Raw genomic sequence first — 144,179 nt, forward strand, 5'->3', positions numbered from 1 at the left:
ATATCCAGTTTGGATGAAGATAATTTTATTCCAATTTCAGAGGTTTTCACACATGAAACAATGCCTGTTGGTCGTCAAAATGTACCCAGATGTGAAGACTTACAGCAATGGCCTTACCTGAAAGAAGTCAAAATAACAAAGATAAATTCTGATATTGACTTACTTATTGGAACGAATGCCCTGAGAGCATTAGAACCTGTACAGATAATTAGGAGCCAAAAGGATGGACCGTATGCTATGAAGACCCTACTAGGATGGGTTATTTATGGCTCCTTGTGTAAGAATAAGGAAAGCACCAGAAAAATGAATTGCCGTGCTGTTGCTGTTAACCAAATATCTACAGGTAAATTGGAAAAGCTGTTAATGAAGCAATATAATCATGACTTCAATGAAAGTACCAGCCAAGAACATGAAGAAATGTCTAGAGAAGAATTGAAATTCTTAGATATTATGAACCATTCAGTTAAGATGAAAAATGGACATTATTGTTTGGATTTACCTTTCAAGAAGGAAAGTGTTAATTTACCAAATAATCGCTATATGGCTGAACAGCGTATTCATGGTTTGAAACGTAAATTTGTTAAGAACACGAAATTCCAAGAGGAATATACATCCTTCTTACAGAATATGATTAATAATGATTATGCTGAAAGGATACCAATGAATCAACTATATCGAGATGATGGAGAGATCTGGTATATTCCGCACCATGGGGTGTACCACTCGAAGAAAGGGACATTGAGGGTGGTCTTTGACTGCGCGGCAGTCTTTAAAGGGACATCACTTAACAGTGAATTACTGCAAGGTCCAGACCTGACTAACTCGCTCCTTGGAGTTCTCATCAAATTTAGGCAAGAACCGATAGCTTTGATGGCTGATATCAGAGCAATGTTTTATCAAGTGAAAGTAACTGGTAAACATATTGATTATCTGCGATTCTTATGGTGGCCTGAAGGGGATGTGCAGCAAGACCTTGTTGATTACCGAATGAAAGTACATCTTTTCGGAGCAGTGTCATCTCCAAGTTGTGCGAATTTCGCTTTGAGGAAAACCGCAGAGGATAATACAGGTTATTTCCCAGAGGAGGTAATTTCCACTTTGAAAAATAATTTTTATGTGGACGATTGCCTAAAATCCGTATCTACCGAGTTAGAGGCAATTCAAATAGTGAAGCACCTAACCTCTCTCTGCAATAAGGGAGGATTTGTACTTACCAAGTGGGTTAGCAACAGTCGTGCTGTTTTGGAAAGCATTCCACCAGATGACAGAGCCGAAGAAACCAAGGTGATGGATTTAGACAAAGACAACTTGCCAATGGAAAGAGCACTGGGACTGCACTGGTGTGTAGAAACGGATGTGTTTAAGTTTAAATTGTCAATTCAGGAACGACCATGCACAAGAAGGGGTATCTTATCTGTGATTGGTTCAGTATATGATCCTTTGGGATTTCTGGCACCATTTACACTGCTAGCCAAGTTAATTTTACAGAATCTGTGTCGAGAAAAACTTGGTTGGGATGAGAGTATAACTCAAACATCCTCGCACAGTTGGACAGAATGGTTAAAAGACCTCCAAAAAATGTCAACGTTTAAGGTAGATCGGTGTATAAAGCCTAAAACCATTGGTAATATCGGAAATGCGCAACTGCATCACTTTTCGGATGCCAGCGAAAGTGGTTATGGGACTGTTTCATACTTAAGACTACAAGATGTAAACAAAAGAGTGCATGTTGCATTCGTAATGGGAAAAGCCAGAGTAGCACCATTGAAGCAAATGACGATTCCCAGAATGGAACTTACAGCAGCAGTCTTAGCTGTGAAAATTGACATAATGCTGAAAAAGGAACTGCAATTTCAACTGGAAGAATCTACCTTCTGGACCGATAGTACTACGGTTTTGAAATACATTAACAATGAAAGCAAACGTTTTATGACATTTGTTGCAAATAGAGTTTCCTTTGTACTAGGAGCTACTAATGTTTCTCAATGGAGATATGTTAATACAAAGGAAAATCCTGCGGATTAAAAGGAACTTTGTTCCAGGCGACATTGTGTTGGTGGCTGACTCTACAGCATCTAGAGGTTCTTGGTTAATGGGTAGAATACTGGAAATCATGCCTGATGTTCAGGGTTTGGTACGTATAGTGCGACTGAAAACAAAAAACAATGTTTTAATAAGACCAATAACTAAGTTGTGCTTGCTTCTAGAAGGCGAAAGCGAAGATGGAAGAGTCGAGAAAGAATTGTGATTGCAGATATATAGTGCATGCTATTTTTTCCTCATTAGTATGGTGGTTAGTATCCACGCCTAGCATGCGGGCGATCGCGGTTTGATTTCCTGACGAGGGAGCCACAGGGTTTTATTCCCTGATATTTTGATTTTGATGTATGTTAAGCTTTAATGGCCACTTTTTTGATGTTATTTGGTAATTGCCTCATTATGTATTCGGAACAATTAGGGGCCGGTATGTAGTGGCCATTTGGCCTATTTTGCATGTCATTGTGGATGGCATGTTTCTTTAAATTTTAGCCAGCCCGTTATAATGTGGGTGGGATTTTATGACGTGTCTTAGGGCGTGTTTATGCAGCTTAACTGCTTGCGTGTTAGTTTAGTTGAGAATTCGTTTTGGACAGGAGAGGGAGAAGGTTTATCCTTCGATCATGTTGAGCCACAGGTCAAGCATGTCAAGCCTCATGTGAAGAAGAAGACACGAGGAGTTTTCTAGTATCTGAAGCAATGCGCTGGAGTTCGAAGAAGATTGCTGGAACAAGTCGGAAAACCTTGGATGTATCTTACTTTTATATCTACAGTAAAGAAAATATTCATTAAAAGACTGTGTGCTGAAGCTTTATGAAAGTAGAAGCTCTGAAAGTCTCTGAGGCAGCTTGCATGCGTACCGAAGATATTCCCCTTATCCCCTCTCGTCCAATTAGTGGCTAGGGAGTTAATTTCCTGAAAGATCTGAAAAATCTGCCGCTATAATCTGTCATCAGCTTATGACACCGTGTGTAGACATGGTCTGTTGCTGAAAGCATCCAGAATGTTGAAGTGCCAAACCACCATGCGTGGCCTCTCATCCATCCTCAGCAACTGTAGATTTGGGGTCTCACTTGGGAACCAGACCAGCTCTGTCAAGACCCTGAATGATGGTCTCCCCCAGGGCTCTGTCCTAGCTCCCCTACTCTTCAACATTTATGTGAGTGACACGCCAACTACCTCGTCCAGGAAGTTTGCATATGCAGATGACCTTGCCCTTGCCAACCAGGGAGCTGCCCTTGAGGTATCAGCAGAGTGCTAGCCCAGGACTTGAAGGGGATGGAGGAGTAATTCACCTTCTGGCGACTTTGCCCTAACCCATCTAAGACAACTGTCACTGCCTTAGATCTCAGCAATCGGCTCGCCAATGCAAAGCCCCAAGTGTCCTTTTGTGGTAAGACAGTGAAGAATGAAGAATTCCCCAAGTGCCTCGGAGTTACCTTGGATCGCACCCTCACCAGCAGATGCAGAAGGGAGAGGATGGTGAAAGATTGGTGCACAATCAAGGCTAACCCTGACCTAGCCTTAACCCATCCATGCTGACTTGAATAATCTGTCCAACATGTGCCTGAAGTCCTGCAAACTCTTCTGGTCTTCAGTTAAATCCCTGGAAGACTTTGACTCCAAGACTGAGTGGGCGTGTAAGTTATTGGGGCAAATCCTCCAAAATCATGGAAGAACTCGGATAAGGACATGGACATTTTATAAAGACAAATTTGCTGGCTGCAACGGAAAACCCCCCAATCCACAAACCTGTCTGGCATGTGGACTTGCGCATCAAACAACTGGGCGAATGGTGTGGGGAGGAAAGGCTGGGGAGGAAAGGCTGAGACAGAGATAACAAGATTATCTTGGATACACAAAGGAAGGAACCAATCCTCAGCAGGATGACCCATCCATCGATACAATAGGAGCCCGTCCAGGCGATGGGATAACGATCAGGCTGAGGGATCATGACATCAGCAAGCCCCTTATCATCGGAAGCCTATTGTTCATGCCAGATCGAAACTGGGTATCATCAAAAGAACCCTTTTCATCCAGAGGACCACCTAGGGGTTTCAAAGGAAGCTCAGGCCAGAACTCTTTCTCTCTTTTTCTTCCTGCTCTGCTGGACGGCTCGTGAGCCCAAACTGTAAGTATCCCAGTGACCTGGTGAAATTCCCGAAATAGGATAGCAGAGTGAGGAGAAAGGGGTAAGGGGAAGTAAAAGTGTGTAAAGTAAGTTTTACGACGTGACCGATAGTTTTCGTCCATAGTTTTAGTTTAAAGCATAGGTTTAGCCACGTATTATGTAGTGTTGGTGAGATTCGATTTCTCATTGTTTAATAAAGCCTGTAAATTTTAGACTTGCTTTGAGTCCATCTTGGTTTCTGTTTTCCCTCATCAGCACACTCAGGTAAATTCAACCTTTTATCATATCCCACCATAATTCCGAGGTCTAAAACCTAGGGGAATCCCTTTTGTTGTATTCTCTCTCTTGGAAACCGCTCGAGTGGAGTGGTGGCCGTTTGACCCTCCGACAAGGGAGAGAATAACTCGGGCAGTTGGGCCCGAAGTGAAATAAAGGGAAACGCAAAACCCCTACAGGTGCAGAGTCTGGAAAGATGCCAACCCCAACAACGGAGAGGTCATCACTGACCCCACAGTGAAACCATTGGGTTTTAACCTCCATCGCAAACAATGGCTAACCCTGAACAGAATACACACCCTCAATGCAAGAACAGCCCATCACCTGCATAAGTGGGGGATGACAGACAGCCCTGCTTGAGACTGTGGATATCCAGACCAGACCATCCCACACATCGTGAATGACTACCCACTGAGGCTAATCCATGGGGGCATCAAAGCCCATCCACCCAGTAACTGATGCTGTCCTGGTCTGAATGTCTACCCTTGATCTACCACTTTAGGCTGTGCATGCCATACGCAGGAAGAAAATTTCTTGCAAGATGTTTCAGTGCTGAAATCAAGCAAATTCACTCACTGTGCATGAGTAAATACCTATTTAAAGAGAATTATATTAATAGAGTCATATGGTCATACATCATGGAAACAGGCCCTTCGACCCAACGAGGTCCTTCTGCAGTTGTACAGGGCCCTCGTGAGACCACACCTGGAGTATTGTGTGCAGTTTTGGTCCCCTAATTTGAGGAAGGACATTCTTGCTATTGAGGGAGTCCAGCGTAGGTTTACAAGGTTAATTCCCGGGATGGCGGGACTGTCATATGCTGAGAGAATGGAGTGACCGGGCTTGTATACTCTGGAATTTAGAAGGATGAGAAGGGATCTTATTGAAACATATAAGATTATTAAGGGTTTGGATATGCTAGAGGCAAGAAACATGTTCCCGATGTTGGGGGAGTCCAGAACCAGGGGCCGCAGTTTAAGAATAAGGGGTAAGGCATTTAGAACGGAGATGAGGAAACACTTTTTCACACGGAGAGTGGTGAGTCTGTGGAATTCTCTGCCTCAGAGAGCGATGGCCGGTTCTCTGGATACTTTCAAGAGAGAGCTAGATAGGGCTCTTAAAGATAGCGGAGTCAGGGGATATGGGGAGAAGGCAGGAACGGGGTACTGATCGTGGATGATCAGCCATGATCACATTGAATGGCGGTGCTGGCTCGAGGGACCGAATGGCCTACTCCTGCACCTATTGTCTATTATCTATTGTACATGCCGTCCAAGATTCCCCATCTAAACTAGTCCTGTTTACCCATGTTTGGCCTATATAAGTCTAAACCTTTAGGGGGTGTACACGTAAGGTCACTGGGTCATAGGGCTTTATGCACAGACTGCTCAATCCATCTGGAGGACATCCGTAACTTCTGGTGTATGTTATAAATGCTAAGGAGCTGATCGTGGACTTTGGGAGGGCACATCATCCGAGTACGTACACTCCATTGAGGATAAATGGGGATCCTGTGGATAGGGTGAGCTGTTTCAAATATCTGGGAGTCCACATCTCAGAGGATATGACATGGGCATCACACGCCTCAGCACTTGTGAGTAAGGCAAGGCAGCGCCTTTACCACCTCAGGCAATTGAGGAAATTCAGAGTGTCTCCGAGGATCCTCCAGTGATTCTACGCAGTGGCAGTGGAAAGCATCTTGTCCAGGAATATGACCACCTGGTTTGGGAATTGCTCTGCCCAGGACAAGAAGGCTCTGCAGAGAGTAGTGCATTCGGCCCGAACGCACTATGGGAACTTCACTCACCCCCCTGCAGAAACTATACATCAGGAGGTGCAACTCCAGAGCCAATAAAATCATGGGAGACCCCTTCCACCCCTGCAACGGACTGTTCCAGCTGCTACGGTCAGGCAAACGCCTCCGTTGTCATGCTGTGAGAACGGAGAGGTTGAGAAGAAGCTTCTTCCCAGAGGCCTGTAGGACTGTAAACTCCTATCTCACCAGGGACTAAATTTACTGAACCACTCTAATGCTTTTTTTTAATTGCCGTTTTTTTCCCCCTTTTTCCTTCCGCCCACAATATTTAATATGAAAAAGAATATGTGGTTCTGTTACATTCTGTTTGTAGTTTGTTTGGTTGTTTGTTTGTCTTTTTGCACAAAGTCCGCGAGCATTGCCACTTTTCATTTCACTGCACATCTCGTATGTGTATGTGACGAATAAACTTGACTTGACGACTTGACCTGTTGAAAACTGCCAAAATGTTGAATTTATGCTTTGTAAAAAAATTGTGGAAGTCGGGGTAAGTGTGAGAGACATGTACCCAACTTCAGAATTCCAAAAGTGAAGTGAAATAAAGGTAAAGGGAAGCGAGAGCTGAAGGGACAACAACAGCTAAAGTGCTTGGTGAACATTGGCCGTGCAGATAGCGGAACTGAAAATATTGGGAATTATCGCGTTTGCTCACTGCATTTCATCAACGGTAAGGCTTTATTTGTGGTTTTTCTTGATTCCTTTGGTATCTAAAAAGTCTCAGGTGATAAATCTGGCTGTAAATTTTGCTTCAGAGGCGTTTTCTTTTTGTAGGTAAAAACCCATGAGAACAATGGGCGATTTTAAAATTTTACAGCCAGATTTATCACTTCTGAAACTTTTTAGATGCCAAAAGAATCAAGAAAAAACACAAATAATGCCTTACTGTTGATGAAATGTAGTGAGCAAACGGCCAATGCTCGCCAAGCACTCTGGCTGTTGTTGTCCCTTCAACTCTCACTTCTATCTACCGTCATTTCTCCTCACTTGGAATTCTGAAGTAGGCTAAATGAAACTTACAAAATTCTTAAGGGGTTGGACAGGCTAGATGCAGGAAGATTATTCCCGGTGTTGGGGAAGTCCAGGACAAGGGGTCACAGTTTAAGGATAAAGGGGAAATCCTTTAGGACCGAAATGAGAAAAAAGCATTTTTCACACAGAGTGGTGATACTCTGGAACTCTCTGCCACAGAAGGTAGTTGAGGCCAGTTCATTGGCTGTAGTTAAGAGGGAAATAGATGTGGCCCTTGTGGCTAAAGGGATCAGGGGTATGGAGAGAAGGCTATATCATCCAAGGATACTGAGTTGGATGATCAGCCATGATCATATTGAATGGCGGTGCAGGCTCGAAGGGCCGAATGGCCTACTCCTGCACCTATTTTCTATTTCTATGTTTCTCTCACGCTTATCCCGATTTCCATAATTATTTACAGCGCAAAAATTGACAATTTGTTTACCTGCAGTTCATCGCATGTACTCCATTTGGCGTAAAGTAGCAACAGTGTGGGTCATGGGTCGCGACCGGACTGCCGTGCAACCTCCCTATACATTTTTATTTCCAGCATGTATTGGTAATTTAACCCAAGGTATATAATTATAACTCCCTAATTATATTGTCCATTGAATAATTGTACGTTTAAGTTAAATTTTATTTCATTGACAAGAATTGTTATATAACCCAATGGCATGGAAATAAATGGAAAGGTCGCATTTGCCTGTTTAATGACCCGAGCAACGCCGGGTAAAATTGTTGCTGGTGCAGACTGAAGCTACGCCTCCCTTCCCCTGTAGTAAAAGCCCGCGTCAAATGATTTTAACGAACGCATTGAATTTGCAACTCCTCCCATTGCTCAAGAACTCAAAGAAGAAAGACAGTTGTGTTCGGTGCTGAGTCACTGAATTGACAGGGCAAAGGAGAATGGCTCAGGAGTACGTGGACACCAAAATTCAGGCGGACAAAGTGGTTATTTTCATAAAAGAGTCTTGTCCTTACTGTGTACAGGTCCAGGATGTGCTGAACAAATATGATTTCAAACAAGGCAAGCTGGAGATCCACGACATTACCGGCCATGCCGACATGAAAGCGATCCAAGACTACTTTCACAATAAAACAGGAGCCAAGACGGTGAGTTCATTTCTTAAAACCCCCTTCTAAGAGATTTCCCTTTCTTTCTGGTATCAAACTTGGAATTATGTTTCTCGCCTTTATATGGTTAAATGTGTAAGCGTTGCCGAATACTTCACCAGGCCTTCACATTTCGTGGAGTCATTACTTAAAAATTATCAATTTCCATTGATGGGAGGCGGGAGTCCCGGGCAACAGCGGTTGTCATAGAACGGGAATCATCAGAGCCCGACCCTCGCCCTTCTAGTTTTATCTCCATGCCTCTAATCTCTTTCAGAAAGGATTTTTGTTTTCAACGCGTATTTTTTTTTTAAATAATGTGATGTCCCGAAGACAGAGGGAAAATACTGAGTGAAGGCACACGATATTGTTGGCGATAGACCCGATTTCCTTTAGCTTTTGGAGGAGCATCTGAGTTGGGTCGAAGTTCATCAGACTGAGGGAGGGAAAGCGGCGGCTCAGCAGCTGCCGGGGCCGGGTGGAGAGGGCGGGCTGCGGGCTCTCATTGCGCAGCTTCAACGCCGGCTCTCTCTGCAATGGGTGGGAGCCGAGGGGCAGGCAGGCAGGCATTGAATGGGCTCTCCCGTCCCGCTGTGCCCCCCTGAAGGCTTTAAATCCAATCCCGCTCACACTGAGTGAACCTCTCCAGCGTGGAGGCTGAACAGAAACGCTGACAGATAAATGAACATTTCCCAATCGGGCTCCTCCTTTTCCACACGTGAATCAGTGCTGGAAGTGACGCCACCGGTCCAAAATAAGCAGCTTTGCGGCGGCCTGGTGACCGATCAGCACTCACTGTCGCCCTCAGTGTTGGACGCGGCAGCGCCGGCTCGCCCTGTATTGGAGCCGAGGGGCTGGCACTGGCACTGGCGCTGGCACTGGCACTGGCACTGGCACTGGCACTGGCACTGGCACTGGCACTGGCACTGGCACAGGCACTGGCGCTGGCACTGGCACTGGCACTGGCATTGGCACTGGCACTGGCACTGGCGCTGGCACTGGCACTGGCACTGGCACTGGCACAGGCACTGCACAAGCACTGGCACTGGCACTGGATGGGTCGGTTCTACCATCACGCTGCAGCAACTGAAGGCTTTACATTGAAACACGTTCTCGGAGTGAATCATCATTCCTCGTCGTTGATGTATTTAGCAGAGTTGCTTTAAACAAATACTTCTCTGGCTCGGCATATTCATACGATGTATGGAGCGGTTGCGAAAGTTCACATTGGTTCTATGCATCCCATTTTCGCATCCACTCCCTGCATCGTCTGAAACAGTGAATGGGGCTTAATAGGAACCTGAGGGGTAATGGAACCACCTGGGAGAGGAAATAGTTGAAGCAGGTACTATTACAGCGTTTAAGAAACATTTAGACAGGTACATGAAATGGATGGGTTTAGTGGGATATGGACCAAATCCGGGCAGGTGGAAATTGTGTAGATGGGACATGTTGGTCGTTGTGGGCAAGTTAGTCTGAAGGGGCTGTTTCTATTCTCTAAGAGTATGACTCAAAAGTGTTTCTTCCCAGCTGTTATCAGGCAACTGAACTGTCCTCTCACAAACTAGAGAGCGATGGAGATGTTCGAACTATCTGTAATCGGACTTTACAGGCTTCAATTAAATGTTATGTTCTTTATCTTGCATCTGTACACTGGACGGATTTAATCATATATAGTCTTTCGCTGACTGACTGTAATAAACTAAACTAAAATTCAAAGGTACACAAAAAAGCTGGAGAAACTCAGCAGGAGCCGAAACATTGCCTATTCTCTTCACTCCATAGATGCTGCTGCACCCGTTGAGTTTCTCCAGCTTTTTTGTGTACCTTTGATTTTCTAGCATCTGCAGTTCCTTCTTAAACTCTTATAAACTCGTATAAACTAAAATTAATCTGTGGCATTTTTCTGGTCCTAAATTGGCATTTGGAATCTCCCTACCACTGTTTCCAAATACTTTATATGTCCATCACGGTTCTTTATGAAGTCTTTGACAGGATTTGGCATGGAATCGACCGTTTTTGAACAGTTTCTGAGCATTCTTTCATCTCCTTACCACAGCTGAATTATGTCATCTTCCTCTTGTGGCTGCAGCTGCCCGTCATCTTGGGCAATAGTGATGCAGCTTCGGGCCCTTGCTTGACAATTCTGAATATAGAAGCTTGGCTCAACGTTGGATCTCTCAATGTGAGCAATTTTAATACAAGATTATGAACATTGCTTCCTTGGAGAGATCCCCATTTTCTGAATTGCTTGACCAGTTCTTCTCGATACAATACAATATCATCCACCTGCTCCATCATTCCTATGCTCACCTGGATAAGTCGGGATGCACTGTGAGAGTCATGCTTTTTTTTACTTCTCCAGTGCTTTTAACATCATCCGGCCTGCGCTGCTAGGGACCAAACTGGCAACGATGCAGGTAGATGCTCCATTGGTGTCCTGGATCACCAACTACCTGAATGGATGACCCACAGTATGTCAGGCTACAGAACTGTGTCTCGGATTTTGTGGAGCGGTGTGGACTGAATCACCTGCAGCTCAACACCGACAAGACTCAGGAGATTGTGGTGGATTTTAGGAGGAGAGGAACACTCCTGTCTCCTGTCTCCATCTATGATGTGGATGCGCAGTCTCCATCTATCGTGGGACTGACATATGATGAAAGAATGAGTCGATTGGGCTTGTATTCACTGGAGTTTAGAAGGATGAGAGGGAATCTTATAGAAACAAAATTCTTAAAGGATTGGACAGGCTAGAAGCAGGAAAAATGTTCCTGATGTTGGGGGAAGTCCAGGACCATGGGTCAAAGTTTAAGAATAAGGGATAGGCCATTTAGGACTGAGATGAGAAAAAATGTCTTCACCCAGAGAGTTGTGAATCTGGAATTCTGTGCCACAGAGGCAGTGGAGGCCAATTCACTGGATGTTTCCAAGAGAGAGTTAGATATAGCTCCAGCTAAAGGAATCAAGGGATATAGGGGAAAAGCAGGAATGGGGTACTGACGTTAGATGGTCAGCCATGTACATATTGAATGGAGGTGCTGGCTCGAAGGGCCGAATGACCTACTCCTGCACCTATTTTTCTATGTTTCTAACTACCTCATCTGGCAGCTTGTTCTATACACCCACCACCCTTTGTGTGAAAATGTTACCCATCAGATTCCTATTTAATCTTTTCCCCTTCACCTTGAACCTATGTCCCCAAGTCCTCGGTTCCCCTACTCTGGGCAAGAGATTCTGTGCATCTACCCAATTTATTCCTCTCATGATTTTATACACTTCTATAAGATCATCCCATGGAATATTGACCCAACCTGCTCAACCTCTCCCTATAGCTCACACCCCCTAGTCCTGGCAAAATCCTCGTAAATCTTCTCTGAACCCTTTCAAGCTTAACAATATCTTTCCTATAACATGGTGCCCAGAACTGAACACAATACTCTAATGCGGTCTCACCAACGTCTTATACAACTGCAACATGACCTCCTAACTTCTATACTCTGACGGATGAAGGCCAATGTGCCAAAAGCCTTTTTGACCACTTTATCTACCTGCGAATCGACCTTCTAGGAACCATCCACTCCTAGATCCTTCTGCTCTACAACACTCTCCAGAGGCCTACCATTCACTGTGTAGGTCCTGCCCTTGTTCGACGTCCCAAAATGCAACACCTCACACTTCTCTGTATTAAATTCCATCAACCATTCCTCAGCCCACCTGGCCAATCGATCCAGATCCTGTTGCAATCTTTCACAACTATCTTCACCATCACACTCGTCACTTTAATTTAATGTCATATTTCATTTATCTTGTTGTGTTTTATGACTGTTGGCAGTCCAATTTCCCTCCTGGAATTAATAAAGTTCTATAGTATCTTAACCCCGGGTATAATTGCTGGTATAGACTAAAGCTATGTGCCTCCCTCCCCTGGAGTAGAAAGTCCACATCAAAAGTTTTTTTAAATAAACGCAGTGAATTTGCAACTCCACCCATTGCTCAAGAGCTCGAAAAAAAAGCCAGTTGTGTTTTGTGCTGAGTCACTGAATTGACAGGGAAACGGAGAATATCTAATACGTGGACACCAAAATCAGGGCGGACAAAGTGGTTCTTTTCATAAAAGTGTCTTGTCCTTACTGTGTACTGGCTCCGAATGTGCTGAACAAATATGATGATAAACAAGGCAAGCTAGAGATTAATGACAGTACGGGCCATGCCGACATGGGAGCGAGCCAAGACTACTTCCGTAATAAAACAGGAGCCAAGAGACGGCGAGTTCATTTCTTAAAACCACTTCTAAGAGACGGTTTCCTTTTTTCTGCTTTCAAATTTTTAAATGAAGCCGAATACTTTGCCAGGCCTTCAAATTTCTTATAAAGCAGACTAATTACTTAAAACGGTAAATTGCGAATTTCCATTGATGGGAGGCGGGAGTCCTGGGCAACAGTGATTGTCAATGAACAGGAGCAGGCACGGAAATCGCTATCAAAATATGCGGGGGACAGGTGGGACACAATTTCTTGGCGGCCGCGCGCGTATGCGCACACTCGCACACACACGCGCGAGTCTTCAGAGGCTCAATCCAGCACTAAATGCAGCTCAACTCTGCCTGTCTCACCGGGATAACCGGGACTGACAGGACTGACGGGCCACCAGCGCTGCTTCTCCGTGCTGGCTGTAAACCTGGACCATATTTCATGCAAGTCCAAGCAGGGCTGTAGGTTAACCTGGCGGGACAGGCAGAGTTGAGCTGGGTTCTCAGCGCTGGCTGTGGGTCTGGGGGCGCAGCTCCCGTCTGACTCCCGACCTCTCTGGCCACCCGGGCGTGGGGGGCACTGGCACATCTCCCTCCTCCAATCATTGTGCTGAATCATCATGTCCCCACTGTCTCGCGGAGAGTGGAGATTTTAAAATCCGGATGACAAAAACTTGGGGGGATCGTCCCCCACCTCTCAAACCAGAGGGGGGACGTGAGCCCCTGCCCCCCCCCATCCCCCAGGAATATCTGCCTTGAACAGCAGTAACCAGAGCCCGACATTCGCCCCTCTAGTTCTATTTCTTTCAGAAAGGATTTTGGTTTTCTACGCTATTTTAATATAATACGACGTCTCTAAGACAGGGAAAACAGTTGAGTGAAGGCACACGATATATATTACAGGCGGTTGATCTTGTTGGCGATCGACCTTTTGCTTTTGGAGGCACATTTGAGGTGGGTAGAAGTTCCTCAGAGGGTAAGCGCCGGCTCTGCAGTTGCCGGGGCCAGATGGGGCGGGCGGGCGGCGGGCTTTCATTGAGCAGCTCCAACGCTGGAAGTGGCAACGCCGGCTTTCTCTGCAACGGGAGCTGTGCAGCAGGCACTGGATGGGTTTCCCCTTGAATGCGTTAAATTCGGAGTGAATACCTCCCACTCTTTGATGTATTTGGCAGTGTTGCCTTAAAGTAATAGTTCAGCTCGGGATAACTCCATTCATACGATGTATGGAGTGGTTGCAAAAGTTCACATTGGTTCTATGTTGTCCCATTTTTCGCTTCCACTCCTTGCATCGCCTGAATGGAGTTATCCTCAGCCGGAGAAGTATTGGGAAACATAACTAGTGTGAACTAGTGTGAACATTCGCACCCATTCCACACACACAAGTAATTTACAGAGACCAATTAACCTACAAACCTGCAAGTCTGTGGGGTGTGGAAGGAAACGAACAGCCGGAGGAAACCCATGCAGTCATAGGAAGAACGTACAAACTCCACACATATACAGCACTTGAGGTCAGGATTTACCCGGGTCTTTAACACTGTGAGGCAGCAGCACTAGCAGCTGCACCACCGTGTCTATCCGACTACTGAATAGACCTCTTATAAGAATCTGAGAACATAGGTTTAAGGTGGGGTGCGGGTGGTGGGTTTAATAGGAAGCTGAGGAGTAATTTTTTTACACAAAGGGTGGTGGGTGTATGGAAGCAGCTGTGAGAGGAGGTAGTTGAGGCAGGTGTGATCACATAGAAACATAGAAAATAGGTGCAGGAGTAGGCCATTCGGCCCTTTGAGCCTGCACCGCCATTCAATATGATCAATATGATCATGGCTGATCATCCAACTCAGTATCCCGTACCTGCCTTCTCTCCATACCCCCTGATCCCTTTAGCCACAAGGGCCACTTCTAACTCCCTCTTAAACATAGCCAATGAACTGGCCTCAACTACCTTCTGTGGCAGAAAGTTCCACAGATTCACCACTCTCTGTGTAAAAAATGTTTTTTTCATCTCAGTCCTGAAAGATTTCCCCTTTATCCTTAAACTGTGACCCCTTGTTCTGGACTTCCCCAACATCGGGAACAATCTTCCTGCATCTAGCCTGTCCAACCCCTTAAGAATTGTGTAAGTTTCTATAAGAACCCCCCTCAATCTTCTGAATTCTAGATTCTAAATTCACAGTGTTTAAGAAACATTTCGACTGGTATATGAATAGGATAGGTTTAGGGGGATATGGGCTAAACGCGGCAGGTGGGATGAGTGTAGATGGAACATGTTGGTTGATGTGGGCAAGTTAGTCAGAAGGGTCTGTTTCCCTGCTCTATGAGTATTAAGTACTTTGGAATAAATATCCCCAGCAATCTGTCCTGGACCAGTCACATCGATGAAATGGCCAAGATAGCACACCAATGAGTTGTGGCCATAGCCCAGACCATCATGTAAACCAAGCACCCTTTCATTGACTCCCATCTACACTTCATGCTGCCTTGGTAAGGCCGCCAGCATAATCAAGCACCAGTTTCACCCCGGTTATTCCCTCTTCTTCCTCTCCCATCAGGCAAGAAAGATATACAGAAGTATGAAAATGCACACTTCCCAGCTGTTATCACGCAACTGAACTGTCCTCTCACCAACTAGAGAGCGGTCCTGGTCTCTGTTTTCCACAATGGAGATGTTCAAACTATCTTTAATGCATTATCGGACTTTACGGGCTTCCATTAAATGTTATGTTCTTTATCCTTCATCTGTACATGATGGACAGCTTGATTTAATCATATATAGTCTTTTGCTGACTGGATCGAATGTAACGGAAAGCTTTTCACTCTACCTCAGTACACATGCCTGTAATAAACTAAACTAAAACTCACCTGTGATCTTTTTCTGGGCCTAAATTGGCATTGGCAGTCATCCTACCACTGTTTCCAAATACTATTTCAATAGACAATAGGTGCAGGAGTAGGCCATTCGGCCCTTCGAGCCAGCATCGCCATTCAATGTGATCATGGCTGATCAAAAATAAAAGTGTTGCGTGGCTTCCCTTGCATAACACTACTGTTTAATACCTGTGGGTGTCAAGTTTCTCACTTTATTAACACCTTCTATTACAGTTCTGCATCCTTCATGACTTGCTCTGTTGAGACGTGCCATATATGAGACTTTGTTACTAATATGTTGCTAATGTCAAATAAAACTCCTAAATTAACCGGGTACGTTGTATTTTTGATAGATGTAACCTTCATGTTTACATGCAGAAGGACATTTGGAAACAGTGTTAACATTTGGTAACATTCGTTAAGTGCAAGCACTTGTAGAGACCTTTCAAACCCCGCATCTCACTTGGCAACTTCCTTCTGTGCTTTTATATTCATTTATAGGATTAGTCTTTGTCATGATTTGGCAGGGAATCGACCAGATTTTGCCAGTTTCTGATGATTCTTTCATCTCCTTGCCACAGCTGAATTATGTCATCTATTTGCAGCCGCAGCTGCCAGTCATCTTGGGCGATAGTAATGCTGTTTTGAACCCTTCCTAGACAATTCTAAATACAAAAGCTTGGCTCACCCCCATCAACTTAGCATCTCTCTGTGACTTTTGAACAATGTTAATGCAAGGTTATGAACATTGCCTCCTTGGAGAGACTGGCGTACGCAGAGATCGAACCCGGCGTTCGGAAGCCGCGATCACGTGACTCGGGAGGGGCTGCTTGTTTGCATCTTCCCTACTCTCAGTGGGAAAAGCTTGTCCACGTCAACTCTGTCTATCCCTCTCATCATTTTAAAGACCTCTATCAAGTCCCCCCTTAACCTTCTGCACTCCAAAGAATAAAGCCCTAACTTGTTCAACCTTTCTCTGTAACTTAGTTGCTGAAACCCAGGCAACATTCTAGTAAATCTCCTCTGTACTCTCTCTATTTTGTTGACATCCTTCCTATAATTAGGCGACCAAAATTGTACACCATACTCCAGAATTGGCCTCACCAATGCCTTGTACAATTTTAACATTACGTCTCCCATTCAGCCATTGTTGAATCCATCTTGCTACTCCACCATTAATACCCAACAATTGAACCTTCTTAACCAACCTTCCGTGAGGAACCTTGTCAAAGGCCTTACTGAAGTCCATATATACAACATCCACTGCTTTACCCTCATCAATTTCCCGAGTAACCTCTTCAAAAAATTCAAGAAGATTAGTCAAACATGACCTTCCAGGCACAAATCCATGTTGACTGTTCCTAATCAGACCCTGTTTATCCAGATGCTTATATATATTATCTCTAAGTATTCTTTCCATTAATTTGCCCACCACTGACGTCAAACTAACAGGTCTATAATTGCTAGATTTACTCTTAGACCCCTTTTTAAACAATGGAACAACATGCGCAGTACGCCAATCCTCCAGCACTATTCCCGTTTCTAATGACATTTGAAATATTTCTGTCATAGCCCCTGCTATTTCTACACTAACTTCCCTCAATGTCCTAGGGAATATCCTGTCCGGACCTGGAGACTTATCCACTTTTATATTTCTCAAAAGTGTCAGTACTTCTTCTTCTTTGAATCTCATAGTTTCCATAGCTACTCTACTTGTTTCCCTTACCTCACATAATTCAATATCCTTCTCCTTGATGAATACCGAAGAAAATAAATTGTTCAATATCTCCCCCATCTCTTTTGGCTCTGCAGATAGTTGTCCACTCTGACTCTCCAATGGATTCAATTTTATCCCTCGTTATATCCCTCGGCAAAGAGTAGGAGTAAACGGGTCCTTTTCACAATGGCAGGCAGTGACTAGTGGGGTATCGCAAGGCTCAGTGCTGGGACCCCAGCTATTTACAATATATATTAATGATCTGGATGAGGGAATTGAAGGCAATATCTCCAAGTTTGCGGATGACACTAAGCTGGGGGGCAGTGTTAGCTGTGAGGAGGATGCTAGGAGACTGCAAGGTGACTTGGATAGGCTGGGTGAGTGGGCAAATGTTTGGCAGATGCAGTATAATGTGGATAAATGTGAGGTTATCCATTTTGGTGGCAAAAAACGGGAAAGCAGACTATTATCTAAATGGTGGCCGATTGGGAAAGGGGGAAATGCAGCGAGACCTGGGTGTCATGGTACACCAGTCATTGAAGGTAGGCATGCAGTGCAGCATGCAGTAAAGAAAGCGAATGGTATGTTAGCTTTCATTGCAAAAGGATTTGAGTATAGGAGCAGGGAGGTTCTACTGCAGTTGTACAGGGTCTTGGTGAGACCACACCTGGAGTATTGCGTACAGTTTTGGTCTCCAAATCTGAGGAAGGACATTATTGCCATAGAGGGAGTGCAGAGACGGTTCACCAGACTGATTCCTGGGATGTCAGGACTGTCTTATGAAGAAAGACTGGATAGACTTGGTTTATACTCTCTAGAATTTAGAAGATTGAGAGGGGATCTTATAGAAACTTACAAAATTCTTAAGGGGTTGGACAGGCTAGATGCAGGAAGATTGTTCCCGATGTTAGGGAAGTCCAGGACAAGGGGTCACAGCTTAAGGATAAGGGGGAAATCCTTTAAAACCGAGATGAGAAGAACTTTTTTTTCACACAGAGAGTGGTGAATCTCTGGAACTCTCTGCCACAGAGGGTAGTTGAGGCCAGTTCATTGGCTATATTTAAGAGGGAGTTAGATGTGGCCCTTGTGGCTAAGGGGATCAGGGGGTATGGAGAGAAGGCAGGTACGGGATACTGAGTTGGATGATCAGCCATGATCATATTGAATGGCGGTGCAGGCTCGAAGGGCCGAATGGCCTACTCCTGCACCTAATTTCTATGTTTCTATGTTTCTATGTTATCCTTTTGCTATTAATATAGCTGTAGAAACCCTTTGGATTTACTTTCACCTTACTTGCCAAAGCAACCTCATATCTTCTTTTAGCTTTTCTAATTTCTTTCTTAAGATTATTTTTACATTCTTTATACTCCTCAAGTACCTCATTTACTCCATGCTGCCTATAATTATTGTAGATCTCTCTCTTTTTCCAAATCAAGTGTCCAATTTTCCATGAAAACCAGGGCTCTTTCAAACTTTTACTATTTCCTTTCAACCGAACAGGGACATAAAGATTCTGTGCTCTTAAAATTTCACCTTTAAATGTCCTCTATTTCTCTTCCACATCTTTCCCATAAAACAAACTGTCCCAATTTACTCCTTTTAAATCCTTTCGCATCTCCTCAAAGTTAGCCTTTCTCCAATCAAAAATCTCAACCCTAGGTCCAGTTCTGACCCTCTCCATAATTACATTGAAACGAATTTTACAAATTAGTTTACTACAATATGTCTTAACAATAAACAATGCCAAAAAGCAGACTCAAGAATTGTAAATCAATAATGTCAGAACTTTGATCCAGGGCATTCAAAATCAAGCATTGTCAGGATTGTTTGAGATGAAGATATCACAAGCCATTTGTCAACTGACAGAAAAATAGCCCAGACATTCTCATTTAATGCTAATACTTGCTGTGATACTCTAAGTAGAAGTGCAGGAAAAGCTGTAGGTAAATCTAGGTCATTGCTTTTGCTGGATATTCCAGATAGCTGCATTAGCAAATTACACTGGGATTCCCATTTTGAATGCCAGCCAAAATGGGGAAAAAAAGCAAAATTCTGCTTTATGGGAAATATCCATCTAATATTGTGAAATTATGGCTAAAGAGGCTCATATAAGTTGTACCGTTCCTTTAATCACTGATGTTGATCAGTATCTAGACAGTCATTTATTTCCAGTTATTACTATTTTATCAGCATTAGTAATTGTACTGATGTGGACAATATTGTGTGTCTGCTCAATAAAATAGCCAAAATATAATTGAGGATGTATTTATTTGGTAAATTGTGAATTGTCCTCTCTGATGGAATTGGAATATTTTCATTTGATTCTAGGTACCTCGTGTGTTCATTGGGACTGAATGTGTGGGAGGTGGTTCAGACGTTAAGCAACTGCACGACAATGCTGTGCTGAAAGACAAGCTGATTGCCATTGGTGCCATATAGTCCCAGGTAAGATGAGTGACTAAAATTTCCAATGGTCTAAATTTCCAATTTCAAATAATGTGGTAGCCCATGAGGGCCTGCCTATATTTATCTCCATGGTGGTCAGGAAGTTTGGAAATCTGGTGCATGTGCGTTGGCTAATCACATTTCAAACTTGTTCACAGTTGATTTTCTGCAATAATTATGACTGCATTCAGGGAGCTTGCACTCTCTGGAGTCCGGTGGTAAACCGCAAACTCCATGCAGGTGATTAGTAGCATGTTGGCAAATTTGCTCACTGATCTGTGGCCTGGTACAGAAAAATAAACCCAACTGCGATTACTGGAATTCTGAAATAGATCCAGAAAATACTGTAAATATCCCACATGTCAAACAGCATCCATAGAAAGGAAGCTAACATTTCAGTCAGATTCTTCATCAGATGGGACAAAAAAAAGTTGTTGAGAGGGTAATCGAGGGGTGGGTAGAACAAAAGGACTATCTCGAGGATGAGGTCATGGTCACCATTGGGATAAACTGTTGATGAAGTAGTCTGGTGGTTGCTATGGGGATAAGCTGTTGATCAAGTAGTCTGGTGGTTGCTATTGGGGATAAGCTGTTATAACCATATAACAATGACAGCACAGAAACAGGCCATCCCTGCCCTTCTAGTCCATGCCGAACACTTATTCTCCCCTAGTCCCATCTACTTGCACTCAGACCATAACCCTTCATTCCTTTCCCATCCATATACCTATCCAATTTAGTTTTAAATGATAAAATCGAACCTGCCTCCACCACTTCCACTGGAAGCTCATTCCACACAGCCACCACTCTCTGAGTAAAGAAGTTCCCCCTCATGTTACCCATAAACTTCTGCCGCTTAATTCTCAAATAATTTCCTCTTATTTGAATCTTCCCTACTCTCAATGGGAAAAAGCTTATCCACGTCAACTCTGTCTATCCCTCTCATCATTTTAAAGACCTCTATCAAGTCTCCCCTTAACCTTCTGCGCTCCAAAGAATAAAGACCTAACTTGTTTAACCTTTCTCTGTAACTTAGTTGCTGAAACCCAGGCAACATTCTAGTAAATCTCCTCTGTACTCTCTCTATTTTGTTGACATCTTTCCTATAATTTAGCTACCAAAATTGTACACCATACTCCAGAATTGGCCTCACCAATACCTTGTACAATTTTAACATTACATCCCAACTTCTATCTGTTGATGAAGTAGTCTGGTGGGCAGGTTAATGTGGGCAGTTCAGAAGACACAAACAAAGGGATATGGAAGGTGCTGTAGGTCAAATGATTGAACAGAGAAAAATTGAGTTGATATTACAGGTGTTAGACCAATAGCAGAACTGGATAGCGGGCAAGTTATCCCATCAAGTTCAATATTAAATGCGGAAGCCTGAAATGTGCCTGCAGTAAATGAAGTGCTGTTCCTCAAGTTTACATTGGGAACGTTTGTCTTGAGGTAGAATCCCCTTTGAGTTTTCTAAGGGGAATCTTCATTTTTCCCAACTCTCTCATCTGCTCATCATTCTCCTCTAACCATTCCCCTTCTTATAGCTCTCCTCTGTTTAACCACTAGCAATGCCACACTGAAATTGATAAGTGCAGAGAGTGGAAACCTAAAATAAAAGTGGAAATTTCTGTACTCACTGGCAGATATGCCACACTTATTCCTTTACCTGTTTCTCTCTCATTATCCTGCGATCCAAATGTTCCTTCCAGGTGAAACAGCAATGCACTTGCACTTCTACTAGTCTGGTAACCGGATTTGGCGCCCACAAATTGCTCTCCACTGCAAATTGGTTGACCACTTAGAAACATAGAAATTCGGTGCAGGAGTAGGCCATTCGGCCTTTCCAGCCTGCACCGCCGTTCAATATGATCATGGCTGATCATCCAACTCAGTATCCTGTACCTGCCTTCTCTCCATACCCCCTGATCCCTTTAGCCACAAGGGCCACATCTAACTCCCTCTTAAATATAGCCAATGAACTGGCCTCATCTACCTTCTGTGGCAGAGAATTCCACAGATTCACCACTCTCTGTGTGAAAAATGGTTTTCTCATCTCAATCCTAAAAGACTTCCCCCTTATCCTTAAACTGTGACCCCTAGTTCTGGACTTCCCCAACATCGGGAACAATCTTCCTGCATCTAGTCTGTCCAACCCCTTAAGAATTTTGTAAGTTTCTATAAGATACCCCCCCTCAATCTTCTAAATTCTAGCGAGTACACTTTGCCCAGCATCTTTGTTTTGTCCCATTTTAGGATTTGATTGTGACCATTCCTTACTTTTCCCTTTATATTTAAAAATTAATAGAATTATGATCATTGGTCCCAAGTGTTCCCCCACTTGCCCATTCGCTTATTTCCAAAGGTGTTGATTGTAGCCCTCTTGCAGGACTATCAACATATTGCTTCACCAGCATCTTGTGCTACTGCTACACAGCTTCTCAACTTCTTTACTCAATGCCCTTACTGATGAAAGTATACAGCGGCCTCCATAATGTTTGGGACAAAGACCCATCATTTATTTGTTTGCCTCTGTACTCGTCAATTTGAGTTTTTTAATATAAATAATCACATGTAGTTAAAGTGCACGTTGTCAAATTTTAATAAAGGCCATTTTTATACATTTTGGTTTCATCATGTAGAAATTACAGCAGCGTTTATACATAGTCCCCCCTATTTCAGGGCACCATAGTGTTTGGGACACAGCAATGTCATGTAAATGAAAGTAGTCATGTTTCGTATATTGTTGCATATCCTTTGCATGCAATGACTGCTTTTAGTCTTCGATTCATGGACATCACCAGTTGCTGGGTGTCTTCTCTGGTGATGCTCTGCCAGGCCTGTATTGCAACCATCTTTACCTTATGCTTGTTTTGGGGGCTAGTCCCCTTCAGTTTTCTCTTCAGCATATAAAAGGCATGCTCAATTGGGTTCAGATCGGGTGATTGACTTGGCCACTCAAGAATTGACCTTTTTTAGCTTTGAAAAACTCCTTTGTTGCTTTAGCAGTATGTTTGGTATCATTGTCTTGCTGTAGAATGAACTGCCGGCCAATGAGTTTGAAGTTGAGCAGATAGGATGTGTCTATACACTTCAGAATTCATTATGCTACCACCATCAGCAGTTGTATCATCAATGAAGATAAGTGAGCCAGTACATTCAGCAGCCATACATGCCCAGACCATAACACCCCCACCACCACCGTGTTTCACAGATGAGGTGGCATGCTTTGGATCTTGGACAGTTCCTTCTCTCCTCCATACTTTGCTCTTGCCATCACTCCGATATAAGTTAATCTTCATCTCATCTGTCTACAAGACCTTTTTCCAGAACTGTAGTTGCTCTTTTAAGTACTTCTTGGCAAACTGTAACCTGGCCATCCTATTTTGTGGCTAACCAGTGGTTTGCATCTTGCAGTGTAGCCTCTGTATTTCTGTTCATGAAGTCTTCTGCGGACAGTGGTCATTGACAAATCCACACCTGACTCCTGAAGAGTGTTTCTGATCTGTCGGACAGGTGTTTGGGGATTTTTCTTTATTATACAGAGAATTCTTCTGTCATAACTGTGGAGGTCTTCCTTGGCCTGCCAGAACCTTTACAATTAATAATCTTCTTAACGATGTCCCAAACAGTTGATTTTGGTAAGCCTAAGGTTTGGCTGATGTCTCTAACAGTTTTATTCTTGTTTCTCAGTCTCATAATGGCTTCTTTGACTTTCATTGGCACAACTTTGGTCCTCATGTTGATAAACAGCAATAAAAGCTTCCAAAGGTGATGGAAAGACTGGAGGAAAGACTAGGTGCTGCGAGCTCTCTTATACCTGCATTAAGGAGACACACCTGAGCAATTACAAACACCTGTGAAGCCATGTGTCCCAAACATTATGGTGCCCTGAACTGGGGGGGGGGGCATGTATAAACACAGCTGTAATTTCAACATGGTGAAACCAAAATGTATAAAAATACCCTTTAATAAAATCTGACTGTGCAGTTTAACCACATGTGATCTTTTTTCTATTACGAATCTCAAAATGTAGAGTACAGGGGCAAATAAATAAATGATGGGTCTTTGTCCCAAACATTATGGGGGGCGCTGTACCTTACCAGTATGTCAAAAGCCTTCTTCTACACTATTTCCATCTTTGATGCCACTTTCAGAGAATTATGTACTTACAGCATACTCCTATGTCCTTCTGTTCTGCAACACTCCGTAGGCCTCTACCATTCACCATGAAGGTCCTCCCCTGGTTTGACATGCTAAAATGCAACAGCTCAAGCTTCTCTGCATTAAGCTCTATTTGCCATTCCTCAGCTCACTTGCCCAACTGACCACTATAATTCTTGATACTCATCTCCGATGTCTACAATACCACTTATTTTACTGTCGTCTGCAAACTTACTAATCCTGCCTTGTATATTCTCTTCCAAATTATTTATATAGATGACAAACAACAATTGGCCCAACACCAATCCTGAACCATAACACGAATTACAAACTCCAAGCCAAAAGCAAACCTACTAGCACCCTCTGCTCCCTACCTTCAAGCCAATTAGCTAGCTCTCCATGGAATCCATGTGATCCATCCTTCCTGAGTAACTTACTAATCAAAGGCCTTGATGAAGTGCATATACACTTTGTACCGCCCCGCTCTCATCGACCTTCTTGGTTACTTGTAGAATCACATTTGTGGGACACAAATGCTCTCATGCGCAATTCTGTACAGACTATCCATAATCAACTCCTTTCTTTCCAAATGCAGGAATATCTTATCCCTTAGATTCCCCGCAAGTAAAGGGCCTGTCCCACTTTCACGACTTAATTCTTTCATCCCGACCATTTTTTTACTCGTGGACATTTTTTATCGGGCTGGAAAAAACGTCCCCACTTACCTGATGCCACGATTACCTACGGCTGGCATAATGAGCTGCTACGATATATCTACGAACTCCACAGGACTCGTTACGAACATTCTGCGAGTTTGAATCAGGGAAAAACTCGGGAGAATTTGAGAATTCGCTCGTGAAAGTGGAACAGGCCCTTAACTCAGTTACTACAGATGTCAGCTTTGCTGGTCTATGGTTCACAGGTATCTCTTTGCAGCCTTCCTGTCTTCTGAATCCTCACCCTTGGCTCACCATGATGCATATATCTCAACGCAGGCTCCTGCAATTTATTCTCTAGCTTTCCATAGTATTCTTGGATGCATGAAGAAAGACTGGATAGACTCAGCTTGTACTCGCTAGAATTTAGAAGATTGAGGGGGGATCTTATAGAAACTTACAAAATTCTTAAGGGGTTGGACAGGCTAGATGCAGGAAGATTATTCCCGATGTTGGGGTAGTCCAGAACTAGGGGTCAGAGTTTAAGGATAAGAGGGAAGTCTTTTAGGACCGAGATGAGAAAAACGTTTTTCAAACAGAGAGTGGTGAATCTGTGGAATTCTCTGCCACAGAAGGTAGTTGAGGCCAGATCATTGGCTATATTTAAGAAGGAGTTAGATGTGGCCCTTGTGGCTAAAGGGATCAGGGGGTATGGAGAGAAGGCAGGGACGGGATACTGAGTTGGATGATTAGCCATGATCATATTGAATGGCTGTGTAGGCACGAAGGGCCAAATGGCCTACTCCTGCACCTATTTTCTATGTTTCTATGTCGATCTGATCAGGGTCCGGAGATTTATCTACCTTCATCTGTTTTCAGTTTGCGGATCTCACAGGGTTGGTGGTGTCGTGGAGAGCGAAGATGGTTGTTTAATGCTGCAGCACGATATAGTCAAATGGAAAGTTGGGCAGTGTTGGCCGATGCTATTTAGATTAGTTTAGTTACAGCGTGGAAACAGACCCTTCAGCCCACAGACGCCGCACCGACCAGCGATCCCCGCACATTGATACTATCCTACACACACTGGGGACAATTTACACATACACCAAGCCAATTAACCTACAAACCTGTACGTCTTTGGAATTGTGGGAGGAAACCGCAGATCTCGGAGAACACCCTCGCGGTCACGGGGGGAACGTACAAACTCCATATAGACAGTGCCCGTAGTCAGGATCGAACCCGGGGCTCCGGCACTGTAAGGCAGCAATTCTACCACTGCCCCACCGCCATTCCTGACAAATGTGAGGAGATACATTTTGCGAAGCCAAATAGGAGAAGACGTGTACAGTAAATTGTAGGGTGCTAATGAATATTAATGAACTGAGTGACCTAGGTGTTCATGTCCATTGTTCTCAGGAATTGGTTACACAGGTAGACTGAGGGGTGAATGACAGGAGTATATAAAATTATAAGAGGTGTAGAAAGCGTAGTTAGTCAGATTATTTTGTAATATTATCATAAACAAGAGGCCATGGCTTTTAAGGTGAGAGGAATGAATTTCAAAAGGGGTTTGAGGAAAAAGTTTTTTTTTACACACAGAGTAGGTGCTTAAATGGGCAACCGATATTCTAAGTGTTTAAGAAGGAACTGCAGATGCTGGAAAATCGAAGGTAGACAAAAATGCTGGAGAAACTCAGCGGGTGCAGCAGCACCTATGGAGCGAAGGAGACAGGCAACGTTTCGGCCTGAAACGTTACCTATCTCCTTCGCTCCATAGATGCTGCTGCACCCGCTGAGTTCATCCAGCATTTTTGTCTACAACCGATATTCTAAGATCTTTAACATTAGCAAGTAGAATGTAATTCAATCCCAGTGCCCATAGTAATCACTACTAGTATAATCCTCATGTCTCATCTCTGCTCTCTTGCCATTAATGTGTTTCTAGTTTTTCTGAAAAAGGTTTATTCTGCCCTGGTTCAAACACTTCCTAAAGCAAAGCACTCTACACTCCAAATGTATTCTGAACCTTTTTCTCACTGCTGATAACATTTATTGGAAATTACATGTTGCAGATACCCTTAGAATAGAAAATAGCCTTTCCTTGTGCTCTAATCTAATGACTTCCTATGTTAATTAAAAGCGGAAAATGCTGTACATACATCAAAGACAATAATCAAAGAATACTTTGAACCTGTGACTCCAATGTGGATAGACATAAAAAGCTGGGGTAACTCAGTGGGACAGGCAGCATCTCTGGAGAGAAGGAATGGGTGAAGTTTCAGGTCGAGACCCTTCTTCAGATGTTTTAATATATTATTCCTTTTGTGGTCTTCCAAAGAAGTACACTTGAAACATTAATATGTTTAAAAAAAATGTCAATAGATTAATCTGTGCAGTTCCTTTTTTAATTGATGCTGTTAATGAATCCAATGACAGCAGAAATGTGTTTGTTTTACTGCAACATTCTCTGATGAAAGGGATGCAATAATGCATAAAATATATGGAGAAAATAGAGCCATGTGCTCATGTGGCATGCCAGCTTAAGGTGGACTTGAGATTAGTCCCACTTCTCGATTCTTAGTCCATAGCTCTTGTAAATTATGATTCTTCAGGTTTATGTTTCATCCAGATGATTTTAAATGTTCTGATTTTCTCCTGGACTGTGAGTTCCAGATTTCTACCTTTTAATTCCTGCCTAACCATATCTTTGAACCAATTAACTTTGTATCCCTTAGTTACTGTCCTCCCTAATTAGAGAAATAAGATATTTTCTATGACCTTCTTTGAGTCCTATAATATCGTAATCCAGTTCATTCTCTCCTCTATTAGGAAAAAAATGTATTGCCAGCCATACATCCTCAACTCCATAACTATGATTCACCAACCCTAGCGACATCCGTAAATCCCCTCTACATTGTCTCCAGCCATCACATTTGTCCTAGAGTGGTGAAACCGTACTGTGTGCAGTACATGAGCTATGGACAACATTTAAGTTCAAACACCACTATTATAATATGGGCTGACTTAATCTAATTTATAATGCATTTGAGGACATTCTGTAGTTGATAATTGATGTGTGTGTGTGTGTGTGTGTGTGTGTGTGAGGGGGTGTGTGTGTGTGTGTGTGTGTGTGTGTGTGGTGTGGGTGAGGGGGGGGGGGGGGGGGGGGTTGAGGAAGAGAGAGCCCTCCAGCCTTGATAAAATTATGTAATACACTGGATAAAAATTGTTCCAGGGAGAGCCGCAGGTGACATCCTCCTTGCTGTATCTGACATTCAATCTTCCATTTTGTATCATCAGAGTCAGAGATGAGCAGCAGGTCACATGTGTGCACATTTGACATTCTACTGTCCCAATGAAACACAATGGACAGATGCCCCTTAATAGTGAAAGCAAAACCCATTCATTTGAATCTGATTGTCAACCTGGACTTAAAAAATGGGTGCAGGCTGGTGGGCTGTTTGTTTTACTTTATTTTTAATTAGATTTTAGTAGTTCCAGCAATTTTTAAGCAAACCTATTACTTTGTATCTAAATTAATCAATTTATCTGAGCTATCAGCAAAGTATCAGGCCAATCTGTGGAGAGACCTGAGTATCTGCCACCCAAAGCATAGTGTTTAAGAAGGAACTGCAGATGCTGGAAAATCGAAGGTACACAAAAATGCTGGTGAAACTCAGCGGGTGCAGCAGCATCTATGGAGCGAAGGAAATAGGCAACGTTTCGGCCCGAAACATTGCCTATTTCCTTCGCTCCATAGATGCTGCTGCACCCGCTGAGTTTCACCAGCATTTTTGTGTACCCAAAGCCTAGTTATTGCTTACAGCCTACTTGATTATGGAAAGGCTGAGTTCAATTGCAACCACAGATCCAAACATGGCAAGTGTAGCTAAGGGTAAACTAATGGCTAAAGCAAAGAGTCAAATGCCAGTGGCAGGCACATTTAGCACGATCGTGTACATTGTAAATTTGATTACTACAACTCTAAGGAATGTTATAGTTTAATACAATATCCAACACTGTCAGTTTTCAAGAGGAGGAAACTAGTTCCTGACAATTGTTGTCAGGACTAATTTATAAGCAGCATATGGTATAATGGCAACTGGATGAACTACGTCTCTTATCAACCATAGTACCTGACTTAATCATTAGTTAAAATGGGATATGTTTATTATGTGCATTGTTGCTTATTTCAACATAGCAAATGTGAAGTCCTACCAGCAAGATAATAAGTATGTCAAATATAGTTCTTCACATTTGAAAGGCAGGGCCCATAAATTCATCATGGAAATAAGATTTAGAGTTGTCTTAAAGTTGGGTGGGTTGTATTCCAGGACATGATTGTGCTTGTCCAAGAGTTTCAAGCTTTCGGAAAAACAAACAATGTGCAGGAACAAAATGGGAATGTTCAGAGTCGGGGGTTTCGTCCAAGCATCAAATCGTCAATGGGGGTTCAGGGATTCCGTTGACTTCAGTTTTGTTTTTCTACGATAGCGCAAGGTTTTCTAACTGTCCAATCTTTCAGTCTCAATAGGTATCCAAGGACAGTTCAAGAAACCATTACATGAGAATACAACGAGATCTCCCAGAGTGAATGTGATGCCTGTATTCAGTCAATTCCTGCAAGTAAGAACTTGATGGCCATCTATGACTTTCCACAAAAGCTTCTTCTTCATCTGCATGTGAATACAATAAAGAAGAATGGAATTAACAATGCGCTGTCATAGGACTTATTTTGATATTCTTTTTCTGAGGATCTGTCTGGTTTAATAGAGCTTCCATTGCATAATTTTAATGACACATAGTCCTAACTACATGAAAATCAGTTCACTTAAGTTACATTCGTACATAAGAAACACACTATTTCACGACATAGCTGGATTTTCTTTATCTAAGAAATACCATAACAAATAATGACTAGAATTTGCCAGAAATTAAACTTCAGAATAGGTTAAGAAAGAGATTAAATGCATAAAAAGATTTTGTTTTATAGAGAAGCATAGAGTATAAATGCAACAAAAGGATAGGATATAATACAAACAAAAGCTTTTCACTGTACCTCAGTACACATGACAGTAATAAACTAAACTTTGATAAAACGGATTTAGTTGTGAGCAGCACAATTTAAGTAACGTTTTTGAGAATTTACAATACTATATACATATATGTACCTGATTGCAGTTGTTGCAGTTTTTTGTGGCAATAACCAAGGGGAAAGCTGACCTCCCTCACCACAATCGAGGAAGAATGAATCTTTACAAGGATGTAACATTGTTTGTATGCCTTGTGGCAACAATTTGGTGTTGATATAAAATTAACACTTACCCGAAAGCTCCTGAAATTCCAGCTTCTGACTGAAAATGAGGTAGTTGCTGGCAATGAAATGCAGTAGCCAGGTAGACAATCTGGTCGCATTGTGGAACTGAAAATACAGTATTTCAGATTAAAATGTGGAACACACATAGAGATAGGATACTGCTGTATCTGACCTCTAACTCAGCTGCTGCATTCTGCACTGAGTCCCGAAGTTTGAGTTTGGAAAAGGTAAACAAAAGGATTTTGTTCTTTTGTGTTTTTTTTTTTTTAAACTAATTTTCTGTAATATTCTTCTCTTAATTAGTTAATCGGTGCTTCAAAGAAAATTTTAAAATATTTTTTATTTTATGTAGTTAATTCTATTTCAACTGTTTTCAAATGTTGCTGTTCATTAGAGACTTTTGGGAACAATTGAAAAGATCTTTTGATAGCATCAGGAGTCACAAGACCATTAGGCTATTCCAGAGATAGGGTCTTAGGATCAACCTCCTCAAGCACCACTCCGCTTCATGGGACAACTGGGACGAAGATCTCCAACTCAATTGCATCTATGGGAGCACAAATGAGTGTGCCATGGGGAATACATGGCGATGAATACAGGAGCTGGGCTGTGTCGAATACAAAATTGACTCATATAGTTCATGGAGATACTCACCATTTAATACATGCAAAACCATTAACATTTTGCTCAAAGGTTTGCCTATGTTAACCCACATATTAATTATTGAATATCTCAGACAATCTTAAAAGGCACTTGCATTGACATATCCAATCTTTTGATTTAGTACTTCAATTCTCATTCTGCTTTCATTATATACATTTAACCGCATCATGGTCCATTTAATGGTCTTCCAAATGTAAAATGGAACTCATTACCTCACTTCACACTGACTCTGGCTATCTATTTGCTTTTTTAATAACCATTATAATTAAAATGGTCTAAACATCAATCTCTTTGTGCATCTTCTCATTCTACTCTACTGGATCAGGTGCTTGTTTCCTCCCACACTCCAAAGGTATACGGGTTTGCAGGTTAATTGGCTTTGGTAAAAAAAAAATGAAGTTGCCCCTTGTGGTGTATGATGGTGTCAGTGTGTGGGGTGATCGCTAATCGGCACAGACTGTGTGGGCTGAAGGGCCACACTGCATCTCTAACTACTGTAAAAGGTAGAAAACTTTCTATTATCTGAACATGTAGGCTTACCTTTGCCTTGTTAAACAAGTTGACAATGTTGAGGTTGGTTGATACAAGTTCTCTGCTGGGCATGCTCTGTAACTGTGTAACAATGCATGATTCACATATCTGCTGTAGCCTATGTATTTGGTACATTTCAGCACATATAAGAAGAGCCATCGCTTGGAGAATGCTGGCTAGAAAAATGTAAGTTAAACTCATAAACACCTTTCTAAAAATACCAATAATCACTGTACACCATGTAGAAACAGGAAGTGCAGATGCTGGTTTACTAAAAGACACAAAATGTTGGAGTAACTCAGCAGGTCGGGCAGAATCGACGTACTCCACAGATGTTGCCTGACCCTCAGAGTTACTCCAGCATTTCGTTTTTTGTAGTTACCGTTCACAAAGTTGACACATTTAAACATGTTGTAGCCTTTATATCAGAGTAGATTTCTTATCATGGTTTGCAGCTCTCAACTACTAGGTATAAATAATGTACACTCAGAGAAATCCACGTAAAAAGCTGCAGCATATTTTATAAAGGTGACACATTGCTGCCACAGTGTGTAGCGGGTGAATAGACCGAACAGTTAAGAAGGTGGCCAGGTACAATCATGGCACTATTTACCCTGGGTGGTGTTAAACTTCCTGAGTGTTGATGGAGTTCCAGCCACTCCAGCAAACGGAATCCATTCCATCATACTTCTGGTTAGTGCTTTGTACAGGACAGGCATGGAAATGGCTATCAAAACATGGGGGGGACACAATTTCTTGGCGGCCGTGCACGCATGCGCACACTCACACACACACGGGAGGCTTCAGCCGTGGGCCTTGTGGACGGTAATTATGGGAACGATGGCCCAAGCTTACGGCCAGTGCGGAGAAGTAGCGCTAAATCCAGCTCAATTCTGCCTGTTTCGCCGGGTTAACTTACAGCCCTCCCTGGACTGACGGGACACCAGTCCGGAGCCATGGAGCTAGCGCTGCTTCTCCGCGCTGGCTGCAAACCTGGGCCGTCGTTCCTGTAAGTCCAGGCAGGGCTGTAGGTTAACCTGGTGGGACAGGCAGAGTTGAGCTGGATTTAGCGCTGCTTCTCTGCGCTGACTGGGGGCACTGCTCCCGCCCGATTCCTGACACCTCTGGCCACCCCTGGGCGTGGGGGGGGGGGGGGGGGGGGGGGGGGGGATGGTCCAGTGGCGGTTCGGCAGCGATTGCAGCGCCGGAGAACCGGGATCGATCCTTGCTGCGGATGAGGCGCAGGTCTGTGTCCAGGACTGCCGAGAGTGTTTTTCGTGTGTGACCTATGACCTGGGCATGCAATTCAAGCTCCGCTCTATGATCTTTGCTCCACCAGGACGTCTTCCTGCTCCAATCACCATACTCTATCCTCAGTCCCATCCCCCTACTTCTGCCACTGACCAACACCTCCCTCCTCCAATCATCGCGTTGAATCTTAAATGACTGGTCCAGTTAATTTTCTGATCAAATATTACCCCAGTTGGGGAAACTTCATAATCGTAATGTTTTTGAATATGAAGAGTTATTGGATAAACTCTGTTACTGGAGATAATCATTTCTTTGTACCGTGTGGTGTAACATGTCAGCCTATGCCTTAATAATGGCTGTGTCTTATAGCAGTCACTCGTGGAGTGCTTTATATATGGAGGAACTATGAATGGAATTCAAAATTGTCTATTCATCAATTAACATTTTAGGATCTGACCTCAAATTGGAAGCAAGGTAATTGAAGATGCACTAAGGATGGTTGGCACTTGTCACACTACTGCATCTAGACCTTGGAGCAGAGATTATTCATTTCCAAAAAATCACAAAAGTTTTCCTTTGTTTGATTATTGACACCAGCCAGAGAGATTCCCCTTGATTCAATGATCAGTTTTATCAGAGTTCCTTGAAGGCAGATTAAAGTAATTGTTGAGTTTTCAAGGGCTGTCACTTTCACCTCACCTTTGGAATTCAGATTTTCTTGTCAATATTTGGACCATGACTGCATTGAAATCTGAAGCTGAGTGGTCCAGGGTGAGATCCAACTTCATAGAAACATAGAAATTTAGTGCAGGAGTAAGCCATTCGGCCCTTCGAGCCTGCACCTGCCTTCTCTTACCCTCTGATCCCCTTAGCCACAACATCTAAAGCTGAATGGTCTCAGGGCAGAGAGTTCCAGAGATTCACCACTCTCTTCGCCACCAATAAGACCATTTTTCATAGAATGCCACTTGGTTCCAGAGTTGATTACACATTCCATAATTTTGCTGATGACTGAGATTAGACACATGGAGCAGTAACTAGTTGGATTGTTTTATGTGATGACAAAACATGGAACGTTTCTATATTGCTGTAGTTATGCATTAAAATGCTGAACTAGAAAATGAACTAGATGGTCCTAAAGCACAAATCTTCAGCATGAGAGTTGAGATGATGTATGCTGCCATCTATGCTGGATCTTTCTTGAAGCTCCCAACATCAGGTCATAGGCATTGGATAAAAATCAAACCCAATGAATGAATTAGAAATGGTTAAACAAGACAATTATCCTTGATTGTTATACAATGGATTTGCACACTGATGAGGACAGTGATGTCACATACATGAAAACCCTAATGCCCAGTCAGGGAATTTCTAATGTAACAGTAACAGTTTAAAAAGATGTACAAAAACACTTCTTTTTTTTCTCTCTTTTTTGTATGGCTTTGTAAATATTTGATTAGTGTATAAATGTAAATACATATAGCTGCTGGTGTACATATGGTGTACATATAGCTGCTAAATTTGTATAAGGTAATTATAAGCAGTTGAATAAGGGGTGGGAATTAATAAGCTTTGGCTTCTTCCTGCTCCTTTTCGCACACATACGATTTCATTTATTTATAGATATTGTTTATGACACTTTATAAATATTCTTGTTTTGTTTTTTTGTATGCTGTTTCACACTTGCTTTTTTATTCTGTTCAAAATATAGAATCAAATAAATAAATAAATAAAATCCTATGCTAAAGAAAACATAGACTTTGTGAGCTTATTTAGAAACTGACTTGCAAACAGGATGAACAAGGGTACTGCTTCCCAATAGTCAAACAAAATTACATCAAAATCTGTCAATCATGCTTGTCACAAATAAAATTGGCATTAAACAAATGAAGTTTGGAAACAGATTGAGCACTCTACCTCGACAAAATTAGTTTCTTACCTGTGCAGCATGAATCAGTGTACAGGTACTCCAAGAAAGAGAGGAAGGTTTCCTTGGAAACACCGTGAATAGGAACATTACACGCATTTGTTTCAGAATAGTTTCCGCTAAACATTGCAGCCATAACATCGCAACGAGCCACCAAGACGGCTTTATGAGCATATACAGAGATATCTTGAGAAAGAGACAAAGATAAAATTATTTATTCACTTTGATGGAACAATTATTTCTAACTTCACACGGATAAATATGATTAAACCAAAGAATTAGAAAAGTGAAAATATTACACCTTGTGCATAATAATTTTTCATCATATTGATTTTCAAGTAATACTTTTCCATGTGCTTTGTATCTTACATTTCTGAGATAATAAGGGAATATGTGGTGATATTCTGGATTACATTTCTCAAGACGGGTGACGTTCCCTGACATGGGTTTCTACAAATGAGAAATGTGAGTTGAAACATTACTTGCATCCTGAGTTACAGGGAGAGGCTAGACAGACTGAGATATTGTTCTTTGGAGCATAGGAGGCTGAAGGGTCACCTTATTGATGTGTACAAAATCATGAGGAACATGGCTAAAGTGAACGATCACAGTCTTTCTCCGCAGAGTAACATTAGAGGGCACAGGCTGAAGATGAGAAAGGAGAAATTTAAGAGCGACATTAGGGGCATGTTTTTCAATCAGAGGGTAGTCTATATATGGAACAAGCTGCCAGAGGAATGGATACAATGACCTTGAAAAGACATTTATACAGATATGGATAGGATGGGTTTAGAGGGCAATGGGATAAATACAGGCAAATAGGACTAGCCCAGAATGCTAATCTACTTCCATGCACAAAGGGCCATTGGGCTTCCCATACTGCATAGGTACAGACTGTGGTAAGATACGTCAGCACAGTGCAATAGAGGCAGACAGGAGAGACCTTGATTAAAATGCTGCATCAGAGAGATGTAACTAGGAAAGTAATTTAACAGTCAATACAATCTAGCATTTTGCCCTCTGAACAAAGCTCCCTGATGGACATCTCACATGTACCCGTAATTCTTAGTTTTAGCATTGCGGCATTGTTGTCATTTAGTGGATGTACACTGGGGAAAAAGCCAGCTCAAACCATCCTGCTGAAAAATTTGGACTGATGTGGCAGATGAAATTTAACAACTGATTGTACATTCTGGAAGGCGCTATAGCTAAATTGTGCATTAAATGAGATGGAATCATTTCACATGGAGACTCGGGAATGCTAGCTTGCTTTCCGAAAATTATATTCAAAACTACTTTTAATTCAAATTCACACATGCACTGACTACACCGCCCAACACCCGGACTCCCATCTGTATATATGTATATAGCGCCGCAGAATTGTGCACCTATCCCCCCCTTCCCAATGAATGATGGCATTTGATGGAGTTACAAACTACTTCTGTTTTTGTTTTTCCTGATTCCTATTTTTTTTTTCCTAAATTATAATGTATCCACTGAGTACGAGCAGCTTTAATTTCATTGTTGAAGTATAGTGTATTTTCAATTAAAGCTGCAAAATATCAAATTATTTATCTTCAGCTATGACAAATCAGATAGATGTATGTGGCATACTAACATTATTCAGAATAGTGTTTGCATCTGCCATTGGGCTAACTTATTCCAGTTTCCATGCCACATGGAAGGTACAACACAGGACTGTGAGAACAATTAAGATAACGTCTTTTGCCGCACAGTGAAGAATAGTCTAGAAGATTAATAGAGAAGAAAATAACCTTGATTAAAATGCTGCATCTAAGAGAGATGTCTCCTGGTGGAAAAGTAATTTAACAGTCAATACAATCTAGCATTTAATAAGACCTTGAACAAAGCAGATGCCTGTATTTATAATAATCTTCACATTGTACAAAGAAAACGTAATTCTTAGTTTTAATTGTGCATATTGCGTGACTATTGTTGTCATTTAGTGGAGTTGTACACTGGGGAAAAATGCCAGGTCAAACAACATTTCTGCTGAAAAATGAGGAGTTGATGTGGCAGATGAAATTTAACAAAGAGATTGTACATTTTGGTAATACAATTAAGGCGAGGTATTAAAAGCTAAATTGTGCAATTTTAAATGAGATGGAATCATTTCTTATACATGGATGTTTAGTTTGTGGAATGCATTGCTTGCGAGAGCAGGGGAGTTAATTCATATTCAAAAGCAGTTTTGATGAGGGAAGTGCTTCAAGGGGAAACTAGTGTGGAGATGTGGAAAATGAATCTGGGAATGAGCTTAACTTAATTGTTCTTCAAATGAGTTCGTCCATCATGGTGGAATAAATGTCTGCTTCTGTTTCAATGAATGATGGCATTTGATGGAGTTACAAACTACCCCAGGCGGTGCTGGCTCGAATGGGCCGAATGGTTTTCTCCTGCACCTATTTCTAATTTCCAGCGTCATAAACTAATCCTTACAAAATTTCCCCAAGATAAAGAAAGACCGACATTAAAGAACTCTGAAGTATTTGTGTATTTCCAATTAAAGCTATGCAAAAGAAGCAAATTATTTATCTTCAGCTATGACAAACATTTCCAGATAGATGAAAATAATGTGGCAAATACTAACATTATTCAAAGAATAGTGTTTGCATCTGCAATACTTTACTCCTAACTTATTTCCAGTTTCCTGTAATGTGCCACATGGAACAGTACAACACAGCAACAGGCTCTTCAACCCAACATGTCTGTACCAAATGTGATGCCCATTTAAGCTGCACATCTGCCAGCATATAGTCTATATCACTCCCTTGCCTTTTCATGTGTCTAAATGCTTCTTAAATGTTACTATTGAATCTACTTCCACCGCCTCCCCTGGCAGCGTGTTCCAGCACTTATTATTCTCTATGTAAAAAATATTGCCCGTTAATCTCCTTTAAACTTTCCCTCTCTCAGTTTAAAACAATGTCCTCTAGTATTTGACATATTTTCCAACCTGGAAAAAAGACCGACTACTTACCCTGTCTATGCCTCTCATCATTTTATATGCTTCAAGAACGTCGCCCCCTCTGCCTCTGACATCCCAGCAAAACCAATCCAAGTGTGGCCAACCTTTTCTTATAGCTATAGGTAACATGCTGGTGAACCTCCTTTGCACCCACTCCACATTCTTCCTCTAATGCACCAACCAACCAGAACTACAAATGATACCTCAATGTGGCCTGATCAAAGTTTAACACAGCTACAACACAACTTCCCAACTTTAATACCCTGGACCTCGACCAATAAAGACAAATACCCCAAAGTAATGTTTTATGTGTGATGTGTCATTGGGGAACTACTCCAGAATCTAAATAGTTTTGAAAGATGATTATAAGCATCTTTCTTATACTTCCTTAAAAGAGCAATCTTAAGGATTTATTCACCAAACCAAGGCAAAATAACTCAGTTCCTCACAGAGCTATTTCCAACATCTTTACTTCCCGTGAACAAAGAAAACTATACTCAAAGGGCCTGTCCCCACGAGCATGCGACTCCATGCGGCAAGCGCGACCTAACGTGGTCGCTTGAGCCGTACGGCCTCGCGGGGCTGGTCCCACTTCGATCCCGGAGCCGTATGGAGTTTTGCAGTCAGTTTTCCCGACATCGCGCAGTTTTCTTCATAATCATTTTTCCTTTCCTAAAAAAGCCCTTTTCCTCCGGCAACGGCCTGCCGGCCCGCTCCCAGCCTCCCCCGTATGCACACTTTTTTCTGGAACTTGCCACGCATTTCGATCGAACTTTGATGTATCACTCGACCTTCCCTTGTTATCCCCGCTTCTGTTTGGTCGCGATTTATTCTTTTGCCAATTTTTGTAGTTCATGCAGTCGCATGCTCCACGTCAACCCTTTTTAGGCCACAGGCCAAAGTTATTTCAGAACCATTGTTTCTGAATTAACAATGTCACTCTCCATCCTAATGAAGAACTCAACCATATTATGGTCACTCTTGCCCAAGGGGGCACGTACAACAAGATTGCTAACTAACCCTTCCTCATTACTCAATACCCAGTCTAAAATAGCCTGCTCTCTCGTTGGTTCCTCTACATGTCCTCTAAAGGACAGGCCCTTTAGGCAGAAAATCCTGGAGATATTCAACAGTTTGGTCAGCATCTGTGAGACATCATGAAAACAATTTGGCTCAAGGACCTTTCATCTGCAGACATTTCATGAAGTCATTTGGTTTTCAAAGAAATCTGTACCTTGTACTTCAAAGATGACATCAGCCAAGTTAGGGTTTTTGAGGAAAAGGCTTAAAGAACAGCAGCAACGTTGAGATTGTTCCTTGCGTTTTGCTGTTTGATAGTCAATCCCATTGGAATAAAATGCCTGTAAGATATTTTTAAAAAAGGACATTGGATAATTTGTTGGATTTATTTACATTTTCTCAAATAGCTTTTAAATTGTTCAAATTAAAATTTGAAAATTATGATCTATTTTTTTTCTTTTTTAGGGATTCTACCACAATGTAACAAACAACACTGTTTTATATAGAGGTTCTATGTATGTGTCAAGGATGGACACATTGTTCCAGTATAGAGCTATTTGGGAGCTTATTCACAGGAGACTACAATATATATTCGACAAAGGGAGGTGACACAATCTTTACTATATAAAATTCAAGGAGAGAAATATCAGGGCCAATGATTCAATGATTGCATTGAAGAGCTAGTGCGGAAACAGGCCCTTCGGCCCACCGAGTCCACGTTGACCCCATATACTAACACCATCCTACACACTATGGACAATTTACTATTTTACCAAAGCCAATTAACCTACAAACCTGTACATCTTTGCAGTATGGGAGGAAACCAGAGCACCCAGCGAAAACCCACACAGCCACAGGAAGAACATGCAAACTCCGTACACACAGCACTTTTAGCCATGATCGAATCTGGGTCTCAGACACTGTAAAGGGCCACAAGCATGCGACTGCATGTGGCGAGCGCAACCTAACGTGGTCGCTTGAGCCATACGGCCTCGCGGGGCCGATATGGAGTTGTGCAGGGCTGGTCCGGACATCACGCGGGGCTCCAAATAACAGACACTGTCCAAAAATCCCGCGCGGCAACGGCCTGTCGGCCCGCAGCCGCATTGAGGCCGTAATCAGCACCTCAACGGGCATACGCAACGTCTGGACGTCGTACGCAGCGTCTTGATGGTGTACGGCTAGCGGGTGGCGTTGCGCGATGACGTCACCGCCCGGTGTGCCGTTGCGTGATGACGTAACCGCCCGACGCCGTGCGACGTCCAAATTCAGTCGGCCCGCCTCCTGCCCAGCTGATTGGTGAGTATGTCGGGACCAACTCCATATGGCTCCGCGGTTGGAAGTGGGACCCGCACCGCGAGGCCGTACGCCTCAAGCCACCACATTTGGTCACGATCGCCGCAGGCAGTCGCATGCTGGTGGGACAGGCCCTGCAGGCTCCACCACTACACCACTGTGCTGCCCTATCATTTATCAATTAAAAGTTTACAGATTATTATAAGAGTAGTTACTTTCAGAAGTATAAATATCAATGTATCATGATGCAGATATTTATTTTAAATGGAATGTAAAAACTGTCGGTCCCATCCAGTTTGCAATTATAAAGTACAAAAGGAAGGTGATGCGTTTCAATTGTGTCTATTGAGTGAGCTTATAAAACTGAATTAAAACGTTACCAATCTTGCTTTATAGGTTGCGTTATCTTGCTTTATACGTAATTCTTATAATCAAGGTATTTATTAACATTTTATTTGGAAGCGAGTAGGACCAAAGTGAGTTTTACTGTAAATTACACACAAAAAAATTATTGTATCATTTTCTTCTCATGTTATGGTGCACAGTAGATCAGAAGCTTAACATAGTGTTCCTTTACATGAAGTACTGAACAGCAGTACTGATGTACCAGCAGTGCTAACTACTATCTACCTCTTTGATCACCCTCAGACTATCCTTGATCGGACTTTGCTTGCACTAATTGAATTGAATACATTTCATTAGCCAAGTATGTATACATACAAGAATTTAACTTGGTGCTTTGCTCACAAGTAACAACACGATACACAGTAGACAATTAAAAATAAAACATTATAATTTAAACATGTGAAGAATGAAATAAAATACCAGAGCACAAGGAGGTTACAGACTTTTGTCTGTTGAGTAGTGCTACTGCTGCTCGTGGAAATAAAGCTGTTTGTATGTCTGGCCGTGGCAGCTTTGACAGTCCGGAGTTGCCTTCCAGAGGGAAGTGATTCAAAGAGTTTGTGGCCAGGGTGAGAGGGGTCAGAGATGATCTTGCCCGCTCGCTTCCTGGCCCTTGCAGTGTACAGTTTGTCGATGGGGGAGGGAAGGTTGCAGCCAATAATCTTCTCAGCTGATCGGATGATGTGCTGCAGCCTCTGGATGTCGTGCTTGGTGGCTGAGCCAAACCAGACCATGATGGAGAAGGTGAGGACAGACTCTACGATGGCTGTGGAGTCGATGGTAGCCCCCCATTTAAGGTCCCTGGAGATGATGGTTCTAAGGAACTTAAATGACTCCACAGACACGACTGCGGTGTTGTTGATGGTGAGTGGGGGGAGGGGAGGGGGAGCTCTCCTAAAGTCTACAATCAATTCCACTGTCTTAAGAGCATTGAGCTCCAGGTTGTTGCGATGGCACCAGGACGCCAGCTGTGTCACTTCCTGTCTGTAGGCAGATTCTTCCCCATCCTGGATCAGTCCAATCAGTGTTGTGTCGTCTGCAAACTTGAGAAGCTTGACAGAGGTGTCTGTGGAGGTGCAGTCGTTGGTGTAGAGAGAGTAAATAAGAGGGGAGAGTACACAGCCTTGCGGTGCTCCTATGCTGAGGGTCAGCGGGTCCAAGATGTGCTTTCCCAGCCTCACATGCTGCTTCCTGTCTGTCAGGAAGTTGATGATCCACTGACAGAGGGGTTCAGGCACAGTCAACTGGGAGAGTTTGGAGTGTAGTAGCTCTGGCACAATGGTGTTGAACGCAGAGCTAAAATCAACAAACAAGATCCTTGCATAGGTCCCCTGGCGGTCTAGGTGCTGGAGGATGAAGTGCAGGCCCAGGTTGACTGTGTCAACCACTGATCTATTTGCCTGGTATGCAAACTGTATGGGGTCCAGCAGGGAGTTTGTGATATTTTTCTGGTGGGCCAGCACAAGTCTTTCAAAGATCTTCATGACTACAGAGGTCAATGCGACAGGCCTGTAGTCATTAAAACCAGTCATCCTTGGCTTTTTGGGTACGGGGACATTAGTGGAGACTTTGGAGCAGGCAGGGACAGTGCAGGTTTACAGGGACTGGATGAAAATGTCTGTGTAGATTGGTGCCAGTTGTTGGGCACAGAGCTTGAGGGTAGAGGGGGAAACATCGTCCGGTCCTGGAGATTTCCGGCTTTTCTGTCTCCTGAATAACTTTTACACCTCCACAATTGCTATTGTTAGTGATGGAGAGGTGGCCAGACTGATGTTGGGCAGCAAGGAGGCGGTGGATAGTGGACGAGGGCCCAGTCCTTGCAGACTGGAGTCACGCTGTAAGTAGGTGTTAAATGGCGATTGGCGAGGAGTGGGTGGGGGAGGGAGGGGGTACAATGGTTATGTATCTGTCTATCGAACCTGCAGTAGAACTGGTTCAGGACGTTGGTCAGCTGACAAGGAGTTGGTGATTTCTTGCAAGGCCTTCCACACTGAAGAGTCATTAGCTGAGAACTTGCTCCTCAACTTCTCAGGGAGACAAAAATGCTGGAGAAACTCAGCGGGTGAGGCAGCATCTATGGAGCAAAGGGATAGGTGACGTTACGAGTCGAGACCCTTCTTCCTCAACTTCTCAGAGTACCTTTCATTGGCAGCTCTGATTTCTCTTCTCCGCTTGTACTTGGCCTGCCTGTAGAGGTCTGCATCACTGCTCCTGTAGGTTTCATCTTTAGACTGGTGGAGCTGTCTGTGTTCTGCTGTAAACCAGGGCTTGTCATTGTTGAACCTGATCTGGGTGGCTGTGGGAATGCAACTGTCCTCACAAAAGCTGACATATGATGTCACGGTGTCTGTATATTCATCAAAGCTTGTGGATGCTTCCCTGAACACAATAGACAATAGACATTAGGAGTAGGCCATTCGGTCCTTCGAGCCATCACCGCCATTCAATGTGATCATGGCTGATCATCCACAATCAGTACCCGGTTCCTGCCTTCTCCCCATATACCCTGACTCCACTATCTTTAAGAGCCCTATCTATCTCTCCGTTGAAAGTATCCAGAGAACCGGCCTCCATCATCCTCTGAGGCAGAGAATTCCACAGACTCACCACTCTCTGTGTGAAAAAGTGTTTCCTCATCTCCGTTCTAAATGGCTTACCCCTTATTCTTAAACAGTAGCCCCTGGTTCTGGACTCCCCCAACATCAGGAACATGTTTCCTGCCTCTAGCGTGTCCAAACCTTTAATAATCTTGTATGTTTCAATAAGACTCCCTCTCATCCTTCTAAACTCCAGAGTATACAAGCCCAGCTGCTCCATTCTCTCAGCGTATGACAGTCCCGCCATCCCGGGAATTAACCTTGTAAACGTACACTGCACTCCCTCAATAGCAAGAATGTCCTTCCTCAAATTAAGGGACCAAAACTGCACACGTTACTCCAGGTGTGGTCTCACTAGGGCCCTATACAATTGCAGAAGGACCTCTTTGCTCCTATACTCAACTTCTCTTGTTATGAAGGGCAACATGCCATTCGCTTTCTTCACTGCCTGCTGTACCTGCATGTTTACTTTCATTGACTGATGAACAAGGACCCCCAGATCCCGTTGTACTTCCCCTTTTCCCAACTTCACACTTTTTAGAAAATAATCTGCCTTCCTGTTTTTGCCTCCAGTGGATAACCTCATATTTATCCACATTAAACTGCATCTGCCCACTCACCCAACCTGTCCAAGTGACCCTGCAGTCTCATAGCATCCTCCTCACAGTTCACACTGCCACCCAGCTTTGTGACATCTGCAAATTTGCTAATGTTACTTTGAATCCCTTCATCCAAATAATTGATGTATATTGTAAATAGCTGCGGTCTCAGCACCAAGCCTTGCGGTACCCCACTAGTCACTGCCTGCCATTCCGAAAGGGACCCGTTAATCCCTACTCTTTGTTTCCTGTCTGCCAACCAATATTCCATCCATGTCAGCACTCTACCCCCAATACCATGTACCCTAATTTTGCCCACTAATCTCCTTTGTGGGACCTTATCAAATGCTTTCTGAAAGTCCAGGTACACTACATCCACTGGCTCTCCCTTGTCCATTTTCCAAGTTACATCCTCAAAAAATTCCAGAAGATTAGTCAAGCATGATTTTCCCTTCGTAAATCCATGCTGACACGGACCGATCCTGTTACTGCTATCCAAATGTTCGGCTATCTCATCTTTTATGATTGACTCCAGCATCTTCCCCACCACAGATGTCAGGCTAACTGGTCTCTAATTCCGTTTTCTCTCTCCCACCTTCCTTAAAAAGTGGGGTTACATTAGCTACCCTCCAATTCACAGGAACTGATCCTGAATCTATAGAACAATGAAAAATGATCACCAATCCGTCCACGATTTCTTGAGTCACTTCCTTAAGTACCCAATCAGTGCAGTCAAAGCGGGACAGTCATTTTTCAATGCCCTCGCTTGTCCACTTTTTCATTGTTCTGACCACAGGCTTAGCAGATTTTAGTTTCTGCCTGTAGGTCGGAATAAGGTGAACTAGACAATGATCAGAGAGTCCCAGAGCCGCACGGGGAACAGAGCGATATGCGTTCCTGATTGTAGTATAATAGTGATTGAGTGTTCTCTCCCCTCGGTGGGGCAGGTAACGTGATGTCTGTATTTTGGAAGCTCTCGGCTGAGGTTAGCCTTGTTAAAATCCCCGAAAACAATGACCATGGAGTCATTCTGAAGTCACTCTCTACTCTCACTACCTGGTTAGCGAGTTGCGTTTGTGCCTCACGTACGCAGGCTTAGTGGGGATGTAAACTCCAGCAAAAATAAAAGAGGTAAACCCCCTCGGAGAATAAAAGGGTTTGCAATTCATAAAAAAAGATTTCAGATTAGGACACCAGAAGTTAGACAGCACCGTGATGTTGCTGCACCAGCCCCTGGTTTGTATAAAAGCATATTCCACCGCCTCTTGATTTCCCCGCTGCCTCCGCTTCGCAGTCCGCGCTGTGTAGTTGAAAGCCAGCCAGTTGCAGCGCATTGTCCGGGGTCGACTTACACAGCCAGGTCTCAGTGAAGCACAGGGCAGCGGCTCGAGAGAAGTTCTTGTTTGCTGTTTGGCACAGGAGTTGCAGTTCATCCACTTTGTTGTTGAGAGAATGTGGATTTGCAAGGAATATACTCGGGAGTGGTGTGCGTAATCTTCATCGCCGGGGTCGGGTGAGGGCACCAGAGCGCTTCCCCTGGGTCTTCCTACATCTCACGGCCACAGCCCCGCCGACGAGTATGTCCAAATAATCCAGTGAGTGAGAGAAATCCGGAACGATGTTTGGAGGTAGCAAATATCTGATGTTAACGAGTACCTCCCTCATGAAAGTGATCTTTGTGGGATTTTCACAGACGACACAAACGAACAAACACAGACAAAACAGCCATCGTCGGCGCCACCTAGAATCTAGGTTATTCCCTTATCATGTATCTATACACTGTAAATAGATCGATTGTAATCATGGATTGTCTTTTTGCAACAAAAGCTTTTCACTGTACCTCAGTACACGTGACAATAAACTAAATGAACTTATGAGGGAACTTTGCTGATATGTTTTACGTGCTATAGTTTCCTGAACATTTAATAAGCAGTAACTTTAATAAGGAGTAACTTTTTCACACAAAGGGTGGTGGGTGTATGGAACAAGCTGCTAGAGGAGGTAGTTGAGGCTGGGACAAACCCAACATTTAAGAAACAGTTAGACAACTACATGGATAGGGCAGGTTTGGACGGATATGGACCAATTGCTGGCAGGTGGGACATGTGTGGGCAGATTGGGCCGAAAGGCCTGTTTCCACACTGTATCACTCTATGACTCAATGAAATTGAAAAGTTGAAGTATTCCAGATGATAATAAATCATGTCAACACTGCAAGAGGATGAATGGACGTGTAAAAAATGTAAAGTCTGCGAAGGCCTTTTAAAATTTAACAAAAATATTTCAGAACTAAAATGATCGATTTACGCAAAGATAATGAACATCAAAGCAAATTTTTCTTAGAGCCCACCCAATGATTCATTTAATTGCTCTTTGTGCTTGTTCATGCCATTTCAGTTTGGGCTCCCAAATTTCTTTGTTTTGATGCATTACCTAGTTTCTCACAATATAGAACATGCAATTTTTTTTCGTGCAAATGGATGCAAATGTCCAATTACCAAACCACAGTATTTGCCTGCTGCTGTATGGGTTTTACTAAAGCCAGCAAAATACAGCTGTAAAACAAAACCAGGAGCAGCCGTTGCAGCATTTCCTTGTAGGCAGCAAAATTGAGGGGGGATCTTATAGAAACTTACAAAATTCTTAAGGGGTTGGACAGGCTAGATGCAGGAAGATTGTTCCCGATGTTGGGGAAGTCCAGAACAAAGGGTCACAGTTTAAGGATAAGGGGGAAATCGTTTAGGACCGAGATGAGAAAAAACATTTTTCACACAGAGAGTGGTGAATCTGTGGAACTCTCTGCCACAGAAGGCAGTTGAGGCCACTGTTCATTGGCTATATTTAAGAGGGAGTTAGATGTGGCCCTTGTGGCTAAAGGGATCAGGGGGTATGGAGAGAAGGCGGGTACAGGATACTGAGTTGGATGATCAGCCATGATCATATTGAATGGCGGTGCAGGCTCGAAGGGCCGAATGGCCTCCTCCTGCACCTATTTTCTATGTTTCCATGTTTCTATGTTTGTCCCTCCACCTCTGATGGAAGCTTTTAGCTCCCTCCCATTACAATGCAATCCCTCTGTCCTCCTGATTTCAGCATCCTGATTGCAGCCTTATTCTGCTCCCCCCATATCATGCTCTCTCTCTCTCTCTCTTTCCCTGAGCATATAGTTTTGTGGCCCTTCACACTCCATCCAAATTACGCACCCTCTCTCCACCCTGCAAACCACATTCTTTACCTCCTAATTCAGTTTCTTTCCCTCCCACAAGCTTCATTATACCTTCATTCTCCCTCTGCCTACTATGCCATCCCTTCATCTCCCTTCTAACTGGAGCCTCTTTCCCACTCTTTTGATTCAATAGTCTCTCATTGTCCGATTTACATCACAGACTGTGCGAAATGCCTTCTGCATCTCCCTGGAAGAGCTCCCATAGTGCCCATTTGAATAAATAATAATAAGTGGGGGGGGGGGGGGGGGGGGGGGGGGGGGGGGGGGGGGGTGGTGATTGGCAGTCAGACTAGGTACGTTTTAGAGGGATACCAGCCGCTGGAAAAAGCTGTTCCTCGACCTACTGGTTCGGCAACGGAGAGACCTGTAGCGCCTCTCGGATGGTAGGAGGGTAAACAGTCCATGGTTGGGGTGAGAGTAGTCCTTGGCGATGCTGAGCGCCCTCCGCAGACTCTTTTGAACAATAGTCTCTCTCCGATTTAATCACAGACTGTGCTCTCCTTCTGATTACGCTCCCAAGTGTCCATTACCCCCCCCCCTCGCCATTTGTCAGACTATTAATTTAGCGGGATACCAGCTGGGAAAAGCAGTTGGAAAAAAAAAAATGCAGTTCAGATACAAGTAGAATCTCAGCCTCCTCTTCCTGGCCATGGAAATACCAGGCCCCAGGAGACAAACAGCAGCCTTGATTGATTCATCTCATTCCCGTGCTCCTATTTCAAACTTCCCCAACTCACTCCCTGCCCTGAAAAAAGAAATCGGAAATAAAAAGAACGTGTGCTGGAAATGCTCAGCAGGTCAAGGAACACCTGCAGCGACAGAGGAAAGGAGAGTTAACTAGTCTATAACTTTCTGCCAGTACTGAAAAAAGTTATAAGTCTAAAGTAAAAATAATGAAATCACTAGACGGCAAACAGAAAAGGAGAAAGAACAAAAAGACCTAATGTGGGATGGAAGGGAAGTGAGATTAGAAGGTTACAGCAGAATACGACAGGAATTCATGATTTTGAGTATTAGAGTATTAACCACACAGTTATAGAGTAGAGGTGATTGTGTATTACTTTTTACACCACTTGGCCATAATATTAAATAATAGTAAAATGGATGACAAATGAGAGCTATGTAGTCACCATTAACATTAACATACCTTAGTGTTGCATCTGAAGAGAAGTTTGAGTGTTTCCAACACTTGCCTGACTTCTTCTAGATTTTTTAACTTCTTCCAGAGGACCGATTTTAATTCATCCCAGTTGCCAGTCCCTAGTCACAGCCCAAAATTTGAATAAATTATTGTCCAATCAGATTACAAAATGTAAAAATCAATATCTTACTTTTGACTTAATTCTGAATTTACAAATGAAATGTTGCATGGTAAACTCTCTGCAATTATAACCATATAACCATATAACAATTACAGCACGGAAACAGGCCATCTCGGCCCTACAAGTCCGTGCCGAACAATTTTTTTTCCCTTAGTCCCACCTGCCTGCACTCATACCATAACCCTCCATTCCCTTCTCATCCATATGCCTATCCAATTTATTTTTAAATGATACCAACGAACCTGCCTCCACCACTTCCACTGGAAGCTCATTCCACACCGCTACCACTCTCTGAGTAAAGAAGTTCCCCCTCATATTACCCCTAAACTTCTGTCCCTTAATTCTGAAGTCATGTCCTCTTGTTTGAATCTTCCCTATTCTCAAAGGGAAAAGCTTGTCCACATCAACTCTGTCTATCCCTCTCATCATTTTAAAGACCTCTATCAAGTCCCCCCTTAACCTTCTGCGCTCCAGAGAATAAAGACCTAACTTATTCAACCTTTCTCTGTAACTTAGTTGTTGAAACCCAGGCAACATTCTAGTAAATCTCCTCTGTACTCTCTCTATTTTGTTGTACTCTTGTGGCTAAAAGTAAAGCTCTTAAAGCAAAGTTTACTTTTAATTTTATCTTTCTTAGTTTAGTTTAGTTTCCATTAGAGATACAGCATGCAGACACCCATTTGACCCACTGAGTCCACACTGGCCAATCACTTATTCACACTAGTTCGATGTAATCCCACCCTCATATCCTGTTATCTTCCTGTTCTAAAGCACCAAATATTAGAATGTTTTAAAACAAATTAAAATACAACCAAATTAGGGCAACAACTCTCTGGAATGAAGAGCAAGCAGTCATTTTTATTAAATGCTAATGACTCTTCAAGCACAGGGCTCCAACTGGCTCTGCTGATCAAAGTCTAGTTTGGATGGCAGGATAGTGATTCGAGCCATTGGATTGGCAGAGCAAAATATGAAGTGCTGGAAAAACTCAGCAGGTGTCAATGAAATAGTTAGGCAATGTTTAGGGTTGGGAGCAGAAGATGCTGCAGATGCTGCCTGACCCGCTGAGTTACTCAAGATTCCAGCATTGGCTGTCCTTGTGTAATTCAATTGGTAGATGCATGTGGGTTTACCTAGCTGAAATGTGGCCTGGTGCTCAAAGTGGCCTTCCAGCTTTTTCAGTGGGCACAGCTGGCTGCTTTATTGGTAGAGTGAGGAGTGGCAGATAGAGTGAGCTGCAGTGCAACTTTTCCGCACAATCTGATTCTCTTCCTTTTCAGTTTGCATGTTAAAGGAGCACAATGATCAGGAACTCTTTCAAGATATAGTGAAAATGAGAGAACATCAATGAAGTCAAGTCTTGCTGAGTAATATTACCATTCCTAATCATGAATATGTTAACTTGAAGTTATTCTTTACAAACGTGTTATTATGTTGATGAAAATCTATTGGGCAGAATCTGGAGATAGCAGTGAGGTGGCACAAATTAATCTTACTCAGGAATATTCCAGGTATCACATCAACTTCTTAACATTATGTAATATTCACAAGAACAGAATAGATATGGAGAGTGTTTAAGAAAGGGAACGATAGCTGGGTTGGCAGCTGTTTGAAGGAAGCATTCAAGAATTTAGACAATAGACAATAGCTCTACAGATTTACCTCGCTAAGTAATTGGATGGAAGCACAGGTAATAAGAAGAGATAAGTCTTGGTATTGTCATCACATAAATAAACGTACTTTGTGCAAACATTCATGGGAAGAGCAACCAATTAATTTAGTCTCAGCTTAATTCACAAAAATTATTCACAAACGAATAATTGGCATTCTGACCTATTGTTAGTTTCTCATGTTCCATAATTACAATTCAATTATTTGATCAGAATTTTAACCTTTGAGAATACATACATGTGCCTCCACGGTGGCTACTTATGAAAATAATTTAAACAAAATCATTCCGTATAAGTTTCCAAGATGGTAAAGCAGCATCTTAATGCTTCAGCAGTGCAGGCTCTAACCTGCATATATGAACTTCAAGACCTCTGAGAAGCAGACACACAGCAGTGAGTCTAAAATGATGACCCTTACTGGCAGGATGTTTTGAAGTAACGTTTGACCGGAGTTCATTGCATTGTCCTTTTCTATTAGAAATAGATTGTGAGCAATCTTCCCAGGTAATTCGCCAGAGTTGCCAGGAATCGCCACACCAAACAGTAGCATGAAGACATAGTTTGCTGTGCACAGCACAAGTCTGTGAGCTCTAGCCACCTCGTGCCCATCCTTGGAAGAGAAGGCCACGTCTGTACATGAAGAGCTGCAGAAAAGGCTAAGCAAGTCACAGTGGAACCGGGATGTCTCAATCTTTAAACATGGTAATTTGACTGGAAGAGAAACAGAATCAATAATCAACTAAAAATATGTATACAATTGAAAAATATTTAGATTTTCTGTTCATTATCTACATGAGCAGTGAACAACCAAGCAAGTTTAAACCAGTATTACAATGTACATTCCTATTACATAAAGGGGGGAACCGACAGTAATAAGTTGGCAACATTTAACGTTATTTTTCCCACTCAAAACCTGTACAGTAATATGAAATATTGTAGAAGAAATTAAAATGATTTTAATGCATAGCCCAATTGTTTGGAGTAGAAATGTGGATGTAAATAAGATGCAAGAATTCTCAATTCATTGCACACCAAAGAATGCCTGAAAAATATCTTGATAGTGGGGCAAACCTTTTTTTGTCCACCTCTAGTGGCCACATGTAACACTTGGGAGACCTAAACAGCAGCCTCTGGTGACCTTGCCCGCTCCCAAAAAAAAATCAAGGTTGAGGTGACCTGCAACCTCCTACCACCTCCCACACACATGTTGTAAACCTTCCTCGACTATGAAGAAAACTGTCTTCAACTAGACCTGCGACTAAAAAATTAGCGATTTTTAAAACGGCATCCTATTTTTAGTCGAGGCCAGTTTTAATCATGATGAAAAAATTGCAGCAACCTAGATGAAGCCTCGACCACGCAGAAACCACTTTTGACCATTAGAGAGAGTGACCAAAACCTCCGGTGACCTCATGGGAACCTTGGGTGGCGGGCAAGGTCACGCGCTAGAATTTAGAAGATCTTATAGAAACTTACAAAATTCTTAAGGGGTTGGACAGGCTAGATGCAGGAAGATTGTTCCCGATGTTGGGGAAGTCCAGAACAAGGGGTCACAGTTTAAGGATAAGGTTTTAGGACCGAGACGAGAAAAACTTTTTTCACACAGAGAGTGGTGAATCTGTGGAATTCTCTGTCGCAGAAGATAGTTGAGGCCAGTTCATTGGCTATATTCAAGAGGGAGTTAGATGTGGCCCTTGTGGCTAAAGGGATCAGGGGGTATGGAGAGAAAGCAGGTACAGGATACTGAGTTGGATGATCAGCCATGATCATATCAAAGGGCCAAATGGTCTACTACACCTATTTTTCTATGTCACCAGAGGTTGCTGTTTAGGTCTCCTAAGTGGGACAGGGGCTTAACTCTCCCTCTGGAAAGAAATAAGATTGCAGAACTGAGCAGATGTCAAGGCTGACAGAAACATAAAATGGTTACAGCGAGGATTAGGCCTGTTAAGCTTCTGCCAGCGGAACAGAGCAGCAACCCAGCAACTCACACACTACTCCTCGCTTCCACCACAACCCTGCAAATGATTTCCTCTCATATACTTCTCCAGCTCCCTTTTGATGGTCTAATTTAATTTGTCTTGACCTTTACTCCAGCAGCATGTTCCAGAACCCAACCAATCAGTGTGAAAATAAGTGTTCATTTGAGTTCATTGTCCTTCACCCTCATTCGATGACCCCTATCTCGTGATCGCCTCTGTCAATGGGATCAGTTTCTCTCTGTCTATTTTCTCTATGCTCACTGTGGTTTTAATTACCTATTAGATCTTTGTGCAACCTCTAAAGGACATCACAGAAGTCTCTGCAGTCTATCAACATAATTAAAGTCCTTCCTATCTGGAATTATATTGCTGTATCTTTTCTGCAAACTTTCCAAACCCATCACATCGCTCTTAAATGGATTCAGTACCCCAGTTGTTGCTGAACTGGTGATTTATCCTTTATCAAGGATCATCATGACTTCTCTGCTATTGTACACTATGTCTCTGTTTATAAAGCACACATTTGTGTGTTTTTCTAACCACTTTATTAATCTGTTTTCAATAAACCGTGCACCTATACTTTTAGAATTAGGAGTTCTGGTTTCTAATGCCTCTTCTCATTCTTCTTACAAAAATGTAACATTGCATTTCTCAGTATTAATTTTTAACTGCAATCTATGCACCCATTCACTCATAACCATATAACCATATAACAATTACAGCACGGAAACAGGCCATCTCGACCCTTCTAGTCCGTGCCGAACACATAATCTCCGCTAGTCCCATATACCTGCGCTCAGACCATAACCCTCCATTCCCTTCCCATCCATATAACTATCCAATTTATTTTTAAATGATAAAAACGAACCTGCCTCCACCACCGTCACTGGAAGCTCATTCCACACAGCTACCACTCTCTGAGTAAAGAAGTTCCCCCTCATGTTACCCCTAAACTTCTGTCCCTTAATTCTCAAGTCATGTCCCCTTGTTTGAATCTTCCCTACTCTCAGTGGGAAAAGCTTCATCCTGCATCTATTTCCTTAAAATCTATTCTCACAGCTCACTGTGCCTCTGACTCATGTGCAATCAGTACATTTGAAACCAGTCCCTTGTCTATCCAAGTCGTTGATAAATATATCAAGAAAACAGTGGTCCTCATCCCAACCCCTGGAGTGCTGTTCTGTACACTTCCAGTCTGTTAAACAACTATTTACTCCTACACTCTGCCTGTTTTTCCGCCATGTTGCTACAGGTCTTTTTAGTTTTCAGGATGCCTGTTCTGTGGCATCGTATGTAGTATCTTTTCACAAGTCCCTATATTTCACATCAATCATATTTCCCTCGTTGGCCTGCTCAGATAATTGGGGAAAAAACCCTCTAAACAGTTAGTTATGCATGATTTGCCTTTAACACATCCATGCTGGCTTTCCCTCATTACTCCCCACATCCAGGTGATTGATATTTCTGTCCCTGGTTCCTGTTTCTAGAACTTTCCCCACTTCCGAGGTTGACATGTTGGGTTTATCGCTCCATCCTGTTTTGAAGAAGAATGTAACCTTTGCAGTTTTCCAGTTCTCAGGCCCATCTTCGAATCTATCAAAGTTTGGATGATCAGGGTGTCTGCTGTTTCTGCCTTCCATTTTAAGTGCAGTAAGACTTTATAGTGTATCCTCTATTTCTAGCTCAACCAGAAATGTTAATTACACCTTCCTTTGTTGAGACCCAGGGTGAAGATTGACATATAAGGCATATATTGTACTTAAGTGACGCTCTCTGCTTCCAGGTGTAAGTTTTGTCGTTGATGAGCCCCACCCTTTGTCCTGCAATCCTTTTGCTGCTCATACACCAAATGAATAGTTTGAGATCCCTTATATCTTTTTGCTGCTATCCCTTTTTCATGCTCTCTATTTGCCCAATTTTCGTTTTCAATTATCTCCTTAACTTTTTTTAATCACCCTGGCCCTCACATTAATAACTGGGCATCTGTAAATTGCTCTCTATTTATTCTTCTTTTACTTTGTCCTTTTGGTAATCCATGGAGATCTGGCTTGCTTTAATTTCCCTACCTTACTCCCTTGTGTGAATGAAACCAGACTGCATCTGAAATCTCATCTCTTTAAGGCCATCAGTTGGTCGGTTACCATTTTACCGACCCCATTTTGGATCTAATTTACCTGGGATTTGATGATTTTTGCCTTAATGTCCTTCTGGGAAAAGTAAACATAATATTATATGGTTTCGCTATTCAAAACATTATATCATGTTCCTCTTTTTCTGGATGTTGCCACTTGTATTTACCCCACTTGGCCCACACAATTTCTGTTCCTTCGGTGATGACTATCCCAAACTATTTCATAGAAACATAGAACATAGAAAATAGGTGCAGGAGTAGGCCATTCGGACCTTCGAGCCTATTCAATATGATCATGGCTGATCATCCAACTCGGTATCCTGTACCTGCCTTCTCTCCATACCCCCTGATCCCTTTAGCCACAAGGGCCACATCTAACTCCCTCTTAAATATAGCCAATGAACTGGCCTCAACTACCGTCTGTGGCAGAGAGTTCCACAGATTTCAGGATAGTTCTTTCTACATAACACTTTACATAACATTCCTACTGTCAACAATTTTAAGTTATCATGAATAAAAAATGTTATTCCTCTTTAAGAAATAATACTGACGCAACATAAAACTATTGTCAGAAAATATTCCTCTGGAAAGCATCTTCCCTAACCCCCACCCCTCACTTGATTTATTTTGGTGTTTCAGGGAAGAGCTTCATTAAAAAATGAAATATTATATTAACCTCTTACCTGTTGTGCTAATAAATTAGGGGCAGCTTTGTACTCTGCATCTTAACTAACTAAGAATTAGATCGTGAGTGCCTTACATATTTTACCAGGACTCTTACAGTGAACTGAAGGAGAGTTTCACCTTACCAGAATGGATCAGATTTACAGCCAGCTTCTAGAAATAGATAGTGCTCTGACTCGCTTTGATGCTTGTTCTCATGATTGAGCACCAGGTTAAGGTATCATTCATTAGAATTATAAAATAACATTAGCGATGGGATCGTTGATGATATAAATAAAAATAGTTTGCTGATATTTGTTGAAATCAATGGAATAATTTGGCAGATTTGCATATTCCCATTACATAAGCCATGTAAAGGCATTAGCCCTCATTACATTGTCTTACCTGGCTCCTTAAGTCTAGGTGGCGGAATTAGTTGGGGTCTGCTACTCCTTTTCTTTTTCTTCTCAGAGGACTTCTGCTTTAAACATTGGATGATGAAGTATTCCAACTGAAAAAATTGTGCATAACATTTGCGCAAGAATCAGAATCACACAGATCCAGATAGCTGGAGAATTACATTCAAAATTAAGTGAAAAACAATTTGTATCAACCATAACCCAGTTCTTTGCAATTCTATGAGAACTACATAAATTGTATAATTATAAATTCAACTACTTGTTTCCCAAGTTCTTACCGACTGCAGCTTAACAGGGCCATAAACACATTAACGCACAGATAAAATGTAATCTTCAAAAAGACAATTGAAAACCATAATAGCAGGTAACCATTGTAGTGCAAAGAGCAAAGTCCGTAGTACAATGAAAGACACAGTCCTCAGAAGGTCATAGTTGCTGAGGTAAGTGTTGTGTATTATTCAAGAACCTGATGGTCGTTGCAAAGAAGCTGTTCTTGAGACTTGTGATCATGGCTTTCAATCTCCTTAAACTTCCAGTGAATTAGAAGCATTGATGAGTTTCCAGCTTCAGGTTTCTAGTGGTCAACATCTCTGATGACCTCTCATGGACCCACAATACCTCTACTCTGGTCAAGAAGGCTCACCAGCGCCTCTGCTTTCTGAGGAGACTAAAAGGTCCACCTGTCTCCTCAGATTCTGGTGAACTTCTACCGCTGCACCATCGAGAGCATCCTTACCAACTGTATCACAGTATGGTACGGCAACTGCTCTGTCTCCGACCGGAAAGCACTGCAGAGGGTGGTGAAAATTGCCCAACGCATCACCGGTTCCTCGCTCCCCTCGATTGAGTCTGTCCAAAGCAAGCGCTGTCTGCGGAGGGCGCTCAGCATCGCCAAGGACTGCTCTCACCCCAACCATAGACTGTTTACCCTCCTACCATCCAGGAAGCGCTACAGGTCTCTCCGTTGCCGGACCAGCAGGTGCCAACAACTTCTTCCCTGCGGCTGTTGCACTGCTTAACTCTGCACCTTGGTGATTGCCAGTCACCCATCCCCCGGACACTCCCACCCCCAGAAAAATTGCACTAATGTATGTACATATTTATATTCTGCTGTTCATTATTCTATGTTCGCTCTTCTGGGGAGATGCTAACTACATTTCATTGTCTCTGTACTGTACACTGCACAATGACAATAAAGATTGAATCTGAATCTGAATCTGAATCTGAATCTTTCTTTGTGATTGTTCCAGGACAGATCTTCAGAGATATCGCGATATGCACACCCTGGAACTTGAAGCTGTTGACTCTCTCCACTGCCGTCCCGTCGATGAAGACAGGTTCATGGATCACAAGCTTTTGTTGACAATCAGGTCCTTGGTCTTGCTAAAGTCGAGCGCACGCTTGTTGCTCCGGCACCAATCAGATTTTCAATCTCGCTCCTGTACTCTGATTCATTGTTACCCGTTATTCGTCCAACAATGGTGGTATCATCAGCAAGTGTAAAGATAGCGTTGGAGCTGTGTCATGGGTGTAGAGAGGCTGGGGAAGGAGACTGAGCACACCGCCTTGAGGTGTTCCATCGTTGATGCTTATTGTGCAGGAGGTTACGTCATTCATAATTGACCACCCTTCCTACCTGTAAGGCCACTTTCATGACACCTGCACTTCTAGATTCCTCTGCTCTACAACACTCCCCAGGGCCCTGCCATTCACTGTGGCGGCCCTGCCCTGTTTCGACTTCCGAAAATGCAACATCCTTCATGATTGCATTAAACTCCATTAGCCACTCCTCAGCCCACTTGCCCTGCTGATCTAAACGGTGGCCTGCAGCGAGACCTGGGTGTCATGGTACACCAGTCATTGAAGGTAGGCATGCAGGTGCAGCAGGCAGTAAAGAAAGCGAATGGCATGTTGGCTTTCATAGCAAGAGGATTTGAGTATAGGAGCAGGGAGGTTCTACTGCAGTTGTACAGGGTCTTGGTGAGACCACACCTGGAGTATTGCGTGCAGTTTTGGTCTCCAAATCTGAGGGAAGGCACTCTCGCCATAGAGGGAGTACAGAGAGGGTTCACCAGACTGATTCCTGGGATGTCAGGACTGTCTTATGAAGAAAGACTGGATAGACTTGGTTTATACTCTCTAGAATTTAGGAGATTGAGAGGGGATCTTATAGAAACTTACAAAATTCTTAAGGGGTTGGACAGGCTAGATGCAGGAAGATTGTTCCCGATGTTGGGGAAGTCCAGGACAAGGGGTCACAGCTTAAGGATAAGGGGGAAATCCTTTAAAACCGAGATGAGGAGAACCTTTTTCACACAGAGAGTGGTGAATCTCTGGAACTCTCTGCCACAGAGGGTAGTTGAGCCAGTTCATTGGCTATATTTAAGAGGGAGTTAGATGTGGCCCTTGTGGCCAAGGGGATCAGAGGGTATGGAGAGAAGGCAGGTACGGGATACTGAGTTGGATGATCAGCCATGATCATATTAAATGGCGGTGCAGGCTCGAAGGGCTGAATGGCCTACTCTTGCACCTAATTTCTATGTTTCTATGTTTCTATGATCAAGATCCTGCTGCAATTTTTGATAACCGTCTTCACAATCTACGATGCCACCCATGTTTGTGTTATCTGCAGTGCTGAAGTTACGGCTGAAGACATTGCAACCATGTTGAGCAGGAAGTGCTGAGTGTATGGTCCATCTTGCATTTTTCCTCATGGTATATCCTAGCCGAATACATTTGCATTTTATCAGTTTATTTATTCATGTGGTATATGGACACGCTGATCTGTTATGTAGTAAATGCCTACTATGTTCTGTGTGCTGAAGCAAAGCAAGAATTTCATTGTCCTATCAGGGTCACCTGACAATAAACTCACTTGAACTGCAAAGTTTCTTATCACTGACATCCTGAGATTCATCATTGGTCAAAAATTCAAGTAGACCGAACACAAATATTGTAACTACAGAGACATGTTGAAATGTGGAGTATCTTGCAGTGAGAGATTAATTGCATGACACCTAAAAATCCATTCCACCATTTATATGGCACAGCTCAGAAGCATAATGATCAAATCCTCTTCCTGCCTGGTTGGGTGAAAGTCCAACAAATCCAACAAGCCTCAGTGACTTCGTCCCATGTATTGCTTCTACCGTCATGGCAGCAAAGCACGCTATCTGCTTAATGCCTTGCTTTTGCTCACCAATTCTACTCTGCCAACGCCTTCCAAATCTGGGAGTTTTACCACAGAGGTCAAAGGGAGCAAGTGCCTGAGATCACCACCATCCACGAATCTCCCTCTTCGGGTTGGACTTTATCTTGACTTTCAAATACATCACAACTCTTTCACAGTGGCTAGGGCTAAATCCTAAAAATCACTGCCCTGAGCCATTCACAAAAGCCATTCACAAAAGCACAGCATCGGCCCTTTGGCTCACAATGCGAGGAACACAAGGACTGCAGCCAGGTCATGACAATTCTTCACTATTACTTTCTGACGGGCTAATACAGACAGGCGAGAAATGCTAGCAGTGACCACTGCCTGATGGAAATCATTTAAAAACATGGTTTCCATAATTTGTCATTCCTATAAGGCTCATTCCTTTAAAACATGTTATAACCAGCCATTTACATTTCTCTTCACAATAAATGTACTTGTGGAATTCCTTCAAAAGCTGGCAATTTAACAACCCTTTAAATGCTTAGCATTTTAGGCCATGCAGCAGCATACCCACCAACCTCCACTGAGCAATGCAGAAATCATGTGGGGATGTGCTTCAATAAGAAAAAATTACAAGTACATTGCAGTGAATTGTTCTCTCTGTTCTGTAGACACACAACACGTCTTTGTTATAGAATAGAAATTCAACATGATGGGTATAGCAGCTGTATGTGCACATGTGGGTGTTTTATTCAATTTAATATCCCATGATGAGTTTTATCTAAAATCTTGCAATAATGTTTTCCATGTGTTAGTACCATGGATTATCAACTATTTCTTTCTTGGACAAAGCCAAAGAGATTCCTTGCATTCTTTGCTATAAAATTCCTTTCTAAGTTTGTGTCCAGATTCATGTCATCAAATTTATTTTTGCAGGACTGCCAGGCAGTGAGGGTTTCATAGTGAATGGGAGTTCAAGAGGTGAATGGTCAACGGGGGAGAGGAATAAATGAATTTACAATCCAAATGTTAACATATGACCGACAGTGAAACAAGAATAAAGTTGAAATGCGGAAAAAATGTAATACCGCCCATATGCCATGTTAGAGACAGTCTGGGCTGGAAGAATGGAATGATTCAGCTAAGGTCTACTCCTTCAGATATATTGGATCGTTTAAGCTGTTCCCACTTGTGGAAAGAAAGAGACCAAGAGGTCGCATGTGTGAAATGGAGGGGTACGACATGAGGAAAAACCTTTGTATGTGAGTATGTGTTTCAAAATTGAAATCTGCTACTTGTGGATGTGATGGAAGCAGCTTCCGTGGTGTAAATGGGATAAATATATGGTGAGGAAATATTTGCAAGACAATGGAGAAGAGGCCAGGCAGGTGGAACCAGTGCGTTGCCCAGGGAGAGAGCACATGCGGGCACAACTGGCCAAATGGCCCATTCTGAATTGTAACCAGTCTATGATTCTATGCTTTTGCATGCATTTTGCTTTCGACTTGAAATACAAATCCTAGCCATGTTCAAACGATCCACAATATAGCAGGCAAACGGCCAATTGTGCTTTTCCAAAACACTATCACTCACATCCTAAAGGGCCTGTCCCACTTGGGCGACCTAATCTGCGAGTTCAGAAGATTGTCCTCGACCTTCAAGCTCGAAAGCACTCGCCTGGACAGCCTCGAGCTGGATCGACCGGCAGCGTTGAAACCGCGAGCTGGATCGACCGAACCTCAAGCTGCATCTACCGACCGCGCACACACAACACACACACACACACGCACGCAGACACACACACACACACACACACACACGCACACACACACACACGCAGACACACAAGCACACAGACACGCACGCAGATACGCACACAGACACGCACGCATTCACACACACAGACACGCACACAGACACGCACACACACACGCACGCAGACACACACACACACACACACACGCACACGCACACACACACACGCACACACACACACACAAACACACACACACACACACACACACCCACACACACACACACACACACACACACACACACACACACACACAGGTACACACACTGCCACACACACACACATGTCCACACCGCAAAGGCGGGGGGCCAGGACAGCGGAGGAGCGCTGTCTGCGTGATGAAGAGGCAGGTAAACGGCTGCCACAGAATACCGTGTCCTTTAGAGAGCGCGGGGGGGGGGGGGGAGGGGGAGGGATAGAGAAGGAGATAGATGGGAGACAGAAGGGAGGCGAGAGGGGGGGAGAAGGGGGGGAGGAGAAGGGGGGAGGAGAAGGGGGGGGGAGGAGAAGGGGGGGGGAGGAGAAGGGGGGGAGGGAGAGAGGGGGGGGGAGACACTTTTTTAAGAAGTTTAATAAAGTTTAGTGGGCATTTTACCAACTGGTAGGTCTTCCTAGATCGTGAAACTCCAATGAGCCAATTAAAATGGCTGGTCAGCAAAGGAGATGGCCTAAGGCTGCCCTCGACTGCCTGTAAGTAAATAGCAACCCCACTCCACTGCACTACGAGTGAGAAAGACCTATGTCGACCAAATTTTTACTCGTGGGAAATTTTTCAATATGCTGAACCTATGCTGAGGCCGCGAGTGTGAAGGAGAATTTGAAGGAACCTCCCTCGAGCATGAAGGAGAATTTCAGCCACCTCATGTGACCTCCTAGGACCTCGTGTCGACCAAAGATCCCATAGCAAGCAAGATAGTGCTCTCGACGAAAAAGACGCAGTACGGTCATGGGTAGATTGATGGGTAATTTTCGGCCCCATTTCCGTAACCGGCTTCCGTTTCCGCACCAAAGATCCCATAGCAAAGCAAAGATACTAGTGCGGAGACGGAAGCCGGTCAGGGAAACATCCTCGTAAAAATAAAAGTTCTATGGTAAAAATCTTCTCCTCATTTTCAGCATTGTAATTTATTAACACAAACTGTTCCCCCGCAAGGTTACACAGAAAAGCTGGAGAAACTCAGCGGGTGCAGCAGCATCTATGGAGCGAAGGAAATAGGCAACGTTTCGGGCCGAAACCCTTCCCCCGCAACGTTGATTACACTGCGAGTCGGGTCGGGTCGGGTTACTGAAATGGATGAAAAAAAGGCCCACGTTCCACTCCGTTGCATACTACACGTCAGCCCATTGCATTTAGCAGGAGTGGTCTATCTTGCTCCGCTATAGGCTCTTTGGTGTCGACCATGCTGCGAGTTTGAGTCCAGGGCAAACTGTTCTAAACACACAGCTTAGATCGCCCAAGTGGGACAGCCCCTTTTACTATCTGTCTTGTGTTGTACATTTGTCATTTAAGGATAAAGGGGAAATCCTTTAGGACCGAGATGAGAAAAACATTTTTCACACAGAGTGGTGAGTCTCTGGAACTCTCTGCCACAGAAGGTAGTTGAGGCCAGGTCATTGGCTATATTTAAGAGGGATTTAGATGTGGCCCTTGTGGCTAAAGGGATCAGGGGGTATGGAGAGAAGGCAGGTACAGGATACTGAGTTGGATGATCAGCCATGATCATATTGAATGGCGGTGCAGGCTCAAAGGGCCGAATGGCCTACTCCTGCACCTATTTTCTATGTTTCTATGTTATAGGCAAGAATAATATGCTGGAAAATGTCTTCTCAGAGCAGAAACAGCATTCAATAAGACCTGGGTTGATCTTTTACCTCAGCGCCACTTTCCGATCTCCCATATCCTTTAATTCCTCTGATTTCCAAATATTTAGACATTTCTGCTTGAATATTTTTAATAACTGCACTTATGCAGTCCTCTTGTGCAGAAAATTCAACAGGGTCTCACCAGGACCATGTATAATTCATGTATTAAATTGTTAGTCTTTCACTCGCCATGTCTAAATAAATTGTGATCAATTGAGGTGCACTAATCCTTGTACTACCCTACTAATCACTACTTCCTAATCCAAAAATGAACAACAAATCTCTTCTTTTCTCTCCAAGCACACTTCAGAATCAGCAGCCTTTTAGATACACAGAAAATAGGTGCAGGAGTAGGCCATTCGGCCCTTTGTGCCAGCACTGCCATTCAATGTGATCATGGCTGATCATCCACAATCAGTACCCCGTTCCTGCCTTCTCCCAATATCCTTTGATTCCGCTAACCCTGAGAGCACTATCTAACTGTTTTGAATGCATCCAGTGAATCGGCCTCCACTGCCTTCTGATGCAGAGAATTCCATAAATTCACAACTCCCTGGGTAAAAAGGTGTCCTTGAGACTCTTGAAAGGCGCCCATAAATAAAATTGATTATTATTATTATTAAAAATGTTTTTCCTCATTTCAGTTCTAAATGACCAAACCCTTATTCTTAAACTGTGGTCCCTGGTTCTGGACTCCCCCAACATCGGGAACATGTTTCCTGCATCTAGCGTGTCCAACCCCTTAATAATTTTATTGGTTTCTGTCAGATTTATCAGCCTTCAGTCCCATCAGTCTACCCAACACAATTCCTGACTAATGTGAATTTCCTTCAGTTCATCTGTCATCCTAGATAGAAACATAGAAAATAGGTGCAGGAGGGGGCTATTTGGCCCTTCGAGCCAGCACCGCCATTCATTGTGATCATGGCTGATCGTCCCCAATCAATAACCCGTGCCTGCCTTCTCCCCATATCCCTTGATTCCACTAGCCCCTAGAGTATCTAGATCCTCTGTCCCCGAGTAAATCTGGGAGATTGTTTGTGTCTTCCTTAGTGAAGATAGAGCCAAAGTACCTGTTCAACTTGTCTGCCATTTCCTTGCTCCCCATAATAAATTCACCTGTTTCTGTCTTCAAGAGACGTACATTTGTATTAACTAATCTTTTCCTCTTCACATACCTAAAGAAGCTTTCACTATCCTCCTTTATATTCTTGGCTAGCTTACCTTCATACTTCATCGTTTCTCCCCGTATTGCCTTTTTAGTTACCTTCTGTTGTTCTTTAAAAGTTTCCCAATCCTCTGTCATCCTGCTCATCTTTGCTATGTGATACGTGTCTTCTCTTTTAGTTTTATACACTGTCCTTGACTTCCCTTGTCAGCCACGGTCGCCTTTTATTCCCGTTAGAATCTTTCTTCCTCTTTGGAATGAAATGATCCTGCATCTTCTGCATTATTCCCAGATATTCCTGCCATTGTTGTTCCACCATCATCCCTGCTTGGGTCCCTTACCAGTTAATTTTGGCCGGCTCCTCCCTCATGCCTCCATAGTCCCCTTTGTTCAACTGCAATGCTGACACTTCTGATTTTACCTTCTCCCTCCTTAAAACCTATCATATTATGGTCACTACCTCATAATGGTTCCTTTACCTTGAGTTCCATTTTCAAATCCGGTTCATTGCACAACACTAAATCCAGAATTGTCTTCTCCCTGGTAGGCTCAAGTACAAGAGGCTCCGCTCCAAACATCCATCTCGGAGGCACTGTACAAACTCCCTTTCTTGGGGTCCAGTATCACCTTCTAGCCTCCACCCTTCCTTACCCAACCCGACATCCAATCCTTGCTCACCTGTATTGCTCTTGTGCCACCCCTCCCCCACCTCTCTATACTGCCTACTTGCCTATACTCTTCAGTCTTGAAGAGGAACGCAACATGAAACATCCACAGACCGAGTTCCCCAGCAGCTCCTCTTTACTTGCTATACATTCCTACATCTGGAGTCTCATGTGCCTGCAACTTTCTTCTCACTATCTTCTGCCTGTTAACTAATTATCAATCCATGCCAGCACAATAGTTCCAATCCCATGTACGGTGTTTAATAATCTCACGTGACACCTTATCATAGTCCATATGAAAGTCCAAATATTGTACACACATTGGCGTTTCCTTATCTATTTTGATAAATTAGGCTTGGATGTGGAGAGGATGTTTCCACTAGTGGGAGAGTCTCGGACTAGAGGTCATAGTCTCAGAATTAAAGGACGTTCTTTTAGGAAGGAGATGAGGAATTTCTTTAGTCAGAGGGTGGTGAATCTGTGGAATTATTTGCCACAGAAGGCTGTGGAGGCCAAGTCAGTGGATATATTTAAGGCAGATATAGATAGATTCTCGATTAGTACAGGTGTCAGAGGTTATGGGGAGAAAGCAGGAGAATGGGGTTAGGATAGAGAGATAGATCAGCCATGATTGAATGTCAGAGTAGACTTGATGGGCCGAATGGCCTAATTCTTCTATCGCTTCTGATCTTATGATTTTGTTCATTTCAACCTCGAAAACTGTCAACAGGCCTGTCAAAAATGCCTTCCCTTTCATAAATGTTCCTTTATTCAATCCAATGCCCTGTTACTAATAGATTCTAGCATTTCCCTACTACTGATATCAAGCTAACTAGTCTGTGTTCCCTGCTTTTTCCCTCCTTCCTTTCCCTACTTTTTTTCTCCTCTTTTCTTAAATAGTGGGGTTGCAATCCGTGGACACAATTGTCGAATCTATGAAACAGAAGCAAACTGCGGGAGCAACTCAGTGGGCCAAGCGGCACTGAGAAGGCAAATAGATAATCTGCGAAGGGAAACGCTTTTGAGCAACACTCTTCATCTGGATTGAAAGGTAAGAGGGGAAGCAGAGGGGCCTAGGAGTGCAGGTACATTATTAATTGAAAGTGGTGTCACAGGTAGATGGCGTGGTCAAGATGGCTTTCATCACATTGGCCTTCATCAGTATTGAGTATTGAGTATAGAGGTTGGGTGACGTTGCAGTTGTATAAGATGTTGGTGAGGCCACATTTAGAGTATTGTCTTCAATTTTTGGCACCATGTTATAGGAAAGATGTTGTCAAGCTGGAAAGGGTGCAGAGAAAACTTACGAGGATGTTGCCAGGACTCGAGGGCCCAAGTGATAGGGAGAGGCTATATTTAAGAGGGAGTTAGATGTGGCCCTTGTGGCTAAAGGGATCAGGGGGTATGGAGAGAAGGCGGTTACAGGTTACTGAGTTGGATGATCAGCCATAATCATATTGAATGGCGGTGCAGGCTCGAAGGGCCGAATGGCCTACTCCTACACCTATTTTCTATGTTTCTATGTTTTTATGTTTCTATGAGAGGTTGAGTAGGCTGTGACTTTATTCCTTTGAGCACAGGAGGATGAGGGGTGATCTTATAGAGGTGTAGAAGAGAGGAATAGCTGGGGTACACACTCTTTTCCCCAGAGTAAGGGAATTGAGAACCAGAGAACATATGTTTAATGTGAAGGGGGAAAAATAGGAAACTGAGGGGTAACTTTTTTACACAAAGGGTGGTGGCTATATGGAATAAGCTGCAAGAAGATGTTGTTGTTGAGGCAGGTACTACTGTTACTTTTAAGAAACATTTAGACTGGTATATGGATAGGAGAGGTTTAGAGGGATAAGGGGCAAATGGAGGCAGGTGGGACTAGTGTATATGGGGCATGTTGGTTGGCGTGGGCAAGTTGGGTGGGGCCTGTTTCCACGCTGTATGCCTCTATGACTAAGTGGGATCCTCAGCTCCTCACAGTTAATACTGACTCAATGTGGGAGAGTTTAAAATGTTATAGTTCAAGTGTGACATTATCCATCTGAGGAAAGAATAGATGTATTGTGTGAATTTCTCTTTAGTAAAGGAGGTGAGGAGTGAACTAACAAAGGTCTTAACAACAAAGAAAGGTTTTGGTAGAGTGGACACAAAGAGAATGTTTCCACTTGTGGAGAAAAGTATAATTAGAGGTTGTCAACATATGATTGTCTTCCAATAATTGATTTGGAATAAATATATTGATCCAAAGAGTAATCTGAATGCAGATCTTGCTTTCATGGGAAATGGTTTGAATAAACAGTATAAATATATTTAAAGGATGTTTGGAGAAAGGGATGGAGTCATGCTGATAGATGGGGCAGAGGCTGGAGTGGAGCATGAATGCCAATATGGCACGGATACAGTTAGTCCACATTGGCATTGATGAATTTCAGAGATAAATGGAGCAGATGTAATTTCTTACTGGTAACTTGGGTCATCCTGAAGTGTTTACTACCACATCCAGACATGAAAATGTTTATCATCTCTAAGTCTAAATCATGAAACTCCTTCCCCAGCAGCACTGTGGGTGCAGCTTTCAACAGAAGCAATGCAGCTGTTCAAAAAGGCAATTCACCACCACACTCTCGTGCAATTAGTGATGTGCAAGAATGCTGACCTTGCCAGCAAAACCTAGATTTCCAAAATGAATTGGAAAAATTGTAGGGTTATTTTTGTTCCTTTCTTTTATGTCTGTTTGACCTCAACATATTACGCACCGTTCCACTCAAGTTTGCAATCAATACCCAGCTTCCTGGCTTTGTCTCTTAATATGTGGTTGTTAAAAAGCACGCAGCAAAGTGAGGGGTGATGCTGCACTTTCTTCACTATCGGGCAAGGCTTCCGCACACAAGTGCCTCTTCAATCTCTGGGGTACAACAAACTGAAGCACAATTACAGTGTTCTACACATTAAGTGGAAAATCTTATGATTGATTGCCACCTAGCCATCGAATTCCAGTTTCTATAGGTTTATAAAAGACAAACCTTTAATGGACTGATTCTCTAAGAATAATGTTTAAATCATAAACCACAAATCAATTGCATTATGAGCTTCTGAGAATAAACTATGCATGTAAACAATTTAGATTCACCTGTTTGCTAAACACATTGCTGGATGAACTCAGCAGGTCAGAGGATGTTTCAAGTTTCATTTTTATTCAATCTTCATACCCTGAAACATTAGCCTAACTTTGTTCAGATCAATGCAGAGCAGCTTGCTGGCTATCTTACAACTGGAACTGGAATTAACATTGCTAGGAGGGTTTACTGGTGATGGAGTTTCTCCACTGTTCCAGTGTAAGTAAATTAAGTAAGAACAGATATTAGGTATTGGATAAACTTGGTGTTCAACACATGAACACATCAGCAACCATATGTTTTGAAATGCTTATTGTACAGGGATCATGGGTGGTAGCAGTGGCCATTTTGTGTGCTCAGGTACAAGTATGTAACCTGAACACCCAAGATTTTATGTAAAAAGTGTTTTTATTTCATTCTCGACAGCAACACCTTTACAGAACAGAAGTAAGCACACTGCATGTTTTTTGCTGGGAAGATGCTCTGAATATATTTGTAATGGTATAAACATGATAGGAAAGGGTACATTCTCAACTGTTTTGCTCTGGCAGTGTTAATGACAGAGACTGTTATGTTCTTCAACAGAAAATACATTGAAGCTAGACGCTAGAATAATTTTCAAAATGTTTCTCTGTAATCATTTGATCCAACAATAGATTGTGATACAAATAATGTAATCTTAAAATATCATGTCATAGAAAATAACTATCCAGTGAAAGCATAACAATCTTGCTCACCACTCCTCCAAAGTACTTCCCCACATTGAAGTCATTGAGACTATGAAGTTCCAAGTAGGCAGCTCCAATTTCTTTTGACAGTTCTAATCCTTCATAGAATGGAACGCAGCTCCCTTTATCTGATGTGCACAATGGGCACGAACAAGGCGGGCTCTCTTCTGTTGAGAATTTTGAAATTTCATGAATATCATGTAAAAATATTCCTCCTTAATATATAACTCACAAATAAACAGAATAATGACAGGTTGATTAGCTGTTCTTTAATTTAGATCTTGAAAGTCATTGCAACCTTTATTATCATATCTTCTGTATACTTTTAAAACTGCGTGCGTGTGTGTTTGTGTGTGTGTATGTGCGTGCATGCGTGCGTGTGCGTGTGTGCGTGTGTCATTATGCATGTGAAACATATCTCCTCGACGCCGAAACGGGAACATTTTTACATATTTCAGTAGATATTTTCCTCGTGAATTTAGAAATCCACTCATCTGTACACTTCTTTTTTTTAAATCTGACCGCTGCCTAGCTGCTGACGTTACAATAACAGTGACATTTTTACATCTTCTGGTAGAAATTTTCCTTATGATTTCAAAAATCCAATCGTCTATACATTTGGTCAATTATTCCCCGAGATATTTACTAGAATTTATAACCAAACTGACATTTAAAAAAAATATTAAGGTTGCCCAGCTGCTGACCTCACAGTGCCTTTGCACCTGGCCCAACTGCCGCCCGGCCCTGCCGCCCCTGCCTGCCTCGTGGCTCCGCACGGCCCCGCAACCCCAGCCTGCCAGGTTGTTGATTCCATTGTTTTTCATTGAATTTAATTGAATTATTTCTCACTTATCATCATTATTTCTTAACATTAACTTTTAATTTCAAAGACAGTTTGAAAAAAATAACTTTGCTGTCATCATTGACAGCTGAGATCAGACCCGCTGTGTGTGTGTGTGTGGGGGGGGGGGGGGGGGGGGGGGTGGTGTTAGTGTGTGTGTGTGGTGATGCGGCAAGCTCCTCCCCTGAATTCCATAGAACTGCCGACAGCTTTCATGCATGAGACGCGCACGCTTCATTTCCAGAACATTCTGAACGCGTGACGCACGGTTGCATTTCGTTCTCTGTCTCTCCCCCTCTCACTCTCACCCCCTCTCTCTCCCCCCACCCACCCTCTCTCTCCCATCTCTCTCTCTCTCTCCCCCTCTCTCTCTCTCTCTCTTCTTCTCCCCCTCCCTCCCTCTCCCCCCCCCCCTCTCTCTCTCTCCCCCTCCCCCCCCCTCCCTCCCCCCCTTTCCCCCTCCCCCCCTCCCCCCCCCCCCCCTCCCCCTCCCTTTTTCTCGCTGCTGATCCCGATCCCGTTTTTACGACTAGGGTATGTCCTGCCCTTACTCCCTCCCCCTCCCTCTCTACCCCCCTCCCAGGGCAGTGAAAGGGGTGGGGGGGGGGGAGAGGTGGGGATGAGGGGGGGGGGAGATATGGGGGGGGGGGGGGGGGGAGGGACGGTGGGTGGGGGGGGTTGGAGTGGGGGATTTTGAGGGAGAGGGGGGGGGGAGAGGGGGATGAGAGTGGAGGATCCCCCCTCTCTCTCTGCCCCCCTCCCTCTCTCTGCCCCCCTCCCTCTCTGCCCCCCTCCCTCTCCCCCCCCCTCCCTCTCTAGGGAATCCCTCACTCCTCCCCCCCTCTCCCCCATCCCCCCCCACCTCTCCCCCCCCCCCCCTCCCCCCTCTCTCCCCCCTCTCCTCCCCCTCCCCCACCTCACCCCTCCCCCTCTCACCTCCCCCCCCCCCCCCCTCCCCCCTACTGTCCCCCTCCCTCCACCTCCTTCCTGCCCCGCCCCCCCCTCCCCCTCCCCACCCCCCACTCCTCCCTCTCTCCTGCCCTCCTCTCTCTCCCCCTGCGCCCCCCTGCGCCCTCTCTCCCCCCTCCACCCCTCTTCCCCCCCCTTCCCCCCCCCTCCCCTCCCCCCCCCCCCCCTCTCCTCCCTCCCCTCTCCTCACCCTCCCCCCCCTCCCCCCCCCCTCCCCCCCCCATATGTTGAGGAGTGTTTAGTGTGTGTGTGATGGCGCAGCCCCCCCCCCCCACAATCGCACGTTGAGGGAACAGGACCTAACGGGTCCCCTTTTGGTCTAGTATGACATTATACATTTTTATAGTATCTTATCACATCTGTCATTTTCATTTTACTACAATTATATAAAGGCATAGCTTGTAGAAATACATTAACCATTTTCCACGCCATAAAATCCAGCAAAGAGGGTTTTAAAATAATGGGATCATTCCAAGTAATTGGTAGATGGTTATAACTCCACAAAAGTTCACCGAATGGTTGCCGCATGGAAAGAAGCCATCAAGTCCAAACACCTCTATGTAAGAGCAATCCAGCTAATCCCACTCCTCAACAATATCCTCATAACCATGCAAATTATTTCCATTCAGTTACATATCCAGCTCACTCTTGATTGCTGCAATTGAATCTGCCACCACTACTAACCGTGGCAATGAATTCCTGACCGTATCCATTTGCTGTGTTTTAAAGTAAGTTTTTCTCATGTCACCTTTCATTTTACTGCCAACCACCTTTGCTTCACATCACCTAATTTATGACCATTCTCCTCACTTTTGTTGGGCCATGGGAACAACTTTCTTCTATTTACTCTTGTGTTTACGCTTTCTGACTTTAAATACCTCCAATAGATCCCTTTACAAACCTCCTCTATTCCAAGGAGAAATAGACCAATCCCTTCATTCTATCCATATAATTAAAGTACGGACCTTATCCCTGGAATTTGAATTAAATTTATGGTATAGTGATTGCTATGCAGTGAGCTAATGCCAAATTCAATCAAGTCAGTTTAGCTTAATCTTATTTAGACTATTGAATCAGTTTATATCTGACAGTCTAATCTTGCTGTTAATGTACTTTGTACAGACACAATGCCAACACTTTTGACAGCTGAAAGAACACAGTGAGGCACAGTATTTTAAAATGATTGACTTTTTCTTTGGGGTCTGGGCATCACTGCTAAGGACAGCATTTATTTCACCTACTATTCGAGGGCAGGTGATGATGAGCTGCTGCCTTAAACTGCTGCAGACCTCCTAGTGAAGGTAGACTGGAAGTTCTGGGTAGGGTGTTCCATGGATTTATTGGTAGTAAAGATCACGGGTTTGGGAGGCATTGCCAAAATGGCCTGGGTGAACAACAGTAGTGCATTTTCCAGAGAGTATAGACTGCAGCCACTGTGCACCAGAGGAAATGTAAGTTTAGGGGTGATGGATGGAATACCATTCAAACAGGTTGCTTTGTGCTGGATGGTGCCGGAGTGAATTTATGCTTCATGCAGGAAAGGCCTTGGAGTGTCTGAATATGCAGCCTCTGACCTCCTGTTGATGTCACAGTACATATATGGGTGGTCCAGTTCAGTTTCTAGTCAAAAGATGTCGAGACACAAATATGTTTGAACAGAATTACATGAAAATACTTTTTTAAATGGATGCAATCATCAGTGCTATTTGTACTCATTTTTGATAAATATTTACTCTAGTCACGTGCTCATATTACACTTCAGATGTTTGGATCTAGAAACATAGAAAATAGGTGCAGGAGTAGGCCATTCGGCCCTTCGAGCCTGCACCGCCATTCAATATGATCATGGCTGATCATCCCACTCAGTATCCTGTACCTGCCTTCTCTCCATACCCCCTGATCCCTTTAGCCACAAGGGCCACTCTAACTCCCTCTTAAATATAGCCAAAGAACTGGCCTCAACTACCTTCTGTGGCAGAGAATTCCACAGATTCACCACTCTCTGTGTGAAAAATGATTTTCTCATCTCAGTCCTAAAAGACTTCCCCCTTATCCTTAAACTGTGACCCCTAGTTCTGGACTTCCCCAACATCGGGAACAATCTTCCTGCATCTAGCCCAGTGGTTCCCAACCTTGTTTTGGCCATGCCCCACCTAATCACCTCTAAAATCCTGATGCCCCCCCCTTGCTTTCCCTTGAAAGAAAACAGAGGAAATAGATATTATAAGGGTAACTTAGCAAAAGCTCTTTGAATCATATTTCTAAATCCAATTCAATAAATAAGGTTCTCCCATGACCTCGCGCGCTTCGTGCGACGTGCATGAAGAGCGATGGCGCGGTGATTATGTAATAACTACACAATAAAGACCTTTTTTACCCAAAGAAAATTATTTACTCAAAATAACATCTGAAACATAAACCACATATGTTTACCTGATGGAAAATCCCCCAAAAAAAAATTTGAAAATTTGGACCCAGACCTCGTCAGTCACGCTCAATTGCCCCCTTTAAAAATCAAATTGCCCACTGATCTAGCCTGTCCAACCCCTTAAGAATTTTGTAAGTTTCTATAAGATCCCCTCTCAATCTTTTAAATTCTAGCCGAATCTATCCAGTCTTTCTTCATATGAAAGTCCTGACATCCCAGGAATCAGTCTGGTGAACCTTCTCTGTACTCCCTCTATGGCAAGAATGTCTTTTCATGGGAAGAATAAGGCCTCATCATTTTATAGGAAGAAAGCAAGATTTGTTGGCTTGTTTCAGAATGAAAATGTGTAGTAGATGACATAAATATCATTGGTAGCAAAGACACGGCTAGAGGTTTTTACCAAATATTTTGTGATGCTTCTGGAACCCATTGGGAAAAGTGGCAGACATTCATAATCATAAGACATAATCCGGACAATGCCATAGGCCAAATCCTTGTGCCACTGTAGGTGAGATGACCAGTAATTGAGCACTTGACAACATCCACTGGATAGGCTCGGCTTGTACTCGCTAGAATTTAGAAGATTGAGGGGGGGATCTTATAGAAACTTACAAAATTCTTAAGGGGTTGGACAGACTAGATGCAGGAAGATTGTTCCCGATGTTGGGGAAGTCCAGAACAAGGGGTCACAGTTTAAGGATAAGGGGGAAATCTTTTAGGACCGAGATGAGGAAAACATTTTTCACACAGTGAGTGGTGAATCTGTGTAATTCTCTGCCACAGAAGGTAGTTGAGGCCAGTTCATTGGCTATATTTAAGAGGGAGTTAGATGTGGCCCTTGTGGCTAAGGGTATGGAGAGAAGGCAGATACAGGATACTGAGTTGGATGATCAGCCATGATCATATCGAATGGCAGTGCGGGCTCGAAGGGCCGAATGGCCTACTCCTGCACCTATTTTCTATGTTTCTAAGGATTTAGCCTCCTTATTTCCACACCAACCTCCCTCAGTTGATCAATCAGTGCTCCTCCAACAGCTGGAAGAAGCCACTAAAGTATAAAGGGCACAAAATCTACTCTGGAGGGGAGGGGGGAAAGGGGCACTTCAATACCCATAACAACGAGTAGCTTGGCAGCAGCACCACAGACTGAACTTGCCCTATCCCGAAGGATGCAGCTAATAGAGAGGGAGTGCAGCAGATATTGAATGAACCTAACACAGGGGATAAACTCCTGACCTTATTCTCAACCAACATACCTGTGACAGATAGTCAATAGTCAATAGTCAATAGTCAATTTAATTGTCATTTGGACCCCTTGAGGTCCAAACGAAATGCCGTTTCTGCAGACATACATTACAGACAAATAGACCCCAGACACAACATAATTTACATTTTACATAAACATCCATCACATTGCTGTGATGGAAGGCCAAAAAAAACTTTGTAACCTGACTGCCTCGGAGGCTTTCTGGAGACAAGAAGGACATGTTTTTTGCACCATTGACACTTTCCAGCACTTTGTGTGGAACAGATTTTGTAGCCCAAAATTAGCATTCTTGATGCACTGTGGACCATTAGCAATAGCAGAAATGTACATCATCATAATGTGTCATTTTGTTGCTGGCACATCCTTCACAATACTTTTACTCTCATGGCTGGGACCCTAATCCAATGAGGAAAACCATTCTGGGAGCAGCATCAGGCATGTCCAAAAGTGAGATGGCAACCAGGCATCATGAGACTAGATGAATGCTAAACAGCCAAAACAACATGAAATAGACAGGGAAGTGATTCCACAATCAACAGGTCAGATCAATGCCCTGCAATCCCTTGAAATCTATCTGTGAATGATGGTGGACAATTAAATAGGCGTGATTAGGTTAAAGCCCTGTCCCACGGTATGAGATCATTCCAAGAGCTCTCCCGAGTTTGCCCCGATTCGAACTCGGAGATTTACGGTAATGGCCACTCGTCGGTACTCGGGGCTCTCGTGGACATTTTTCAACATGTTGAAAAATCTTCACGAGTCTTCCCGTGCTTACCTGCCGTTAGCGTTACGAGCCGCTAAGATACGTCCCCAAGCTCCGATGTACCCGCTACGTTCATTCTCCGTGCTTACCATGAGTTTGATCGGGAGAGCTCTTGGAATGAACTCGTACCGTGGGACAGGGCTTTAACACCTCATTTGATTAGGTACAAATGAGATATTACACGGGAAGGGGGAAAAGCGCAGTACATATGCCAGCCCTTCAAATGTGTGTCCGCTCTGATGGACTAATGCAGGCTGTAATGTGCAGATTTGGACAAAGATTAATACATTTATGTAAGTATGATACAGCACCTGAACCGTGAGCTTGTGCCACTCATATTTCGCTTGGGCAGCTTACACTCCAGCGGTATGAATATTGACTTCTCTAAACTCAAGTAACCCTTACTTTCCCTCTCTCTCCATCCGTCCCTCTTCCTGGTTCTCCGCCCAGTCCGACGATCCACCTAATTAGATTTTAGCTTTGTATTATTCGTTGTCACCTTCTCCCAACTAACAATGACCTATTCTACATTTTCCTTGATCTCCATCCATTTTGATGTCTTGTTGTCACATCTTACCCTTCCTTATCTGTGCCTCCCTCTTCCCGACACAGATTGAAGAAGATTCTCGAACTGAAACATCACCCATTCCTTCCATCCAGTGATGCTGCCTGGCCCGCTGAATTACTCCAGCATTTTGTGTCTATCTTTAAGACCTGGTTTGTTTTCTCTCCCTTGCAATTTTCTAAACCAACAATTTCCTCTTAATGACTATGTATGTCCTTGAAAATCATTCAATTTACTTTTAACGATCCTTTATATTTTAAAGTCATTTGGTAATGTTATTCCTTTTCCTTGCAATTGTATCTATTTATCTTCTTTTTCCTTTTACATGACATCACCAAGGGACTGGTGAGGTGAGATACCATATAATTTTAATGGAATATGAACATTGGTGTTCGCCTTAATTAAATAAATGCCTGGAGTCTTCGGCTGTAATGATAACTGAAACTGCCCTCTGGATTCCCATTGATATTTTGCCTTTCCCCAAGGGACAGATACTTTATTTTTTATGGAACTATTGTTCTTGATCCATCTTTTGTTATTTTGCTTGTCATAATCCTCCTTTTTCCTTGAACACACACGCTCTTTTGATTCATTAATTTGCCTTTTGCTCTAGCATAAAAATGTATCTTTTATTGCTTCCCCCTCCTTGGCATTTCTATACTGAAAGCCTATTCCATTTCCAGATGTTTTCAATTGTTGAATAGATATAATAATAATAATAATCTTATTTATATAGCACATTTTTAGTCAACTTGCATTGACCCCAAAGTGCTTCACATAATTATATTACATTTTACACACAGGCAAAGGTGGGTGAAGTGTCTTGCCCCAAGGACACAACGACAGTATGCACTCCAAGCGGGATTCGAACCGGCTACCTTCCGGTCGCCAGCCGAACACTTAGCCCATTGCGCCATCTGTCGTCCCACATGGCTCACAAAGATAAACAGATAGGAAATATTTGGAGGGGTATGGGCCAAATATGGGCAATTGGGATGAGCCCAGAATGCCAACTTAGTTGGTACGGACAAGGGGAGCTGAAGGGCCTGTTTCTATGACTGATGAAAAGCCATCAACCTGAAACATCAGCTTCACAGATGACTAAACAAGTTGTATACTGGTTACATTCTCTGCACCCTTTGAACGTGAAGAAGCAGAGATTTTGACAAATGATTAGGATGTGGAAAGAGCAGACACAAGGAACTGTAGATGCTGATTTACAAAAGACAACAAGTGCTGGAGTAAATCTCATGGATAGATGATATTTTGGGTTGTTACCCTTCTTCAGACACAATGTTATTTTTCACTCAGAGCAAAGGTATCACCGGCACTAAAAGCGAAGGAGCAGGAAACATTAAGAAGATTTACAATTACAGGTTTACTGCTGAATAAATCAGAAAATGCTAGGCTGTTGACAATATGAAAATGGAATTACACCTGAATTTGGAAATAGTTTTCTCCCAAGAGCCAGGTAGAAGTAAATTGGATTAGAAATATAAGTAAATGTTGACTAACACAAGGCAGTAGTTAAAGATGGCATCAACTCAAATTGTAACTATGGGAGTAGAGAAGCCCTCACACTCTCTCCTGGCCAGGGAAAGGATTGGATTATGTTGGTCCTCAACTTACACCCCACCAGCTTCTGCAGATAATGGATCATTCTTTACAATTTCTGCCACCTATAATGAGATTCCACCCCAGACATGTATTCCCTTTCCCTTTTCTTTTACTCCATTTCTTATTCACTCATGCATTTGCTTCGAGTGGCACCTTCCCATCATAGGTGTTCAATATTATTTAACTTACACAGGAAATTCTCGTATTCTCTGGAGCGCAGGTTAAGGGGGGACTTGATAGAGGTCTTTAAAATGATGAGAGGGATAGACAGAGTTGATGTGGACAAGGTTTTCCCTTTGAGAATAGGGAAGATTCAAACAAGAGGACATGACTTCAGAATTAAGGGACAGAAGTTTAGGGGTAATATGAGGGGGAACTTCTTTACTCAGAGAGTGGTGGCGGTGTGGAATGAGCTTCCAGTGGAAGTGGTGGAGGCAGGTTCATTGGTATCATTTAAAAATAAATTGAATAGGCATATGGATGAGAAGGGAATGGAGGGTTATGGTATGAGTGCAGGCAGGTGGGACTAAGGGGAAAAAAAGTTGTTCGGCACGGACTTGTAGGGCCGAGATGGCCTGTTTCTGTGCTGTAATTGTTATATGGTTATATGGTTATATGATAACAATGCAGAGGAGGCAGCAGCTTTGCAGAACACTACTATTCAGTCTGAGAGGGCAAACCAGAGCCTCCAGTTGCCTGGCACTTTAATTTTCCATACCACTCTCCTCTACACTATTCAAGAGAAGCCCAATGGAAGCTGGATATAGTATCCAGATTTGGATTGCTAATTTGAAGATTAGTTTTAAAATCAGTTATTGAACAAATTAAAATTGGACATCTTTCCAAGAGTCATCAGAATGGAAAGAGTTATGCCTCTGTCCCACTTAGGAAACCTGAACGGAAACCTCTGGAGACTTTGCGCCCCACCCAAGGTTTCCTTGCGGTTCCCGGAGGTTGCAGGTGGTTGCCGGAGGTTGCCGGTAGTTGAAGCAGGTAGGGAGACTGACGAAAACCTCCGGGAACCGCACAGAAACCTTGGGTGGGGCGGAAAGTCTCCAGAGGTTTCCGTTCAGGTTTCCTAAGTGGTACAGGGGCATTAATGGTTATATTAATATAAAACTCACAGAAAGTGTACATCTTTACAGAAGGTGCAAGAAAACTGTTAAGCGTTTATTATGAATATGTTGGGCTATGGGAAACATGTGCAACACAATTTTAAAAGAAAATTATTCTATTCTGAGAGATCTATTTGCAAAAAAATATGCAGTTCTGGCTCCATATTGTAAGAAAACAAGTTTTTAAAAGAACTTTCCCATGGGAAAGTCACGCTCGACTAAGAATAAAGAGCACACTACATTTACATTCCTGTCACCAGTTTCTGCAGACAAGAGGTTTTTGTTTGAACGAGCCGTTGAACAGCACACAAATGTTATATTTTTCAAGACTACTTTAGTAATTTTGAAATAGATATGCAATAGAGAGTTAAGCATTGGCCTAAAAACAGTTTCCCACACAGAGAAATATGTTAGTTACAATTTAGGACAATGAGGTAAGCCTCACATTAGAAACATAGAAACATAGAAAATAGGTGCAAGAGGAGGCCATTCGGCCCTTCGAGCCAGCACCGCCATTCATTGTGATCATGGCTGATCATCCCCTATCATAACCCGTGCCTGCCTTCTTCCCATATCCCTTGACTCCACTAGCCCCTAGAGCTCTATCTAACTCTTTCTTAAATCCATCCAGTAACTTGGCCTCCACTGCCCTCTGTGGCAGGGAATTCCATAAATTCACAACTCTCTGGGTGAAAAAGTTGTTTCTCACCTCGGTCTTAAATGACCTCCCCTTTCTTCTAAGACTGTGGCTCCCGGTTCTGGACCCACCCAACATTGGGAACATTTTTCCTGCATCTAGCTTGTCCAGTCCTTCTATAATTTTATATGTTTCTATAAGAACCCCCTCATCCTTCTAAACTCCAGTGAATACAAGCCTAGTCTTTCCAATCTTTCCTCATATGACAGTCCCGCCATCCTAGGGATCAATCTCGTGAACCTACGCTGCACTGCCTCAATCACAAGAATGTCCTTCCTCAAATTAGGAGACCAAATCTGGACACAATACTCCAGATGTGGTCTCACCAGAGCCCTATACAACTGCAGAAGAACCTCTTTACTCCTATACTGAAATCCTCTTGTTATGAAGGCCAACATTCCATTAGCTTTCTTCACTGCCTGCTGTACCTGCACACCAACTTTCAGTGACCGGTGTACAAGGACACCCAGGTCTCGCTGTACCTCCCCCTTACCCAACCTAACCCCATTGAGATAATAATCTGCCCCCTTGTTTTTGCCGCCAAAGTGGATAACCTCACATTTATCTATATTATACTGCATCTGCCACGCATCTGCCCACTCACTCAACCTGTCCAGGTCACCCTGCAACCTCCTAACATCCTCTTCACAGTTCACACTGCCACCCAGCTTTGTGTCATCCGCAAACTTGCTAGTGTTGCTCCTAATTCCCTCTTCCAAATCATTAATATATATGGTAAACAGTTGCGGCCCCAACACCGAGCCTTGCGGCACTCCACTCGCCACTGCCTGCCATTCTGAAAAGGACCCGTACACTCCTACTCTTTGCTGCCAACCAATTTTCTATCCATGTCAACACCCTACCCCCAATACCATGTGCTCTAATGTTAGTCACCAGTCTCCCGTGCGGGACCTTATCAAAGGCTTTCTGAAAGTCTAGATACACTATATCCACTGGCACCCCTTCGTCCATTTTACTTGTCACATCCTCAAAACCTTCCAGAAGATTAGTCATTAGTCAAGATTAATGATTTCCCTTTCATAAATCCATGCTGACTTGGACTAATCCTTTTACTGCTATCCAAATGCCCCATTATTACCTCTTTAATAATTGACTCCAGCATCTTTCCCACCACCGAAGTCAGGCTAACTGGTCTGTAATTCCCCGTTTTCTCTCTCGCTCCTTTTTTGAAAAGTGGGATAACATTAGCTATCCTCCAATCCACAGGAACTGATCCTGATTCTATTGAACATTGGAAAATGATCACCAATGCATCCACTATTTCTAGAGCCACCTCCCTGAGGACCCTAGGATGCAGACCATCAGGTCCAGGGGATTTATCATCCTTCAGTCCCATTAGCCTACCCAATACTATTTCTCGCCTAATGAAAATTTATTTCAGTTCCTCTACCCCCTTAGATCCTCTGTCCTCCAGTACATCGAGGAGATTGTTTGTGTATTCCTTAGTGAAGACAGATCCGAAGTGCCTATTCAATTCTTCTGCCATTTCCTTGTTGCCCATAATAATTTCACCTGTGTCTGCCTTCAAAGGACCCACATTTGACTTTGCTACTCTTTTTCCCTTAACATATCTAAAGAAGCTTTTACTGTCCTTCTTTATATTCCTGGCCAGCTTCCCTTCGTACTTCATCTTTTCAGCCTGTAATGCCCATCTGTAATGCGAATTGTAATGCAAAATCAATTTCCTACTGATCATCCAACACTGCTTGTCATCTTTGTTGGGTTTGGGATGCTAAAAGGCAAAAGGCATATATTATCTCAATAAGTGCAAAAATGCTGGAATTACTACTGATAATCTGAACACAAATCATGTTGGTGAATTTCTGTATTCTTGCTGACCCATACAAGCATGGCATCCCATCTGATTCAATGTGACAGAAATGGGGAACTGACCACCAAACTATTAATTTTTGTTTGACATGCTATGCTGGCGGGGAAGATCCAGAAATGTTTATTGTCTACAAACACCACGTTGATGATACAATATTTACTTGCCCAAGGCAAATGTGTAGAAGAGGGACACTGGACAAGCACACTTCTACCAAACACCTCGTTGGGACCCACAACAATATCGTCTCCAGGCCATGTTTTTCTCAGCACAACCACCAAGTTCTGCTGTAAAGCTGTGACTTCGAAGAAAAAACAAGAACATATGAATCAACATTTTGACATGGTGGAGTGAAGGGCCTGATTCTGTGCTGTACAGTTTAAAAACTGGACCAGGTAATTTCTAGCAGAAATGGAATTTGTGGTCCAACCCTTGTTGCCATTCAAAAAGTGATTGTTGGCTTTCTTTCACAACTATTTTATTCCACAATGTGAAGGTATTTCTACAATGCTGATAGGTATACATTAGATTATTGGCTGCAACCTTCCCTCCATTGATGAACTGTACACTGCAAGGGCCTGGAAGCGAGCGGGCAAGATCATCTCTGACCCCTCTCACCCTGGCCACAAACTCTTTGAATCACTTCCCTCTGGAAGTCGACTCTGGACTGTCAAAGCTGCCACAGCCAGACATAAAAACAGTTTTTATCGACGAGTAGTTGCTCTACTCAACAGCCAACAATCTGTAGCCTCCCTTTGATCTGGTATGTTGTTGGTTCACATGCTTGATCAATGGTGTTTTATCATTAATGTTTTATCATTATTAATGTTTAGTGTTTTCTAAGTAATTCGTAACTGTCACTGTATGTCATGTTGTTACTTGTGGGCGGAGCACCAAGGCAAATTCCTTGTATGTGAATACTTGGCCAATAAACGTATTTACTTACTTACTTACTTAGTACTAACCTGGAGGGTCTCCAAGTTCACAAGTTATAGGAGCAGAATTAGGACATTAGGCCCATCAAGTCTACTCTGCCATTCAATAATGGCTGCTCTCCGCCTGCTAATCCCATTTTCCTGCCTTCCCATAACCCTTGACAACTGTTCTAAGAACAAATTTGCCTATTTCTGCCTTAAACATATCCTCTGACATTGCCTCCACAGCCCTCTGCGACAATGAATTATATAGATTAACTACCCTCTGACTAAATAAGTTCCTCGTCACCTCTTTTCTAAAAGAGCACCTTTTAATTCTGAGGCAATGACCTCTGTTCCTAGACTCTCCCACCAGTGGAAACATCCTTTCCACATCTAACCAGGTTACGACCTGAAGCATCACTTATCCATGTTCTCCAAGGATGTTGCCTGACCTGCACTTTGTATCTTTTTGTTTTAAACCATCATCTGCAATTCCTTGTTTCTACATGATTAGTATTTTAACCCAGTGATAATGAAAGAAATGTAATATACCAAATCGGGCTGGTATGTGACATGAGAGAGGAATAAACAATGATGGTGTTCTTATGCATCTACCACCCATTCCCTTCCAGGTAGTCAGGTTATGGGTTTGAGAGGTGATGCTAAACCAATCCAAGTAACTCCCCGCAGTATGTCAGCGCTGGGTGGGTACAGTGAATTCAGCACATGGAATGTAGGCCAAATCTGTCAGCATTGACTTAACGGTTTAAACAGCAAGATAGACATAGAAACATAGAAAATAGGTGCAGGAGTAGGCCATTCGGCCCTTCGAGCCTGCACCGCCATTCAATATGATCATGGCTGATCATAATTTTTAAAGGCCTTAAAGGCCTTAAAGTGCATGATCCCAAATTTTGTAATTCTGCAATATTGTACCATATCATCTTTCCTTAGCAATGTTTGGCGCTTGCTAGTTTAGCTACTTAAGCGAGATGAAAGATTAAAGTTCTGTCCTGCTTTATGTGTTTGTGTGGAAGAAAACCCTTCCATGAAAGTCTGCTGATTCAAAGCAAAACAAAGTGTACAGGATTAATTAGTTTTATTACTCATAAACCATTAAAGATAAAAATGATAAAATTAGAAAGACAAACAGATAAAAACTGGTGATTTAGAAGATAAAAGATAAAGACTTTCCTTTATTATGTTTGGCTCGTACATGAAGAACAATTTTTGCTTCATAGGTTCTGCAGCCTCCTCCACAATGAGAGCAGGATATAGCAGGTGGGGGAGGAGTGTGAGCTAATGGGTTTATGAAAGGTTTCGGCGACCTCCTGATGCATGACTTTGAGGTTTTCCACTCATCCCAAATGCTCCTTCCCCACTGTGGAAGGTTATTTCGACATCAGATTGTATGTTTAAAGAAAACTGCTTCCCACTACATTGCAGCATTCTTATAATGAATTCTTCGTATTGTCAGTTTGTTTATCTGCTGCATTGATGCATTTATTCTGCGATAATGTACTAAGGAGTGATCTAGGCTTACCAAATCCTACATGCTGTATACTGCATTTGATGTGATAAATACAAAACTTATTGAAACTATAGGTTTACTTAAAAAAAAAAGGAAAAATGGATGATCTCTCAATTATAGAATGCATTTCATATCTTCCTCACCTTTCAAACATTTCACAACAAATTACGTGAAAATTAGTGGCAGACAGAAAAGCTGGAGAAACTCAGCGGGTGAGGCAGCATCTATGGAGCGAAGGAATAGGCGACGTTTCGGGTCGAGACCCTTCTTCAGACTGATATCAGGGGGCGGGCAGGAAAAAGAAAGGAAGAGGTGGAGACAGTGGGCTGTGGGAGAGCTGGGAAGGGGAGGGGAAGGAGGGAGAAAGCAAGGACTATCTGAAATTGGAGAAGTCAATGTTCATACCGCTGGGGTGTAAACTACCCAAACGAAATATGAGGTGCTGCTCCTCCAATTTGCGGTGGGACTCACTCTGGCAATTGAGGAGGCCCAGGACAGAAAGGTCGGGTTCGGAATGGGAGGGGGAGTTGAAGTGCTGAGCCACCGGGAGATCAGGTTGGTTGATGCGAACTGAGCGGAGGTGTTGGGCGAAGCGATCGCCAAGCCTACGCTTGGTCTCACCGATGTGGGGCAGCTGACATCTAGAGCAGCGGATGCAATAGATGAGGTTGGAGGAGGTGCGGGTGAATCTCTGCCTCACCTGAAAAGACTGCTTGGGTCCTTGGACGGAGTCGAGAGGAGTACCAGGGGAGGGGGTGGTTTGGGTGGGAAGGGACTATTAGTCACTATTTTGCCATGTGCTAAATAAACAAATTAAACCAATGAGAATCATTCAATTGTATTTCTGCTGAATCAAACACATTCACTTTAGACAAGCACACTAATCAACAAACAGAGTCAGCATATAAAGTTTGAGGACCATTTTCAATATTTATCCATATTGATGTGACCGTAGTAATATGTTTGTGCATCCTCGATATTTATGAGAGGTTTGAACCATTTATACATTTGAAGCATATTAAAAAATCTGGACAGCTCCCAGTAACCAAGGGAAGCCAATGAGGAATTTGAGTAGCTGGATACAGTCATTTCAATGGCACCATGAATGAACAAAACTGGAGATGAACACTAATGGAAGGGAGGGTATGGGTTATGGAGAAGGGTAGCATGACCTCTGAGGCACTGGAAGGTAAAATCATTAAAATGAGGTAAGTGCATGTTGTGGTGGAGATGGGGAACACATACATTATTTCAGGTGCATCTCAGATGACCCTTGTGAGGCTTTGTGCAAACAGATGGAGAAAACTGGGAGTCAAGGGTTTCGGCCCGAAACGGAGTCAAAAGCCATTGCCATTTCACTGAACTCCCAAAGGCCTTGCTTCACCAGTTTTATTGCAGAATATAACATAATGGAAGTGTGTCCATTTTTGACGTTGGTACAGAACAATAACAATTCTGGCATCATTTTCAGATATTTCCACCACTTATGTGCTCAAACTATACATTAAAAATGGAGCTATGGTACAATATGCCTTCACTACATATGTTTTGCCATTTGTAGCAACTTCACATCAATTGGATAGTTGTCCACATATTTTTTATTAAATTTCTTTAATACACAATAATAAGAATGATGATAAAATAGATCCTTGACAACAAATCAACTTCAGTACATAATTAAGTTAAAACAGTCTTACCAAGATGGTAGTTGGCCAATTTTCTTCATTAAAAAACAAAACAAATACTCCTTAGTGATTTTCAAAACGAAATGTTAACATCCAAAGATATATCTCCAGACCTTGAGAATCCCTAGACGTTTTGTAAGTATACCAGGAACCAGAGGCTAGTTAGGGTATGAATGGGTCCCCTTTGGGACCAAAGGGATAAACAATGTGTGGAACCAGGCGAAATGAGCAATATCGTAATTGAATATTTCTTATCTATATTCACCATGGAGAGGGATATGAATAATGTGTTCAGTGAGAGGTGCGTGGATATTCGGAACAGGTCAATATTAGGTCAGCATTTAAAATGTTTGGGTAGGTACATGGATAGGAAATGTTTAGAATGATTTGGGCCCAATACAGGCAAATGGGACTAGTTTAGATGGGGGATTTTGGTCAACATGGACAAATTGGGCTGAAGGGCCTATTTCCATGCTTTATGACTCTATATGAAGGAAGTGTTCGATGTCATGAAATGAACAATGGTTGATAAATCTTCAAGACCAGATGAGATCTATCCCACTTTGCTATGGGAAGCAAGAGATGGCTGGGGCCTTAAAGCCCTGTCCCACGGTACAAATTCATTCCAAGATCTCTCCCGACTTTAAAAAAAATCAAACTCGTGGTAAGCAGGGAGAATGAACGTAGCAGGTACGTCGGAACTCGGGGACGTCTCTTAGCGCAAACAGCAGGTAATCGGGAAAACTCGCTAATGGCAGGTAAGCACGGGTAGATTCGTGAAGATTTTTCAACATGATGAAAATTGTCCACGAGAGCCCCGAGTACCGACGAGTGGCCATTACCATAGATCTCTGAGTTCGAATCAGGGCAAACTCGGAAGAGCTCTTGGAATGAACTCGTACCATGGGACAGGGCTTTTAGGGGTTTTTGCATTTTCATTCATGATAGGCGAGTTGCCAGATATTGGAATATAGCTAATATTCATAATTATTAAAAAAGGGTAGCAGGGATAAACCAGGTAACTAGCCAATAAGTGAATTCAATGCACCGTTAATATTTGATTTAAAACGACAACAGAACCAAAACGTGGCTTTGATTTACAAGTGTGGAAAAAGAGTAATGGATTTGAAAATAGATAGATTCCCATGTCGTCCTTTTAATCTGGATATTTCAAACTAGTTAGAAAAGTGCTTTTATACTTCACAAAATCCATGATTACATTTTCTAACACTCTCCTAGTCCACTTTTTAAAGACTAAACCTGAATGATAATGACAGTCACTATGTGCCAAGATAATAATAATAATAATAATAATAATAATAATAATAATAATAATAATAATAATAATAATGCATTGTATTTTCTGGCGCCTTTCTGGACACCCAAGGACACCTTACAGGACATAAAATCACAATACATTTATCAATATTAAAATCAAGTTGATTAAAAACAAAAAACAAAAAAAACAAAAAAATACACAAAACATTTTAAGTCATTAAAATCAGGGTGAACATGGTGGAAGTTATGTCAGGTATGCTAATCTAAACAAGATGCTGAAGTATTGGAAACAGTTCTTTTTCACTATGCTAACATTGTCTGAATTACTCCTGTCAGAAGGTTTAAGAGAAGGGCCTTCTGAACATGCAGATAATGTAATTTTTGACATACACCAATTTGTTTTTATATTCTGATCTACAGGATGCATGAAACCAACATGTTTGCATATATTGAAAATGCTCAATCACGTCAAAGCGCACATCATAACAATTTTTACTTCAAAGATTGTATATAATGTATATGTCCATTGTCTATCTTTATTGGTATATAGTCTGTCTGTGTTATAAATATTACTTGCACATTTGGAGTATGGGGAAACGCAATTTCAATCCTCTGTGTAACTACTTGTTGCATTATTTGAATTGACAATAAAGTTTACTTTGACCCCTTTGAAAGATAGTGTTTTGTTTTACTTTTTCAAAGAGCAAGAACAGAGTTTTTAAAGTTGCTTAATTTAACATCTCAATGCAGTCAGCACCACTCAGGTCAGTCAGCATCATGCATCTAAACAGTAAGCGGAGCAGAGAACAATACCATTCAGCCAATGATACCAGTGGATTAATGATTTATCTATTAAGTGCTGTTGTCTTTATTCCCTCTTTTAATTAATTTATTTTCAAATATTAACCCACTCGATAGACTCAGCTCCTAACATTGCTTCTGGTAAAATATTATTTTGCTTCATTGTTTGGGTAATGGGCTGTTACCATGTCCTCCAGTTACTGGTTTACCAACTTGTTGATAGTTTTTTTTCCCGGAGGTTATCAAAACTCTTCATATCTTTGTTGTCTTCAATGTAATAAAAATATACACTAATATTTTCTCAGAATCAAGCCACCACATCATTGTCATCCTTTAAGTATATTTTTCCGTACTTGCTTCATATACTTCTGAAATTCCAGGATTCCAGATCATAAAGTTGCAAATATTATTTACACGTGCGTTTGGAATCAAGAGATGAATGAAAACAAATGAAATACGTGGCAGGGTACTGCAATTATGTCATTTGTACTGATAATTGTTACTCTTCCCACTCAGAATACTCAGATACAACTCAGAATCTTGTATTTAAGAGGGAACTGCAGATGCTGGAGAATCGAAAGTTTAAGAGGGAACTGCAGATGCTGGAGAATCGAATGTTTAAGAGGGAACTGCACATGATGCTGGAGAATCGAATGTTTAAGAGGGAACTGCAGATGCTGGAGAATCGAATGTTTAAGAGGGAACTGCAGTTTCGGCCCGAAACGTTGCCTATTTCCTTCGCTCCATAGATGCTGCTGCACCCGCTGAGTTTCTCCAGCTTTTCTGTGTAACCTCAGAATCTTGTATCTTGTATCTGTGTGTATGTGTATGTATCAGACTGAGTTCAGTATACCGAAGCTTTAAAGGAAGTAATTACAGAGTGTGGAATATTAGAGATGAGAAAAATACAGGACTAGAATTTTGCCATTAAGTTTCAAGGAGGCTTAGCACAAACAAGAAGTTGGTGAAAGGTTAATAAGGATGATAGCTGAGAGTTCAAGGTACTTGATACCACATGACTCTAACGATGATTATAAACTTGTTTTTAAGGCAGTATACTGCCTGACATATAGAGCATTCAGTCCTGAAATAGGATAACGTAGAATATTGGTTTATGAATATTCAGTTTTAGGGTCACTATCTTCTGTTTTCACACTAGAAATCTTTTTTCATTTATTTTAAGATTACTTTAGCCATCTTCTCTGATTACTTTCTAGGCATCTTTAGTTATTTATTTTTAAATACTGCTATTAATAGACCTATTATTCGTCTGTTTTTATAATTAAAGTATCCAAGAGATCCATATGCTCTTAAACACGAAAAGATAGAAATTGCTATTGTCAAATTTCATCATTTAAATTTTAAATTCTTTATTTGTTCTCCATAGACACCATACAAGTGTACAATGCAGACTATACTGCATTGCACATATCATATAGAAACATAGAAACATAGAAAATAGCTGCAGGAGTAGGCCATTCGGCCCTTCGAGCCTGCACCGCCATTCAATATGATCATGACTGATCATCCAACTCAGTATCCTGTACCTGCCTTCTCTCCATACCCCCTGGTCCCTTTAGCCACAAGGGCCACATCTAACTCCCTCTTAAATATAGCCAATGAACTGGCCTCAACTACCCTCTGTGGCAGAGAGTTCCAGAGATTCACCACTCTCTGTGTGCAAAAAAGTTCTTCTCATCTCGGTTTTAAAGGATTTCCCCCTTATCCTTAAGCTGTGACCCCTTGTCCTGGACTTCCCTAACTTCGGGAACAATCTTCCTGCATCTAGCCTGTCCAACCCCTTAAGAATTTTGTAAGTTTCTATAAGATCCCCTCTCAATCTCCTAAATTCTAGAGAGTAGAAACCAAGTCTATCCAGTCTTTCTTCATAAGACAGTCCTGACATCCCAGGAATCAGTCTGGTGAACCATCTCTGCACTCCAGTCAGACAGTATAAGAGGGGGCTTAGCACACAGCCCTGTGGGGAACCGGTACTCAACCTGCGAGTGGAGGAGGAGGTGGGGGCCAGTCTCACAGTCTGGGGCCTCTCTATGGCAATAATGTCCTTCCTCAGTCTCGTCTCCCTTTGAAATAAGTCCGACCACAGTAGTGTCGTCAGCAAATTTGACGATGCGGTTTTGGAGACCAAAACTGTTGCAATACTCCAGGTGTGGTCTCACCAAGACCCTGTACAACTGCAGTAGAACCTCCCTGCTCCTATACTCAAATCCTTTTGCAATGAAAGCTAACATACCATTTGCTTTCTTTACTGCCTGCTGCCCCTGCATGCCTACCTTCAATGACGGGTGTACCATGACACCCAGGTCTCGTGGTAGATAGTGCATCTCTCCCTTTCCCAGTCATTAAGGCTGGTGATCGGCCACCATTTAGATAATAGTCTGCTGGTGGGCCCGTTTTTGAGCACCACCAAATGGATAACCTCACATTTATCCTGCCATTATACTGCATCTGCCACAACAGTGGGGTTACCCACTCACAGGGCCTATCCAAGTCACCTTGCAGTCAAGAGGCCACATCTAACTCGCTCTTAAATATAGCTGTATGAAAAACAAAGGATGACTTTTTGACATATTTAAAGAAATATGTAAACTAATACTTTAACAACACAGTGCCTAGATTCCACTGCTATGACCATTAGTAAGGATTCAGATGTAGATCTTCAGGAACAATATGCACTTATTTGGGAAGAAATGAAATTATGTTTACTCTTATCAATGCCATTGGTTTCTAGACTTCAGTGGATGTGTATGCAAACATTGAGACCGCTGAGAGATTCTGAAATGTGATTCTGTCACCCTGACTCAATGCAGGGAAGTCCACCGGTGGAATTTCTCAGTACGTACGCCGCGGAATTGGAACATGAACCTGTGCCAAGTATTTATTTTGCACTTGGCTTTGCCATCAGTCCATGGCTCTCTCAGTCATTTCAAGTGAATAAATTACCTTTCGCATTATTCTACAACTTGCCAATTAGGTCCAGCAACCTTACATCTTGCACATTCTTCCTTATTCATGGCAGGTAAGTGTGGGACGAGTGCTTATTACTGCAGAGACTGCAGTCATTAACTCCAGCAAAATCAAGATCAATGATGAATACGGGCACATCTTATAGAAACTTACAACATTCTTCAGGGGTTGGACAGGCTAGATGCAGGAAGATTATTCCCGATGTTTGGGAACAAGGGGTCACAGTTTAAGGATAAGGGGGAAATCTTTTAGGACCGAGATGAGAAAACATTTTTCACACAGAGAGTGGTGAATCTGTTGAATTCTCTGCCACAGAAGGTAGTTGAGGCCAGTTCATTGGCTATATTTAAGTTAGATGTGGCCCTTGTGGCTAAAGGGATCAGGGGGTATGGAGAGAAGGCAGGTACAGGATACTGAGTTGGATGATCAGCCATGATCATATTGAATGGCAGTGCAGGCTCGAAGGGCCGAATGGCCTACTCCTGCACCTATTTTCTACGTTTCTGTGGCTTTATAATTATTTATGCAATTAATTTACAGAAATGTAAGATATTTAAACTTTTTACAATGTCCATTCTTAAGACATTTTAATTTTTTTTTCCTTAAAAAATATATTTTTTAATGTTTCTGAGGTATTCTGAAAGCAGGATCTCAGGATATGCCACCTTATGTCTAGGTATTGCACACTGTTTTACAGGGGAGCCGGAACAACCCAGCCTTCAGGTTGACTGGTTTGGGAGAGTCGTGGAAGGTAAACATGGCCAAGGAAATTCCTGACGGACCAACATAATCAGGGAATCAGATCAAGCACAATCTGACCTGTTATGTTTGCTATACCTCTTGGTTACTGACTGTGAAATTAAACCTGCTACACAGTTAACACTTCCAGTGATTAAATCTAACTATTGATTTGTCTTTGGGTTGGGATTAATCTTATTTTGGGTGATAGATAATCAATAGTTTATTTTACACCCGCCCAAATTTGTTCCCGATCCATTGTACACCTTGTTTCAGTTTCACGCTACTGTGCCTTAATCATAGACTAAATAATACAAACGTTGTTGAAAGCTTCTCAACAACAGAGACTCGGTTGCAGAAAAACGAGCTACAAAAGATGGTGTCTAAAATGCTGGAAACTGCATAAGAATGTTCCACTTTGCTCTGAATGCTATTTGCAACAACTTTCACAGAGCACGTGAATACTAAGCTGAAAAGCACCACAATATTCCTTCATGGTAGTCCTTTAAATTGTAAAGAGAATTTCCCAATACAAAAAGAATACTGTTAAGCTCTTGTGCCATCAGTTGGAGCTATTAATCACAACTGAGATTGCAAAGTGGCACCGCTAAACAAGCTGCCCTTCAGTTAAAATATTAAAGCAAGATTTTGTCTATTTCATTATGGATGAATTCAATGTGGATGAAAATACTGCGGGATTTATTTGTGGAACAAGAAAGCTCATCTAATATCTCCGTTAACATTCCACTTTCAAAGCAGATTAAGCCTTTATTTATTTGTCGCAGATGGGATAAAGACGATGGTGGTGGTGGTGGCAGATGCAGGAAAACAATGGTGTCGGGTAAGTGGGCTGAGGCTCATTTGGCTCCAGTGCCACTTCAAGTGTCCGAGCGCATGGATGGGAAGCAGCCTGCAGCAGCACGGTGACACGGTATAGGGAATTGACAATATCGCCTGTCAGGGCTGATCCTGCAACTCCAAACGTGGGCTGCGAACAGTGCTGCCACCTGGACAAAGAGCCTTACGGCCAAGTTAATATTCAACATTTTAACAACTTTGGACTTGAATCTTACAAATGGCGCCAGAAATGTGGCAACTCTTGTGTAATGTTTCAGTGCAATCTACTATTCCTGCACTCTTGTATATAAGTATAATTGTGGCTATGTATACACAAAAATGAATTGCTCTGTACCGAGGTATATGTGGCAATAAAGTACCATTGAACCATATTGACAATTATTAAACCATTTATTTATAGATGTGGCCCTTGTGGCTAAAGGAATCAGGGGGTATGGACAGAAGGCAGGTACAGGATACTGAGTTGGATTATCAGCCATGATCATATTGAATGGTGGTGCAGGCTCGAAGGGCCGAATGGCCTACTCCTGCACCTATTTTCTATGTTTCTATGTTTTTCTATGATAGGAATATTCATATTAGCTTAATCAAGTTTGCCATTATAAATATCCGTCACCTGTTATACGTGTTATTGGAGAATAAATATCATCAATGGCATTGAACTGAAATAATGCAATAATCAGACAAAAGCTACAATACGAAACACTGCTTTTTAAATGTCAATGGTCCATTAAATACTTCATCTTAAATTAAACCACTGTTATTTTAAGCTTCTACACTCATGGCATGAAACAGAAGTAAATTTAATTTAAATTAATATCAACCAGGAGACATTTTATCAAACAAGCTGGCTTGCTATCACTGAAGGTCAATTAAAAAATAAAAAATGTCTGTATTGGATTGGGCACTTTTGAACGCAGCACAGTACTTGTAAATTTTATCTGATTCTCATATGAATCATTTCAGTTTGATTGTTAAGATTTGTTTCTCAACATCACACAAGGGAGCTGCTAGTTATTTATAATATTACACAGTAAGATGGGCAGATGGAAGCGATTGGGGGAGAGGATAGGAGACCATCAGGTTTCTTGGTTGCTTGGTCCTCCAAAATATTCCAAATGGAATTTAAACTGGAGGTGGGTTACACTTGAGGTTACATTTCTGGGAAATAGAACCAGGTCAGGGAAGCATAGACATAGAAAATAGGTGGAGGAGTAGGCCATTCGGCCCTTCGAGCCTGCACCGCCATTCAATATGATCATGGCTGATCATCCAACTCAGTATCCTGTACCTGTCTTCTCTCCATACCCCCTGGTCCCTTTTAGCCACAAGGGCCACATCTAACTCCCTCTTAAATATAGCCAATGAACTGGCCTTAACTACCTTCTGTGGCAGAGAGTTCCACAGATTCACCACTCTCTGTGAGAAAAATGTTTTTCTCATCTCGGTCCTAAAGGATTTCCCCTTTATCCTTAAACTGTGACCCCTTGTCCTGGACTTCCCCAACATCGGGAACAATCTTCATGCATCTAGCCTGTCCAACCCGTTAAGAATTTTGTAAGTTTCTATAAGATCCCCCCTCAATCTTCTAAATTCTAGCGAGTACAAGCCGAGTCTATCCAGTCTTTCTTCATATGTAAGTCCTGACATCCCAGGAATCAGTCAGGTGAACCTTCTCTGTACTCCCTCTATGGCAATAATGTCCTTCCTCAGATTTGGAGACCAAAACTGTACGCAATACTCCAGGTGTGGTCTCACCAAGACCCTGTACAACTGCATGCCCTGTACAAGGGAGGGGAATGAAACTGCATGGTGGGATCCTGGAGGTTCGGAGAACCTAGGTGAATCAGAAATAGAGGGAAAAGAGCACAGGGGGCATGGGTTACCAGAAATGATCGCGAAATAAGGAACTGCAGATGCTGGAATCTTGAGCAAAGTACAAAGTGTTGGAGTAGTTCAGCGAGTCAAGCTGTCTGCCCCACTCAGCACTTTGTGTTTTACTTGGAATTATACATTGAGAATTCTTGCTTTGGTTCCTAGATTTCACAACCGTCTCCCACTCTACCCCTCAACGAGCTTTACTGCTGGGCTTTATAGTTATCAACTCAATCTTCCATCTTGCACCATCACATAACAATACCCAGCAGCCTTTATGCCCATCCCCTATCCAAAGAATAGATATCCAGATTAAATGCAGTTGAGTTTGTCTTGGTGAAGATACCTTCCAACTCACACATGACATTGCTATCTTACAAGACATTGCACAGAGAAAGATGTTGAATTAGAATACATTTAGACAATAGACAATAGCAGAGCTGCCAAGTTTTGTCAGAGCATTTTAGTATTCTAGTACCTGAAAATCAGTATTTTGGCGAGGAAATCAGTATTTTTACGTGGTGCAATTTTGCAGCGGGCGAGACAAAAATGCTGGAGAAACTCAGCGGGTGAGACAAAATCTCATGGCAGCATCTCACCCGCTGAGTTTCTCCAGCATTTTTGTTTCGCCCGCCGAGCTTCTCCAGCATTTTTGTCTCACCTGCCGAGTTTCTCCAGCATTTTTGTCTACCTTCGGTTGTTCCAGCATCTGCAGATCCTTCTTAATAATAACGTGGGTGAATGACTTTACCTGTACACCAGTAAGAAGCCCGTGCTCGCAGTCCGGAGCCCTCAATGACAGTGGGTTTTAAGAAATTCACCCGTGAATTTTATTCAAAGGAACGTGGCATCATTAATACTTGGTCAAAACATCAATACATTTACTGAGGAATGTGGATCGATGTATTGATGACACATTGTATAACTACGTGTTAAGTACTGGCTGTTAACAAGTGCTAACAGTGGTAGTTAACAAATCGTTTTCCTCTCATGGCCGGTGCAGCGGTAACTCGTTGTAACGATTATCCATGGTCATTTTATTTTAAAATCCATATTTAATAACGCAAATGATTTTTTTTTTAAAAACTCTGTATTTGACAACGCAAATTCGTATTTCCGTATTCATATTGCATTTCCGTACGAAATACGGAAAATCTGTACTACTTGGCTGCTATGCAATAGACAATAGGTGCAGGCATAGGCCATCTGGCCCTTCAAGCCAGAACCGCCATTCAATGTGATCATGGCAGATCATCCACAATCAGTACCCCGTTCTTGCCTTCTCCCCATATCCCCTGACTCCGCTATTTTTAAGGAGACAAATGTTTCTCCAAAAGCTAGTAAATTAAAGTCATGCTCGTGCCCATGCACCCTACACACTTCCGAATCCCTCCCATTGTTTATTCATAGTAACAAGGGTTATTGCCTACTTAATCTATGATGCCAAAATCCTACCATATCCCTTCAAAATCAGCCTTGTTTTATGACTCACTATTCCTTTTTAAAATTAAAATCAAAATTCAATAGTGTCATATCCACTGTAATCTGGGTGTTCCTTTACTGTTGAATTACTGACTAATTCAGGTTCATTGCTCAACATTATGTCTAATATGGCCTTTTACGATAAGGTTGCATCTTACTCCCAAGCATACATACATGCACACATCATTCTTTCCACCAGGAATCAGTGGACAATAAACAGCAAATATACGTTTTTATGATTTCCCCGTCAGCAAACTCATTACATCTGACATTAAACTGGAAATGATTTTGGTCTGTTTGTAAATTGTTTGCTTTGTGAATTATCAATGGAAATGGATTGTTTCACTTGAGCATTTCAAACAATGAGAAAGTAGATTGGAACAGCAGAAAATATCAGTTGCTTTCTTCCATTTTTGTTTAATTAATGAGTCATCAAATTGACAGAATGACGGTTATCTCAATTACACCAACACTGCCATATGCTGTTTTCCTACTGGGCATTTGAAAGAAATGAGCATGACTTTTTTACTCACCATTTTGTCTTGTACCAATAGCAGCAATTATCACTGGAACTGTCCACTGGTTCAGTATCCTCTTAATCATCGGCACGTAGTTATCTTTCACTTCTTGAAATGTGTTTTTGTCATTGACGGAATATTTGAGAACAATGATGTCTGCCAGCCCAACTATATTCCGAGACTTATACCAGTCATTGTCGAATAATTCCTGGCAAAAAAAATGGTAAGAATTGTCATTGACACTGGGAAACCAAAATGCAATTGAGTAGTCAGAATCTTCCCATGCATTGTTTACACCCAAATCCATGTTTCATTCTATATGACAGCCAGCACCACAAGGCAGCACCACTAACATAAGGAAGTAGTTCATGAAAAAGGATTCTTAATCGTCTTAATCCAGAGTGTGCCTCCTCCTCTCTAAAACCTGCTCGTAAATTAACAGGCAAATTAACCCAATGGACATAGAAATATCACTGAAGGAACGTATCCCCAATTTTCGGCCCGAAACGTTGCCTATTTCCTTCGCTCCATAGATGCTGCTGCACCCGCTGAGTTTCTCCAGCTTTTTTGTGTACCTTCGATTCTCCAGCATCTGCAGTTCCTTCTTAAACACCCATAGCTGTCTCTTATTACAACTCTTTTGAAGGGAGTACACAATGATATTATCCTCATATACATTTTCATTGTAAATATGGATTATCAATTTAATTCCTTAATACTGGGGAAGGTATAATGATTAAATTTGATAAAAGATATATGATGTTTGAGTGAACTGTTTCTAATATTGGGGAGCGATCTAAAGTTAAGAGGATGATGATCAAGCCAAGGCTTCAGGGTTAAGATTAATTAGTGGTTTGGAGAAGGTTGGGGGGGGGGTTGTTGGTAACCCAAAAATAAAAATATCTGTCTCCTCTTACCAAGGTTGTCCTGGGGATTGCCCATAAATGTTCTAAATCCCCTTCCAGTCTCTCAAAAGGAGTATTACAAGAGTGTATGACAAACACCATTTAAAGGTATATTAAAGTCCAGAACAGGCGAGTCCAGAACAAGGGGCCACAGTCTTAGAATAAAGGGGAGGTCATTTAAGACTGAGGTGAGAAAAAAACTTTTTCACCCAGAGAGTTGTGAATTTATGGAATTCCCTGCCACAGAGAGCAGCGGAGGCCAAGTCACTGGATGGATTTAAGAGAGAGTTAGATAGAGCTCTAGGGGCTAGTGGAGTCAAGAGATATGGGGAGAAGGCAGGCACGGGTTATTGATAGGGGACGATCAGCCATGATCACAATGAATGGCGGTGCAGGCTCGAAGGGCCGAATGGCCTCCTCCTGCACCTATTTTCTATGTTTCTATGTAAAGGAAAAAGGGAAGGCATATGGCCCCCAGATACCAAAGTGCTCATGTATGTGCACAGGAGATGGGCAAGGTATTCAATGAATATTTCTCCTGTTTTTACAGCAGAGAACAAGATAAAAATAAGGGGAAAAAAAGGAACGGAAAAGTTAATGGAGATGTCATTGATGACAGTCTGTATTGCAGTTGTGGAAGTGTTGGACATCCTAAGACATAGGAACATGATATATATCCCATCTAATTAGTTATATCCAAGGATACTATGGGAAGCTATAGAAGAAATTACAGAAGTCCTGGCTCAGATATATCATTCATTATTAGATCCAGGCGAGGTGGCGGAAGACAGGGATGATTAGGGATAGTCAGCATGGATTTGTGCATGGCAGTCGTGCCTCACAAATTTGATTGAGTTTTTGAAGAAGTAACTAAGAAGGTGGATGAGGGCAGAGCAGTACAAGGCCCTTGATAAGGTTCCAAATGGTAGGCTGCATTGGAAGGTTAGATCAAATGGGATCCAGGAAGAGCCATCTCACTGGATACAGAGTTGGTTTCATGGTGAGAAGCAGAGGGTGGTAATGGAAGGTTATTTTTTTAACTGGCAGCCTGGAACTAGTGGTGTGCCTCAAGGATCCGTGTTGGACCCATTGTTGCTGGTCATCTACAGCAACGATTTGAATGGCTAAGTGGGCCAAAGAATGAAAAATGGAGTTTAATTCAAATAAGTGTAAGCAGTTGCATTTTGGGAACTCAAACCAGGACAGGGCCTTGATTGTGAATCATAGGGTCCGGGGGAGCATTGTAGAACAGAGGGAACTGGAAAGACAAGTATACAGTCGCTGAAAGTGATATTGCAGAGAGATAGGGTGATGAAGAAAGCTCCTGTCATGTTAGCCTTCATTGGCACTTGATGTTACACTTGAACAAGATGCTGGTGAGGCCACAGATAGAGTATTGTGTTTGGTTTTGGTCACCCTGCAATAGCAACCCTGCCATTAAGCTGGAAAGAGTGCAAAGAAGATTTAGAATAGAATAGCCTTTTATTTGTCATTCAGACCAAAGTCTGAACAAAATTTAAGCAGTCATACATACAATAAAAAAACAATAAAAAACAACAATAAACACATACAAGAATGTTGCCAGAATTCAAGAGCCTATGCCATTGGGAGGTTGGCCAGGCTAGGACTTTATTCCTTGGAATGCAGATGGCTGAAGGGTATTGTTATTGACGTGTATAAAATCATGAGGGTAATAGATAGGGTGAATGCACAGTCTTATTCCCATGGTAGGGAATCAAGAACTAGAGGGCATCGGTTTAAGATGAGAGGGGAAAGATTTAAGATAAGATAAGATAAGATAAGATAAGATAAGATAAGATAAGATACATTTAATTGTCATTTGGACCCCTTGAGGTCCAAACGAAATGCCGTTTCTGCAGCCATACATTACAAACACATAGACCCAAGACACAACATAATTTACATAAACATCCATCACATCGCTGTGATGGAAGGCCAAATAAACTTATCTCTCCACTGCACTCCCCCCCCCCCCCCCCATGTCAGAGTCAAAGTCAAAGCCCCCGGCTGGCGATGGCGATTGTCCCGCGGCCATTAAAGCCACGCCGGGTGGTGCAAGGTCGCACACCGGGTCTTGATGTTAGAGCACCCGGCGTGCGCTCACAGAGTCCCGCGGCCATTCCAAGCCGCGCGGGGCAGTGATGTTAGGCCCCGCTCCAGGAGCTCTTCGACCCCGCAACTCGGGCGGGGGAAGTCGCCGTTGCGAGAGCCCTGAAAAGCGGTCTCCCTCCAGGGACCCGCGGGCTCCCGGTGCCGCCGTCCACAGACCTGCCGTTGGAGCCTCCGACTCTCCGGTCGGGCCGCGGCAGCAGCAGCAGCAGCAGCGCTCCTCCACCGCTCCACCCGCTCCGGACTCGGCCAGCCCCGCGACGGCGACGGTGAGTCATAGCACCAGAGTCCCCGGTCTCTTCCTGTTGGAGGCCGCTCCTCGTTGCGGCCCCAACGACAACGGAAACCTGACGACGAGAAAAGGTCGGGTCTCCTGTGCAGGGAGAGATTTAAAAAGTTCCCCCCCCCCCCTCCCCACCCCCCCCCCCCCCCCCCACACACACACCCCAACGAAAAAATAACAAAAACTACATAAAAACACAGACAGAAAATAATAAAACGCGGACAGACTGCAGAGGCCGCTGATGACCAGAATCGCGCCGCCCACCGGATTTAATAGGAGTTGATAGGAAACTTATTCTCATAGAGAATGGTTGGGAAGGAGCTGCTAGAGAAAGTAGCTGAAGCAGGTACAATAACAACTTTTAAAATACATTTGGACAGATACGTGGATAGGAAAGGTTAAAAGGGATATAGACCAAATGCAGACACATGAAATTAGCTTAGAAGGGGCATCTTGGGAAGCATGGGACGACAGATGGCGCAATGGGCTAAGTGTTCGGCTGGCGACCGGAAGGTAGCCGGTTCGAATCCCGCTTGGAGTGCATACTGTTGTTGTGTCCTTGGGGCAAGACACTTCACCCACCTTTGCCTGTGTGTAAATGTAATGTAATTATGTGAAGCACTTTGGGGTCAATGCAAGCTGACTAAAAATGTGCTATATAAATAAGATTATTATTATTATTATTATTATTATGGATGAAATGGGCTGAAGGGCCTGTTTCCTTGCTGTATGTCTCTGTGATCAGATTCAAAGTCATGTCAGACATGCAAGTGCACACACATTAGAGAGTAGGACAAAATAACCAGGAATCTTTATCTTTCATTTTCACCTTTGTCTCTGTTGTAAGCCCATTTTCAGCAGTGCACTGTGAATCTAAGTATTTTCATCAATATTTCAATGGGAAAAGAATGGAAATGATATGACGTCGGGAAAGAAAGGAACATGTGGAAGTATTGATTCTGAATCTAGGTACAAAAAACATAGAAACATAGAAATTAGGTGCAGGAGGAGGCCATTCGGCCCTTCGAGCCTGCACCGCCATTCAATATGATCATGGCTGATCATCCAACTCAGTATCCCGTACCTGCCTTCTCTCCATACCCTCTGATCCCCTTAGCCACAAGGGCCACATCTAACTCCCTCTTAAATATAGCCAATGAACTGGCCTCGACTACCCTCTGTGGCAGAGAGTTCCAGAGATTCACCACTCTCTGTGTGAAAAAAGTTCTTCTCATCTCGGTTTTAAAGGATTTCCCCCTTATCCTTAAGCTGTGACCCCTTGTCCTGGACTTCCCCAACATCGGGAACAATCTTCCTGCATCTAGCCTGTCCAACCCCTTAAGAATTTTGTAAGTTTTTCTATAAGATCCCCTCTCAATCTCCTAAATTCTAGAGAGTATAAACCAAGTCTATCCAGTCTTTCTTTATAAGACAGTCCTGACATCCCAGGAATCAGTCTGGTGAACCTTCTCTGCACTCCCTCTATGGCAATAATGTCCTTCCTCAGATTTGGAGACCAAAACTGTACGCAATACTCCAGGTGTGGTCTCACCAAGACCCTGTACAACTGCAGTAGAACCTCCCTGCTCCTATACTCAAATCCTTTTACTATGAAAGTTAACATACCATTCGCTTTCTACACTGCCTGCTGCACCTGCATGCCTACTTTCAATGACTGGTGTACCATGTTATATGACACCCAGGTCTCGCTGCATCTCCCCTTTTCCTAGTCGGCCACCATTTAGATAAAAAGGAGAGCGAGTTAAATTATCTGAATGTTTGTTGGTTTAATTCTCTGTTGTATACTTCTAAATTATTGTCATTGGTTCAATCAGTCAGAGAGTAAGAATGGCATAAGAAACGTGGCAGATCTTGGTAAGAAACAGTGTTTGCAAATATTGATATAATAGCATATTCTAATCTCAATCCTCTGCGAGAAAATGGACAATAAGCAGATTATGTACAAATCCTTCCCCAATTCACAACAGGCCGAAATGAAGATGTTCTGAAAGATAATGATATAACAAAGACCTTGAATGTGACATTTGTTGTAAATCTCAGCTTAATTACAAATGGTCCAAAAACCAATCCATGAAAGCAACAATAAGGAGTTTCAAAACTCTTATGGACCTTAAGGCAAATTTATAGTTTAGTTTATACATACAGTGTGGAAACAGGCCCTTCGGCCCCACCGAGTCCACGCCCACCCGCGCTCACCCAATCACCCGTTCACTAGCTCTATCCTATACACTAGGGACATTTACAGAAGCCAATTAATTTACAAACCTGCACGTCTTTGAAATGTGGGGGGGAACCAGAGCACCCGGAGAAAGCCCACACGGTCATGGTGAGAACATACAAACTCTAAATAGGCAGCAGCCGTAGTCACGATCAAACAATAAACATTCAGGGTACACAAAATGCTGGAGAAACTCAGCGGGTGCAGCAGCATCTATGGAGCGAAGGAAATAGGCAACGTTTCGGCCCGAAACGTTGCCTATTTCCTTCGCTCCATAGATGCTGCTGCACCCGCTGAGTTTCTCCAGCATTTTTGTGTACCTTCGATTTTCCAGCATCTGCAGTTCCTTCTTAAACAAATAAACATTCAGGATTAAGTCAGGTCTCTGGTGCTGTAAGGCAACAACTCTAGCTCTGTGCCACTGTGCCACCCTAAGTAATCACCTTCCCTCGTCAAAACTGGACTTCTTCACGTTTCATGTCAAAGCTTTTTAAGAAGGTCACGGAGAGCTCAGTAAATTACATGACTGGAATTGGCCAACTCATTGCCTTGTCTAAAACACTAAGGATAAGATTACCAAAAGTACACACAAATTCATTAAAACACAGAAGACAGTTAAAAGGAATTGTGGCACATACATTTTACTGACCCTACAAGAGATGCCTTTTTGAAATATTTGTTTACCTATTGTAGAAAAAAATAATTCCATTCTCAATGTTTGTGCTGCGGAAGGCAGAACGCCTGCATTGTCACTGGGCAAAATATCTGAACAAAATATCTGAACTACCAAAATGTATTTGGCTAATTTTAAAGAACAAAAAATTCTGTACTTTCTCTTCCAACCTATAAAGATTCAACTGAATGCAATTGCCTTTTTTATTGCCCGACATCAAAAATCAATTATGCCTGTACTATTGAAACATCAGAATTATTCCTCATTCTAAGGGACTGACGTACAACTTGTGGAATTCAATATGGCAGTGCAGTATCTTGATCTCAATGGAACAATGAATATCATTGTGCATTTTTCAAGATCATTATTGATGAAAATTCATGTAAAATTAACAATGCATGTCATGTTCAGTGTTGGCTGAACAAGAGATGACTCGTCTCCAGTTGGTTCAGAATGCTGCTGCTCGCCTTTTAACAGGGACTCGAAAGAGGGAGCACATATCGCCAATTCTGGCCTCCCTACACTGGCTCCCGGTGCACTTTCGGGTTCATTTTAAGTTACTGTTATTTGTTTTTAAATCTCTGAATGGGCTCGCCCCGCCTTACCTCTCTGAGCTGCTCCACCCATACACTCCTGCCCGGTCCCTCAGGTCAGCTGGTCAGCTGCTCCTGGAGGTACCGAGGTCTAGTCGGAGGCTCAGAGGGGATAGAGCCTTCTCTGTTGCTGCTCCGGCACTCTGGAACACCCTGCCGCTGCACATCAGACAGGCCCCCTCACTGTCCATCTTCAAATCCAGTGTTAAAACGCATTTGTACTCCCTGGCTTTTGACCATGCCTGAGGCTTTGCTTCTGTTTGTGGTGTTTTTGATGTTTCTTTATTTTACATGTCTTTTCCTACTATTTCTTTTGATTGTTATTTTTGGTGTGTATTAACTTTTTTGTCAATGATTAGTGATGTACAGCACTTTGTTGCAGCTATGTTTGTTTTTAAAGTGCTCTATAAATAAAATTATTATTATTATTATTATTATCTGTGGGCCCAGAGTAAAAAAAAAAATCAATGGTTACAGCACGTAGTTTTCTGACTTAACAAGAGCAACATTTCTTCTGTTGCCTCTTTATTATATTAAAACATTCTAACAAGGCAACATGCACTTTCTTACCTTATAAATTTTCAAAATGAATAAAATCATATCCCAGGTACCTATTAAACAGATTGCACAATGATGGATGGCTGTTGAGTGTCACAGGCCAATTTCAAGCAATACACTCATGTTTACGTCTGCTCTCAAAACTGCTTCCCACGGGTCCAAAACTGCAAGTTTAAGCGTAATCATTGAGATTATGCCAAAAATACCTGACATTTAAGAAAAATAGAATTTGAAAAGACCATAGGGTATTGTTTCATGAAGAATACCCCTCGGGAACACTCAAGATAACAAATTTGTCCATTTAATAAAGAATTCCTGATGGTTCACGTGGTCTGGAAAAACATTAGTTTAGTAAACCAATATATGTTTCATTGGGGTGCTGACTTTTGTAGCAGAAAGTCATGGAAGCTTGACCCATTTGTTTGTGTTTGGCCTATATCCTTCTAAATCTTTCCCATCCGTGTACCTGTCCAAATGACTTTTAAATGTAGCTATTGTACCTGCCTCACGGTAAAGTGTATTTAAAAAAAACAATCAATTCTCTTTTCGATTCCTTGCATTTCAGTTGTCTGATCAATTTTCAGATTACAGATTTAGTAGGATACATGCATCTGACCACCCTTTGACACATCATGGAATCAATCACAGTCATACATAGGGCACAGCACAGTAACATGACCCCCATCTTATAGAAACTTACAAAATTCTTAACGGGCTGGACAGGCTAGATGCAGGAAGATTATTCCCGATGTTGGGGAAGTCCAGAACTAGGGGTCACAGTTTAAGGATAATAATAAATAATAAAAATAATAATTTTATTTATAGAGCACTTTAAAAACAAACATAGTTGCAACAAAGTGCTGTACATCACTAATCATTGACAAAAAAAAGTTAATACACACCAAAAATAACAATCAAAAGAAATAGTAGGAAAAGACACATGTAAAATAAAGAAACATCAAAAACACCAAAAACAGAAGCAAAGTCTCAGGCATGGTCAAAAGCCAGGGAGTACAAATGTGTTTTAACACTGGATTTGAAGATGGACAGTGAGGGGGCCTGTCTGATGTGCAACGGCAGGGTGTTCCAGAGTGCCGGAGCAGCAACAGAGAAGGCTCTATCCCCTCTGAGCCTCCGACTAGACCTCGGTACCTCCAGGAGCAGCTGACCAGCTGACCTGAGGGACCGGGCAGGAGCGTATGGGTGGAGCAGCTCAGAGAGGTAAGGCGGGGCGAGCCCATTCAGAGATTTAAAAACAAATAACAGTATCTTAAAATGATAAGAGGGAAGTCTTTTAGGACCGAGATGAGAAAATCATTTTTTGCACAGAGAGTGGTGAATCTGTAGAATTCTCTGCCAAAGAAGGTAGTTGAGGCCAGTTCATTGGCTATATTTAAGAGGGAGTTAGATGTGGCCCTTGTGGCTAAAGGGATCAGGGGGTATGGAGAGAAGGCAGGGATGGGATACTGAGTTGGATGATCAGCCATGATCATATTGAATGGCGGTGCAGGGTCGAAGGACCGAATGGCCTACTCCTGCACCTATTTTCTATGTTTCTATAGGCAGAATTTGTCACTGTGAAAGTTCTACCCTGTTCTACCTGACCCTTATCTGCATTAAACTCCGTTAACTATTCCTCAACCCACTTTCTCAAGGGCTCAATTTCCTGCTGTAATATTTGATAAACATCTTCACTATCTATGATACCACCCACATTAATGTCATCTGCAAACTTAATAATCATGCCTTCTCATCCAAATTGGACATTCTCATCCAAATTGTTGTCATAAACCACAAACAGCAATGGGCCCAGAGGCACACCACTAGTCACAGGCCTCCTGGATCCCATGCAGTCTAACCTTTCCAAGCAGCCTACCATATGGAACCTTGACAAATGCCATACTAAAGTCCATAAAGACATTGCCTACAGCTTTGCCCTTAAACCTCTGTCTCAGGGTGTGAGTCCACCCACGAGTGATCCCGAGTTAAAAACAAATCAAACTCGGGGTAATTACGTAGAATTAACGTAGCGGGAGCGTTAGAACCTGTGGACGTAACTTAGCGACTCGTAACGCTAACAGCAGGTACTCGGGGAAATGTGTTAACTGGGGAAAAATATTCAACATGTTGAAATATTTCCACGAGTCAAATATACTCTTGAAGGAAAAATGTGATACTTTTAAACTCATTGTAATACCGTAATAGCCCGTGAGTTTACCGTGGCGATTCGTGAGTAACTCGCGGGTTTGGCCTGAGTTAACACGGGATGGGACGCGTGAAAAGTGACCACACTGAGGGAACTCTCTGCCACAGAGGGTAGTTGAGGCCAGTTCATTGGCTATATTTAAGAGGGAGTTAGATGTGGCCCTTGTGGCTAAAGGGATCAGGGGGTATGGAGAGAAGGCAGGTACAGGATACTGAGTTGGATGATCAGCCATGATCATATTGAAGGCGGTGCAGGCTCGAAGGGCCGAATGGCCTACTCCTGCACCTAATTTCTATGTTTCTATCTATGTTTCTATTAATTCCCACGTATACGAAGCAGAGAGAAACGCGAGTTCTACACGGCTCGGCCCGACTTTTGAGAATGGATTTGGTGGTTTGTACCCACTCCCCCTCCCTGCCCACCCACCCACCCACCAAGCCAGCGAGCCGGACCCCTCCACGTCACAGCGGCGGAAGCGACATTTCCAAGGGATTGGGGCAGAGAGCTGGGTCAGGGCTGGGATGGGAGCAGGGCAGATGGGGCGCACCAAAGGAACAAACAATTTGATGGCTGCAAGGGGCAGGCGGCAGAGTTCTTGTTCCCCAGTGAGGTAGACCACTCTTCCCCCTGCTAATGCACACACAGAAAGAGAGAGATGAGAGCAGAGAATGTGACCCCCAGCCTACTTCCCCAAGAGTTTTGTCAGCCCCAAACAGATTAATGATGCCTGCGCATCCCCTCCCCCCCCCCCCCCTAGAGAGTATAAACCTCCCTCCACCTCAACTGGTTGCCTGGGCACCAAAGCAGCTCAGGAGGTGAACCCTGAGCTCCGTCTCCCAACAATCTGATGTGCAACTGATGTGAAAGAACAGCAGCCGGAGGTTTCCGTTCAGGTTTCCTAAGTGGGACAGGGGCATAAGTACAACTGCTCTGGCACTGGACGGTGCACATTTTCCCTTTGTAGGTCATATCAATAGATGGGGCTGCGCTGAATTCTCTCTTTAACTCTAAGCCGCAGGATGGAGCTGTCTTCTGTAACTTCACCGCCACCGCCTCCTTGCTGCACAATGGCAGCGAGTGCGGGGCTGAGATCTTTTTTTTTTTTTTTACGTTCTGAAATTGAATAACTTTCAATACTGAATCAGAATATTCTTACTGTATGAGATGCTGTCCAGTTCCTCTATTTGATACTTAAAACAGGCCTTCATTCACGGTGGTGCAGCGGTAGAGTTGCTGCCTGACAGCGACTTCAGCGTCGGAGACCCGGGTTCGATCCCGACTATGGGTGCTGTCTGTACTGAGTTTGTAAGTTCTCCCCGTGACCTGCATGGGTTTTCTCCGGGATCCTCCCACACTCCAAAGACGTACAGGTTTGTAGGTTAATTTACTTGGTGAATGTAAAAATGTCCATAGTGGGTGTAGGATGGTGTTAGTGTGCGGGGATCGCTGGTCGGCGCGGACTCGGTGATCCGAAGGGCCTGTTTCCGCTCTGTATCTCTACACTAAACTAACAGGGGAGAACACTGGACCTTCTTGGTGAAAGGCCGGAAATAGGCCATCTCGTTTCTAGTCCGTGCCGAACACATAATCTCCCCTAGTCCCATATACCTGCGCTCAGACCATAACCCTCTGTATCCAATTTATCTCTACACTAAACTAACAGGGGAGTAAAGAACACTACCCCTTCTTGGTCAGTTTATTATTTTACACTTATATACATTATACACAGATCACGGAGTGTGAAATAAAGCTGGCAAGCCGAGGTCATGCAAGAAACGGAGGAAAACGGGAGACGATTTTATTCAGCAACTCCGTTCTGGCAGAACATGTATCCTGTGTTAAGAAACATAACTTTCAGGGGATTTAAATCTTGAGTTCAACTTCTACCTGAATTTAATCGATTTACAAAAGCTTTCAAGTTCTCCCTGCAGTCCGTTTCTTAAACATCTTTACGTTTTGTGCTTTTTTTGACAGCCAAGTACTTTAAATGCCTTTTATTGCATTGTAGCAATGATAGGCAACGATTTGATAAAAGGTTAAACCTGTTTTTTTTGTTTTTAAACACACAGTTGTTAATTACATGACAAGACATCACCATGTCACTTACGCACAGCACTGTCCTAGGAAAAAATATGAGGTACATTGCCTGAATGGGTTGGCCCAATTCGTTCATTTATGTGGGGAACGCATCTGAGAAGAATCTGAGAATCGAGCGGTGTCCCTGAGAAGCATGTAGCTACATAAGAGACACGGAGAAGCTGATCATCGGGGCAGTCCTGTCCATGATCATCGGAGGCTTTTTATAGTAAACAAAACTACATTACATCATTTTTATCCATGTGGTGATTTTTCCACACGTCGGTAGTCGTTGTTGGCTCAAGAGTAACTCGGGAGAAGAACTTGGTTACTCTTGAGAGTGAACTTGGAACATCGCAGAAATGCGAAGTTAAACGACAAACTTAGACGTACACGTGGGAACTCGTTTAAACTCGTGAACATAAACTTGGAATCTCGTAGACAAACCCACGAGTTTGATTTTTTCTTTCACTCGGGATCACTCGTGAGACAGGGCTATTTGATTGCTTAGATTATTCATCTACCATTTCTCTGCCTATTTCTGTAGCTGATTTATATCCCGATGTATACTTTGATATGCTTCCTTACAGTCTGCGGCCACAGCAATCTTGGTGAAGTCTCCAAACTGACTAACTAACCCGTCTACATTTCCATCTCCTTCACATCTTCCCATCTTTAATGGGCCACATTGTAACAGTACAGGAAACCACAGGCCAACAGGTCAAAGTGGGAGTGCGATGGAGAATTAAAGTACAACAGAGGTCCTAGCAAACATCCTTGCATCACTCCACTGGTCACAGATCTCAAGCCTCCACCACACCACTCTGTCTTCTATCAGTAAGCGAGTTCTGAATCCATACAACCAAGTGCATCTTAATCTTCTGGATCAGCCTACCATGGTGGACTTTATCAAATACCATACTAAAATCCATGTAGACAACAACCACCACCCTACTCTTATCAATCTCATGGTATCAAGATTCAAAACACCAGGCAGAATGTAATCTATTCAATTACATTTTATAAAATTGCTAAAAGCAGGCAACCAAAACCAGAGATAAATAGAGAAATAAAATAGTACCAATAGACAATAGGTGCAGGAGTAGGCCATTCGGCCCCTCGAGCCAGCATCACCATTCAATGTGATCACGGCTGATCATCCCCAATCAGTACCCCGTTCCTGCCTTCTACCTTGACTTCACTATCTTTAAGAGCTCTATCTAGCTCTCTCTTGAAAGCATCCAGAGAACCTGCCTCCATCGCCCTCTGAGGCAGAGAATTCCACAGACTCACTCTCTGTGTGAAAAAGTTTTTCTCATCTCTGTTCTAAATGGCTTACCCCTTATTCTTAAGGGCCTGTCCCACGAGCATGCGACTCCATGCGGCAAGCGCGACCTAAAGGGCCTGTCCCACCACCATGCGCCTACATGCGGCAAGCGTGACCCAACCTGGTCGCTTGAGCTGTACGGCCTCGCGGGGCCGGTCCCACTTCGATCGCCGGAGCCGTATGGAGTTGTGCGGAGCTGGTCCCGACATCGCGCGGGGCTCCGAAAAACTGATCGTGTTCAAAAATTCTGAACGGCAACGGCCTGCCGGCCCGCAGCCGCCTCGACGCCGTACGCTCCGCCTCGACGCCGTACGTCACGCGCGGACTTCGCTCGAACTTCATGTCACTCACTTGACCTCTGCGCGGCCCCCACTTCTGGTTTGGTCGCGCTTGCCACACGCAGGCACATGCTGGTGGGACAGGCCCTTTAGGTCGTGCTTGCCGCATGGAGTCGCATGCTCGTGGGACAGGCCCTTAAAACAGTGGCCCCTGGTTCTGGACTCCCCAACATCGGGAACATGTTTCCTGGCTCTAACGTGTCCAAACCCTGAATAATCTTTAATGTTTCAATAAGATCTCCTCTCATCCTTCTAAATTTTAGAGTATACAAGCCCAGCCGCTACATTCTACAGGTGCACAACCTTTTATCTGAAAGCCTTGGGACCAGACACTTGTCGGATTTCGGACATTTTCGGATTTCCTAATGGAAGATTTTTAGCGTAGATTAGGTAGGTAGCGCGGGCGGCTTGAAAAGTCTGGAGCGACTGCCTCCTCCCCGGAGACCGGGGAATCATTGTAAATCATTGCATAAATATTAGTCAGTTAGTTTGGAGGGATTTTATGTGGTGGTGGTGGGGTGGGTGGGTGAAGGGGGTAAACTTTAATTCTTAGTCCCCTACCTGGTCGGCGACTCCCAACATCGCGGAGCTGGGGGCTCCGTCCGGCCGCGGGCGGCGCCGGTTGGAGCTCCGACCCCGGCAACTCGACCCCTGGCTGCGAGGCGCTCCAAATCCAGCGCCGCCCGCGGCCCCAGCTCCGCGAATGTTGGGAGAAGGCGGCCTCAGCGCCCTGGAGCTTACCGCACAGCGACCCGGTAAGGCATTGCCCGCTTCCCGCTGGTATCCCAGCGCTGCGACGCCGCCGACTCCCAACATTGGGCGGGCGTCCGGCCACGGGCGGCGCTGGATTTAAAAGGTTGTGCACCTGTATCAACATATGACCGTCCCTCCATCCTGGGAATTAACCTGGTGAACTTACGCTGCACTCCCTCAATAGCAAGAATATTGAAAAATAAATTTAAAAAATAAAAATTTGTGGAAATAGATCCACATTGCTCTTTATTATTAAGTACTTAAATATGTGCATTTTCATAATACAAATATCACAAGAATCATATTAATATAATGTTCCCTATTTTAGATTATCATTAATAGATGTAAAGCCTGGATTAGGATTTCTACTGCTTGTGGACAAACATCGTAAGGTTGTAATTTTCCATTGCTTTGTGGAATAACTTTGATAGTGCCGTCAAAGCACTACATTTAAGTACGGCTCGCATCTCCAATATCAATGGGATCACAGTTTGTGTTTATATGTAAATGTTATGTTCTCCTATTTGATGACATGCAATTAAATAATGGAAAATACTTTTGATGCAAGATAAAAGCTAGGTGAATGGAAATTAGGTTGTAATGACGTGGTGATAATTCAATATAATCATCATTAGAGCAGTGGGGGAAAAAGTGAATGTAAAAAGCATTGAACTTGTGTCGTGATTACTCTCCCATTCCCACCAACTACTAATGAAATCATGGCAACGAAGTTCCTCAATAATATTCCATTCTTGCAAAACTCAATTTGTTCTTCAGAGATGACTGACTATCAAGCCTGGACTGCATTCCACATTATGCTATTAGTAAGTAGGTGACTCCTAATGAAATCCAACATACCAAGGGTTCCAAATAGAAGAATTTTTCACCGTCTCCTTGGGGGCCACTTGATATGGGCTATAAATGAGCTTTACCAATGCAACTCATATCTTGAGAACAAACCCATGGTATTGAAATAGTTACAGTACATAGTCTCAACAAAGTGTCCAAAATTCCCGTTATTTAGCAAAATTAATTTTTAATTGCTAAGCTATAATTAACTGAAAGTTTCATCCTTGCACGTACTATTGCAAGCTATTTTGAAACAATCTCTTTATGATTTAGAAATAATACAAAGAATGGTCCGAGAAGCCAAACATGAGTTTTGAGAACAGTTTGGATACAAGTAAAGACCCTATAGATAATCCTTTATTATTAACCTTGTGAGGAGATTACAATTTTGCAGTTTAATGCACTTCAAGATGCTTTCAATATTTCCAAATAGAAACAAAGAAAAATAGGTGCAGGAGTAGGCCATTCGGCCCTTCGAGCCTGCACCGCCATTCAATATGATCATGGCTGATCATCCAACTCAGCATCCTGTACCTGCCTTCTCTCCATACCCCCTGATTCCTTTAGCCACAAGGGCCACATCTAACTCCCTCTTAAATATAGCCAATGAACTGGCCTCAACTATCTTCTGTAGAGAATTCCAGAGATTCACCACTCTCTGTGTGAAAAATGTTTTTCTCATCTCAGTCCTAAAAGATTTCCCCCTTATCCTTAAACTGTGACCCTTTGTTCTGGACTTCCCCCAACATCGGGAACAATCTTCCTGCATCTAACCTGTCCAACCTCTTAAGAATTTTGTACGTTTCTATAAGATCCCCCCTCAATCTTCTAAATTCTAGCGAGTACAAGCCGAGTCTATCCAGTCTTTCTTCATATGAAAGACCTGACATCCCAGGAATAAGTCTGGTGAACCTTCTCTGTACTCCCTCTATGGCAAGAATGTCTTTCCTCAGATTAGGAGACCAAAACTGTACACAATACTCCAGGTGTGGTCTCACCAAGACCCTGTACAACTGCAGTAGAACCTCCCTGCTCCTATACTCAAATCCTTTTGCTATGAATGCTAACATACCATTCGCTTTCTTCACTGCCTGCTGTACCTGCATGCCTACTTTCAAAGACTGGTGTACCATGACACCCAGGTCTCGTTGCATCTCCCATTTCCTAATCGGCCACCATTCAGATAATAACCTACTTTCCTGTTTTTGCCACCAAAGTGGATAACCTCACATTTATCCACATTATACTGCATCTGCCATGCATTTGCCCACTCACCCAACCTATCCAAGTTACCTTGCAGCCTCCTAGCATCCTCCTCACAACTAACACTGCCCCCCCAGCTTTGTGTCATCCGCAAACTTGGAGATGTTGCATTCAATTCCCTCGTCCAAATCATTAATATATATTGTAAATAGCTGGGGTCCCAGCACCGAGCCTTGGTACCCCACTAGTCACTGCCTGCCTTTCTGAAAAGGACCCGTTTACTCCTATTCTTTGCTTCCTGTCTGCCAGCCAGTTCTCTATCCACATCAATACTGAACCCCCAATATCGTGTGCTTTAAGTTTGTATACTAATCTCTTATGTGGGACCTTGTCGAAAGCCTTCTGGATGTCCAGGTATAACAGTTCCACTGGTTCTCCCTTATCCACCTTACTAGTTACATCCTCGAAAAATTCTATAAGATTTGTCAGACATGATTTACCTTTCATAAATCCATGCTGACTTTGTCCAATGATTTCACCACTTTCCAAATGTGCTGCTATCCCATCTTTAATAACTGACGCTAGCAGTTTCCCCACTACCGATATTAGATAACTGGTCTGTAATTCCCTGTTTTCTCTCTCCCTCCCTTTTTAAAAAGTGGGGTTACATTAGCTACCCTCCAATCCTCAGGAACTACTCCAGAATCTAAAGAGTTGTGAAAAATGATCACTAATGCATCCACAATTTCTGGGGCTACTTCCTTAAGTACTCTGGGGTGCAGCCTATCTGGCCCTGGGGATTTATCGGCCTTTAATCCATTCAATTTACCTAACACCACTTCCCGGCTAACCTGGATTTCACTCAGTTCCTCCATCTCATTTGACCCCCGGTCCCCTGCTATTTCCGGCAGATTATTTATGTCTTCCTTTAGTGAAGACAGAACCAAAGTCGTCATTCAATTGGTCTGCCATGTCCTTGTTCCGCATGATCAATTCACCTGTTTCTGACTGCAAGGGACCTACATTTCTTTTAACTAATCGTTTTCTCTTCACATATCAAAAAAAAAGTTTGCAGTCAGTTTTTATGTTCCTTGCCAATTTTCTTTCATAATCTATTTTCCATTTCCTAATTAAGCCTTTTGTCATCCTCTGCTGGACTGAATTTCTCCCAGTCCTCTGGTAGGCTGCTTTTTCTGGCTTTAAATTAATTTTACATTTAATTTTGTGCCTTCTAAGCAACTATATTGAAACGTGGGGGTTCCATAACTTTTTTTTGATGGTCTTATTAATTATCAGGCAACTGAACCCAACTAGAGTGTGGTCCTGATCTACCATCTACCTCAAAGAGTCATGGAGTGATACAGCGTGGAAACAGTTCCAACTTGTCCACACCGGCCATCATGTCCCAGCTACACTAGTCCCACCTGCCTGCTTTTGGCCCATATCCCTCAAAACCTGTCCTATCCATGTACCTGTCTAACTGTTTGTTAAAGGTTGGGATAGTCCCTGTCTCAACTACCTCTGTTGGCAGCTTGTTCCCTCCGCCCATCACCTTTTGTGGGAAAAAGTCACCCCCCAGAATCTTTTCCTCTTCACCTTAAACCTATATCCTCTGGTCCTCGATTAATCTATTCTGGGCAAGAGACCCTGCGCATCTCTCTGATTTATTCCTCTCATCCTTTAGTCCGGCAACATCCTCGTCCATCTGCCCTGTAACCTCTCCAGCTTGACAACATCGTTCCTATAACATGGTGCCCAGAACTGACCACAATACTCTAATTGCATCCTCACCAACACCTTAGACAACTGCAACATGATCTCCCAACTTCTATACTCAATACTCTGACTGATGAAGGCCAATATGCCAAAAGCCTTTTTGACCACCCTATCTACTTGCGAGTCCACCTTCAAGGAACCATGCACCTCCACTCCTAGATCCTTCTGCTCTATAACATTCCCCAGAGGCCTACCATTCACTGTGTAGGTCCAAGGCCCATGTTAGGTCCTGCCCATGTTAGACACCTCACATTTCTCTGTATTAAATTCTATCAACCATTCCTCAGCCCACCTGGCCAATCGATCAAGATCCTGCTGCAAATTTTCACAACCATCTTCACTACCTGATAAAAGATCATACATCGGACTATCTTGAAATCAGACTTTACTGGACTTTATCCTGCACTAAACATTATATCCTTTATGCTGTATCTGTACACTGCGGACAGCTTGATTGCAATCATGTGCAGTCTTTTCACTACCGAGATAGCATGCAAAAAAAAGCTTGTTACCGTACCATGTGACCATAATAAACTAAACTAATTAATGAGTAGGGTTTCGGCCTGAAACGTCGCCTATTTCCCTCGCTCCATAGATGCTGCACCCGCTGAGTTTCTCCAGCATTTTTGTGTACCTTAAACTAATTAATGGTTTTGAAACTTAAAAGAGTTGATATTAAAATAAAAATGTATCATAACAAATATTTGTTAACCCTGCAATTGAGAAACTAAAGTCATTGGGAGTGTTTATTTCAAGTATTGATTGACATATTATGACACAATCCATCTGACACAATAGAAGGGTGCTACCACCAGGTGAATTTTCAAAATGATGTCCCATTTGATATTTTAGTACACACATTTTGTCTGGATATCTACAGCTCTCGGTTACCTTTTTAAAAATATTGCATTTTTCAGTTGCTTCCACAAAGATAAAGCTTTTCTCATGTAATTCCTAAGTGCTTTACTCAGCTGTTGCCAAGGACGATCTTGTGATCAGAATTTTGCTCTGCTCATCATCCAGAGTGCATCACTACTAGAGCTGATAGGCGCCTACGTGCCAGCTGCCAAGCCTTAGCAGTGTATCATAAACATAATATTCCATTCGCATATTGCCTTTAACATCTATATGCTTCCCTTTTGAAAGGAAGAATGAATGTCGCCACTCATAGCTATGTTAATTGAATAACACATTTGCGTAATTACTGTTACAATCCTAATGTTTGTTACATTAAATTTGCACTTCATTAACACAAGCTAATAATAGGCGCCTGAGTAATTCCCAAATAGTACAGTACATTCTGACTGATTTACTTCCAAATACTCACTACCCAAGAAAAGTGACCTGGATATTAAGTAGCAGTGTCTGTACTATAGTTACTAAAATATGGAATGTACAATTTCTTCCCATGAACATTCAAAATATAACCAGAATATAGATAAGAGACAACTGTTGTTTCTCATTGCCTTTTATAGATTGACAACTAAGATCATAAATTCATCAGTTCTAGGAGTAGAATAAGACCATTCGGTCCATTAACTCTACTCCGCCATTCAATCAAGGCTGATCTATCACTCCTTCTCAACAAGGTTAATTCCCTGGATGGCGGGCCTGTCATATGCTGAGAGAATGGAGCAGCTGGGCTTCTACACTCTGCAGTTTAGAAGGATGAGAGGATATCTCATTGAAACATATAAGATTGTTAAGGGCTTGGACACGCTAGAGGCAGGAAACATGTTCCCGATGTTGGGGGAGTCCAGAACCAGATATTTTGCTCCTTTAACTGAAGTGTTCAGCAGTAAGTGTTCCCCACTCTCTCCCCCTTCGGTGCCTCGAAGGGCCCCTCCCCCTAACCCCTTCTCCAGCCCCCCACCCCCCCTTAATAATCAATCCTCCCCCCACTCCTGACCTCCACACTGTTGCTCCTCCACTCTACTAAAGAAATTCCCCGCCCCTCTATTCTGAGGCCCCCTCTCTCCAGACCCCCACTTGTCATCTCCCCTCCCTTTTCCAGTTTCCCCCCCCTCATCCTTCTCCCTACAGGCCCCCCCTCATGATATCTTTTTCTGCCCCATGCTCTCTCTACTCCTCGAGATACGGCGGGGCTGGGGTAAAATGCGCCAATGAATATTAATATAATACCAAGGGGGGTGGTTAGTGTGTGTGTGTGTGGGGGGGGGGGTGTTAAGCCGCAGGCCCCCTCCCCCCCCCAAACACGCGTTGAGGGAACGGGACCCAACGGGTCCCCCTTGGTCTAGTATTATTCTAAAAATGTGTATTAGGCCTATATATTATAATAGCAATAGCTATTTTCCATGTTGTTCACTGGAAGTATAGGATCAGAAGCATACTTGTGCTACTTATCTATAAAAGGAATTCTGGCTTGATCCTTTAATGTACCTCCTGAAGGCAACCAATGACTAATGGTTACAGGAAGTTTCTAAAGAAGTGTGGCTTGTTAAAAATGCTGGCTTTTTAATAGTGAGGGAAAACAAGGAAAGGTATAAAATAGCTGCTTTTCCTTCTACCAAAAGAGGCAAATAAGGGATCAGACTTATAGTTTGAGATGAGGAGAAAAGCGTTCATACAAAAAGTAGGGAATGTTTGGAATGTTATACCTGAGAAGGTTGTGGAAGTTCAGTGACGGAGTATATTCAGTCCAGGCATTTATTTTATCGTTCTTTTTTTGAATTAGGGGACTCAACTAATATGGGGTTACTGCATCATAGTGGTGCTGGGATAAGAGATCAGCTTGATCTGATTGAATGGGCGAAATGAACCAACTCCAGTTGACACTCGTGACGTCTTGACCGTGTGGGGAACACAAGATGTATCTGTGTGCGTGAGGCACGAATGGATAGCTATGTAGCAAACTGTCAAATAATGTAAAACAAATGTTTCAACAATAAGACAGCAGCCTGGAGATTATCTTGTGCCCCTCACATCTAACATGCCCCCATACACATAGCATTTTGAATTTGCAAACTTTTAAAGCTATTCGCCCTCAGGTCAACTGGACGTCCTGCAGCAGAATGAGGAGACTATTGGATTTAAGCGGTTGGGTGGGATGTGTGAGGGGGTGACTTCGGGAGGGGTTGCACAGTCCTACATTGTTCAGTTGGCCCTAAGCGAGTCCCATTCGGTACTTGTTGCTCCCTTACCCAACTGGGACAGTCGTGAATTAGCACCCGGACTCTGCCGAAGACATACGCCTGGTACTCGACGAATGCAGGGAATCCGTTGTGGGTAGCAAACCCCAGCAGCCGCCTCTCTTCAATGTGCCGGATAATAGCATGTCTGCCGAAATAGGTGGTGATCAGATCCGGTTGCTGCAAGCTTTCTTCGAAGCCCCCTTTCTCGTTCCCCAACGCCACGATGCGAACCGACCTAGAGAAGGGAGAGGTTACAGAGGGTCAAGCGGGGCCGGGCGGCTGCAGACTGAAAACACTCCTGTGCAATGAGCTGCAGGCATCTGGTTGGGCTGGGGCTTTGTGCTGTGTGTGTGTGTGTGCGAGCTACCCAGCCTAATGAGTCTTTGCATCGAGCGTGAGCCCAAATAAAAATAAACACAGCGACCATCGATCGCCAAACCCGTGCATGCAACTTACATGGTTATTTTTGTATCGGCAGCTTGTCAACAGCGGGAAGCCAAAGGGGCGATTTATTCATAGTTGAGTCCACGATCCGAATAACAAAGAAACTAGAAGTGAGCTGGACCGAGTCCCCGGCAGCAGCGGCAGCAGCAGCAGCAGCAGCAGCAGCAGCCAGGGATTCCGGGCGGTGAACTTTACTCTCCTCGTCAGTTTCACATACGTGCTCCGTCCGTGTGCTTTGCTGCCGAATGACAATGCGTCGTGGACGGGCAGCGAGCGAGCACTGTGCACCGGGCAGGGCAGCGATTATATTTAGAAATATCCACAAACCCAGCTCCAGTCCAGTCACAGGCTTCCGAGTCCTGACGTCAGTGAAGCTCACCAGGCAGATGCATTAGATTTCAATCCATCCTTTCACCAAACCAGAGTACAGCGAGGTGTGTAAAGCGGCGAACAGCCGAATCCCGGTTCTAATTCGAGGGGTCGGATTGGAAAAAAAAAGAGAGAGAGAAAAAAAAAGCGATACTCATCAATTACGTCAATAACGCGAGAGGGAGATTTAATCAGCAATCCGGCCGTTTGTAAGGATGAAATAAAAGATCGAGGGTTGTGGCAGCAGCGAGCTTGGATCAATAGGCTCTGTGTGTGTGTGTGTGTGTCCTCTGTCTATAACGCGTGGTGTCGCAGACAGCTGCGGGCTGTCACTTGACACCATTGTTTGGATCTGGTGACCTGTATGTGTAACGCGAGCGAAAGCGAGAATCAGCACTTTTAATGGAGTGGATTGTTTCCCTCAACTTTCTCCCCCCCCCACCACCAAATGTATTCATTTCCACCTTTACTGCAAGGTCGGAAAGAATGCTTACATTAACTGGAAAGGGTACGACCAGAGGACACAGCCTCAGAATAAAAGGACTACCTTCACAATGGAGCTGAGGAGTTGTGTTTTGTTTTCCAGCAGAGTGTGGGGAATCTGTGGAATTCGTTGCCACAGATGTCTGACATTGGGTATTCTAAAAGCAGAGACTGATAGATTCTTGATTAGTAAAAGGGTGTGCAGGTTGCGGGGAGAAGTAGGGAGAATGGGGTTGAGAACGAAAATAGATTGGCCATGTTGAATGGCTGGATGGGCTCAATGGCCGAATTCAGCTCCTAATGCCTCTGTCCCACTTAGGAAACCTGAACGGAAACCTCTGGAGACTTTGCGCCCCACCCAAGGTTTCCGTGCGGTTCCCGGAGGTTGCAGGTGGTTGCCGGAGGTTGCAGGTAGTGGAAGCAGGTAGGGAGACTGACAAAAACCTCCGGGAACCGCACAGAAACCTAGGGTCGGGCGCCAAGTATCCAGAGGTTTCCGTTCAGGTTTCCTAAGTGGGACAGGGGCATTATGGTGTTTAAGAAGGAACATGCAGATGCTGGAAAAATGAAGGTACACAAAAATGCTGGAGGAACTCAGTGGGTGCAGCAGCATCTATGGAGCTCCTTATGGTATGGGTGGAACTAACCAAGGTGGGCCATTAATCTGTACTCATAAGGAATTGCAGATCCTGGTTTACAAAAATTGTGAAAGGTCCCACCCAAATACGTTCCCTATCCCGCTGAGTTACTCAAGCACTTTGTATCTTTTTGCGCCAAAATTCCCATTGTTGTGACAAGTTCCCAGACATCCTACAAACTTGGTAATGATCCACTATAATATTCTTCACCCTTCCAGTGAAGGGAAGGTGGATAAATGACACTATGACCACACTGCCCATGTTTACCATGTTATCTAAACGTCAGTACATTTACAGTATTATTTAAATACTCAAAGTGCCTGTACAAAGAAAAAAGCAGCCGAGAAGTTAGCATTAGCTTGTGACAGTGTGGCAAAAAAAGAGCATTGAGAATACTGAAATTATTGACCGTGCAAGGAAAATAGCTGAAGTCATTCCTCACACAAATGAAAAGGGTGTGGTTATTGGAGTTCACTTTTCCCAGCCCAGTACATCACTGATCTGGTATCATCCTCAAGGTAATGTCCTTGACTGAATCCCTTTATTGCTGCTTTTACAATGTCTTTCCATCATAAAATCTAAGGCGGTGATGCTCGCTGATGGTCAATTGCATTTGCAGCTCCTAAGAAGGTTGGCTGGGCGTTGCCATTCAGGCATGGACTGATAAGAAGCATGCATAATTATTGCCTAAAGGTGCCGGGCAATGGTAATCTCCAATGGGAAAGTGTCTATCCCACTACCTTTACTGTCAAGGAAGCCACAACCATCAAACTTCCTGGAGCCAACATTGAACAGAAGCTTAACTCCTAGGCAATCATTTAAGTCATTCCCTCCCCCTCCCCAACTCTTTATCATCACTACAAGGTAAAAGTCAGAAGCATGGCTCGAGAGTCCACGGCGAGGAGGCTGAGGAGAGGAGGCTACACAAAACACTGCAGAGGGAGAGACGAAAGAAGGAGATGTCAGGCAAGCTGATTCAGTGTGATGCTTGCAGTATGTGGGAGGTCAAGGACACTGCTGGTGCCTCTGGCTGGTACAACTGTGAGAAGTGCATCCAGGTAGAGCTCCTGAAGGACCGTGTTGGGGAACTGGAGAAGCAAGTGGATGACCTCAGGTTTGTCCGAGAATCTGAGTCGTTCCTCGACAAGTCCTACAGTACGATTGTTACACCTAAGGTACTGGAAGAGAGAAGGCGGGAGACAGTGAGAAAGGGAGGCAAGCATGGAATGCAAACGTCCCTGGGTGTTGTACCTCTTGTGAACAGGTTCACCCACTTAGAAGCTGTTGGGACAGAAGACGTTATTACACTGAGCAGCGGACTGGCTTGCGATGCAAATAGGGCTGTTGAGTCAAAACCAAATAGGCCAAGGACAGGTAACGCAATTGTAGTGGGAGACTCCATTGTGAGAGGTACGGACAGGGGTTTCTGCGGCAACAGACGGGATGCGAGGATGGTGTGCTGCCTTCCTGGTGCCAGGATCCAGGATGTCACGGACAGAGTGCAGAAAATCCTCAAGGGCGAAGGTGAACAGCCGGAAGTGGTAGTGCATGTCGGCACAAATGATGTCGGAAAGAAGGGGATGAATATTCTGCAGCGCGACTTTAGCGAGCTCGGAAAAATGCTGAAAAGCAGGACCTCCAGGGTTGTTATCTCCGGTTTACTTCCAGTTCCTTGTGTTGGCGAGAGCAGGAACAGGGAGATACGGGACCTGAACGTGTGGCTGAGGAACTGGTGCACGGGGCAGGGATTTAGATTCTTAGATCACTGGGATCTGTTTTGGGGTAAGGGGGAACTGTACAAAAGAGATGGATTGCATCTTAACAGGTGTGGGACCAGCATTCTGGCAGGCAGGTTTGCCACTGCTACACGGGTGGTTTTAAACTGAATAAGGGGGGTGGGGTGTGGGCAGAAAAAGCAGCATACCGGAGGACTGGGAGAAATTCAGAGACCAGCAGAGGAGGACGAAGGGCTTAATTAGGAAAGGAAAAATGGATTATGAAAGAAAACTGGCAGTGAACATAAAAACTGACTGCAAAAGTTTTTATAGATATGTGAAAAGAAAGAGATTAGTTAAAACAAATGTAGGTCCCTTGCAGTCAGAAACAGGTGAGTTGATCATGGGGAACCAGGATATGGCGGACCAATTGAATAACTACTTTGGTTCCGTCTTCACTAAGGAAGACATAAATGATCTGCCGGAAATAGCAGGGGACCGCGGGTCAAAGGAGGTGGAGGAATTGAGTGAAATCCAGGTTAGTCGGGAAGTGGTGTTGGGTAAATTGAATGGATTAAAGGCCGATAAATCCCCAGGGCCAGATAGGCTGCATCCCAGAGTACTTAAGGAAGTAGCTCCAGAAATAGTGGATGCATTAGTAATAATCTTTCAAAACTCTTTAGATTCTGGAGTAGTTCCAGAGGATTGGCGGGTAGCAAACGTAACCCCACTTTTTAAGAAGGGAGGGAGGGAGAGAGAAAACGGGGAATTACAGACCAGTTAGCCTAACATCGGTAGTGGGGAAACTGCTAGAGTCAGTTATTAAAGATGGGATAGCAGCACATTTGGAAAGTGGTGAAATCATTGGACAAAGTCAGCATGGATTTACGAAAGGTAAATCATGTCTGTCGAATCTTATAGAATTTTTCGAGGATGTAACTAGTAGCGTGGATAGGGGAGAACCAGTGGATGTGGTGTATCTGGAATTCCAGAAGGCTTTCGACAAGGTCCCACATAAGAGATTAGTATACAAACTTAAAGCACATGGCATTGGGGGTTCAGTATTGATGTGGATAGAGAACTGGCTGGCAAACAGGAAGCAAAGAGTAGGAGTAAATGGGTCCTTTTCACAATGGCAGGCAGTGACTAGTGGGGTACCACAAGGCTCAGTACTGGGACCCCAGCTATTTACAATATATATTAATGATCTGGATGAGGGAATTGAAGGCAATATCTCCAAGTTTGCGGATGACACTAAGCTGGGGGGCAGTGTTAGGTGTGAGGAGGATGCTAGGAGACTGCAAGGTGACTTGGATAGGCTGGGTGAGTGGGCAAATGTTTGGCAGATGCAGTTTAATGTGGATAAATGTGAGGTTATCCATTTTGGTGGCAAAAACGGGAAAGCAGATTATTATCTAAACGGTGGCCGATTGGGAAAGGGGGAGATGCAGCGAGACCTGGGTGTCATGGTACACCAGTCATTGAAGGTAGGCATGCAGGTGCAGCAGGCAGTAAAGAAAGCGAATGGCATGTTGGCTTTCATAGCAAGAGGATTTGAGTATAGGAGCAGGGAGGTTCTACTGCAGTTGTATAGGGTCTTGGTGAGACCACACCTGGAGTATTGCGTGCAGTTTTGGTCTCCAAATCTGAGGAAGGATATTATTGCCATAGGGGGAGTGCAGAGAAGGTTCACCAGACTGATTCCTGGGATGTCAGGACTGTCTTATGAAGAAAGACTGGATAGACTTGGTTTATACTCTCTAGAATTTAGGAGATTGAGAGGGGATCTTATAGAAACTTACAAAATTCTTAAGGGGTTGGACAGGCTAGATGCAGGAAGATTGTTCCCGATGTTGGGCAAGTCCAGGACAAGGGGTCACAGCTTAAGGATAAGGGGGAAATCCTTTAAAACCGAGATGAGGAGAACTTTTTTCACACAGAGAGTGGTGAATCTCTGGAACTCTCTGCCACAGAGGGTAGTTGAGGCCAGTTCATTGGCTATATTTAAGAGGGAGTTAGATGTGGCCCTTGTGGCCAAGGGGATCAGAGGGTATGGAGAGAAGGCAGGTACGGGATACTGAGTTGGATGATCAGCCATGATCATATTAAATGGCAGTGCAGGCTCGAAGGGCCGAATGGCCTACTCCTGCACCTAATTTCCATGTTTCTATGTTTCTATGTTTCTAAATCGGATAGTTGAGGATGGAGTTAAATGGAAAGGATTTCTTAAATGTGTGAACGGAGAGACAGAGGGGTGTAAAATGAGGGTAGAAGCAATAGGTAGCAAGGTGAATAGTAAAAGTGGCAGGCAGACAAATCCAGGGCAAAAATCAAAAAGGGCCACTTTACAACATAATTGTATAAGGGGTAAGTGTTGTAAAAACAAGCCTGAAGGCTTTGTGTCTCAATGCAAGGAGCATTCATAATAAGGTGGATGAGTTCAATGTGCAGATAGCTATTAATGACTATGATATACTTGGGATCACGGAGACATGGCACCAGGGTAACCAAGGCTGGGAGCTGAACATCCAGGGATATTCAATATTCAGGATAGACAGAAAAGGAAAGGAGGTGGGGTAGCGTTGCTGGTTAGAGAGCAGATTAACGCAATAGTAAGGAAGGACATTAGCTTGGAGGATGTGGAATCGATATGGGTAGAGCTGCGAAACACTAAGGGGCAGAAAACGCTAGTGGGAGTTGTGTACAGGGTTAGTTAGCAGTCTTGTTGTGCGTGGCCCCTTGGGCAACAGTGACCATAATATGGTTGAGTTCTTCATTAGGATGGAGAGTGATATTGTTAATTCAGAAGCAAGGGTCCTGAACTTAAAGAAAGGTAACTTTGAGGGTATGAGACGTGAATTGGCCAAGATAGACTGGCAATTGATTCTTAATGGGTTGACGGTGGATATGCAATGGAAGGCATTTAAAGACTGCATGGATGAACTACAACAATTGTTCATCCCAGTTTGGCAAAAAAATAAATCAGGGAAGGTAGTGCATCCGTGGATAACAAGGGAAATCAGGGATAGTATCAAAACAAAAGATGAAGCGTACAAATTAGCCAGAAAAAGCAGCCTACCAGAGGACTGGGAGTACAGCAGAGGAGGACAAAGGGCTTAATTAGGAAAGGGAAAATAGATTATGAAAGAAAACTGGCAGGGAACATAAAAACTGACTGCAAAAGCTTTTATAGATATGTGAAGAGAAAAAGATTAGTTAAAACAAATGTAGGTCCCTTGCAGTCAGAAACAGGTGAATTGATCATGGGAAACAAGGACATGACAGACCAATTGAACAACTACTTTGGTTCTGTCTTCACTAAGGAAGACATAAATGATCTGCCGGAAATAGCAGGGGACCAGGGGTCGAATGAGATGGAGGAACTGAGTGGAATCCAGGTTAGCCGGGAAGTGGTGTTAGGTAAATTGAATGGATTAAAGGCCGATAAATCCCCAGGGCCAGATAGGCTGCATCCCAGAGTACTTAAGGAAGTAGCCCCAGAAATAGTGGATGCATTAGTGATAATTTTTCAAGACTCTTTAGATTCTGGAGTAGTTCCTGAGGATTGGAGGGTAGCTAATGTAACAGCACTTTTTAAAAAGGGTGGGGGAGACAAAACGGGGTATTACAGACGTTAGTTTAACATCGGTAGTGGGGAAACTGCTAGAGTCAGTTATTAAAGATGGGATAGCACCACATTTGGAAAGTGGTGAAATCATTGGACAAAGTCAGCATGGATTTGTGAAAGGTAAATCATGTCTGACGAATCTTATAGAATTTTTCGAGGATGTAACTAGTAGAGTGGATAAGGGAGAACCAGTGGATGTGTTATATCTGGACTGTCAGAAGGCTTTCGCCGAGGTCCCACATAAGAGATTAGTATACAAACTTAAAGCACACGGTATTGGGGGTTCAGTATTGATGTGGCTAGAGAACTGGCTGGCAAACAGGAAGCAAAGAGTAGGAGTAAACGGGTCCTTTTCACAATGGCAGGCAGTGACTAGTGGGGTACCGCAAGGCTCAGTTCTGGGACCCCAGCTATTTACGATATATATTAATGATTTGGACGAGGGAATTGAATGCAACATCTCCAAATTTGCGGATGACACAAAGCTGGGGGGCAGTGTTAGCTGTGTGGAGGATGCTAGGAGGTTGCAAGGTGACTTGGATAGGCTGGGTGAGTGGGCAAATGCATGGCCGATGCAGTATAATGTGGATAAATGTGAGGTTATCCACTTTGGTGGCAAAAACAGGAAAGTAGATTATTATCTAAATGGTGGCCGATTGGGAAAGGGGGAGATGCAAGAAGACCTGGGTGTCATGGTACACCAGTCATTGAAAGTAGGCATGCAGGTGCAGCAGGCAGTGAAGAAGGCGAATGGTATGTTAGCATTCATAGCAAAAGGATTTGAGTATAGGAGCAGGGAGGTTCTACTGCAATTGTACAGGGTCTTGGTGAGACCACACCTGGAGTATTGCGTACAGTTTTGGTCTCCTAACCTGAGGAAGGACATTCTTGCCATAGAGGGAGTACAGAGAAGGTTCACCAGACTTATTCCTGGGATGTCAGGACTTTCATATGAAGAAAGACTGGATAGACTTGGTTTGTACTCGCTAGAATTTAGAAGATTGAGGGGGGATCTTATTGAAACTTACAAAATTCTTAAGGGGTTGGACAGGCTAGATGCAGGAAGATTGTTCCCGATGTTGGAGAAGTCCAGAACAAGGGGTCACAGTTTAAGGATAAGGGGGAAATCATTTAGGACCGAGATGAGGAAAACATTTTTCACACATAGAGTGGTGAATCTCTGGAATTCTCTGCCACAGAAGGTAGTTGAGGCCAGTTCATTGGCTATATTTAAGAGGGAGTTAGATGTGGCCCTTGTGGCTCAAGGGATCAGGGGGTATGGAGAGAAGGCAGGTACAGGATACAGAGTTGGATGATTAACCATGATCATATTGAATGGCGGTGCAGGCTCGAAGGGCCGAATGGCCTACTCCTGCACCTATTTTCTATGTTTCTATGGTGGAATATTCTTGCTTGCCTTGATAAGTGCAACTCCTACAACATTCAAGAAATTTCACATAATGTTAAACAGCATGGAAACAGGCCTTTCGTCCAACTTGTCCATGCCGACCAAGATGCCCATCTACACTTGTCTCACACCTGCCTGTCTTTGCCCATATCCCTCTAAACCTTTCCTATCCATGGACTTGTCCAAAACACTTTTTAATGCTGTTATTGTACTTGATTCAAACTACTTCCTCTGGCAGCTCATTCCATATACCCGCCACCCTCTATGAAAACATTGCTCCTCAGGCTCCTTTTAAATCTTTCCCCTCTCACCTTAAACCTATGTCCTCTGGTTCTTGATTCCCCTATTTTCGATAAAAGACTCTGTACGTTCGCCCGATCTATTCCTCTCTTCGTCATTTACACCTCTATAAGATCACCCCTCATCCTCCTGCGCCTCAAGGAATAAAGTCCTAGCTTGCCCAGCCTGTCCCCATTGCTCAGGCTCTCAAGTCCTGGTAACATCCTTGTAAATTGTTTCTCTACTCTTTTCAGCTTCCGACATCCTTGGGTGATTGGGTGCCCAAAACTGAACGCAATAATCAAAATGTGGCCTCACCACGTTGTTGACCACTCTATCCACCTGGGGAGTTTTTGTTCACTTTACTATGCATCAATTTCTCTAACATTTCCTCTTTCCTGATAAAGAGGTGCTCCATATTATCATAATACATGTTCCAACATTCCCTATCTCTGTATCCTTCTTTTCAGTTTATTATTGACATAAAGTGTTCATTCAGGATATTACTCACATCCTGTGGTTCCACACAAACACTTCTCTTTCGGTCCTAAACTTCCCCCCCCACTTGATTCTAATCAAAGGTTTTAAAATTCCCTTTAAAACTTTGGCCAGGAAAATGGAATGTGCCTTTTTATACTCTTAACTGTGTTTGTAACATCTCTTCTACATCTTTTATAAACCACATAGGGCTCACTTGATAAGAATTTCCTAATCCTGACATACGCTTCATTTACCCTGATCAAACTCTCAATTTCTTTGGTTAACCAAGGTTCACTAATCTTACCATATTTGCTTCTTACTCTTACAGGGACATGCTGGCTCAGAATCTTGTCTCTCTTTTGAATAGCTTCCACTATCATATGTTGTTGTTCCCAATCTAGCTCTTACCTTTTCCAGGTACTGTCTCATACTATTGCAGTCAGCCCTCCACAGATATAAGGTCCTAACTTTAGCTATAACCTCATCCTTTCCCACGACTACTCGAAAGTTTTTTTGGAAATAAGAAATGCAAAATCATTTTGTATTTTTGAAAGCGACTCAGAAGACTAACATAAAAACTTTAAAACTGTGTATGCTATGTTTGTTAAAGAAAGAAGTGAAAACATACGCACAATTCCATACATTACATTACTTGGTTTGTCATTTTGAGTGCAACAGGTTAAGCAGGGCGAGCACTGGTTGAATGATGTCATCACACCTCAGAAATGTCTAATTCCACATTGAGAATTGATGTCCCAATTTACGCCCAGTTGGAATTCCTCTCTGGACTGGAAAGGGCACACAACATTGGTGGTTGTATTAGCACTATCTTAACTCAATATAATGCATGTTACGCCAACATAGCAAAAGCAAATACTTATGTGCAATTCAGTTGACATAATTAGATTTTATTTCAGTTTGGATCACATGTGACAACAGTATCTCATTTCATCACAAAATATAGAATAGAATAGAATAGAATAGAATGCTATTTATTTTCAGGCAGACGGTACAGATCTACAAGGACAAGGACGAACAGACTAAATACAGTTTTAATCCCACTACTATAAAAGTACTAAATGTAGCCGCCAAGGAACGCAGGGGCGATACATACTAAGGGACTGTGGTACACTGTGAAATCGACAGAAGGATGGAGGGTTGGGTGTTTATGCGTGCTATTTTCATGATATTTATTTTAGTTGTTTATCTTTTAATATTTTATCTTGTATGTATCGTTAGCTTTTAGAAATGTTTGAATGGTGCACTGACTGGCTGACATTTTTAAATTTTGTTGTACATGGTTCATGTTACAATGACAATAAAGAAACTATTCTATTCTATTCTATTCTATTCAAACCTAGGTTTGAACGAAATTCTAGGTTTGAACGCAAATATTATTGCAGTTCTGCACCATTTCTCACAATTATTCCCACCAGCAAATAAAAGTACATACATTAAATCAGAATGGCCAGAATACATCAAGAATATATAACATTTTCAAGTTTAAATTCTATGACTTTGCTTAAACTTCATGGTTACTGTCTGGAAAACATGCTCATTCTGAACAGCCGCCACCATTCTTGATTAACATCTAAAATATATATATTTCTTGGACTCTTGATTTTTTTTAGTTTTGCTAATATCACAAGAAAGAAAAAGCCACTGTTTACATAGATACATAGAAAATAAGTGCAGGAGGAGGCCATTTGGCCCTTCGAGCCAGCATCGCCATTCATTGTGATCATGGCTGATCGTCCCCTATCAATAACCCGTGCCTGCCTTCTCCCCATATCCCTTCATTCTACTAGACCCTAGAGCTCTAACTAACTCTCTCTTAAATCCATCCAATGACTTGGCCTCCACTGCCCTCTGTGGCAGGGAATTCCATAAATTCACAACTCTCTGGGTGAAAATTTTTTTCTCACCTCAGTCTTAAATGACCTCCCCTTTATTCTAAGACTGCGGCCCCTGGTTGTGGACTCGCCCAACATTGGGAACATTTTTCCTGCTTCTAGCTTGTCCAGTCCTTTTATAATTTTATATGTTTCTATGAGATCCCTTATATTCTATAAGATCTCTTACATTATAAAAAAAATAGCTCCGATATGGGTGGAGCCCTGTGCTTCTATATTAGCACGGTTCATTACAAATTCACAGGCAGATGCAGGTCACAAAACCACTGATTTCTCACTAGTTTCTTTTCACTACAGCTATCGACTGGATCAGTGGTTTTACTGAATTTGTTCTTATGTTGGCTTTCAATGAGAGGTCTCAAGACATTACAAATCTCCCTCCATGCATTGAGGAATTGTAATATCAATGCAGCATGTCTATACATGTACTTCATGCATTGTATGCCAATGATTCATTTGTACAATGTTAATATTCCACCATGAAAAGCCAACATCAAATGTACAAACACTTAGAGTAGAACAATGACATTTAAAATATATTCAGTTTCTCTAGTGCTACATTTTAAGGTAAGAGAACACATTATTCTATCAAATAAAATTACTAATTCATTTCTCACTGAATCTTATAAACAGTTTTGAATCAAAGGAAGATGATATTTGTTGGATTCATTTTATTTTCTCTGTAATTTGTTTTCCCCCTTGTTCCTTTTGTTTCCTTCCTGAAGACACCGTTTCATAGCTAGGGATCAAGAAATCGACTTTCTCTTTAAGCCCTGCCAATTATAATTTTGATCTTACAACCATATATAACCATATAACAAATACAGCACGGAAATAGGCCATCTCGAACCCTTCTAGTCCATGCCGAACACGTATTCTCCCCTAGTCCCATCTACCTGTGCTCAGACCATAACCCTCCATTCCTTTCCCATCCATATAACTATCCAATTTATTTTTAAATGATAAAAACGAACCTGCCTCCACCACTTTCACTGGAAGCTCATTCCACACAGCCACCACTCTCTGAGTAAAGAAGTTCCCCCTCATGTTACCCCTAAACTTCTGTCCCTTAATTCTCAAGTCATGTCCCCTTGTTTGAATCTTCCCTACTCTCAGTGGGAAAAGCTTATCCACGTCAACCCTGTCTATCCCTCTCATCATTTTAAAAACCTCTATCAAGTCCCCCCTTAACCTTCTGCGCTCCAAAGAATAAAGCCCTATCTTGTTCTCAAAGATAGAGAACAGATAGCTTTTACTTAAAAGCCAGAGCAGGGGAGGAATAATATGCAGAAATTTGCCACGTGCTAATCTCTAGCATAGCACACTTGAACAGTCATTGGACTATGGTAGACAAAAAAGCTGGAGAAACTCAGCGGGTGCAGCAGCATCTATGGAGCGAAGGAAATAGGTAACGTTTCGGGCCGAAACCCTTCTTCAGACTGATAGGGGGTGGCGGGGAGAAGGAAGGAAAAAGGAGGAGGAGGAGCCCGAGGGCTGGGGGATGGGAGGAGAGCCCAAGGGCTAAGGAAGGGGAGGAGACAGCAAGGGCTAACAAAATTGGGAGAATTCAATGTTCAAGCCCGCAGGCTGCAGACTCCCCAAGCGGAATATAAGGTGCTGTACCTCCAATTTCCGGTGTTGCTCGCTCTGGCCATGGAGGAGACCCAGGACAGAGAGGTCGGATTCGGAGTGGGAGGGGGAGTTGAAGTGCTGAGCCACCGGGAGGTATTTGGACTATGGACTATAGTCATTGGACTATGTTATTCTAACAATTCCACAAGAAGATTTATTTCCGATGATATCAGCATTGTGTGACTGAAAAGGGTTAAGGTGAGAGAGGAAATACTTAATAGGAACCTGATGGACAACTTGTTCCCTCAGTGGGTGTTGGGTCCAGGAAATAAGCTGCTAGAGGGGGTAGCGGAGGCATATACTATAACAGCATCTAAAAGACACATGGACAGGTACATGGATAGGGAAGGTTTATAGGAATATGAACCAAATGCAGGCAAATGGGACTAACTTAGATGGACCATCTTGTCATTATGGATGAGTTGGACTGAAGAGCCTGTTTCCATGCTGTATGACTCTATGTCTCGTAGAATGTAACTATTTATTTTCCCACAGGTTCACAGGGACATATTAATACACTATGATTGCCCCCACTCCCTCTTTATCAGTTTGCCACTTGACATGAGGTAATAGATTTGATTCCTGGGAGAAGTGTGAAACTCAATGGGCTGGACAAACATATAATGTGTACAGCAGAGATAAAATAATCACAAATCAACAATTCGAACGACAATAAAATTGGTCATTTGGAGTTTGCATTTGTAGCTGTCATTGCAGTTACATTAATCAGGTAGTTATTAACAGAACATGTGAAAAGCTTCAAAGTTTCATTGAAATAACCTGGCGGGGAGGGGGAGGGGGGAGGGGAGTGATTGCTGATGCTGAAAAGTCCCCTATGGAAAGTGGGGATAAACTGTCTGTGAGCTCCAACATTTGTGATGACATACCATGTGAAAAAGTGCCCATATGAAATACAGCTGGTCTGCAACTGTAGTGCAGTGGCTTAAAAAGGCTCAAAATCACTAAATTTAATCTTAATTGGGTATAATTTGCTTTGGCAAGATATCTCTTCAAAATCAATCCATATCAATATCAGTTTTATTCATCACATTGCACATAAAGTGCAAGTGAAATGGATTTGCCAGCAGCGGTACAATGATAAAAGAACACACAATACACAATAAAAATTTAACACGAACATCCACCACAGCATTCATCACTGTGGTGGAAGGTACAACATTTGGCCAGTCCTCCTCCATTTACCCCCGTGGTCAGGACCTCAACCCTCCGCAGCCGCCGCTGAGGGAATCCAGATGTGCAGACAGGTAAAAGGTAATTTGTTTTTGCTTAAGCATGCCCACGAATGCTTAGGTTTTATAAATTTTAAACTGTTGGAAAGTGCAAGCTGATATAATTGTAGCAAGGAAAACAAAGCATCTGAGACCTGGGCACATGGTGAGATAGCTTTGCATTACATTACATCATTTAACATAGACAAAAATGCTGGAGAAACTCAGCGGGTGAGGCAGCATCTATTGAGCGAAGGAAATAGGCAATGTTTCGAGTCGAAACGTTCCTTCGCTCCATAGATGCTGCCTCTTAGGGGGTTGGACAGGCTAGGTGCAGGAAGATTGTTCCCGATGTTGGGAAGTCCAGGACAAGGGGTCACAGTTTAAGGATAAAGGGGAAATCCTTTAGGACCGAGATGAGAAAAATATTTTTCACGCAGAGAGTGGTGAGTTTCTGGAACTCTCTGCCGCAGAAGGTAGTTGAGGCCAGTTCATTAGCTATATTTAAGAGGGAGTTAGATGTGGCCCTTGTGGCTAAAGGGATCAGGGGGTATGGAGGGAAGGCAGGTACAGGATACTGAGTTGGATGATCAGCCATGATCATATTGAATGGCGGTGCAGGCTCGAAGGGCCGAATGGCCTACTCCTGCACCTATTTTCTATGTTTCTATGTTTCTCACCCGCTGAGTTTCTCCAGAATTTTTGTCTACTTTCGATTTTCCAGCATCTGCAGTTCCTTCTTAAACATTACTCATTTAAGTATAGGATTGTGACAACATAAGTGCAATGACTTGGAAGATCATGTATATTAAAGTGGGGAAGCTCAATGTAAAATCAGAGATGAATAAAGAAAGTTTTGAATAAGGAAAATAAAAAAGAATCATAAAATGAAAAGTAACAAGAATATTTATTTTACTAAATAATTCCAAGAACAAATAAAACTTGAAGGAATGTAATGATCAATTTGTTGTACTGGAGAATTTGTAATTCTTTGGTAAGACATGTACCTAGACTAAAACAGACAAACCAAAACTTCTGCAGTGTATTTTGTTCAGATCTACTGTGCAACTACCTAGAAGTGGCAACATGTTACTCTTGCATTAGCTGAGTCACATAGGGATGTGGTATAATGATTTAAATGCAAGCAACATATTCAAAGGGCATGAAATCTGCATGTGATTAATTATGTGCTTCTACATTAGAGGTTCCACAAATTTACCCTGGTGTAAAATCTTAAAATGCATGTGCTTACTTAGGCTGTTCTGACTCCTAGATTGACCTACTAGCAGATGGTAGAACCATATGCATATGGGCCTGATGCCAAGATCGACACAATGGCAATACAGGCTATGATCCTTTAGTGCTACAAAGCAGTTTCCTGAACCATCTTCAACCCAATGTAGAAGTTTATCCTGTATCCCTTGAGCTTTGTCTAAATAAATCTTTAGCAATATAAAAACACTCCACGAAGAAAAGAAAAATCATAATAAGCTTCATAATTCAGCCAGGAATGGTTTTAGCTTTGGTTACACAAAAAAGCTGGAGAAACTCAGCGGGTGCAGCAGCATCTATGGAGCGAAGGAAATAGGCAACGTTTCGGGCCGAAACCCTTCTTCAGACTGATCGGGGCGGGGGGGTGGGCGGGGACAAGAAAGGAAAAAGGAGGAGGAGCCCGAAGGCTGGGGGATGGGAGGAGACAGCAGGGGGACTGAGGAAGGGGAGGAGACAGCAAGGACTAACAAAATTGGGAGAATTCGATGTTCATGCCCCCGGGATGCAGACTCCCATTTTTTAGCCCAGGTTTTAGCTTTATTTCCCTAATATGTATCACAATGCATGTGCTCAACAACGAGGCAAACAGTTATTTAATAAGAGAAAATGCTGAACATGGAAGGACTGCGATGAAATCTAAATATTACAAAATAATTGAAGACCAGTAATTATTCTGCAAATGTTTTAAATGATATGGTCCATTGCAAAGATTTGCAACCAAAAGCCTTCATCTTGTCCTGCAAAAGTAGGCACTTTTCAACTCAACTAACAATTGCATGAGAGTTAACTATAATCTAAATGATTTCAAAAATTAGAGTGGGATAAACTTAGCAAGAGAAAATCAGATCTATTTCTAGGAAAATAAATTCATAACATGCAAAAATAAATGAGTGCTTACCTAGACTATACTTTGAAGGACATGGATTAAAAGTTGGAGACTTCAGCTGAACAGGAAAGCTGTATTACAAACAGATGTTGTCAAAGAAAAATAATAACAGCAATTTCCTCCAAGTAAACATGAGCGCTGTGCATTGAAGACTGACTTCCTTATCAGCTGGACCTGGTAAGAAAATATATTTTCTATGGGTACTTGCCAGAAATGTGAGTACACTAAACCCTTGTTTTAACAGGCCCTTTTATAATGGATTTTGGATATAGCAGTCGGGCCTGCCGACACAACCCCAGGTCCCCCAACGCTTAGAGCCTCGACTTCCGATGCCACTCCCGACTCGCAAGGTGCACCAGCGAGCCCTTCTTCACCCACCGCATGGTCTGGTGACGCAGCTGTTGTTGCAGCTCAATTTATGTTGTGGATTCCTGTTACACAATCCACAACACAATCATGCAGTTTAGATTCATCAGCACTAGTTTAGAACCTTACGGTCCAGCATGGCCCTCAGTCCTGAAAATTAACCCCAGTTCAATGAGGAGTGTGGAAGGGCAGAGTGGGCAGCAACAGGCCAAGTTAAAAGTGGCGAGGTGCCAGTCTAATGCCACTGCAATGCAGGACAATTTATGCGCTAAATGACACAGCTAGCATGCATTGTACAGTGTTAAGCTATCAATAGATCAATGTTCTGCCACCCCTACCACATCTTGTCAGGAGAAATGGTTGACAATTAAACCTCTAATGGGAGGTAGATATTCCAAGAACATCACCATCCTCAACAATGGTAGGGTCCAGCAAGTGGATTTGTTAAAGGAGTGAAGGATCACAATCATGTTCAGCCAGAAATGCTGAATAGATGACAAATGGTTGCTTCATCCTGAAATACTCTGCATCACAAAAGCCAGTCATTAACTACTTTGGTTCACTCCATGTGATATCATCTTGATCGATTGGCCAGGTGGGCTGAGGAATGGTTGATGGAATTTAATATAGAGAAGTGAGAGGTGTAGCATTTTGGGATGTCTAACCAGGGCAGGACCTACACAGTGAATGGTAGGCCTCTGCACTGGTTGTAGCAGAGGGATCTAGGAGTGCAGGTGCATTGTTCTGTGAAGGTCGAGTCACAGGTAGATAAGGAGGTCCAAAAGGCTTTTGGTACATTAGCCTTCATCAATCCGAGTATTGAGCATAGACGTTGGGAGGTCATGTTGCAGTTGTCTAAAGCGTTGGTGAGACCGCATTTAGAGCATTATGTTCAGTTCTGGGCACCATGTTATAGGAAAGATATTGTCAAGCTTGAAAGGGTTCAGAGAAGATTTACGAGGATGTTGCCAGGACTAGAGTGTCTGACCTTTTAGGGAGAGGTTGAGTAGGCTGGGTCTCTATTCCTTGGAGTGCAGGAGGATGAGGGATGATCCTATAGAGGTATATAAAATCATGAGAGGAATAGATCGGGTAGATACACAGAATCTCTTGTCCTGAGAAGGGGAATCAAGGTCATGAGAACATAGGTTCAAGCTGAAGGGGAAAAAGATTTAATAGGAATCTGATGGGTAACTTTTTCTACATAAAGGGTGGTGGGTGTATGGAACAAGCTGCCAGAGGGGGTAGTTGAGGCTGGGACTATCCCAACATTTAAGAAACAGTTAGACAGGTACATGGTTAGGACAAGTTTGGAGGGATATGGACCAAGCACAGGCAAGTGGGACTAGTGTAGCTGGAACATATTGGCAATGTGAGCAAGTTGGGCAAAGGGCCTGTTTCCACATTGTATCATTCTATGACTTTGACTCTATATCAAAAAAACCTGAAAGTATCAGATGTAGAAAATGTTATAGAAACAGGCATCTCAGCTGTAGTACTGAAGTCCTGTTGTATCACTAGCCAAGCTGTACTAGCACAGGAGCAACATTGGTAGCTGCACGACAATGTGGAGAAGAACTTTGACAGCTTTTTGCTGGAGCAAGACTCATGAAGAGCATGAAGCTACAGAATCAGCGACGAGGCCACACCTTGCTCCTGGATATTAAGAAACCAGTTTGCGATGAATGGGGAAGTGGCTTGGGTGCAATGGTATGCTCTCTGAAGTTAGAGAAGAGTGTGAACCATGCATGTCATTTTCATAAATACTAGGACAAATCCAAACCAGCTAATTACCACCCCAATAGTCTACTCTCAATCTTCAGCAAATTGATGGAAGTCGTTAGCGACAGTGCTATAAATAGTACTGCCGTCAGTAACCTACTAATTTGGGTTTTGCTAGAACCACTCACCTCATCAGAATCTTGGTCAAAACATTATCCAATTACTGAATGCCAAAGGAGAGGCGAGAGTGAATGCCCTTGGCATTAAGGAAGCATTTGATTGAATGTGGTATCAGAATGCCATAGTAAAACTGAAATGAATGGGCATCAAAAAATAAATCACTCTTGAGGTTGGAGTCATACGTTGAAGCAAGGAAGATGGCTATGCTGGTCAGAGATGCAAGTCTCAGGATATTATTACACGACTACCTCAGGACAGTTCGGGTCCCAACCATCTTCAGTTCCTTCATCAATGATCTTCCTTCCATAAGAAGGTCAAAGTGGAGACATTTGCACACTCTTCAATTTCATTCACAAATCCTCAGCTAATGAAGAAGTTCACAACTGCCTGCAGCAAGATCTAGTTAACATTCAGATATGTGGTAGTAAGAGGCAATTAACCTTCATGCCATGGAAGTGGCAAGCAATATTCATCTCTAACAAATGAAAAAGATTACTTGCTCGTAACATTCATAGGCATTGCCATTGCAAACCCCCTCTCTTCATCAATAGTCTGCTGACTAAAACCATAATAAACAAACCTCATAAATACCATTGACCAAGAGCAGGTCAATGGCTGGGTATCCTGAAGTGAATGACTGACTTCAAGTTTACATTTATTGTCACTATACCCTCAGATCAGATTCAATTTTAATTGTCATTGTCAGTGTAGCAATTGGTACAGCAAGATTTGAGTTACCATACAGCCATACGGATAAAGAGAACACAACACACGATAGAATTTAACATGAATATCCCCACATCAGCGTTTCCCACTGTGAGAGAAGGCAATAAAGTTCAGTCATCTTCCTTCCTCTTTGTTCCCCGTGGTCGGGGCCTTGAGCCCTCCGCAGTCGCCGCTACGGCGGCCCGATGTTCAGGCCCTCTCGCCAGGATGATCGAAACTCTGACGTCGGAACGGAAGAACATTCTCAGCGGCCTGGAGTTCCGAATTGGCCGCTTCCTACCGGCCGCTTCCTAAACCCCAAGGCGTTTTCATTCTCTATAATGCAGAGACTACTAAAAGATTTCAAAGGTCTTTTATTGTCACATGTACAAATTAAGGTACAGTGATATTCGAATTACCATACAGCCATACTAAAAGAAAAAGCAACAAGACACACAACAACATAAAAGTTAAGATAAATATCCATCACAGCGGAGTCCCCACATTCCTCACTGTGATGGAAGTCAATAAAGTCTAATCTTCTTCCCTCTTTATTCTCCCGCGGTCGGGGCAGTTGAACCATCCGTCAGGGCAATCGAAGCTCCTGCAGCCGACGGTCGAAGCCCCCGTGTCAGGGCGATCGAAGCTCCCGAAGTCGGTCTCTAACCAGAGACTGATAGCTCCCCGATGTTAAAGTCCGCAGGCTCCTGTGGTTGCAGCTCCGAGGTCGATCCCTGGCAAAGGGATCACAAGCTCCACGATGGCAAGTCCGCATGCTCCCACGGTTGAGGCTCCCGAAGTCGGTCTCCAGCAGAGGCCGCCAACTCCACGTTAGGCAGCAGTGCGGACGGAGATACGATACGGAATAAAATCACATCTCCCACGAGGTAAGAGATTAAAATAAAAGTTTCCCCCAACCCCCCTCACCCCACCCCCACATAAAACAAGCTAAAGAACACTAAAACATTTAACACATACTATGAAGCAGCAAAGAAGGAAGGGACAGATAGACTGTTGGCGAGGTAGCCATTGCTGGTGCCACCCTCTGCAACTCCTTGGTTCACCCATCCCTTCCCATCCAAACCACTCCTTCCCAGGTACTCTCCCATGCAACTACCTGTAACACCTGTCCCTATACCTCCTTCCTCACCTTCAACCAGGAACCCCAGCAATCCTTTCAGGTGAGGTAGAGGTTCATGTGCACCTTCTCTAATCTCATCAACTGTATGTGGTGTTCCCAATGTGATCTCCTGTACATTATCAAGACCAAGCGTAGACTCTGTTTCACCAAACACTTGTGCTTGGTTTGCCAAGGCCTATTGGATTTCCTGGTGCTAACCATTTTAACTGCCAGACTGGAAACATAGAAACATAGAAATTAGGTGCAGGAGTAGGCCATTCGGCCCTTCGAGCCTGCACCGCCATTCAATATGATCATGGCTGATCATCCAACTCGGTATCCCGTACCTGCCTTCTCTCCATACCCCCTTGATCCCCTTAGCCACAAGGGCCACATCTAACTCCCTCTTAAATATAGCCAATGAACTGGCCTCAACTACCCCCTGTGGCAGAGAGTTCCAGACTAGTTAAACGAGTACTTTGGTTCTGTCTTCACTAAGCAATCTCCCAGAAAGTCTAGGAGACTGAGGATCTAGTGGAAGGTAGTAACTGAAGGGAATCCATATTAGTCAAGAAATGGTGTTGGGTAAACTGCTGGGACGGAAGGCAGATAAACTCCCTGGGCCTGATGGTCTCCATCCCAGAGTATTCAAGGAGGTGGCCCTAGAAATCGTGGATGCATTGGTGATCATTTCCCAATGTTCTATAGACTCTGGATCAGTTCCTGTGGACTGGAGGGTAGCCAATGTAACCCCACTTTTTAAGAAAGGAGGGAGAGAGAAAACGGGGAATTCGAGACCAGTTAGCCTTACATCGGTAGTGGGGAAGATGCTGGAGTCGATTATTAAAAATGTAATAGCAGCGCATTTGGAAAGCAGTGACAGGATCGGTCAAAGTCAGCATGAATTTATGAAGGGGAAATTATGCTTGACAAATCATCTGGAATTTTTTGAGGATGTTACAAGTAAAATGAACAAGGGAGAGCCAGTGGATGTGGTGTATCTAGACTTTCAAAAAGCCTTTGACAAGGTCCCACACCTAAGAGATTAGTGTGCACAATTAGAGCACATGGTATTAGGGGTGGGGTATTGACATGGATAGAGAACTGGTTGGCAGACAGGAAGAAGAGTAGGAATTAATGGGTCCTTTTCAGAATGGCAGGCAGTGACTAGTGTGTTGCTGCAAGACTGAGTGCTGGGACCCGTCATTTACAATTTACTGTAAATCTATATTAACGATTTAGATGAGGGAATTAAATGTATCTCGTAGTTTGCAGATGACACAAAGTTGGGTGGCAGTTTGAGCAGCAAGGAGAATGCTATGAGGTTGCAGGGTGACTTGGATAGGTTGGGTGGGTGGGCAAATGCATGGCAGATGCATTATAGTGTGGATAAATGTGAGGTTATCCACTTTGGTGACAAGAACAGGAAGGCAGATAATTATCTGAATGGTGTTACATTAGGAAAAGGGGAGGGGCAATGAGACCTGGGTGACCTTGTACATTAGTGACTGAAATTAAGCATGCATGTACAGCAGGCAGTGAAGAAAGCAAATTACACGTTGGCCTTCATTGCGAGAGGATTTGAGTTTAGGAGCAAGAAGGTCCAACTGTAGATGTACAGGGCCCTGGTGAGACCGCTCCTGGAGTATTGTGTGCAGTTTTTGGTCTCCTAATTTGAGGAAGGACATTCTTGCTATTGAGATGACTGCAGCGTGGGTTCACCAGGTTAATTCACGGGATGGCGGGACTGACATATGATGAAATAATTGGTCGACTGGGCATATTCACTGGAGTTTAGAGGGATGAGAGGGAGAGGGATGAGAGTATAAATGTTCCCGATGTTGCGATGTCCAGAACCAGGGGTCACAGTTTAAGTATAAGCGGTTGGCCATTTAGGACTGAGATGAGTAAAACATTTTCACCCAGAGAGTTGTGAATCTGTAGAGTTCTCTGCCACAGAAGGCAGTGGAGGCCAACTCACTGGATGTTTTCAAGGGAGAGTTAGATTTAGCTCTTAGGGCTAACGGAATCAAGGGATATGGGGAAAAAGCAGGTACTGCTTTTGGATGATCAGCCATGATCATATTGAAGGGGTTAGACACGCTAGATGCAGGAAGATTGTTCCCGATGTTGGGGAAGTCCAGAATAAGGGGGTCACAGTTTAAGGATAAAGGGGAAATCTTTTAGGACTGAGATGCGAATAACATTTTTTACACAGAGAGTGGTGAATCTGTGGAATTCTCTGCCACAGAATGTAGTTGAGGCCAGTTCATTGGCTATATTTAAGAGGGAGTTAGATGTGGCCCTTGTGGCCAAGGGGATCAGAGGGTATGGAGAGAAGGCAGGTACGGGATACTGAGTTGGATGATCAGCCATGATCATATTGAATGGCGGTCCAGGCTCGAAGGGCCGAATGGCCTACTCCTGCACCTATTTTCTATGTTTCATTTTAACCCATTCCCATACTGACATTTTGGTCCTGGGGCTCCTCTATTGCCAGGGAGAGGCTACATGCAAACTGGAGGAACTACACTCCATCTTCCGTTTGGCTAGCTCACAACCCAACAGTATGAACATTGAATTCTCCAATTTTGGGTAACTATACAACCCTCTCCCTCTCCCTTTTCCCCCAAAACTTCTCCCCGTCTCTGCCCCGCCCCCCCCCCCCCCCCCCCCCCCCTGCCTTTATCCTCCTCCCCCCTCCCTGGGATTGCACGTCTCTCACCCTCCTACATCTCTGTCCCTCCTACAATCCTTCCTTTAGCTTCACAATTAGCAATTCTTCCATCCTTTTATCTCACATTTTCCGTCCTTTCTTCTCCGGCCTTTGTCCATCATCTGCCTATATACCTATATCCCCACCTCCTTTATCAACCTATTACGGTCCACTCTTTATCCTGCCCCTCCTCTATTCCATATTTCTTCCCCCCCCCCCCCCCCCCCCACAATGTCTGAAGAAGGGTCCTAACTAGAAATGTCACCAATCCGTTCTCCAGATATGCTGTCCGTCTCACTAAATTACTCCAGCACTTTGTGTCTTTTATTTTTACTTGTTCTTGTATTCAAACATCTCTTGCAAAGAAGCCTAACATGCTTTGTCTTCTTAACTACTTGCTTCACCTACAAGTTTACCCGCAGTGACTGGAGTACAAAGCCACCCAGATCCCATTTTTTGTAAACCAGCATCTGCAATTCCTTGAATCTCCGTAAGAATTTCATTGTTCTGTTGTCAGTACAATATAACAATGAAACAACTCTCGACTCTTGAGTGTTTATCATCAACGCTATTAGAGGATGATGTGATTCTTGTAAGTCAATCCAATGACATGGTGAAACATTTATCCAATAGTACTGAGAACAAATGGAATTTTCCACTGTGATGTCACTTCTGTTGCATAGCAGTACCTGTTTCCTGGACACACAATATAACCACAAATCGAAGGAAGGTAAATAAATATCAGAATTAATCTGGTACTGGTGTCAAAATCCCATATTCTATCAAAGTATCTGCAATGACTAATTCTTGACATTAGCGAGAAAAAGTGTTCTTCGGAAAGAAATTGAGAAAAATGTTTGTTGAAGGGCCTCAATGATGCAAAGATTTCAAAAACATTATGAGATGCCTATTTGTTTTCATTTTCAGTGTACTGCCACTTTTATTTGATTGCTAAATCCCCACGTTCGTACAACTGTAAGTACTTTAGCCAGCCATTAAGGTTACAGACATGGTTTACTATAAAACCTGAAAGTGAATTTCCCGAGATGCATTTTTACACATAAATTTAATCCCACCAATCCATTTTAATGCCACCCCGGCAGTGTACGTGCCTTAACAAGCTAAAAAAGGATGGACCAGGTTATAAAGCAAACAATAGGTTGAAAGAAGGGAGCATAGTAATTTTGACAGTAAGGAAGTAGAAATTTTAAACTAGAGCAAAAAATTATGCTAGTTGACGGTGTATGATTTTAAATAGAAAATAACCGTGATTACAGTGGTCTGACATTTAAATACCAGCAGAGCATTGGTGATGTTTTATGGATAGATCAATGTGTGTAAAAAGTGATACTATTTCATTATGGAATATTCATATGGAAGTTGTATTTTATCATGTAATTAACATTAACATTGTGCTCTCAACACACATCCAGATTCACCCTTGTCCTGTCCACATTGCATAAGAACTGTTTTTCAAAATCTATTGAACAAATTTCACGGCCTGTTTACAAGAAAGCTATTGCTAAACAGCTCACCAACTCCAAAAATGTTTCTTTGTCTTCTGTGTCTGGTCCACATTGTTGGTAGGAAAATAATCTTGTGCATTTCTTTCTGTAATTTATGTCAAACTTTCTGTTATTGTCAGGAGGTCTGTTGTGAGGACATTGGTTAATCTGTTTGTTATATAAAACATTTCATATTGTGATGCTACAGGTGAATTTTTGGGTTAGTTAAACATTAAATATTAATGCCAGTTTGCTATGTCTATAGCTCAGGATTGAGTTAGTTATGGAGTCAAACTCTTCTCAATTTGGAAACAATTTTTGACTGAATCTTGTTGGAAAACACTGAACTATTGAAGTAACAGAGGTTTGGAATGTTAAATCTATCAGTTCCGCCACATCTGGACCTTCTGAGATTCTCCACCATAATGTGTGGAATCACTTTGGATCCAATGTTACAATGGGCAGAGTGATCCAAAACCATCGATCTCTATGGATATTGTCAGACTGTGCATTTGGACAGTTTTTCAGATTTTGTAAATTTTAGTATAGTTTGACAAATTAAATAAAGTTAACAGTGCTTATAGTTAACTATTACAATTTGTATTTTTGGAGACTTAATAAAAATTAGTTCTTAATTCACTTAGGTTTTTAATTCATTTAGTAAATTAATTGCAGCCTTTACAGGTGGCACAGCTGGAGGTGAGGATTTTCTGGGTTCCAGGTTGTTTGCTGGGATGGGGTCTCCATCAGCAGAGGAATTCCACATCTGCCCAGGCTAAGGTCAGGCCTGAGGAGACAGTGAGCACAAAGTCCATGTGCAAGGTCGAGGCCAGCAAGATCAACATCCTCGTCCTCCTTATTTTAAGCTGTTTCATAAAACCTCTGAAGAAGCTCATAGCCATCTCTCCTGACAAGTGTTTAACTACTTACTAAATACAGCAGCGAAGGAGGCCATTCAGCCAATCGCATCCCTACCCTCTCCCAGTAGAGCAATCCCAACCCTAGTATCCTATAACTTATTTTCTCTCACATACCCATCAATTCTCCTTTGAAGTTTTTACTGCTTAGCTAAACCAAAGAGTAATTAGCAATAGCCAATTAGCCCACCAGATTTATAATACTGAAAGGATCCTAGTTCTCAGCAGAAACCCATGTGCAAACTCTATACAGAATGCATCAGTGTTTGAGTTCATACACAGGTCCCAGGACCTCAGAGCTGACGAGCCACCATGCTAAAGTCTGAATATGGTCTTGTGCGATATCTTCGAATATTTTAAGTAGACATAAAATGCTGGAGAAACTCAGTGGGTGAGACAGCATCTATGGAGAAATGGAGTAGGTGACGTTTCAGGTCGAGACCCTTCTTCAGACTGATGTCGGGAGGGGGTTGAGACAAAGAGAGGAAGAGGCGGAGACAGTAGGCTATGTGGGAGAGCTGGGAAGGGGGAGGGGAAGGAGGGAGAAAGCAAGGACTACCTGAAATTAGAAAAGTCAATGTTTATACCGCTGGGGTGTAAACTGCCCAAACAAAATATGATGTGTTGTTCCTCCAATTTACACTGGGTCTCACTCTGGCAGGAGGGAGGCCCAGGACAGAAAGGTCAGATTCAGAATGGGAGGAGGAGTTGAAGGGCTGAGCCACAGGGAGATCAGCTTGGTTAGTACGGACTTGGGCGAAGCGGTCGCCAAGCCTATGCTTGGTCTCGCCGATGTAGAGAAGGTGACACCTCCGACAGCGGATGCAGTAGATGAGGTTGGAGGAGGTGCAGGTGAACCTCTGCCTCACCTGGAAAGACTGCTTGGGTCCTTGGATGGAGTCGAGGGGGGAGGTAAATCCTCCCAACCATCCAACTCTTCAAATATTGTATTACTTTTAAAGACACTATTTAAATGGAAGCTTTTGTTGGACAAATCGGTGTCATTTTTAGCCATCGCCCACATCAAGAAGCAGCAATTGACAAAAAAACATTTTGTAGTTATTTATTTATATATTTATTTACATTTTCCAAATACATTTCAATGAGAGGGACTTTTTTTTAGGCAAAGGAATTAAATGTAACATCTCCAAGTTTGCGGAGGACACAAAACCGTGTGAGATGCGAGTAGGATGCTCTGAGTCTGCAGGGTGACTTGGATAGATTGGGTGAGTGGGCGGATGCATGGCAGATGCAGTATAATGTGGATAAATGTGAGGTTGTCCACTTTGGTGATAAGAACAGGAAGGCAGATTATTATCTGAATGGTGTCACATTAGGAAAAGGGGAGGTTGAACGAGACCTGGGTGACCTTGTACATCAGTCACTGAAAGTTAGCGTGCAGGTACAGCAGGCAGTGAAGAAAGCAAATGGCATGTTGGCCTTCATTGCGAGAGGATTTGTGTTTAGGAGCAAGGAGGACCTACTGCAGTTGTACAGGGCCCTGGTGAGACCACTCCTGGAGTATTATGTGTAGTTTTGGTTCTAATTTGAGGAAGGACACTGTTGCTATTGTGGGAGTGCACAGGGCTCTCGCTTAACTTTTTTTCCCTGTTGCCAGCCGGGCAACCTAGGCAGCTTTTTAGGTTGCCAAATGACATTTTAGGTGGTCATTTAAGATGGCTTGCATGACGCGTGCTCGGACGAAGTGCGCAGTTACCAGTTGGAATTATGCATTCACATATTATTTCTGCTTCAAATAAAGTCACAAACCAACATATTCACCAATCAAGACATGATATATCCCACAATGACATGCAGCAAAATTATAATATGGTATCTCAACTCTGTTTACACATTGCAATTAATGCAATTTTTATTATTTCTTTCCACTTCCAAACAAAAATGTGGTTGGATTATTCAGCGTATGATCAACCTGTGTCAATAAATCCTGGACATTGATAACATATATGCTTAACCATGCACACTACAAGCATGTTTTCTGTAAAGGACCGAACATCATCATGACATGGCCAGAGCATGGGTCGTTATTGCTATTGGTACAGAAACACTCTCGCTTCCCACATAATTTATCCACAACAAAATATACAGGTTGCAAGGAATTTTCTAAAGGCATTTTATGATAATAGCTGACAAAACTGACTATACCCATCTGACATTACACTAACTAACAAGAGATGGCCAAAGGACATAAATGCAGCAAATGTTTGGTAATATATTTAAAGGTGTCAAGATGCCACATTACCAGACATTCAGATTAGATGTATGTGGCAATGAAGATACCCAGTTTGTAAGCAACATTTAAAAAAAAAATTGTTGATAATAGCTTTTACCATCAGTCCCACTTCAGAATTAACGTTAAAATTTCAACTGAAATATCTCCTGACCAAAGTTGTGATGTATATGACTGACTGTAGAAGTAATACCTGGATAAATCCAACGTATAGTTGTGAATGTTGCTCATTAAATAACTACAGTACTGATATTCCATATTAACAGAATTGATTTGCCATTAAAATGAATTCTGTAATAACGTGTCAGTGGCAATCGAACACTGCGGTTTTAATGTTTCATGTGTTCAAAATTTAATTAATCCATCTTTATGGATTAAAACAGATGTTAACATTAGGATTTAAAACATATTTGATTGCATTCCGTTATCAAACATAGTCAATGTTAGCTCTGAAGACATTTCCAGCACAATAGGGTCGCGGGGGGGGGGGGGGGGGGGGGGGGGGGGGGGGGGGGGTATGAATCAGTGCAGGATCGATAGATGGTGGTGGGGGGGTGGGGTTTGAGAAGGCAATCGGTGTGGATTGGATGGATTGAGGCAGGGGGATGAGTGAGTGTTGGGTGGAGAAGGTAAAATTATGAGGGGAGAGCGCGGGGGGTTGTCAGTGGGGTTGAATGGGGGGGATCTGTGCAGGATGGATGGGAAGGGGGGTCAGTACAGGATGAATTGGGGGACCAGTGTAGGATTGATGGGAAGTGGCAGGAGAATCAATGCGAGGTGGCTAGGGAGATCAGTGCAGGATAAATAGATGGGGGAGGGGAAGGGTGGGAGTGGGGAGCACAGGGGATGTCAGTGAGGACTGAATAGAGACAGGAATGGGGATCAGTGCGGGATGGAGAGGAGGGCTCTCAGGATAAGGGGAGTGTAGGGGGGCGTATGAGAGAGAGAGAGAGAGAGAGAGATAGAGAGGAAGGGGCAGAGGAGGTGGGAAGGAAGGCCAGCGCTCCTCGTACAACACCTGTCAGGCACGGAAATCGCAACCAAAATATGGAGGGGACTGGGACAGAATATCTAGGCGGCCGCGCGCGCATGCGCACACTCACACACGCGCGAGGCTTCGGAGGCTTCTGTGAACAGTAATTTCAGCTCAATCCAGCGCTAAATGCAGCTCAGCTGCCTGTCTCGCCTACAGCCCCGTCTCAATCCAGACATGGCTGTTGGTTAACCTGGCGGGACAGGCAGAGCTGAGCTGGGTTTTGCGCTGGCTGTGGGCCTGGGGGCGCCGCGCCCATCTGACTCCCGGCGCCTCTGGCCATCCCCGGGCGTGTGGAGGCTCTCGGGTGGGGGGACGGGGATGGTCCAGCGATTGCAGCGCCGGAGAACGGGATCCGGTGCAGGTCTGCCGAGAGTGTTTTGGTTCGTCTCCATCCTCCAAACACCCCCCTTCTACCCCTACTCTACTTCTGCCTCTGACCAACACCTC

The 144,179-nt window shown here is 43.1% G+C and overlaps 2 protein-coding genes across 4 annotated transcripts; one reads left to right on the top strand and one right to left on the bottom strand.

Annotated features, from left to right (window-relative positions):
• Positions 1 to 8,077: 8,077 nt before the first annotated feature.
• glrx (glutaredoxin (thioltransferase)) lies at positions 8,078 to 29,197 on the top strand. The gene is made up of 3 exons (XM_055633322.1): positions 8,078 to 8,381; positions 19,547 to 19,663; positions 29,009 to 29,197. The coding sequence occupies exons 1-2, from the start codon at positions 8,175 to 8,177 to the stop codon at positions 19,655 to 19,657; spliced, it is 318 nt and encodes a 105-aa protein (XP_055489297.1). The 5' UTR covers positions 8,078 to 8,174; the 3' UTR covers positions 19,658 to 19,663; positions 29,009 to 29,197.
• rhobtb3 (Rho related BTB domain containing 3) lies at positions 28,636 to 116,168 on the bottom strand. 3 transcript variants are annotated; one of them, XM_055633317.1, is made up of 12 exons: positions 115,295 to 116,127; positions 114,848 to 115,073; positions 93,793 to 93,985; positions 67,005 to 67,162; positions 54,478 to 54,583; positions 49,645 to 50,007; positions 47,452 to 47,564; positions 38,396 to 38,522; positions 34,185 to 34,358; positions 31,004 to 31,170; positions 29,809 to 29,905; positions 28,636 to 29,159 (listed from the first exon to the last, which is right to left on the bottom strand). In XM_055633317.1, coding segments are annotated over exons 1-12 (1,842 nt in total). In that variant the 5' UTR covers positions 115,297 to 116,127; the 3' UTR covers positions 28,636 to 29,043. The 3 variants fall into 3 exon arrangements, with proteins under 3 accessions (XP_055489292.1, XP_055489290.1, XP_055489291.1); XM_055633315.1 differs by lacking the exon at positions 28,636 to 29,159 and having other exon boundaries at positions 29,473 to 29,905; positions 67,005 to 67,159; positions 115,295 to 116,167; XM_055633316.1 differs by lacking the exon at positions 28,636 to 29,159 and having other exon boundaries at positions 31,004 to 31,075; positions 115,295 to 116,168.
• Between the last annotated feature and the right edge of the window lie 28,011 nt (positions 116,169 to 144,179).

The sequence above is a fragment of the Leucoraja erinacea genome, chromosome 3 (assembly GCF_028641065.1).
Source record: "Leucoraja erinacea ecotype New England chromosome 3, Leri_hhj_1, whole genome shotgun sequence".
Classification (NCBI taxonomy): domain Eukaryota; kingdom Metazoa; phylum Chordata; class Chondrichthyes; order Rajiformes; family Rajidae; genus Leucoraja; species Leucoraja erinaceus.

Bases quoted from the DNA above. Each gene is read 5' to 3' on its own strand.
- glrx (XM_055633322.1), top strand. From the start codon at position 8,175: ATGGCTCAGGAGTACGTGGACACCAAAATTCAGGCGGACAAAGTGGTT. The intron at 8,382-19,546 runs GTGAGTTCATTT...ATTTGATTCTAG, and splicing joins ATAAAACAGGAGCCAAGACG to GTACCTCGTGTGTTCATTGG.
- rhobtb3 (XM_055633317.1), bottom strand. The intron at 34,359-38,395 runs GTACAGATTTCT...CTCTTTCTCAAG, and splicing joins TGTCATCTTTGAAGTACAAG to ATATCTCTGTATATGCTCAT. The intron at 31,171-34,184 runs GTAAGAAACTAA...ACATTTTTCTAG, and splicing joins CACTGATTCATGCTGCACAG to CCAGCATTCTCCAAGCGATG.